Source organism: Schistosoma haematobium, chromosome 2, assembly GCF_000699445.3.
Source record: "Schistosoma haematobium chromosome 2, whole genome shotgun sequence".
In the NCBI taxonomy this organism is placed as follows: Eukaryota; Metazoa; Platyhelminthes; class Trematoda; order Strigeidida; family Schistosomatidae; genus Schistosoma; species Schistosoma haematobium.
In genome coordinates this window covers 4,831,029-4,955,103 of record NC_067197.1, presented here as the reverse complement: position 1 = coordinate 4,955,103, position 124,075 = coordinate 4,831,029, and the positions used below count along the sequence as shown (strand labels likewise).

The following is a 124,075-nucleotide window of genomic DNA, read 5'->3' as shown; positions in this document are numbered from 1 at the left end:
CCCTATGCTCAACCCTACTCGTTTATCTGGGCCCCAGAGGGGCTCCGGGCGAAGTTTTCAAAAAATTAATTAATACATAATTAATGTTAGGAATATAGTCTTTATCACGATGATTCACTAATATGATAAGTTTAATCCTGCTACTTTTAAATAATAATCTTGACTTCAGAGGTTGATCCGGATAACTTTGTGTTAAAACATGAAAAACTCATTGTCATCATAACGAATGACAACCAGCTGTGATATAAATAAAAAGTAATTTACATACTACTAAATGATGAGATTTATTTCAAAGTTATCTATTCGATGAAATTATTATTAAATACGTAGAATATAAGGCATGTTGCCGGCAGTGAAATCCATTACTTGAATTTCATTCTATTTGGTACTGGTCAGCTAGATGTACTCACATCCTAGAGTCAGTTTTCGCATATCACATGAGAACCTTATGATGTTCCAAACCAGGTAATTCTACCTAGAAGTGCATTCTAATATGGTAAACTTTATTTAATCAAATCTCATGGGATTGTAAAGTTACATCCCAGTTTTCCAGATACTGTTTTAACGACAACACTTGCCACCACACACTTGTTTATAAACCTTGATCAAAGGTTAAATAATAAAAAGGAAGTCAAACCTCATTAGTTATATGTTTTTAAATAAATGCTACACATCATAAACAATACTGCAAGAAAAATCTAATATGTGCATTGAAGACTAAGTGATTTGTAAATATAACACTGAGGTTGAAGTCACAAAAAGGCTTATTCAAGTCCTACTCCACCTGTTTTAGTTGCATCAACATGGTGACTCGACAAAGTTGGTGAACCTGTACTTGGATAGAAACCTTTTATATTTAAAGTTCACACGAAAGAGAGCAGGTGGTAAGTATAAAAAGTCTTACTTTACAAACAAACTTATGTAGATTTAAAAAGAGGATACCTCTAGGCTTACAAGTAAGTTTTATATTCTAGACGTTTTAATGTTACAAAATTGTCAATTGTCCAACCAGGGCATGACACAATTTATAGAAGTCTGGCAAATTCCTATTGAATGCCGATTCAACAAGGCATATAAAAATTTCACCTGGTTCCTGAAGACTCTTTCCAGGAATTCTCACTGCCAATATCTACAAAAAGTCGCTAAATACAGACGAGACCTAGGGCTTTCCGGCATATATACCGAAAGAATTTATCTTCATGTATTGATAGATCTTTCATAGCTAAATTTATTGCAGGTGGAACTAAAGTATAGGGACGATCTTGGGGGAATCTAAAAATAATCCTTGAAAAACTCAAGCACTTATCCTGTTCAAAATTGGGTTAGCAATTAGCGTTAGGGAGTATGATTGATACTTGAGGTTAAACGTTTGGACAAGAAATTAAAGTTAAGATTCCCAACTCGAACTGACATCAGCTATAATTTAAGAACCCTATCTGGTTTTATGGATGAATGAATTTCGTGCACAGATTCCAGAGGTGCTATCACAAATCCGATCAGTTCTTTCCCTTCTTCTTTAATCGCACTGTATTACAAAGAGACTTGAAATTCGATATATTAGCTGTGAGCTTAATTGTCTCCTTGACAGAAAATAACCAACACCTTGTCGTTTTTACCGTGATGAAACTATTAATGTAGACTTCTACGAAAATGATCAATTGCATAGTGGTGAAATCAGAATTGCTTCCTAATTTATCCAGTGGTACGTCTTCCAATTCCCCTAATACCTTCATTGTGTAATTATTCCCACATATAAGATACTAGGTGCGGCAGAAAGTTAATTAACTGTTAATAATGTTGAGTCACACTATATTTTCCAAATTATAACCGATCTGAAACCAAGGACACCTATATAATACCGTCCACTTACAAGTGAGACTGATTTATTAATTAATGAACATTTGCATTGTACTGAACGAGAACTTCAGCGGGGGAAACCAATTTATTCTTCTCTGCAAAATTACACAGTTCCTTAGTAAAATATGAAAATCATACACGATCTGCACATCTTCCTTCAGCTGTCCTTTACATACTTTATAGTCCTTTCAATTTTATCGTTATTCGAATTGTTCTCCTCAACTCAATCTTATGCTGGCAGACATTCCACTTCCAGTTGCTGCTACATATTATTTATATGGTGACAATCGTAACCAATGGTTGGAGACTCTTGGTGACATGGCTCAGAATCGATCACAATGGCGTCAGTGTATACACTCTCTGTCTTGCCTTAAACTAAAAGAATAAAATCGCTTCATATCTTTCTTTCTACGAACTAATTCTTTCTTCCTGTACTATATCCTTATTGCAATCTTTCTTTTATAAATTACCACCTCTGAATTAACTACTTTTATGAATCCGGTGTCCATCTTGCTGTGTTAATGAGGTATAGCAACTTGGACCTATGCATATATGTGCCTGGTCCTACGTTGTAGCTGACTGACATATTACTTATATCTGTCAGCATGAGTAGCATACAGCACAATATCACGTTTTATGAAGTATGAACAAAATCAATCATATAGCTATTCAACTTCCAAAATATTTGGTTGGACTTTAAAGATACTCATTTAATTATCATTGGCTGTTTGAACAGCGATTCAAAAGATTAAGTATTTTCTCATACTTTAATTGGATCACATTGGACAAAAGGTGAAGATAACTAATTAGTTTTTTGGAATCTATGTTACCTTCGACGATTATCAAAACTTAGTGTACAAACAATAACCTTTTGCAAATGATCTTTTTTTTCGCACCATATTTAAAAAGGGTACCAATGTACAATGAACTAGTCGTCTTGAAAATTGCTCGAGTTATAAACATTCATTTCAGATAATTGCTCCAAATAATGGGTTTTTCGACTGAACACTCAACTGTATACAAAAAATTAACCTGTTTACTACGCTTACAGTAATCATGAAGCCGTTCTTTTGTGACTATGGTCAAATTATCCATATGTATAATTAAACATGAAAATATTAATAGAAGTGAAAGGCCTTTGTGACCATCTGTAAAGCCAGTTACCTAGGTACCAAGATTTTTATGATACTAAACACAGTATTCATCCTGATGATAATAATCCCTGACTGACCTCAGCCGGGGTGTCACAGAAAATCATTCAATTTCGAACGGCTGTTTCGTCCATGTATGGTGCTTTTCAGGAGCACACGCCCACGACATCATGGTTGACCAACTCCAGGACTTTCAGGTCATGCAATAGGGACTGAACCACTAGTATGTTGATCGGATCATAGATGAGCACTGATGAAAAATCTTATTTTTGTATTCGACAACTATCCCATCCTATATGGTTTTTAATGATACTTTAACTACAGTTATTCTATGACGAACATTATCTAAAAATTGAAATAATCTCCGCATAATCACTTCATGTATGAATTGTAATTAATTATTAAGGTTCAGAATTCAGTAGACAAACATTTTTGTGTGCAGACTCCTCATTGCTAAAAACGTTCGTTGGACTACCACAAAAATAATCCCAGACATCTGTAAAACATATATAATCAAACGGAATTCCATATGATTACGTTAGAACATTCAGATTAACTGATGATAACAGACGAATTGACATGCATTTTTTCTTGCATTGTGGAACAGTAGGCTTGCTATGATACCGGACGCAAGTTCCCAAGTTGAGATATAACTATTTGTTAGGTGACTACAGACTTTTGCACTGAGATGTCTACAAATAGAACATACTAATTAGCATGCGATGATGATCGTTTCAGAAGTTTGTTTATGACAATAAAGGATTGACTGTGAGAATCCTACCAATACGACTAACATACATAATCTATCTTTTTTGACCTTACCAACCAAAACAATAAACTACAAAAGCCAAAAGTCTGCCGCAAAACAAACAGAAAATACTTCAACTTATTTAATTACTTTCTGTGAACTAATCACGAGAGCGAATGCTTAACCTCTAAACCACTAAGTCAGAACCCAGCCGTGCTTAGATCGAATCGTGAATTCAGCTGAAAATACTACGATCTCCACAAATCCCCATATTGATAAAAGTTTACTCTCATTTCTAATAAAGTATATATATATATATATATATATATATATATATATATATATATATATACAAAATCATTCAAGTTATCAAATGAATACAATTGAATAATCAATGATTTGGTTCTATTTTCTTATCATTAACATTTTCACATTTATTTGATTTTGGAGAAAATTTGGCATAGAAACGATGATACAATTGTTGTAGGTCTACCAAAATACTTAGATAAACAATATAAACAATAGAACGATACCATTTACTATAATAAGAAAACAAAATGGAAAGAAAGAACATATGATCGGTTAGTAAAATAAACACAGCGACATTTAGATAAGATGGTGGTTGGAGGTTTTATTTACTTAAATACATAAATATTAGTACAAAGAGGCACCAAATAGATATGCGCCACATAAATCATTCGATTTATGTGAGGGCTAGGATACTTCGCGGGTGCCTAAACCGAACCAGGTGGTTTCTTAGGGGATCACACCACGAGCCTCTGACCTAAAGGTCTAATCCACAAGACAATGGAGCAACGTTAGGAGATACAGTCCCATGGTAGCCGGTGATCAATAGTTAGTTCACACGCCATTTGTTTCCTTGGGATTCTAGAGCCCATGTGCACCGTTGGTTTGAAATCAGGTTTTCCAACTCCCTAGGTGAATCCCCCGTATCCATTAAACTCAGTTAAAGCGCCGAACAATAACTTTTCGTCCTCTCAGTCTCGTGATGAAAACCCTAAATGTAATTCGTAACTCTAACCATCAACTGTAAATCATAATTCTAATTCCTCACATTGGTTTATAACATTCACTTGGTTCTAGTTATAAGGTGAAGACTCCCAAGGTCAGTTTAGCGTCACTCAAAAGTCCTCCATAAATTATAGTCTCACCAAAAGTTCTATCACAAGATGATAGTGTTACCGATGGATTTTACAGTGAATGTTAAAAATAAGATTAATCAACTTTCATAATTTTTTAAAAGGTCATAATTGCTAAATAGATGGAGATGTTTGAATAGTTGAGATTAAAATAATATTTAGATAAAATATATAGTTCTTGTGAGTCATTTACCTTAAACAATCAGGATAACTTCTACAATGAAGCATTATTAGGCGAGACGTTCAGTTACAGGGGCTGGATCAATGTTTCGTGCTATCTAGCACTCTGATAAAAATGTACTTGAAATTATTATTAGCTGACGCTCTCTAGAAAATTCGAACAGATCTAAGTCGTTACTACTGAGATGTTCGGATCGCAACTAATCTTTTATAAAATTGATATATTTACACTAATTGATCATTAAGTAGTGAATGAATTCATGTTCGATTAGTTTTTCAACCTAATTGAATTCTATCAGATAATTTGTAGTTGATACTAAGGTACAAGATGTTAAGTATTTGCAGGCAGCTGACACTTGTTGTAAAGATTTATTTAAAATTTTGAGATGATTAGTGCCTTATATGACGGAAGAATTTTACTAATCAAGACCATTGAATACTGAACAATACAGTTCAATGATTGATGTGATAAGTTCAGATTATAGTGTTTTCTAATGTGAAGTTCAACCAAATCATGTACCATGCACGAAATAATACCAAAGAACACAATTGGATCAATAAAGCAGTAATTACAAAGTATCATCTGTCACAAAACCTAACCGTTGAGAATGTTAAATTCCCTGAAAACAACCTACTGATTATTTTGTAACCTTGATTTTATAAATTCGAATTTCCATTAAATCGAGACAAAAACTTAGATTTTTACTATTGATGATGTTATATTCATATTATCCATTTACATTGTCAGTATGCTAAGTGTTTACTCTATTTTTAAAGTCTTTGTAGATATATTCATAGGTATGTGATTGGATGGTGGTCGGAGGTAGTCGACAGTAAACCCCGAACCCGGATTTCGTGCTATTTGGCACTCGTCAGCAAGGTGTATCTGTAATCTTGAGGGAACTGGTGCTCCCTGGCGGATTCGATTCCGTATCACTCAGTTTCACAGTCAGAGACGTTACCACTGAGCTATCCGGGTTACGACTGACCTCCTGGGAGCACCAGTTCCCTCAAGATTACAGGTACACCTGGCTGACGAGTTCCAAGTAGCACGAAACCCGGGTCCAGGGTTTCCTGTCGGCTACCTCCAACCACCATCTAATCTCAATATATAGTACACGCAGTATCGAGTCACCTAGACTGGTGGCCACATTGCAACATGGTCGATAGCATTCGATCTGCACTAAATAAGGACTTGACACGCATGACATTGATCACCACCCAGTAATCAATCAATTGTGATAGGTATATGATGTTTGCTTGAATAACTGAGTGACTTTACTAGAATCAATCTTATTTGATGTCTACCGATAAATTATCTTTATAAAACTATCTTTATGACAAGTCAAAGTCAAGAGAGAAATATGCTATCCAGATATCTGAATCGAAACTTAGAAAAAGAATATCACCTTTAGTATTACGACATATCACTAATATGAGTAGTATATAGGTAATTAAAACTCAAATAAATCATAGAAAATAAAAGTCAACTAGAAATCAAGGTTTAACGTAAAAAAAAGGAACAACGTTCTAGACTTTATTGAACGAACAAAAAATACATACAGATTGAAGTCCATTCTCTGCTTTTTATTTGCCTCCAAAAATTCACGATGAAATACTCCCATATCTGGTATCTTATGTTCAGTTGAATTATTTTCTAAATTTTTCATTTTCTCTTTTTCTAAAAATGCATTTTTTGCCTATGAGAATAATGATAATGATAAAAAAGGAGACAAATTACTTCTGTTGTGTACAAGACTTCAATAAAATCATATGATAATAATAATAATATCTATTTTGTGCGCTAATAAGATGTGGCAACTTGGACCGATGCATATATGTGCCTGGTCCTACGTTGTAGTTGACTGACTGAATGATTTTGTGTAAATACTATTGAAATAAAGAATTGTATAAACATCTACCTTACTTTTACATGTGTACCTACTTTCAACATACTGACAACCTAGGTCAAAATGGTATAAGGAACGATATAAGGAAGTTGATCAGTCAGACAGTCAGTAACAACGTAGAACTTCGTACGTACGTACATCAGTTCGAGTTGCCACACCACATTAGCACAGAGATGCAGTGGTCGATTCAAATCCCGTAGTGGTAGAGGTAATAAGAGTATAAGCAGTAATCGGGAAGATTAGGGTTTGGAGATGTTATTTAAAGAGTATAATCCAGTGAAATAAATTTGGAAAGAGGAAAAAAGGGACATGAAGAATTCAGAAGATTAGAATTTGGGAGAACACAGAGAGTGGATGCACCTGCGCCATTGCAAACGATTTTGAGCCATGTCATTCAGAGTCTCTAACCATCGGTTGCTATCATCTCGCGGTCCCCAACCAGGTAGTCTACACCTACCAACATGACTCAGTTCACTTGTCAGTGACTTGTGCCATGTTTTGGTTTGGCCGCCCCTAGCTTTCTTCCAACCTACTCCTATACCACTGAACATAGCACGTCGAGGCAGTCGGTCGTTGGGCATACGTAACACGTGTTGATAAACCTAAAACATTTATACACTTTACAAGGAACTTGAAAGCACCAATGACAACCGTACTAAAAGACTGCTGTTTGATGGCATGATATATCATTTGTACTCAAACCTCTTTGCCAGAGTTTTACACAGATCACAGAGATTACTTAATTAATAATACCGATCGAATAAAAAAAGATAATAATCTACACTAAATGAAGTATAAACACTAAGATAACAGGAATGCCGAATACCCAATGAGAATTCACATTGTTTCAATAATCAACCCCAGTTCAATTCTATCAATTAAATTGGTTATTATTATTATTATTAATGGCTTTATTCAATATTATCTTTTTGGTACAATATAGAATTCTCAGCACCAATTCACATAATTTGCAGCCAGTTAGAACCCAGAGACAGTGGTTACATTTATCTTGAGTACGTGTATATACGCAATATCAGGAAATTATTTATCGATCAAAACTGGCTATAAAAACCGATAAATATGGAACAATTGTATGACATATTTTTGTGGTCGAATATCTGCATGGCAACCAATGGGAAGACCCTGGAGGAAAATCTTCAAACTGATTAAAGATGTGTTTCTAGAATAGCAAACGTGATGTCAAAAATTAGGCAATAACAACAACATGAGAAAGTAGTTATATAGCTAAACTGTGTCGCGTGTAAGACAGTCATTACTCAGGCACACAGTATCGTTGCACACTATCAATCGATCGGGATATCTCATCCATTAATTTGACAATCCTTAGACGTATTTTCTTCACAAACTATATACGGCTAATTAATAAAACAATTGCTAACCGCTTCAGTAGTAAAGTGCTCAAGTAAATCATCGTTTTGAACTTGTCAGAAACTGTGAATGAGACTATTAACAACGATGATCAGTCAAATCTGTCAAGTTACCTATCAATGCCACAGAACTTTAATGTGCAACCAAAACAAAAAAATTATTAGATTATTTAACCGACTTTACTTTATGCATGAAAAAGGGGTTTTTCGATCACCACTAACACAACACATTGTACATTATGTGTACAAGAAAAATACAGTTTTTAAGTGAAAACTTAAAAAGGCTTAACGATATAAGAAAAATAAATGTAGAAAACATATAGAATTGATTAATGTTAAATCTTCCAAAAGTCACTCTTTAGTAATAAAATTCATCTTAGCCAGTTGTTTTGTAGTGCAAAACAACATGCAGTAATGAATTGGGAATTAAGAGTAAATTTATTATCAATGAAGATAAAAATGGGTATACTCTTCAACTTAAATTCACTAGACACTAGTGATCAAGAAATTTAGTTAAAGTAGATAAACTTTGCATGGTACAACAGTTAATAGTTATTAGGGACGCTAGCATTGATAGTTAAAATTCGTGAATGCTACTGATGTCGAACTGAGCATACCCATGAAACGTAACGGTATACGGTGTATGGATGCAGAAAACGAAAAAAATATTGTGTACAAGAGTTATCTGTAGGTAGTGTCTAGAAAAATCAAAGTAATCATTCTCAAACTTCCTGACACTAAAAAATAACAAACCGCACCTTTGAATAAGAAAGATTGTATAATGACCAGTATTCGTTTAACCAACGCCAGGTTTCTTGACAAACGGTCTTATATTTTAATTCCAAATTAGTTTCATTCGGTTTAGATTTAAACCTTAATGGATGGATGTTTGAAGAGTACTGAAACGAATTAGGGTTGTGACAAGGCCAGGGTGGCAAGTCTTTTTTCGAATCCTGACTTTCCTTGATTTTAACAGATATTTTAGAAAGCTGTTTGTAGTAACCCATAGGAATAAACTTGTCGCCGTAGGCAAGAGATTGTGAACTGATGGAATTAATCGATTTGAACACCGTACCGTAGGACCACATATTTCCTCGAAAATATTTGCTTTATTTCATCTTCGGGTCGACCGGTAGTTAACCTTTTACAACATAATAACAATATTGATAAATTTGCCAACAATCAAGAACTGTAGTTAACAAGTATAAAATAACCAAACAACTAACACGAGTGTAGGAGTTGTACGACATATGGAGAGCAAAATAAGCAGATTCACAATTGATTGATCACTGGGTGGTGATCAATATCATGCACATCAGTTCCTTCTTAGTGCAGATTGAATCCTACCGACCAAGTTGCAATGTGGTCACTAGTCTAGGTGACTCGACATTGTGTACACCATCTTCTCTGAGTAGATTCAGTTAAAATTATAGTTAAAGCAGGACTGAAGTTAAGCTTACGAAAATACATGCCAGAAGAAGACTTAAATACGTCTAGAAGAATAAATTACTTCATAAAATACATGATTAAAATAATCAGCAGTGATCTGCATCATGAAAAGCTTGTGATCCTCTTAGTAAATGGAATATTGAAATGAAGGAAATCTAGTACAGGAAACCTATCACTTTTAAACACCTTAACAATTGCTTAATTCCGAAATTGAAATAGACCAAAGCTCACAATGCTGTTTTCTGGAACAAGACAACAAGTCTATGGGTGCGGGATCTACTTTAAGATGTTTACTAGTCCCACTTTCTGGGAATCACTAATTTAATGCATATAGACAAGAGCATCTACTTTAGGGAAAATCAGCTACATAATTCTTATCCAAGCTGTATAATTTGAACGTAAACCTTATGTTTACGTGCTCAATAATCAAACAGAATACACCAAATTTAAGTAAGTGGGATGCCTCAGATATCAGCTATAAATTAAAAGAACTGTATATTGCCCTTCGCTTAGCCAATCACATATTTTTACAGCGTTATATCACTGAAATTTGAATGGAATAACTTGGACATCTCATAACTATTTGACTAAAATGTTCATATATTTAGCAAACTAGCTACATATTACATTTACAATATCAAAGTTTTTATTTCAAATATTGTACCGTAAACTTTAATCTGGACAATTAATTATTATCACTAGCTCTATTACAAAAGTGTGGTTCAAAGTTATATATATAGGTATGAAAATACCTCAGTCTATCTAGCTGATAGTGCTTTACCACCAGTCCTGATGATCTCTTGAGTCAACCTAACTGGGTTTGCTGCCTAGTAATAAACCAGGTGGGTGTGCAGAACACCAATAATCTCAGGGATCTCATTAATCGTGGTACTCTGAGAACTGACAAAATCTCAACAAGGATACAAGTCCTTTTCAAATTTACATAACGTACAACATCAGTGAAATGAAAGTTTTGTCTATTAAACAGAGAGCACATAGCGCAGCATACCTTTTATCACTAAAACGGTTTTGAGAAAAAGACGTACATAAGTTGCTTTCGTTTGATCGTAGGTGTTTCTGAAACACTAGTCAACTTTGGTGGGGATACCGTATAATGTCTAAGTTATGAATAGAGCACTAAGTGATGATAAATTGGTTGCTACGCTTTAGTCCAATGAAGAGGTTAAGATACATTACGCATACACATACATATAATGAAGCAACTATTATATAGGAGTTAAGTTATGAACGTGCATTAACCACCTACCTTTCTCCTAATCGCTTCAAGATTATATTTAATCAGTAAGAATTTGCACCAGAACCTGCGGTGTTCTGGAAATTGCAGTCCGCACTGCTTTATTGTTTGGGTCTTACTGGTCCTATTTAAAATAGGGTAAAGACTTTCTAACTTCGTGAAAGCTCTCTTTAACCTAAAAATGCTTCAAAACCTTTAACAGGAATGCAATACTTCATACAGAAATAGTGAAATTCAAATTAAAAAACGGCACGCACCCCATTAATTCCCATTCAAAGGCGACGCTAATTTTCAGAAGCGTTCACCTGACCGAGAAGAACGAGATTTTGAAAGGGCTTAGATGCCTTTCAATCAACCTGCCGTCAATTGAGGCAACCGAAAATGATGTATGGAATAACGAGTGTAGGTTTTAAATCAGATATATCTTTTTTCTTTCTGACTAAATAAGAACGAATCAGAGAAAAAGGTCTCAAAATCCCACAAAGGACCATATACCGGTGGAGCGCAGATTTCCCTACTGCATAATCGACTCTTAAAACCTACTACCAGAAAACATGATATTTGTACCTTTGTTGAACTTACTCAAGAGAATATCAGACATGTAGAAGTATCCTGGAGCACTAGGTCATGCTTTTGAGATTCTGTCCTTCATACATAAATCTGAATTTGTATCTGATGCTAAGGCAAATCCGGTCCAATAAATTTTTCCCCACTCGCATTATGCCTTCAAGTATTATTAAAATCTAAGTAATGGAGCATAGATGAGTTAGAATAATTTTACTTAAGAGCCTATTACAAGTTATCGTGTCATCGGATTGTAAAATACCAACGTCAAAACAATGCCTTTGATGATCTGCTGGCCTACATTGTTTGCAAAACAAACACATTAAACAAAGGCGTAACAATGAGTCGAAAGTGACCAAAAAACAAAACCAGCCAAAACTAATAGTTAAAATTATTTTGACAGGTTAACTATGGATAAAATAGGGCTTATTTATGCATGACACGCACTTCGCTTGGTGCAGTAAAAATAAGAAACCCATACATGCACCCCAAACATGTTACAATAGTACTAATTAGATCTAAACAGAACTTGGAGTTTTAGAATAGACTTTATTCACATAACAATCTACGAGTGGAAAGTCATTTCTAAAAATACAATTTGGTTTAAATACAGACTAGAAGTGTTGTTCCATCATACTATGTGTCTATCTTTTCATCCGGAACTTGATTTGAACTCTGAAACGATCCACAATGAAGGTCAGAAAAACTTACCACAATACGGTGAGAAACTAAAGGAAGTGGTTGTTTAAAGTCATTATTACAATTGGAAATTCCCATCCCGAGACCAAAACCAGTCCCGAAGATAAGTGGCCATGGACGCCCTAGGCAAGTTATATAATACGGGAACTTACTTTTAGCAAGCACCACAGAAAATATGATTCCCCCAAATAAACCAGCACCTAGAAGCCGTTTTAGAAAATGTCATATCGAACCTGTCTTAATCAAGGTATCGGAAATACACCTATCAAGTTTAAATCCAAGTATATCTTCTGACTTGAAGTTCTCGCCCATCTGACTGAAACGCAAGAGTGGAAACAGGCGCTTTGATTTCAATACTCAAATAGTGTGAAGCAATTGGTTGAGAAGTTTATAGGAATGTGACACTCAGTGTTTTATTGCGTTCATCCTGGAGGTAAATTGTGTACTGAGGGCGTATGAAGGACAGCATATGAAAGAATCGGGGAGAGAAGTGAGCAATGAGTAAGCACATGCTTTACACATATATTTGATTATAGAAGCAATCGACAACAGTCAATCATAACATTGGTATAAAATTAGAAAAATCTGAAAATAGTCCAGCAGGCTCTCAACATTGATACTGATCTCATCATTTTTACTGGTCACACCTAGCTGAAGGCGCTCGACCACGAGTGGGCACGCCTTGCTATACATCCCATGCGACCGTTAGCCAGCACAGACTGGACGCTTCCGGACTTATCAGTAATCGCCCAAATAAATTTTCAAACTTTTTGATTTCCAACTGCTGATTTCACCGGGTTATTATACTTCGATAATAAAGGTTTGCGTGTAAAGGAGATTTCAAACTACGCATCATTAACACTATTACCGCATACTTAATGAATTTATTAAATATTGGGTTGGTGACTCTTTTCATGCATCTAAAAATGCGCTTGAAAGTTACTAGTGCAAGGCTTTCTGTAAATCATTTTTATTGGTGACAAAATAAAACTTTGAGCTGTTTGAAAGTTCACGATCTTTGCTGCTTACTGCGTACATTTTTGTCATTCTTATCGTTCGCTACATATCAAAAATTCTTTTTTCGATGAACAATTTTCAGCCATAGTATCAAGGAGTGTCGTATTTACAAAAGATTTAAATTCCATTATTTGTGCAGTGGAATTTTATTTGGGCTGAATTTATCCATAGGTTGTGTATGTCAAGTCTAGTCTCCATCCGAAGCAGACTAAATTACTTTGATGATGTCACAGGTATTCAGTGTTTGACAACGCTTCTACTAGTAACACCTTCTAATATATTTCGTTCCCGCCCAGAGAAATCAAAAGACAGAGTCGAGGAGATCGGAAGAGTATATTTGGCGATGACCAATATATCGGAATTCTCTGATCTAATCTGGCTAGCGATTGCGGTTGATGTTGAGCACGGCGTTACCACACGTGATCTGGTGCGGATGCCTGACCGAGCGCCTTCAGTTAGATGAGTCCACTAAAACATATGGTCAGCATCCAATGTCGAAAACTTACAGAGCTATTTATTTTGGGGATTTATTTACCGCTACAACTTAATCTCCGGGTCTTGTTCTCTTTGAACAGTTACGAACAGTACTCCTTGTCCGAAACATCACTGTAAGTTAATATCATCTAGTCCGTGTTCCTTGCAACAACAGTTTTCATACATATATACATTGATCAATAAATGACATCTCAAGACATATACAGTATCTCTTAAAAGTGCTTGCAGTAGTTCGCGCTCTAACTTTACCCACCGCTCTTAATGTCTCCATCAGCCTCCAGGATACAAAATGTTGGCACAATATTTCTCAAAGGAGATATTTCCCGTGCTTATGTTTCACAAGCAAAGGTAGATTTCAAAGTGAGTATCACTTATTAAGATTCGACACGGACGGTTGTCAGTATGCCTCATATACACATACATTCCTATGCGACGAAATCGATAAACAGTCCCAAACATTTTCGGTTCATTTATGAAGCCCGAAATAGAAGGCAACAGAATAAACTACACTCCGCTCACAAATACTGGTGCACAAAATATTGACTCTGCTTCTTACAACCTTCTCATCGAAGCGTCCACGTTAGTTAACAATGCAAACATGATTGTGTTACTATTTTCCCTCTCCGAAGCCAAAATGCCGATTCGAGACTAAATTGCATCGGCTCTCAAATTAAGGGTAGAGAGTGAAGAAGTTGAACACACTGACCACTTCAGTTGTCAGTTCTGATTGTCCAGTGCCTGACGAAATAACAGCACAAATTCAGAAGGGTCGACCGACTTTGGGAAATTGCTTCACTGATGGTGTAGGCGAGATATCTGTTTTCCGACCGAATGACGTCTTTTCTGCTCAGCAGTCTGCCCCATCCTACTTCGTGGGTGTCCAACAGAACCATTAAGAATAGAATATTTGAAGGTATTTGATAATAGATGTCTACGAATAATCGAATAATAATAAACGTGTGCACTATATCGTAAGTCGGGTTGAACGAAAATATCAGTTGATTGTGGTCGAATGGAAACAGGTTTAACTGAACGCATTGCGTTTGTAAGCCTGTTCGTGTAGGAGGTTAGATCCATGTTCATTGAAGAGGATGAAGGATTCACGAATTCGCCTGGAAGTCGAAGTGTCGTTCCATAAACGAGTTGAGCCGCAGTGTATCCAATGTCAGCTTTCACTGCATTGCGGATACCTAGTAAGACGAGTGGAAGAGCGTCGGTCCACTGTGAAAAGTTTGCAGCTGATAGTGAAGCTTTTAGTTGTCGGTAAAAGCGTTCTACTAACCCGTTTGCTTGTGGGTGGTAGGCCGTCTTTCGGAAGTGATTGATTCCTAAAAGTGTGGTCAGACGACGGAAAAGATCAGATTCAAACTGACGTCCGCGGTCTGTAGTGATGGTTGAAAGGCAACCGAAGTTTGCTACCCATCGTTCAACGAAGGTGCGGGCCACTGTTTCAACAGTGATGTCTTTGGTAAGTACTGCTTCTGGCCATCGAGCGAAACGGCCTACGCAGGTTCATACATAAGAGTATCTATTTGAATCTGGTAAAGGTCCTACCAAATGCAGATGAACATGGTCGAAACGAGCATCGGGAGTTTCATATGAGCCTAAGGGACACTTAATGTGTCTGATAACCTTAGATTTTTGGCAGCTTACACAGGAGCGTGCCCACTCCCTCACGTCTTTATTCATTCCAGGCCAGCAAAACCTTTCTGCTATAATCTTGGTGGTTGCACGAACACCTGGATGCGAAAGTTTGTGCAACGTGTTGGAGATGTTGCGTCAATAACGTTTCGGCACGATTGGGCTATCCCTACCTGTATATGTGTCACAAAGTAAGGTTCCCTTACCTGTTTCCATCTGTTTGATGCATAGTTTGAGGGTTGCAGACGATAACTCGTGCTGATAACGCGAATGTCGAGGGTTGTTGTGCACGGCGTTCCCAGTCGTGATCTGGTGCGGATGCATGACCAAGCGCCTTCACCTAGGTGAGTCCATTAAAACTAATGTGGTCAGCATCCAATGTTGAAAACTTGCAGAGATATTTATCCGGGGGAATTATTTCTCGCTACAACATATTCTTGGTTTTTACTGCTCAATTGATTTAACTCACCAAAGATACACAAATAATATCTCTGTTAAAACTCTAATCAATCATCTTCTGAGCGAAGTGATAGATAACGTGTACAACTCCTGAATTTCCGTACAACTACTATCTGGCAGTTGACTGCTGACCTTTCGAGTAGACTGAAATCATCAACTATCATTTTTGGGTACTTGTTGACAGGATAAACCTGAAGAAACACTATTCAGGTTTTGTATATTTGTGCATTTTTTTACACACTCTTGTGTAATTGTTAACATTTGGTTCTCGGATAATTGTGTTTTTCATTATTTTTTATTTGATGAGAGCGTGACCTACACATTAGCATCTAAACGGAAGCTTAATCTAGAATTCTATGAGTTTGTAGCAATACAGACAATGAATATTATATTATGTTCCATACAGTTTTGAAAAGGTTGTAAAAGAGTTGTAGTGTCAATTATTATTTTAAGCCCATATACCTTATTATAGTTTTCGGACAAACCAATCTATTCATTCTACTTGAGTCATATGTTGACCTTGTTAATTATTCGCTTACCAGTCTTCATTGTTTTTATATGAGCGCATATGTGTGTACACTTCCCAGCCCATTCATCACATGTTTGCAGCTTTATTTTGTCTGACTATGAATATTGAGTAACGCTTGACTAAAGTGGAGTTGGCTTCCCAGCCATCTTCCCTGCGTGTCATTTTTGCTCTGCTCTGTTTCATTCACTTCATATACAAAATATATGTATTCACAAATCAATTATCGTTATTCGACTTATTTAATTCCGTTACTGACTAACGCGGTTTAAGTCGACGATTATATACGAGAATAGGCGATTAAAATCATTCGTACGACCTTGGAGTCAGATCAACGGGCCACTAAATTGGTTAGCCCTTCCGCCAACATCGTTCGATCTAAACAACGACAAAACTACGGGCCTCCACTAAATTGGTGAGCCCTTCAACGAACAACGTCCGATATAAATGAGGACAAAATTAAATTACGGGCCGCCACTAAAGAGTTATAGTGAACAAGAACACCAGTGGGGACAATCTGTGGTGTTCGAATGAATCCTTGCAAGACAACAGTTTCTGATCAATCAGTTTGTCAGATTTCTCATGATTCACATATTTCTGATGGAATTTCTTACAAATATGAAGAAAATATGTTGATTGAATATAATTATGGTCGAAAACTCGATGTAGTTTTGACAGATGCTGATTTTTCTAACGATCCTATGCTCTGCAAGGACATTCCTAATAAATTAGAGGAAACTATTCCAGAAGAGTCAAATCTTGATGTCATACCAAATATTGCTTGTCCTCACAATGCACTTTTTTCTTGTGGGAAACGTGTTCAATGCGAAGTACAAGTACTAAATGACCTCGATTTTGATTAAAATTCGGATGATTTCATATCAGCTACTGATTATCCTTATCACAAAAACACTTCTAATGTTTACTCTAGTCTATGCGAGGAATATGTTTTAAATGAAGCCACATCATTCATAACCTGGGGATATAAAGACCCAACCTTATTTCGTGGGGGAGGGTAGTCTAAAAGTCTATGGTTCAAATTCTAGGTAGCAGCTGTTTCAGTACACAACCAACATGCTGATTACACAGTCCCAGGAAGCAGATGAGTCTGTTCCGATTTCAGTTGTTAATTCTAATACTAATGAGTGCATCCTAGGTGATAGACATTTTATCCAATACAATGTCGGACAGACTCAGGATGAACTTGAGAACAAGACGTAAAATAGAGTACAGACATCTAGACTCCAATTTAAGCTGTGGCGGATGTGGCGTTTGAATGAACTAATGATCCCTTTGATCTTGTTGAATGCTTGATTTCGAATTCTAAATAAAGTACATTCGTTTGTGGTTATCTAGTAGTTCTTGATATGATTACGTTATTTCTGGGATTCCTAGTTCATAAGATAATTCAAATACTCCTGAATATCACACAATCGAATGTATTCGACACAAAATTACAGGATTTGTTAACAAAATCTAACAATCATACAGTAAATGTTTATTTTGCAAAATGTTCATCAATTGTCTCAAAATGACTCTGACTTCATTGTTGTTGCATTTTCATACAAATTGCATTCTGCTTACATTCTTTACTGTTCGATCCTCTTGTCTCTCTGCTGCCAGACATTCTGTTCACGACCAACATCACATACTACTTATGTCGATCTAAGTAGCACACACCACACAGTTACTACCAATGCCTTACAGGCCACGGGTTTGTTTCAAACATTTACCACTGAGAACGACGGGTTAAGTATTATTTTGTCTCGTGCTTCAGATATTTTATGGAGGAATGCGACTTTAAAATATTGACTAACCTCAAATTATCTACATTCTCCATCAGCTAATCGTTTGACGAGTAATTTTCCCGAGATTTAACCAAATAAGCTCGTTTTGATAAAGGCGAAGTGTTTAACTTCCAGTTATTACGGCAATTGTCTGAAATAGAATTAATTCCAGTGAGGATCGGTAATGAGACTGTAGGATATACATTTACGTGTAAAGACCATTTTGTTGGTGCTCAGTGTTATTCCGGCATTGTTTGATAAGTTGTACGATATCTCGTCATTGTCTCCAAAACAACCGAAAGCTTACGGATTTTAGTGGTGTTTATTACAGGGATTAGAACACTTCTGTATGAATTCGTAAACAGTCGTGACTAAAAACACCGAAAGTCAGACGGAACACATTCCAATTTCTGAAACGTGTGTTTACTATGTATGACAATTAAACATATCCAAATTATTGTACTAACTAGGAATTCCAGAGACAGTTCAAGTTACAGAAAGTGGAACTAGATAAGCACAAATGAATGTATTGTATTTAAACTCCGAAATCAGTAGGTAATCGAGTACAAAGGAATCATCAGTTCGTACAAAAACCACACTATGTTTATCTCAATGTGATAACATCACAAGCTGATCAGGATAGATTCTAGATGTAACAATTTTCAAACTGCTCCCAGCATCTAATAAGTCAAAACGGAAGTAGACAATCCTGATATATATGTTGTAGCCTACTTTGATCTCAGCACAGAAGGCAAACGCGATTAAACTAATCCTACACGGAGTTCGTAGTTCTGTGAAAATTAAAGAGGTCACGGATATTCAGTACTTATGAAACCTTCGTAACCAAGAATCCTAGAAGCAGTCAATCTCTAATTCAGGAACGAAGGGGTATAATGATATCTTTGGAAGATAGTCGATGGGTAAAGAGGTATATAATCTGAGCCAACTACTTAATACGAGGGATCTGGCGTGTGTGTTTGACAGAGCTCTTATAGTATAGGTGCGTCTAATGAAACTAATATTAAATGCTTAATGAACGATTAATTTTAGTGATTCTGTATGTAACCGAAATCGTTTCTGGTACGACCACTTGACACACAAGAGTACTTCGTGAACCTTTATCTTCACTTTACATGAAGTGAATCTGTAGTATACGCGAGCAAAATAAGTCGTGTTTCCTTAATAATTTTGACCTTACTTCACCTTAATTAAGTAGTGGTTTCATTTAGTTTAATCTCTATAAATGTTACAATGTTCTGAAGTATCGATGGAGCACAACGTAATCTAAAAACTGTTGATTCTCATAACTAACTAATTAGTACGCTAGTGTTCACTAATGGAATAAAATTGAGGGTGGACAACACAGAGAATTTACTTAAATGAATTACATATTGAAATCAGAAATACGCGGCCACGCGGTTACGAGAGGAATATATTTGTAAAACATGAATACATCTCAGCAGATTTTCTGTTACACTTACAGAAAGTACATAGAGGAAACATCATACAATACCAGAGCATTCACCATGAAAATTAATAAGTTTTCATCAAACAAATAAAATTGAAGATGCATTAGGTATTCGGAGTTTGACAACTCATTAACCAGTAAAACCTTCCAATATGAATCGTACCCACCAAGTGAAATCAAAAGACAGAAGCTAGGAGGTTCGAAGATATATTCGATAGCCTATCAATATATCAAGGATCGCCTGATCTAATCTGGCTGGCGATTGCACGGCGTTCGCAGTCGTGATCTGGTGCGGATGCATGACCGAGCGCCTTCAGCTAGGTGAGTCCATTAAAACTAATGTGGTCAGCATCCAATGTCGAAAACTTGCAGAGATATTTATTTGGGGGATTTATTTACCGCTGCAAAGTCAATTCATTTTGATTGAATTTTGAGGTTTGCACAATACCGAAAAGACTAATACACATCAAGTCGTTTTCTACTCTGGTTTTACACATTTTCATCCTACTTTTATGTACTATTCTTACTACCTGATGATTCCATTGTGCTTGATTGAGTGCTTATTAATACGTTCAGTCGTGTTTTTCTAGTTTTACCTGGCTTAAATTGCAGCATTTTTGAATTATTAGGTACCAAATCAGTATTGATATTTCTAATTATCATAGTCTATCAATTTACAATACTATGATGCAAAGAGAGTTTCCTTTGATTTACGTAAAAACATTTCTATCACTAGTCAGTGTTGAAAGGATTTTTATGCATTCCACAAAGTCTATAGATGTTTTAGAAAGTTTTAATAAGCTTTCATACATACATTATTTTTTGGATCAGCTAAACATTGAAGAGCAACAAAACAGGTGGGTAGAACACTTCAAAGAACTCTTGAATCGACCAGCTCCACTGAACCCACCCAACATCGAAGCAGCACCCACGGACCTCCCAATCAATGTTGGCCCACCAACAATTGAAGAAATCAGCATGGCCATCAGACAAATCAAGAGTGGCAAAGCAGCAGGACCAGACAACATCCCAGCAGAGGCACTAAAAGCAGACGTAGCGGCAACTGCAAGGATACTCCACATTCTCTTCAATAAGATTTGGGATGAGGAACAAGTACCAACAGACTGGAAAGAAGGACTTCTGATCAAAATACCGAAGAAAGGCGATCTCAGCAAGTGTGATAACTACAGGGGCATCACTCTTCTCTCAATACCGGGAAAAGTCTTCAACAGGGTATTGTTAAACAGGATGAAGGACTGCGTAGACGCCCAACTTCGTGACCAACAGGTAGGATTCCGTAAGGATAGATCATGTACAGACCAAATCGCAACTCTACGGATCATTGTGGAACAATCAATTGAATGGAATTCATCACTCTACATCAACTTCATTGACTACGAGAAAGCATTTGACAGCGTGGACAGAACAACACTATGGAAACTTCTTCGACACTACAGCGTGCCTCAGAAGATAGTCAATATCATACAGAACTCATATGATGGATTACACTGCAAAATCGTGCATGGAGGACAGTTGACAAAGTCGTTCGAAGTGAAGACCGGTGTTAGGCAAGGTTGCTTACTCTCACCCTTTCTCTTTCTCCTGGTGATCGACTGGATCATGAAGACGTCAACGTCTGAAGGAAAGCGCGGGATACAATGGACATCTAAGATGCAGTTGGATGATCTAGACTTCGCAGATGATCTGGCCCTTCTATCCCAAACGCAACAACAGATGCAGGAGAAGACGAACAGTGTGGCAGCAGCCTCAACAGCAGTAGGTCTCAATATACACAAAGGGAAAAGCAGGATTCTCCGATACAACACAGAATGCACCAATCCAAACACAATTGATGGAGAAGATTTGGAAGATGTGAAAACCTTTACATATTTGGGCAGCATCATTGATGAACAGGGTGGATCTGATGCAGATGTGAAGGCGCGGATCGGCAAAGCAAGAACAGCACATCTTCAATTGGAGAATATCTGGAAATCAAAACAAGTATCAACCAACACCAAGATCAGAGTTTCCAGTACAAACGTCAAAACAGTTCTACTGTATGGGGAGGAAACTTGGAGAACTACGAAAGCCATCATCCAGAAACTACAGGTGTTTATTAACAATTGTCTACGCAAAATACTTCAGATCCATTGGCCGGACACTATTAGCAACAACGTACTGTGGGAGAGAACGAGTTAGATCCCAGCGGAGGAAGAAATCAGGAAGAAGCGCTGGAAGTTGATAGGACACACAGTGAGGAAAGCACCCAACTGCGTCACAAGACAAGCCCTCACATGGAATCCTGAAGGTCAAAGGAAAAGAGGAAGACCAAAGAACACAATACGCCGAGAAATGGAGATAGACATGAGAAAAATGAACAAGAATTGGATGGAATTAGAAAAGAAGGCCCAGGACAGAGTGGGTTGTAGAATGCTGGTCAGCGGCCTATGCTCCATTGGGAGTTACAGGCGTAAGTAAGTAAGTAAGTCTAAATGATTAGGAGCATGACGGACGAAGTGAACGTTTTGAACAGTTGCTATGTGTACTTGACTGAAAGTATGCTACTTATATGCAATAATTCTTTATCTACAAGTACCTCTTAGGCATGATAGAGACATATCAATGACAGATCGATTAAGGATAACATATAATTTGATCAGGACTTGTATTTTCACTAGCATTTGAACAACACAGTTCGAATCAAACTCATAATCCAGAAGATGGAATGTTCTCAGTTGTCTACAATGCAAGCAAATAGATAAAACATACAATTATTATAATTTCTAAAATTCATTTAGCAACACACGAAATGAAGCTACTACAAACTAATCATAGATAGAAGGTGTGATTTAAGAGATTTCATTAAACTTTATCAATTTACAAACTTGAATGAAGAATGAACAGACGTCGTGGCGGAATAATATAAACTTATCTATTTCATGGTTCTTCTCAGCTTCCTAAAACCTAAAACCACAATATTAATTATCATAACATAACATATGTACATACTTTTCATGGGAAACGTGTTGAATAAGTTGAGTTGATATGTGGAGATAGAGTAATATAAGGGGAACGTAACACAGAAGAAATAGTATTATTAAAACAATCGCTTATTTATAGGTTAAATATGTGAATATACTAAAAGATCAAGGAAACAAAACATTTTGAAACTCATGATTCATAAAATGCATCTGTTCCAACTATCTCCACGAATTAAGATATCAGAAGCTGTAATCAAAGTTTATGGACAGTTTATAGGCATCTACCAAGCTATTGTTTTATCGTACAGCTCTCTTGTGCCAGTGTTAACAATCGGATGGCAATAATTCTAACCGGTTGCCACAATAATATTTATAAATTTCAAATGGATTCACTCTTCTCGTTGGAAACGGATGAGTGTTCACTATCGACAAAGATGATATGTTTTGAATGATTGAGGGCCCTACTCAAATTGTACGCGGATGGCGTAACCTTTCAGCTTACATCAAAGTCACGCCTTCTGGTTGATACACACCCGTTATATCCGGGTAATGTGGTTATTTTGGTTACTGTATGATTAAAACATAACGTTGTGACACAAATGTATTGGTAAGGATAGGTACAAGAACAAAGTTCTACCACTGCCACATGGGTCAGTCCATGGCGTGTAATTAATTGATGCGCGTTGGTTCTCCTTGACCTTGACGAGTAGTGGTAGACCATTTGATATTAAGTTAACCGACAGTTAGATGATTAGGCTAGGTTCAATGGCGTTTCATTGACCCTACAATAGTCTTCAGAAGGCAGCTGAAGTGAGTGAGATGTGATGGCAAATAACTCTTTGTTTCTTCATTCGTTCAGGCTATTTTAGTGGCAAGCATGGTCAACTACTGTATTCATTCACCGTATATTAAAAAAAAGAGTAATCAGTGTTCACTACCGATATACACCTTACATACTGTAATAACACTGTATGATTATCGTCATGTGACTGTATTACCTGTATTTGGATGTCAGTAAACTGACCAACACTTCAACTGTCCTTTGAAAGAGTGTGCGAGCAAATCTGTCAAATATATTTCCGTAAAAGTTAATGTTTCAAGCTCTATTATAAGAATGAGATTATTGTGCCAATGCACTCAGTTGTTTTTCTCAAAAAAGCTGAGTAATATGTCCCAAAATCGTATAAGGAAAACGTTTGGTACCTGAATAGATTTATACATTGCACAATTATATTTTGTTCCAGCTTTGTTAAAGCACATAACATCAATTATGGAGTGACTAAACACCAGTAGGTGACAAATGCAAGTGTGTGTTGAAATAAACTACCAGATCTTGACAGAAAATATACTAGTCTATGATGTGAAATTTCAAACTACTTAAGAGTGGTACATTTAAAAGCTGTTTCTCCCGAATTTTGCAAACAGAATCGTTTAATCCACTTTATTTAAATCCTTATAATAAACACAATTTACTCAACTTGAGAATATCAGTGAGTCATGTATTTGTTTGTTTACGTGGTGAAACTATTGACATTGGATTAGGACTCAACACAAATGTAGATTAATTATGACATGGCGAAGAAGATTTGTAGCTCTGATGAATGATTTCGATGGAGTTTTGTTCTCTGAGCTGGATGGTTTGATCGTGGGGCTTTCATTGTTCTTCTGAACGACATCATTGCTCATTGTCATTGTTAACTTAACAGGTTTGATGACAATAAGAACCAATCAACATCAAGGTCTACAGGACAAGCTGTGAACCACATTCAGACAAATTCGAACACTTCACTTCTACCTGAAGTTTGTGCTAATTGTTGTGTCCTTGACTGGAAAATTAGAGAGCAGCGTACTTATCGATCGATTCAATGACACTTAAACACGTACGGACGGCCTAGAGTCTCGATTGGTTTGCGCTTCCCTGTCTAGCCCAGTCAGTTGAGTCCAGAACACAAGTCACAGCCTCGGATATATGAATCATTATATTTCAAACATACTTTGTTTATATACCAATCAAGCACACCACATCGTACCATAAAATAGAAAACAACATTTTGTACAATATTCAACAAGTGAACAGATATCGACCAATAGAAAATGTCCATTTAAAGTCCAAGGACACCATTGGACTTAACATGATAATTATTGGTCTATTCCTCTGCATCCACAACAAAATGAATAAACGAAAGACCCGTCAAGATAAACAGATTTTAATTACAGTTTGAAATGAAACTATTATCAATACTACATGAGAATAATGTATTTGAACGTGAATGTAGATGTCGATTACGAAATCAAACACTTGAAAGTAACTCTTGAACACAAATGTTTTATTATCAGTATGAAGGTTTGTTAATTCATGAGTCAATTAAAACTAGACTACTCACTGAAGACAATGATGGATGGTGGTGCAATTTTGTGTATTGGTTTAAGTTAGACATTAACACTTTTGTATGTCAGGTCAGTGGTCTACAGGTTAAGCGTTCGCGCGTGAGACTGATAAGTCCTTGCTTCGAATCCCGCAAGCGAGATCATGGACGCGCACTGCTGAGGAGTCTCATACAAAGACAACACAGCTGTCCATTCCATCTAGGTTTCCCATGGTGATCTAGATTTCATTGACCCATGAATTCAACTCTTATACAAATGTTTTAATTTTAATTTTTTCTGATAAAGGGAAGAACTGATTTACCATTATAGAATTTAAGGAAATAGTTATATATTGGGAAATATACACCAGTTTCAACATTATCTTTCAGAAAAAATCAAAATTCCTTTGACGTTTACATACTCATGTCAGTGAAAATGGATATGTATCAGTATGGTGGAGTAATGGGATTGGAGGCATTTAAGGAGTGTTGAAAAGGAGTACAATATTTGATAGATAATTCTGGATCGTTAGACATGGTAACAAGAAATCAGAGAGATAAAATAATAAATTGATTATATAATGGAGTGTTTGAGCATAAATTACTAGCAGTTACGAATAACATGACTTGAGATCAGTCTACAGTGGGTTAAACCATACGCTTCTAGTTTCAATTCTAAAGCCGTCATAATCTGAGGCTTGTGTTATTTCTGAATGTCGTTTTATTTGTTTTCCTTTATAAATGTAGGTGAAATATGTGCACTAGCTGGGTCATTGACTTATTTTTTCTTTTCTTCTCTTTTATAGTTCTACTCTCTCATGTTACTGTGTATGTTCCCCTAGTACACAAAATATCTTCTGGTTGAACTCGAACCGCTACATATTTGGCGAGCCTACCGGGATTCAAACCTTGAATCTCTAGGCGTGAGTCGCTACAAGTCAGTTAAAAAGCAAAATTATAAATTTGAAAGAAATGATGCGATGATGCAAAATTTCAAGAATTATGTAATAAACTGACAATAAACAGAGATGTTTTTTAACAGCATTGCTAAAATCCTATAGTCCCATCGACCTGAAAACGTTTTGGAATACATTCTTCGAATTGAACGCAGATCGTTCTTTCTGTCCTACCGATGTAACTGATTAAGGAGGTGCATAGTAATTTGTCTACGCAGTTGGCAGTAACATGAAAGCAGTATTGATCCATCTTTCATCCAAACAAAGAACATACTGCTTTATATAGGTGATAAGTCTTGCAGACTGAACGCTATATTCGGTTCCTAAGCTATTCTCGTAACCCCCAAGCGACCTGAACATGAGAGAGCATGCACAAAGTATGAGAGAAGTACTTTATTCCAAATGTCCACTTTAATACAGAAAATATAAGGTTTTGATAATATTTTAAACGTCCTTGGAATGCTCGAAGATTCTGGAATGCTACCAAATATAGTAGCGGAATAGCAATCAGCCAATCAGAATCTCTACATGTGACGTTTCACTTCCTTGATATTTTTGGCTAGAACTTCAAGTGAACGTTGATTGGATGAAATGCTTCGTAGTGTTTCCTGATCCTTGCTTGTCTTTTGAGAGAAATTTTCTGGATCACTCCAACAATAGGATAATTAGCTTGACTGTAGGATAAGTGTGGTTTTTAATCTGTTTAATGTTGCTGCGAGATCCTCATCTTTGAATTCAACTTGAAAAGAAATAGGCTCCTTATCTACTGTGGTTTCTTCAAACACTTTGTCTTTACTATATTTCTTATTAAATTTCTTTGTATATCCATTGTTCCTTGTACAGTTTTTAGAATTTATTAATTTTGCTTCTAGTCTATAGTTAGTAAATATACTTTTCGTTCTATGAAAATATTATGGGTTGTAAACAGCCGATAGGAACCTTATGAAATTAACTGAATCCATGTTATTTTATTCAATCCTTTGTTCTTACTCTCTTCAAGATCATAAAAGGAACTAGATGTATATAATTTAATAATGTTGTACATTAGTGTTATATGCCGATGAGAATAATGATTGGTAACTGTTTGGATCCATTTATGAACTAATACGATATATTTTTATTGAATAGTTAGTAAGTAGCTAAACTATTCATATTCGTGTTCCTCTTATCATAGGCTTCATTTTGACCTATAGACTATTATGAAAGGATTTACCATTATTGAGTTATGCCCAATCTATTAATTACAGTCTTCCATATTCACAGCCACTTTTGACCAAATATTGTACAAATGTTATTTTCCACTTTATGGTACAATGTGGTCTGCTCGGTTTGTATATAAACCCAGTATGTTTGAAATACATGATTCATATCTCAGAGGCTGAGATTTGTGTTCTGGACTCGAACAGGCAAGGCTAGGCGAGTGGCAGGACCGATAGAGACTCTCGACCGTTCGTACTTGTTTGTGCCTCATTGGCGCCGTCGACAATTCACTGTTCTCTATTTGGCGGTATCATTACGTTATAAATTGATAGGGGTACAAATCCATAAGTTATAACAGTTAGAACATACTAAGTTTAGAAGACAAAATGTAATATGATATCCAAAGGCTTGGGAAATTTAATCGCTTATTTAATTGACAAAATAACTCGATATTGATTAGAAATTTAAGATAGTTAATGTGACTTATTAAACAAGCACCGGTTATTTTAGTCAAGTATGAACAGCACATAAAATATTGATTATACTACTCTAGACCGATACAGCTGAAGTAGGGTTCAAACTCATGATATGCCTGTTGTAAGTCAACTGAAATTACCACTAGGACAATTCTCTAATAACGGCTCGAATAAATATGTTGGTATGCCATAAAATGAATTTCTGAAGGTGTAGATTTGGATTAGCTAACAATATATTACAAAACAACAACAAGCGCTAACTTGGAATTCTGAAGGGAAGTGGAAAAGAGGAAATCCAAAGAACATAATAAATCGGGAAATAGAAGCAAATATTAAAAGGATGAATAAAAACTGGAAAGGATTGCCTAGGACAGAGTTGGATGGAGGGGTTTTGTGAGCGGCCTATGCTCTTCTACGAGGAGTAACAGGCGTAAGTAAATAAATAAGTTGGCAATATTTTATGTAATTTGAATGTAGTTGATAAAATTTTCGCAAATTGATCAAATTAAACACCACATGTAGTAGAAGGTTCTGAAACGATGATGCTTCAGACACAGTTAGCATCATAGTGGTTGAAACTTTGTCCAGCCCACATAATTCATTCTAGCTTCTAAACATACCAATCGATCTATTCTCTTCAAGTTACATTTTGATCTTGTTAATTATTCGGTTATCAGTCTTGACTGTTATTATGTAAGCGTATATGTTTGCATTTCTTATCCCATTCATCATATACCTGTACCTTACTTTTGTGTAACTATAAATATCGATTAACTCTTGGTGAAATTGGGTTGGCTCATACGCCTCCATTGCATGTCATTTCACTTCGCTCACTTCTCTTCGCTTCGTTCCTGCGATCATCTGTCCAGATCAATGAGTGTACAAAATATTTGACTTATTTATTTCCGTTATTCATTAACATGGATGATTATATACAAGGATTTGTGATATGTATATTTTGATAACAGCCAGTCAGTCAGTAATAACGTAGAACTCCGTATGAACGTACATCAGTTCGAGTTGCCATACCACATTAGCACAGAGATGCAGTTGTCGATTCAAATCCCATATTGATAGAGGTAGTAAAAGTATAAGCAGTAATCGGAATGATTAGGATTTGAAGATGTTATTCAACGAGTATAATCCAGTGAAATAAATTTGGGAAGAGAAAAAAACAAAACAAGGAGGAATGAGGAGATTAAAATTTGGGAGAACACAAAGAGTGTATGCACCTGTGCCATTGCAAACGATTTTGAGTCATGTCATTCAGGATCTCTAACCATCGGTTGCTATCGTCTCTCGGATCCCAACCGGGTAGTCTAAACCTACCAGCATGGCTCATTCCACTTGTCAGTGACTTCATGGATTTGTGCCATGTTTTGATCTGGCCGACCCTGGCTATCTTCCAACCTACTCCCACACCAGAAAATATCGCACGTTGGGGCAGTCAGTGGTTGGGCATACGTAACACATGTCCCAGCCATCTCAACTAATGAAGTTTCACTACTTTATCAATTTATTCGCCATCCTCACCTATTACCTGTGTCCTAGCAACTGCACTAATTACTCGGTGGTCTCAGGATATACGAGCAATGTTCCGAAGACACCTATGATCGAATGCTAGTGACCTACGAATATCCTCTACTCTTACTGGCCATGTTTCACTGCCATAAAGTAGGACAGAACGAACTGCTGCGATTTCGATAACAATTAATCATACAATATAACTGAATTCATATATCGGGTCACAAATAGCATTATAACAAGTATTCATAGCGCATGAATTATGATGACACACTGTTAATAGACTGTTAATAGTAATTACAAAATTATTTCAAGAACTCTTTGAAGTTGTTTAAAGATGACAATTGATATCGCTTTTCAAATTTCATACCAAAAAAAACACACAAAAAAACAAACGCAATATCCCTATCTCTATGGTAACTCATATTGTTAATAGAGGGCGCTTTGACTGACAAATAGATTATTACTAGACATTATATACTATGTATGTATATAGTATTCATATAATTATTTATGTACTAATTGTATCAATATGGTTCATTTGTTTTATTAGAAGATAGTTAACTAGTGAAATGTATTATGCCAGCTGAAATGTTTCTTTTTCTTTCAATCTATGTATATAACTATAAACAACAAGATTACGATTAGATTGTAGTCTGTCATGAGGAAGAACATTGTACTGTTATTTTGAACAAAGCTCAAAACTTAATAATAACCATTTATAATCATCAATTTAGTTTGTTTTGTCTATGTAACTATAGTAATATGTATATGTTCGCTTTTGAAGTACTCAACAACAAACCAGCTTAGACAATATGACGATGATTAGTCGGATAAAAATATATTCTAATCAGTGAGAAGGTGTATAGTAGAAGTTTAATTTGTTCTGTTTTTGTTTTTCCACAAAAAAAAGAAACAGAAATTATTTGAATCTTTTAGTAGATGGGAATATACTCATTAAGACATTAAATAAGAAAGATTAGTTCAGAGAATAATTCTCTTTACGGTAGGGTTCCTATCAGTCGAAAAAGAAACTTAATAATAACATTATGCTACAAGAATACATAGAATTTATAGTCTCAAAGAATTGGGCTTCTTAAAGGAGATACTTATCAAAAATGGGTTTCTTTCGATTTTCATTGATAAGAATATAAAGCTGAAAACTCCAAAAACACGAATAATTACAGTGGAAATGAAAACTTTATACATGAACATCGACTTCAAGGGTAAAAGAGCCACATACATCTTAAAGAGGAGGGTCTCTGATTCTTTATAAAGAATCACAATTGATTGATCACTGGGTGGTGACCAATGTTATGTGTGTCAAGTCCTTGTTAGTGCAGACCGAATGCTATCGACCATGATGCAATGTGGCTACCAGGTACACCTTGCTGACAATTGTCAGAGTTTCCTGTCGACTACCTCCAACTACCGTCTAATCTCACAATATTGTACGTAGTGTCGAGTCACCTTGACAGGTGGCCACATTACATCATGGTCGGTAGCATTCGGTTTGCACTAACAAGGACTTGACACACATGACATTGGTCACCACCCAGTGATCAAACAATTGTGATTACATCTCAGTCCTACAGGAGGTTGGTCGCGGACCGGATAGCTCAGTCTTAATGTCTCTGACTGTGAATCTGGGTGACACGGAGTCGAATACGTCAGGGAGCACCAGTGCCCTCAAGATCACGGGTACACTTTGCTGACGAGTGTCAAGTAGCACGAAACCCGGGTCCAGGGTTTCCTGTCGACTACCTACAACCACCATCTAATCCTTATAAAAAACAATCTTCGCAGCAACAATGCGAATAGTATTATCCAGTCGATCATTGTTCACCAATAATCTGAAAGATAAATTATCGCATCTGACCAACTCAATCTGCATTTACCAATTTACCTGCTCTTGTGAAGCTAGGTATATAGGTCGTTCGATACGTACTTTATCCAAAAGAATTCAAGAACATTGTCCTGCGTGGCTAAAAATAGGAGGCAACAGTTCAATAAGAAGTTCAATAATCGAACACCTTGTGAAAACACGTCATTCAATCAAGACAGACTCTGTGTCCAAAATCATCTACAAGATAAGTAGAAGTCTTCCGAAGACAATTAAACTGCATCTTCTTTGCATTCCCGAAGCATTAGCCATACATCTGGAAAAACCAGAATTATGTGTGCAAAAGAAACTGGTACAACCTATTCTTCTACCATGGTCTTAATGTCTTATAATTTTTTTTCTCTTTTTCATATTCTTCTTCCTTGACAGCCATTTGCTTCACCTTCCATCTTCCCCTTAAATCCTCTACCCTCAACTGGTTTATTTTTGTTTCCACAATCATTCTGATTACATTTAATCTCAATTTCAACATTTTATCTTATCATGCTGAGCCATCCTTTCCTAATGATAATTTCCCTATCTATCTTTTGATGAATACTATAGCCATTAACAATCAGACGATTATTAAACTTTCCTTGTTTTAAAAAGAGGTTTTAATACCTTTGTTTATTTAACCTCACTGTCACCATGTCTAACCGAAGTTTATTATCAGCATTATTATCATCCTGTAAAAGTAAGTATTTATATTTGTGATTGTACAGCTTTGAAAATGAATTTACCGAAAAGAGAACTCTTCACTGAAATAATCTTTCTTATTATTTGAATCAGCTCATGGTAGAGAACGCTTGTAGCTTAGGTGGATGATTTTGATAGAGTTTTGTTCTTTGAGCTGGATGGTTTGATATTCTACTTGAAGTTTGTGCTGTAACGTCGTTCAGAAGAATGATGAGAGCTCCACGATTAAACCTTCCAGGTCACAGAATAAAACTCTACTAGAATCAACCCATAAATTTACTGTAATGTATATAAATAAGTTACTAAGATACGGGATGCTGATAAGGTAAATGTTTGAAGCTTTCAAATAAAACAGTTTGAAGCGAACGGTACTGGGTTCGAGTCCCAGAGTGAACATCAACTCTGCGATGCAGGTATGTCCAACTGACGAGTCCCAAATAGGAAGAAACGCGCGTTCTGGATTCTGCTGTTAGCCACCATCCATATTTGCTCAAAATATATCTTGTTTCTTGTACAATGTAACTGAAGTGATAAGTCGTGCAAGTTGAACGCTACATTCGGTCCCTAAGCTATTCTCGTAACCCCCAAGCTAGAACTATACAGCAACCTGAACATGAGAGAGAATGCTCAATGTACGCGAGAAGTACTGGACTCCAAAGGTTCATTTTATCACAGAAAATATAGGATCTTTATAATATTTTAATTGTCCTTCGATTGCTCGAACATTCTAGAATGCTACTAAACATAGTAGCAGTATAGCAATCAGCCAATTGACTGTCGACAACTTTCTATAATCTTGAAAAATCATTCCAATCAAGTGTTTTTCGGCTTTTAAGGTTCATGAATAATTTTGTCTTTCATTAAGCGTTGAAATGGTCAAACGGTGTTATTTATAAATAAAGTATCTAGTACAAACTGAGATTTTGATGAAACTGCTTAATGTAGGAGAACACTACATAACTTGTTTTTCACAGCGTTCGGCTCATCCGTAGTGTTCCATAACGATGTGGGAAAAAATGGAAAACATACATTATGTAATGCTTTTGGTCAACTTCAGTTTCGCTTATGTTTATCTTTCGTTCAAATAGGGGGCAACAATCAATCGAGCTATGATTTTCCACATTTTGAGTTGTAACATCTTAAATCTACTAATCAGACTATTTGTAAAATATGATATAAAATATGTGTATTAATTTAGAGTTAAACAGTTTGACGTTGTACTACCGGTAAAGTAGGAGGGTTGGGCATAGTGTTAAAAACCCTATTCCGTTTAAGAATTTCGCTATGCTACGCGTATATAACATTTATATGCTAAATAACAATTAAAGACTACTAATTTAACGTCATGATGATTTTGAGACTAGACATTAACATCGTTGGATGTCGGCTAATGTGGTATAGAGGTTGAGCGTTCAGATGTGAGACCGAAGGTCCTTGGTTCAATTTCCACGTGTGGGGTCATGTTATTAAAGCCCCATCCGGGTTTCTGTATAGTACTGTTAACAAATTAACATCACTAACTAGTGTTCATGCGGGTATCAAATTCCTTAAAATGGTAGCAATGCGGTAACGTTTACGATATAGACAGATGTCGCATTGGCTGCTACTCAGTCATTGATTAATATGCCCTTTTTAATTAGATTGCATAATATTTCATAGTAAAGACTGGTGAAATCATGTAACAAGCGTAGTTAGGTTATATCAGATTCGATAAATATGAACACTTTCAGAACAACTTAAATGGATATGGTGACCATTATTGGTATAGAGGGGTTTGTGAACATGGTAGAATTTCATAATTTAAATCACAAATTGATCGTGGTAAGACCACCACTGCAGACCCAGAAGCACTGGACATTCCTTTCACTCTATGACTGGACTCCTCAGCAATGCGCATCATCTCCCGGACGCGGATTTATTTATACACACTATTAGTGAGCCCCACGATAGGACGAAACAGTGCACATCACTATCGATAACAGTGAACTAACCAATAATATATACTTTAAACTCCTGCTATTTAGAACTCACCTAGTCCCAGACTGGTCATGACTCTAACTGTTTTCATTTAACTACAAATCATGAAATTGGACCACTTATATCAATATGAAACGCGCGTCCTAGATTCCGCTGTTAGCCACTATCCATATTTCCTGAAAAAGCTTTTAACTTAAGGCTATATCGAGGCAATGTATATATCAATAAGAAACTGATCAATTGCAGTCCTAAATAACAATGAGAAGATACAAGTAAAACAACACCAAGTGAATATGACTAACTGTTGTTATTGATTCAGTTTGACGTGTCCCTGCTACTATTCGGTGTCCATTTATTCATTGTTCTCTGAGTATTTGATTAATAATTTGCATCTTTTTACTAATTGTATTAACTTATATCTTAGAAACAGATTATGATTGTTGGCTACACATATAGTTACCTATTTTGACTATACCCTTCTGTGTGTGTGTGACAGTATAGGGACTTAGTCAAGAAATTCATCTATAGTTAATTACTTCCTACAAATAGCTATCCAGTGCTTTCAAGTTTTCAAAAGTGGCCTAATTAAGTAAGATCTATTCGTGAGTTGAACTATGAAATGTACAGAAGTTATTTAAGGAAATGAACTTATAATCACTTTCATTTGCTGATATTCTAATTAGTAGACTTATGAATTTAACATCATCATTTCTATCAGTTTAAGTTTTGTTTTAATGTCAAATCAGTTTACAAAGAAATGAAATGTCAAATAGCTTATTTCATTTATTGTGATTGAATGCATAATACTATAACTAAGTTTTCTATATGGTTACTTACTTACGCCTGTTACTCTTCGTGAAGGAGCATAGGCCGCTCACCAGCATTCTCCATCCAACCCTGTCCTGGGCAACCCTTTCCAGCTCCTTCCGGTTCTTATTCATCCTTTTCATATCTGCTTCTATTATCCGACGTAATGTGTTCTTTGGCCTTCCTCTTTTTCGCTTCCCTTCAGGATTCCAAGTTAGGGCTTGCTTCGTGATGCAGATTGATGATTTGCGTAATGTATGTCCTATCCATTTCCATCGTCTTTTCCTAATTTCTTCTTCAGCTAGAAGCTGGTTCATTCTCTCCCACAGTAAACTGTTTCTTATGGTTTCCGGCCAATGGATGTTGAGTATCTTGCGTAGACAGCTATTTATAAATACTTGCATCTTCTTGATGATGGTTGTTGTAGTTCTCCAAGTTTCAGCTCCGTACAGTAAAACTGACTACCTTGACGTTGCTATTGAAGATTCCCATTTTGATATTGGTTGACAGTTATTTTGAGTTCCATATGTTCTTCAATTGTAGGAATGCGGCCCTTGCTTTGCCAATCCTCGCCTTGACGTCTGTATCTGAGCCTCCTTGTTTATCGATGATACTTCCCAGGTATGTGATGGATTCTTCACTGGCTGTCCTTATGTGCATTTTTTCGTGTGTAAGGGACAGGAGGGTTAGGTCATCTGCAAAGTCCAGATCGTCTAATTGTTTCTGAGCTGTCCATTGTATTCCGTGTTTTCCCTCAGATGTCGAAGTCTTCATAATCTAGTTGACCACCAGAAGAGAGAGGAAGAGGGAGATTAGACAACCTTGTCTATCTCCTGTCTTATTATAAATCAGTTATATATTATATTAACTTTAGATCTTACTACTTGTTTCATTCAATCACATTGTTGCAGAAAACTACCATTCACTTTATAGGTTTCAAAATAGATGTTTCTATGGATTAGCGGGACATAGACTGGATTAAAGCATGCTCAATGCACGATTGCTTTGGTGCACGCTGATTGTCTGATTCTTATCCAATCAGCGTTAGTCAATACTTAGTGAACGCTCTAAAAATCTTTTCATGTGAAAAACTATAAATATACTAACGTTTTCCCTCTTGCTACTTACTTTCTTCTTACTTCCATCTAACCTCGTTATTTGGAATATAATCTTTTTCCTGTTTAACCGTGTTCTGATTTGGGGACTTGTCGAGTGAATCGGTGTCCGAGAATACTAAGCAATAGGAATAGTTGGGTTATAACCATAAGCGAGAAATATAACACTATGATATATACTTCTATGACATTTCATATCTCAAGTGTATTAAACAATGACAGATTTATCGGTATACTTGTTGACAGATTATATGAAAATAGATAGAGATTGAAATGTTCTTAATCTTAAGTTACTTCAATAGATTTCCAATTGGACATTAATTTCATTTATCATATCATCTTTATATTATTCTAAGTAAGTATAATGTCAATTGAATATATATTCAACAATAAACTGATACGATTAAGAAGAGAATACTTCTTTTAATGATTGTTTATTTCAACGGGTTTTTTTTCCTTCTTTCCAAAAGAGATGTTATCTTATGATGAAGAGTTAAATTCACTTGATATTGTTTACTTATATCTTCCCATTGTTGTTTATAACTATAAACTTTCATTATTGTGATTGTAGCATTTTGAATAAACTGGTATTGAGATGGTGGAGAAGATTTGTAGTTCAGGTGGATAATATGGATGAAGTTTTGTTTTGTGAACTGGATGGTTTGATTGTGAAGCTTTCATTGTTATTCTGAATGATATCATCATCAGCAAAAACTTCAGATAGAAGTGAAGTATTTGAATTTCTTCACACATGGCTCATAGTTTATCCTGTACACCTCGATGTTGATTAGTTATTGTTAAAGATTAATCTGGCATTGTTTGCTTCTTTATTTTAGTTGTATCTCCTGTTGATTGGAAATTCGGTCAAATATTTGTTCATAATTTTTCTGATTGGTTGATAAATTGGATCGATTTCGATTAACATCAAGATCTAGAGGACAAGCTGAGAGCCATATGTGAAGGAATTTGAATACTTCACTTGTACCTGAAGTTTTTGCTGGTGATGTCGTTCAGAATAACGATGAAAGCTCCACGACCAAACCATTCAGCTCAGAGAAAATAACTCCATCATAAATGAATATGATTAATGAATTAGAGACAGGATTATTGGACAGATTTTTCTATTTATTTATTTATTTAAACACATAAACATTGGTACAAGAAGGCGCCACATAAATCATTCGGCTTTTGTAAGGGCTTGGATACTACCTGGTTGCTCAAATCGAAGTAGGTGGTTTTCATAGGGGGCCACATCCAGAGCCTTCGACCTAAAGGTCTGATCTTCAAGGCAGTGGAACAACGTCAGGAGATGCAGTCCAATGGCAGCCGGTGATCAATAATTGATTCGTACGCCATTTGTTCCTACAGGACACTGGATCTCATTGTATCGATGGTTTAGAATCAGGGTTTTCCAACTCTTTTAGATGGACTCTCCGCATCAACCAACCCGGTAATCGCGCCGAACATTCGCTTTTCGTCCTCTTGATTCCGTAAACAACACCATAAGTGCGATAAGTCATTCAATAAGATTTCTCTTACAGTACCTGTATAAGGTTGGCCGGACACTATTAGCAACAACCCACTGTGGGAGAGAACAAACCAGATCCCAGCGGAGGAAGAAATCAGGAAGAAGTGCTGGAAGTGGATAGGACACACATTGAGGAAAGCACCTAACTGCGTCACAAGACAAGCCCTCACATGGAATCCTCAAGGCCAAAGGAGAAGAGGAAGACCAAAGAACATATTACGCCGAGAAATGGAGATAGACATGAGAAAAATGAACAAGAATTGGATGGAACTAGAAAAGAAGGCCCAGGACAGAGTGTGTTGGAGAATGGTGGTCGGCGGCCTATGCTCCATTAGGAGTAACAGGCGTAATTAAGTACCTGTATAAGGGTGGCCAAGATAGAGCTGACTCTTCTTACTCTCGGCCGTACCAGGGCATTTGGGGACAAAACGTTTTCTAGATTTAAAATGAATTGACTCTAGCGAGACAAAGAATAATTCTATAAATTAGATTGTGGAAACTTGTTCATTTCAGAGGATGTATTTATTTTTAACCGTAAATCAAATTCATACAAATTCTTTATAAATATTGAAATCCATTACGAAATATGATAATTCAACTGTTCCGATTGCTTTCTGTTCGCCTCATTTCTTCTACTGCTGTGATGTGTGCTACTTCTGTTGACATAAGTAGTATATAGCACTAGTCAGAAATAGAATGCCTGGCAGCAGAAGGTTGAGAAGATCGATGAGGAGAGAACGGGAACAGAAAGCAATTGATATCGAAATGCAGGAATAATGAAGTCTAAAACAATTGATGAACATTTTGCAAAAATGAAGTATTAGAGTATGGTTTTTATACTTTGCCCAGTAATAGGTTGCCCTAACCTTTGTTCATCTTCACTACACTGCCAGTAAGAATTCTACTTTCAATTCTTGATACATACTACTTATATCAGTCTGTTTAAGGAACACACACACCACAGTTCTCTTACTACTCACATGTATTAACATATCTTAAAGTTACTAAGTAACTATAACAACTCACGTACAATTGAGTTTGTTCTCATTTAACTTGGTTAAGCCCTTTTGTTAACTTGTTTAGCGGACAAAGTCATCTGTACTATAACAACTTATTGTACCTTTATTATTGTGCTTGTATGAAATATGTATATGTTTGAACATTGTCTACCGCCTACGCATACATTCATTCTGCTAGCTTTATTATTAGCTGCTTAATTGATTCGATGATACATTCATTTCCCTATATGTATATATACATGTACATCTAAACCTACACACTCTTCACTGTCGGTTCGCTGACTCACTCATTCTGCATCTCTGCTTAGTGGTCTGAGTTATGTGCTAATAAAACTGTAGTCGCTGCTTATCTTTGCCTTGTGATTTCAAGCACCGTTTGAGGATTATATGATAACGGTAACGAGGGTGATTGGTTAATGAAGCACAGCGACTACATAACAATGAGAAAGTAAACTGTGACTTTTGAACATTTATTTTAACAGTTATCTTTGGAAACACAGAGTGAAACATTCGATATGATTAATTATAAGGTTATTCTCTCAATAAAATGATTTCAAAGATTTATGTCATTTTTAAAGATGATTTAAATAAATATATTCTTCTTGAAGCTAGTTTTGTATGTTAGATAGTCGGTAAAATGCCCAATAATGGGTAGAACAAAGCAGCTTATGATTTCATTGGACTAGAAAATTCTCTAAACATTTTGTTGAATGTACAGATACTTGGGCAGTTTTATCATGTTCAGTTGAATGGATCAATGATGGTGAAATTGTTTTTTTATTATTTAAATGAATTCGATTGGAATTTTCTTCATCACTTGCCCCTCGACCACTATCTGAACGTTGTTCTTCACTAGCAATTGGAGTAATAATATTTTGTACACTACAATCTATGTTTCTTTTATTCACTGAGTTAGGATTCCTTAAACTGGTTGTACTAAGATCCAATAGTACCGCTGTATTAGACATAGAAGTGGGATTTAATGAAACAGATCTATCATGTTGTATATAATAAGTTGAAGAATTAGGTAGCGTATTTGTACACTGAAGTAAAATAAGATCAGGTTTCACCGTAGAATTATTCGAAGATGCTAATGAAACTGATGGAATCGACATTATAGATGAATCGTATAGTTGAGTATTACTATTTAACTGTTGTGGCAAATGTAAAGAACATTTCAATTGTTTATCATCAAAGGATGTATTTAATAATATTTGTTGACAGTCATTTTGTGGTAATTCTAAAATGAGTGAATTCCATTCAGGTAGTTGAAACTAACAATCAAAAGAAGAAAAGGTAATATTCAAATGTATTTCTTTATGTGAAGATATCATTGTGTTACACAATGATATAAACTAGAAGACTAATAAAATATTGTATCCCGATGAGTATAATGAATGGTAAATGTTGGGATCCATTTATGGACCAATACTATGAGTATATTTTTACCGTGTAGTTTTTAAATAACTAAACTGGCCATATTCATGTCCCTCTTATTATGAGCCTTATTTTGACCTATGAACTATTAAGATAAGATTTACCATTCTTGAATTATGCCCTGTATATTAATTACTATCTCCCCCATTCACAGCCACTTTGGGCTAAGTCTTTTACAAATGTTGTTTCCTACTTTATAGTAAGATGTGGTCTGTTTGGTTGATAATATAAACGCAGTATGATTGAAATAAATGATTCATATCGCAGAGGCTGCGATTGGTGTTCTGGACTCGAACAGGCAAGGCTAGACGGGAAGCGGGACCGATAGAGAATCTAGACTGCTCGTACGTGTTTATGCGTCATTGGTCCGGTCGATAAATTACTGTTGTCTATTCGGCGGTATCATTACGTTATAGCACAAAACTATAGAGTATTGAATAACTGTTTAGTTGTAGTTTGCAACTTTTCAACGGTGCTAATGCATAACTACTCTATGGATCAAATCCAGGATATTCACATTTCATAGCAAATACATTAATTTTCAATCACGTGAAATTGATCCACCTTAGCCCTATCTTTCGTAATACTTAATGTAGATAAATTGTTTGATACATGAAAAAAGGGATACCGAAATTTACTACTAACTACAACACAAATAACGCTGTATAGATCAATATATAATGATAAGAACACAGAATCAATTAAACAAAGAATAGGATCTGTAATGGATCGACTGATATTAAAGTTAAGATTAAACCAATTATGATAACCCATTAAACTATTCCTTATAAACAAACTATGCAGCTTAGGATGGAATGATTTTATTTATGACATATTAAATATTTTGTAATTTGGTTCCAAATTAAAGAGATTTCTTGCCTAAGAGAAGTCATGATAGTCAGAATGTTTGATAATAGTGAGATAAAAATGAAAGTAAAAGAAAATGCTCTACATCCTCAGGGAGTTGCTTTGATGCTGACGACGATAAAGATCAGTTTTACGAGAGGTTGCAATCAACCGTAGTGAAATGATCAGGAAAGGATCTGACCAACCTGATGCGAGACCTAAACTCCAAAAACGGAATGGATAACACCGGGTATCAGGATATTATGAAACGACACGGACTGACTCGGAGAAAGGAACAAGAATGGTAACAGATTTGCAAATTTATATGCCTTAAACAAAATTGTTATGGGCGGCACAATATTCCCCCACAAATGCATACACAAAGTAATATGGCTCTAACCGGATCACACTACACAGAACCAGATAGATCATATTCGTATCAGTGAAAAGTTCACAAGGTCAATGAAAGACGTGAAAACCGGAGAAGAGCTAATATAGCATCAGATTACCACCTGGAGGTTGCCAAGATGAAACTGAAGCTAAAGAAACACTGGACAACTGGACAAATAGCATTACAGAGGCTCAATATAGCCTTCCCTAGACGCACTGACAAAATTAATGAATTCAAGATAGCTCTCAACATCAGGTTTCAAGCCTTACAAGATTTATTCAAAGAAGAAGAAACTACTATGGAGGACAACTGGAAAGTAATCAAACAAGCACCAACTTCAACATCTCAGGAGGTTCTAGGTCTCCAGAAGCATCACCATAAGGAATGGATCTCTATCAAAATCCTGACCAGGACTCAAGAAAGGAAGAAGAATGGATCTCAATGGAAACACTGGACAAAATTGAAAGAAGCAAGAATAAGAAGACCGCGATTAACAACAGCCGAGCACGAGCATAGAAAGTCAAGGCACAAGCTGAGTACACTGAAGCAAACAAGCGAGCAAAGAGGAGCATTAGAGTTGACAAGCAGAAATACGTGGAAAACCAAGCAACGACTTCGAAAAAAGCTACAATAAAAGGAAATATGAGACAACCGTTTGAAGTATTTTAGTAAACGGAATACACCCATTGAGGAATTAAATAAGAAAGAGTGGTTCAGCTAAGAGTTTGCTTTTCGGCAAATTCATTTTCAAAGCTGTACAATCGCAAATATTTTTCACTTATGATAATTCCAATAATAATCTTAATAGCCTTCTGTTAGACATGGTTACAGTAAAGTAGAATAAACGAAGGTATTCAAAAACGTTTTTAGCAGGGATTCTAGTAGTAGTTTGATTATTTATGGCTTGAAATTTCATAATAAAGTTTTGAAAATAAATTGGCCGAAAAGAGAACTCTTCGCTGAACCAATTTTTTCTAATTTAACAACTGTTTGACACGACGAAGAAACTAGAAGGGAAATATAGTAAACCAGGGGGACCGGTCAACAACAAAGAAGACAAGCTAACCACCGAGATTCAAGAACAGAGGAACAGATGTGTAGAATACTGAGGAACTCTTGAATAGACCGGCTCCACTGGACCCACCGGAAATAGAAGAAGCACACACAGACCTTCCTATGGATATCATTCCATCAATGAACTAAAAAATCGGAGTGGTTATCAGATAAATCAAGAGTGGGAAGACTACAGGACCTGAGAATATATCGGCAGAAGCGCAAAAGTCAGACATAGAAGTAACTGTAAGCATTCTCCACGTTCCATTAAAGATTTAGGGGGAGTAACAAGTTCCACTGTTTGAGGACGTTAGATCCTCAGAACTCACTAAGAAAAGATCCTGATTTTGTAGTTTTATTCTGACAATTTGAATTTTATGTTTTTGCGCCAACAGACGCTTAGTTTACCTACAGCTTACATTTCCCACTCGGAAATCCTTGAATGTCATTGGTTGACGGGTTTTTTAGTACGCTATTTTGTGGCTCTCCCAAGCGCGTTTCTATCATTGTATAAATAAGCTTGATTTGTGTGCTTAGTGACCTCGTATTTTTTGGGTGATTGTAGAATACATTCTCTACGCCTATCAAGACTTCTTGATCTAGTTAGCAGTACCAGGGACAACGGATTAGAATAGCCTATTGTGTCACTGTATCTTTGACCTTCGTTCTGTTTACCGAGTAAGGTGAACTCGTAATAGAATTCAAGCATATCACACTGATAGAATGCAAAGAAGTATACCTCATCAATGTGCCAAAAAGGGGATCTGAGAAAATTTGAGAACTACACAGGCATCGCACTAATATCGGCACCAGGAAAGGTTTTCAACAGAGTGTTGCTGAACCGGATGAAAGACGCAGTAGACACCCAACTTTGAGATCAACAGGCTGGATTCCGTAAGGATCAGTCGTCCACAGACCAAATAGCGATACTATGGGTCATCGTTGAACAACCGATTGGATGGAATTCGTCACTATACAACAACGTTTTTGACTATGAGAAAGCATTTGACAGTGCGGATAGGAGAATGTTATGGAAACGTCTTTGTCACTATGGTGTGCTAGTGAAGATCTTCAACATCCTCCGGAATTATTACGACGGACTACACAGTAAAGTGGTGCGTGGAAGACAGCGGACAGGCGCATTAAGAGTGAAGACCGGTGTCAGATAGGGTTGTTTGCTTTCTCCCTTCCTCCTTCTTCTGGTGATAAACGGAATAATGAAAACCTCCACATCTGATAAGTACAGAATACACCTGACAACTTGCATGCAACTAGACACTTTGAACGTCGCAGACGACATAGCCCTTCAATCGCATACACACGAAAAAATGCAGATGAAGACAGTCAGTGCAGCAGAAGCCCCCGCATATGTAGGCTTCAACATACACAGAAAATAAGAACATTCTCAAATACAACAGGGAGAACACCAACCAAACCAATCACATTTGATGCAGAAGCACTGAAAGATGTGGAAATCTCTCATGTACCTGGATGGCAGCATCGATGGACAAGGAAGATCTGATGCAGATGTGAAGATAAGGAATTGCAAAGTAAGGGCAGCATTCCTACGGCTGAAGAACATACGAAACTCAAAACAACTGTCAAACAATAACAAAGCCACAATCTTCAATACGAAAATCAAGACAGTTCTGCTGTGTGGGGCTGAAACACGAAGAACTACTACAACCGTCATCAAGAATGTAAAAGTGTTTATAAACAGTTGTCTACGCAAGATACTCAATATCTGTTGACCAGGTACCATCAACAACGACCTACTGTGGGAGGAAAATAGAAAATGACGTTAGAAGTGGTTAGGATATAGATTACGAAAATCACCGAACTGAATCTCGAGGGAAGCGCTAACTTAGAATCATGAAGGGAAATGGAAATGTGGAACGCTAAAGAATGCACTACGTCGGGAAATAGAAACAGACATGAAAAGGATGAATAACAACTGAAAGCAAATGGAGAGGATTATCGAGAATAGAGGTGGATAGAGAGTGATAGTGGGTAGTCTATGATCCTCGATCACGGGTAACAAGTGTAACTAACTAAGTGCCTTACTCCCAGTTACGTCAATTTCATTGATATTGTTTCTTATTTATTTAGACACATAAACATTGGTACAAGGAGGCACCAAATAAATATGCGCCACACAAATCTCATTTGATATGTGTGAGGGCTGTGATACTGCCTGGATGCCCAAACCGAAGTAGGTGGTTTTCTTAGGGGACCACACCCGGAGCCTTCGACTTAAAGGTCTGATCCACAAGGCAGTGGATCATCGTAAGGAGATGCAGTCCCATGGAAGCCGGTGATTAACAATTGGTTCATATGCCATTTTCTCCCTCAGGATACTGGAGCCCATATGCACTATTGGCTTGGAATCCGATTAAAGCGCCGGACATTCGCTTTTCGTCTTCTCAATTTTGTAAACAACACCCCCGCCACGAGAAGGCAGTGAGTAGGACTTCCCTGGCAGAGGCTATATATACGCGTGGCCATGTAAGAGCATTTCGAGAGGGAGAGCGGACTCTCCCCACTTTCAGCCGTACCAGGGCATTTGGGGGCTATTGTTTCTTAATAAACACTCAATGTTTACAATAAAACTTTTCAATTTATTATTCGTTTATTGATAATGAATTATTCACTTACTGTATTTTTAATTATATTCAAAGGTGTTAAAATACTTTCAATAAATACTGGTTGAATTTCATCATTCCTATTTAATTCTTGTTCATTAGAATTTACATTCATTGTACATGTAGTTTGATTACTAGTAGTATTCATATGATTACAATATTTATCTGTTTCAATTAAATTATAATATGGTATAAAATAATTTTTCATATAATCTATTCTTGAACAATCATTAGTAATAAATAACTTCTTATCATGATCTTGATCTTGATCTGGATCTTGATTTTGATAATTAGTATACAATGAAATATTATCAAATGAACTATCAACATTTCCTCCGGATGTATAACCATTCAAGTGATCAGATTGTTGTTGTTGCTGTGGTTGGTGTTCACATTGTTGATTATATAAACTAAACTTGTAAATATTGTTCATTGTTTCTATATGATCAATTCCTTTCTTGTCATTGTTATGATTGAAGATTGTCTCATTAAATTCTTTCGTATAAAGATTAGTAACATTATTATTATTATTATTACATATGCTTTTATAATACCATTTAGTTGAACTATTCATTTGGATATTGCGACATGGTTTGATCACACATAGAATAATACTCATTAATAAAGCAGCTATAAACGTTGACATACCAGATAATAATATAACTATGAAAATTTTATGCGCTTCTAATAGGGTATACTTAAAATTACTAGAAGATGTATTGTGTTGTTGAATCATTTCTGGAAGTAACCAATTTCCACGAGCTGGTGTATCTTCAATAATTAATTGAATGATCTTTAATGAAGAATATAAAGAATTGATTGAACGAGAAAATTATTGAAAAAAAATAGAACAAAGAATTATAATTTGTTATGTAATAGTTATTCATAATTTATACTTAATTACACCTGTTACTCCTAATGGAGCATAGGCTGCCGATCAGCATGCTCCAACCCACTATGTCCTAGGCCTTCCCTTCTAGTTCGATCCAATTGTTGCTCATTCTTCTCATGTCTGTCTGTCTCCATTTCTCGATGTAATGTGTTCTTTCGTATTCCTATCCTCCTTTGGTCTTGAGGATTCCAAATGAGGGCTTGTCTTGTGATTCACTTCAATGATTTACTCAATGTGTGTCCTATCCACATCCAGCAATTCTTCCTCATTTCTTCCTCCACTCCAACCTGGTTTGTTCTCTTTCACTGAAGTGGTCGTTGCTGATAGTGTCTGGTCAACAGATATTAAGTATTTTGTGTAGACAACTGTTAATAAACTCTAGTATTTTCTGGATGATGGCTTTTGTAGTTCTGCAAGTTTCCGCTCCATACAGTAGAAATGTCTTGACATTCGTATTGAAAATTATGACTTTGATGTTGGCAGTTGACAGACAGTTGTTTTGAATTCCAGATTTTCTTTAATTGTAGATACGCTACTCTTGCTTTGCCGATCTGCACATTCACATCTGTATCAGATCTACCGTGTTCATCAATGATGCTGCCCAAATATGTAAAGGTTTTTACATCCTCCAAATCATCTCCATCAAATGTGATTCGATTGTTGTATGCTGTGTTGTATTAGAGTATTTTGCTTTTCCCTTTGTGTATATTGAGACTTACTGATGCTGCTGCTACACTGGTTGTCTTCTCCTGCATTTGCTGTTGCGTGTGCGATAGAAGAGTCAGATCATCTGAAAAGTCTAGATCGTTCAACTGCATCCTATCTGTTGACTATATTACACGCTTCCTCCCAGATGTTGATGTCTTCATGATCCAGTCGATCACCAGGAGAAAGGTAAAGGGTGAGAGTGAGCAACGTTGCCTGACACCGGTCTTTACTTCGAACGAATCTGTGACCTGACCTCTATGTAGCATTTTGCAGTTTAATCCATCATAGGAATTCTGTATGATATTGACTATCTTCTGGGACACGCCCCGTAGAGTCAAAGAAGCCTCCATAGTGTTATCCTGTCGTCGCTATCAAATGCTTCCTCGTAGTTAATGAAGTGGATGAGAATGATAAATCTCATTCAATTGATTGTTCCGTAATGATCCATACTGTTGAGATTCATAATATAATCATAATAAGTGATTGATTTTCAACGAGACCATTTTTTTTTATAAAACTATTAATATCTACAACTTTCCAAGCATTAATTATGTCAAGCATAGATAACTGCTCTTGAAGTGATAAATTAGAGATTGGAGACATAGTACAAACATCAGCACTACTATTGAGTAACATCTAACCGAAAGGTTAAAAAAAGAACGAAACAGGCATTCACTACCAACCACCACTTATCAAACACAAAAACTGCCAATTATTATCGATTTATTCAATATATCCAAGTGTATAGTTAGATTAGATATCTCTCGAAGACACATTCAGGAAAACAGTGATGCGTTAAAAGACAAAAACTTTTAATCTCATCGGTTCGTTGATCTAAGATTAGATTCAACTTCTGGTAAGTTTCTAAATTCTAATGCTATCAAATATGGTAACTGTCTTTATAACGAATATGACTGACAAATGTTTAATGCATTTATAGCCACTGTAAGTCTACGCAAAGTATACTACAAAAAAATTTACAGCAACTTTTCTACAATCAATTTCGATTATTAGTGCTTTCATTGACTTACTTAACAGACAATGTTATTCGAGGAGTACGAACTCGTCTATTTCTTTGTACTATTATGATCAGATGTGACAGCCTACACCTACATATCTCTCTAGCTAAAATGTTAGTTGCTTAAATATTGCTCAATCAACTATTCTCTTTCCCATACATGCTGGAATCCTATTATTAGCTTTTGCCTTACCTATCTGCACGTTAATTCGATTTGACCACATATTTGTCTCTGTATTTGCTTACATACACATATTCGCCGATCTGCTTCAAATTCGCTCAATGCGCTTGTAGCTATGTGATCTGTTATAATGTCAGAAATATTTGAATTATCGTATGAACTAGGAATACCAGAATTATCTCAAATGAATCAAGAATTACGACACAAGCACAAATGAATGTATTATATTTGGATTTCGAAATCGAGCATTCTACAAGTACAAAGGTATCATTAGTTCATTCAAACACCACATATATGCTATCCAGTAACAAACTATAGATGCCGCCTTTTATTGCCTTCTGATTTAAAACAACACTGAGATTTATATAATTACGGTTACCAAGGTGATTGATAACCAAAGATAGATAGATAGATAGATAGATAGATAGATGTGTGGATAGATAGATAGATGTGTGGATAGATAGATAGATAGATAGATAGATAGATAGATAGATAGATAGATAGATAGATAGATAGATAGATAGATAGATAGATAGATAGATAGATAGATAGATAGATAGATAGATAGATAGATAGATAGATAGATAGATAGATAGATAGATAGATAGATAGATAGATAGATAGATAGATAGATAGATAGATAGATAGATAGATAGATAGATAGATAGATAGATAGATAGATAGATAGATAGATAGATAGATAGATAGATAGATAGATAGATAGATAGATAGATAGATAGATAGATAGATAGATAGATAGATAGATAGATAGATAGATAGATAGATAGATAGATAGATAGATAGATAGATAGATAGATAGATAGATAGATAGATAGATAGATAGATAGATAGATAGATAGATAGATAGATAGATAGATAGATAGATAGATAGATAGATAGATAGATAGATAGATAGATAGATAGATAGATAGATAGATAGATAGATAGATAGATAGATAGATAGATAGATAGATAGATAGATAGATAGATAGATAGATAGATAGATAGATAGATAGATAGATAGATAGATAGATAGATAGATAGATAGATAGATAGATAGATAGATAGATAGATAGATAGATAGATAGATAGATAGATAGATAGATAGATAGATAGATAGATAGATAGATAGATAGATAGATAGATAGATAGATAGATAGATAGATAGATAGATAGATAGATAGATAGATAGATAGATAGATAGATAGATAGATAGATAGATAGATAGATAGATAGATAGATAGATAGATAGATAGATAGATAGATAGATAGATAGATAGATAGATAGATAGATAGATAGATAGATAGATAGATAGATAGATAGATAGATAGATAGATAGATAGATAGATAGATAGATAGATAGATAGATAGATAGATAGATAGATAGATAGATAGATAGATAGATAGATAGATAGATAGATAGATAGATAGATAGATAGATAGATAGATAGATAGATAGATAGATAGATAGATAGAGATAGATAGATAGATAGATAGATAGATAGATAGATAGATAGATAGATAGATAGATAGATAGATAGATAGATAGATAGATAGATAGATAGATAGATAGATAGATAGATAGATAGATAGATAGATAGATAGATAGATAGATAGATAGATAGATAGATAGATAGATAGATAGATAGATAGATAGATAGATAGATAGATAGATAGATAGATAGATAGATAGATAGATAGATAGATAGATAGATAGATAGATAGATAGATAGATAGATAGATAGATAGATAGATAGATAGATAGATAGATAGATAGATAGATAGATAGATAGATAGATAGATAGATAGATAGATAGATAGATAGATAGATAGATAGATAGATAGATAGATAGATAGATAGATAGATAGATAGATAGATAGATAGATAGATAGATAGATAGATAGATAGATAGATAGATAGATAGATAGATAGATAGATAGATAGATAGATAGATAGATAGATAGATAGATAGATAGATAGATAGATAGATAGATAGATAGATAGATAGATAGATAGATAGATAGATAGATAGATAGATAGATAGATAGATAGATAGATAGATAGATAGATAGATAGATAGATAGATAGATAGATAGATAGATAGATAGATAGATAGATAGATAGATAGATAGATAGATAGATAGATAGATAGATAGATAGATGAATAGGTATCGAATCCAAATTTAACTTCGATACATATATAGTTATTCTTTTTAAATATATCTACTTTTTAAGACAGAAATGAATCGAAAAAAGAAAATACATATTCAATCTATCAAGTAACATTTCTCCCACTCTCTCTCTACACAATGAATTCCCTAATGGTAATCCTGTATATTGTTTTGAAAAGAAAAAAGAAAAAAGAAAAAGAAATAGAGAATTTCACTTTAAAAAAACGTAAACTTTGCAACCAAAACCAAAAAAAAACAAAAAAAAAGAAAAACACAAAAGATTAAATTGACTTACTTTTTCAGATTTTTGTACAGGGATTCCATGATCTTCAACAATCACTATGAATTGATAAATACCAATATCATCTTGATATAAATGTTTAGTTAATAATAAACGTCCATTTGTTGTATCCAATTTCAATGCATCTAATATAGTAATATTTTTCATTGTTTGTATAGTTCTATTTAAATAGTGTTGTTTTATATTATAATGTATTAATGCATTATTACCTTCATCTATATCAAATGCTTTAATAATACATATACAATAACCTGGTTTTTCATTAATGGATAGATGGACTGAAGAGATGATATGTGATATGTTTATTAGTTCAGTCATATTAAGATTCATAGGGATTGAATTGATTGTAGTTAATGATTGGTTCATAGATGTTTTATTTAGATCTTTGGTAAACAATCATGAGAAAAGTAAAACAAAAGAAAAAGATCAAAGAAGAGTAGACTATATATTGTAAATAATTATAGTGAAGATACCATAGGTATTTGTAGTTTGACAACACTTTAATCAGTAACACCTTCTAATATGAATCGTACCCATCAAGTGAAATCAAAAGACAGAATCGAGGAGGTTTGAAGATATATTTGATAAGCTATCAATATATCGAAGATTGACTGATCTAGGCTGGCTAGCGATTGCAAGGGATGTTGAGCATGGCGTTCCCACTCGTGATCTGGTGCGGATGCATGACCGGGCGCCTTTAGCCAAACGAGTCCATTAAAACTAATGTGGTCAGCATCCAATGTCTAAGACTTACAGAGTTATATATTTTGGGAATTTATTTACATCTACAATAGGATATATATATGGAATTATTGTATGTACATTATACAGAAAAATAACATTTCTAAAATGGTATATCTATTAGAATTAGGTTTCACTGTTAGACACTATTCATCTTATGACTTAAGGCAATATCGAGAAAATACGCATAGTATGCAAACATGTCAATAAGAGATTAATCAATTGCAGTCCACAATATCAATGGGAAGATACAAGTAAACAATACCAAGTGAATTTAAACTTCACCCTATTGCATAAGTAAGTGGCTATCAGGGCTCAGTAGCTAAGTGGATAACGCGATGGCGTTTGAAACGAACAGTACTAATTTCGAGTCCTGGAGTGAACATCTACTCTGAGATACAGATACATCCAGTTGACGAGTCGCAAATAGGACAAAATGCGTGTCCTGGATTTCACTGCTATCCACTATTCATCTTTGCTTAAAAGATCTTGTTTTGAGCCCTTGTGTAGTTTTTTTCATGCTTTGGGGTTGATAAATCTTCACTACCAGTCGTGTTGTTTGTACTTCGCGTTGTGGGAATTGCAGTGATTCCTTGTTTTCTTCAAGTATAAGTAATAAGCGACGTGGATATAACAAAGAATCATAGTCAGTTGAAATCATCAATATTACCATCAATCAAGCGTAGTAATTTTTGAATATTATACTTCTGAGGAGTCCCGCAATAGGACGAAACGGCCGTCCAGTGCTTTCAGGTTTCCAAAGATGGTCTAACATCAATCGGTTTATGATCTCAATCAAAAACATAATAATCTCCACAACCCCTATACTAGTATTATACTTCAGTTTGTCTGCACATCACAGATACACTATTCAACAGAATTTTCTCCCAGTTTATATGTATCATAGCCAAAGTTTATTTCTCAACTACCTTAGCAACTAACTTAACGAATTGATATTCAATACAAAATAGCAAAAAAATAACAAGGAACTAATGAGTAAATTCTAATCAATAATCAATAAATTTATCAATCACTAACCATAATATTCTCCTATAATTTCAATAAAATATGGTTTGTTGTCATTTAAATCAAGTACACGTATACAAATTGTATCTATTGTAGAGTAAGTTTTATCTTGACCATTATCGTAGGCAATCACTTCAAAACAATAATGAGACTAATTCAAAAGGGAAAGAATATAAAGAAACAAATATAGTACATGTAATAAAAACAACATAAGAATAACTATGAATAGGATAAAAATAAATAAACGACATATGGTCGTATACTAAATAATATGGATAATATTCAGAATTGGTTTACTTCAGAAATGATTAACATATCTTATACGATAGAATTTACATTGCAGTTATATTCTTTTAAATAGCTAACTTCTTAAGGAACAAACAAGCTTCCAGCTGAAGAGGAAACCAGGAAAAGACATTGGGAATGGATAGGACATACATTACACAAATCATCAAACTGCATCACGAGACAATCCGTAACTTGGAATCGTGAAGGGAAGCGGAAAGGAGGAAGGTCAAAGAACACATTACGTCGGGAAATGGAAGCAGATATAAAAAGAATGAATAACAACAGAAAGAGCTGGAAAGGATTGCCCAGGATAGAGTTGGCTGGAGAATGCTGGTGAGTGGCTTATGCTCCTCTACAAGGAGTAACAAGTGTAAGTAACCTTCTTAAGCAAAACATTTATAACAACATATATAAGCGAACAATATTGTTTTCGATTAGATCCTCACCAGGCTTTACTCTAATATTTATACGCATATATGAAATGATCAAAACCAATCAAGGTAGTTTCTGAGTCAATGATGATAACAATGGAATAGATTATATAAATAAGTGAAAAGTACAAATTGATAGTACGATGACAAGTGTACTAGTTTTGATAAGAATAATAAAGGCTTGAATCAATGTTACGTAATGGGAAATAGATTAATGATTAGAAACAATTTAGACACTGAAATAACATTCATAGAAAGATTATAAGATTACGTAATGAGAAGTGTCCAGATAACTGGACCGTGATTCGCATAATTGAGAGAAAATAAAATAAAACGGTAGGATGGGGTGAAGAGAGTGTTATGACGTGAAAATGCTGCGGATTAAGGGGTAGCGAATTATTGATCGGACCAAAGACGCGCAAACACGTAGAACGACCTAGGGTTCTGACTGGTCCCGCTTCCCTGTCTAACCCAGCCAGTTAAGTCCAGAACACAAGTCACAGCCTCGGATATATGAATCATTATATTTCAAACATACTTTGTTTATATACCAGTCAAGCAGACTACAACGTACCATAAAATAGAAAATAACATTGTACAATAATGGCCAGTAGGAAAATGACACGTTAAACAAATATTGCCCAATAAGATGATACTATTTCATGTCCAAGGATAGCGTTAGGCTTAACAGGATAGTTTTTGGGATATTTTCCTGAATATCCCAACAGAGAGAAATAATAATAAACGAAGAGGAAGTATGGAAAGTAATAAAGCAATAAATAAAATCATTCATCAAGGCCAAGGGAGATATAAGGGTGTTACAAATTACTTATAAACACAATGACTTGGATTGTTGGCTCGAAATCCTATAGCTTCTGCTGTGTGTAAGAGACGAGATCGAACACCATAAGGAAAACTATTAAGAATGCGATAAATAACTTTAAATGACTTATTTCTGTCTAGTACATGACTGCTATCAATCAAGTGTGACAGTACTTTTGATGAGACTATAATTTATGGACGAACCGATCGGATTTAGGAAACCATGACTCGAATTTTTGCGCGTCTAAATAGCGTCTTGGCATTATAGCTGATGTCATTTGATGATGAAAACCATAAATCTAAATCCTAACCCTAACCATCAACTGTAAATCATTATCTTTATTCCTCAAACTGCTTTATAACCTTCACTTAGCCCTATTAAGTAGGTAGACACTCTCAAGGTCACTTTAGCGTCACTCATAGGTCGTCCCTAAATTATAGTCTCACTACCTTTTCCTAACCACAAATGGAGGTGTTCACTAACTCTTTGGTTCAGTTGTCTGGCAGTGTTAATTGACAAATTGTGTCTTCAATCATGGGAGAATTTTCTAGGAATAAAGCACCTATCAATTAGCTTTATAGTTTGAAATGTTACTAGCAAGCTATATAGATGGTTATTTACCTGCTTTAGAATTCTTAAAGTTTCAGCTTAATCAGTAGACTACAATCAGTTGTAAAGACTAAATAAACTTGAAACTGGTCAGTCATGAATCATGAATAAATACTGAGTTTTTCTTCCATGGAATAATTCAATCGAAGACAAATTTTGATGAGTAAAGAATTAATAAATTGCTATTATCATCTAAATAAGCAAAAAAGGTATTTGCTTACCAATAATATTGAATTTAAAGATAAACCAAAGAGATTTTGATGGAGTTTTGTTCTCTGAGTTGAATGATTTGGTCGTGGAGCTTTCATCGTTATTCTGAACGACATCATCAGCCCAAACTTCTACCTGAAGAGAACAAAACTCTATCAAAATCATTCACCTGAGCTACAACTTTTCTCCACCATCTCAAAACCATGGAGAATCGCTTAAATATGTTGACTAATAGTTAGTTGAATAATGTTCAAAACAGATATACGTGTTTGAAATTCGAACACTTCACTTCTATCTGAAGTTTGTGATGATGATCTCGTTCAGAAGAACGATGAAAGCTCCACGATCAAACCATCCAGCTCAGAGAACAGTACTCCATCAAAAACTATTTATCTAGTAACATATTTCATACAATCTTGCCTAGATCCCAGTATTTTCTTATATTGATTTCATTCTCAATCTATTAAATATTATCCATGGTTCAAAATGATCTACTTTATATCAACGTAACAAGATGATAGAGAATTATTCCATCATGGATAACTTTGATTCAAAGCTATTCACAAAGAAAATTCTGTGGTTACAGTAAGCTTAATAAAAGACAGGGGGTCTCAGAATAAACTATTCTTATCTAAAAATGTCAGACGAATTTGACTTACATACTGTACACAATAAACAATAAAAATATTATATGCATATTATTATTATTATTATTATTATTATTATTATTATTATTATTATCATTAATGGCTTTATTCAGTACTATAGTTTTGGTACAATATAGAATTCTTAGAACAAAGTATTTCAACAAGTTTCCTTGTCTTATTTGTTGATCGATCCTGATGATAACATATTGAGTGATTGACAGTTAGATTTTAACAATTCAGGGATCGACATCTGAATAATGTATATTCTTTTCGATGTATATTACCAAGAACCACGATCAGTCAGTCGGTCAGCTACAATGTAGAACTTCGTACGTACGTACATCAGTTCGAGTTGCCATACCACATTAGCACAGAGATGCAATTGTCGATTCAAATCCCATATTGGTAGAGGTAGTAAAAGTATAAGCAGTAATCGGAATGATTAGGATTTGAAGATGTTATTCAACGAGTATAATCCAGTGAAATAAATTTGGGAAGAGAAAAAAACAAAACAAGGAGGAATGAGGAGATTAAAATTTGGGAGAACACAAAGAGTGTATGCACCTGTGCCATTGCAAACGATTTTGAGTCATGTCATTCAGGATCTCTAACCATCGGTTGCTATCGTCTCTCGGATCCCAACCGGGTAGTCTAAACCTACCAACATGGCTCATTCCACTTGTCGGTGACTTCATGGATTTGTGCCATATTTTGATCTGGCCGACCCTAGCTATCTTCCAACCTACTCCCACACCAGAAAATATCGCACGTTGGAGCAGTCGGTGGTTGGTCATACGTATCACATGTCCCAGCCATCTCAACTGATGAAATTTCACTACTTCAACAATTGATTTGCCATCCTTACCTAGTACTCATTTCTCAACAACTGCATTACTTACTCGGTGGTCACAGGATATATCAGCAATGCTTCGAAGACACCTATGACCGAATAATAGTAACCTACAAATATCCTCTACTCTTACCGGCCATGTTTCACTGCCATAAAGTAGGACAAAACGAACTGCTGAGCAGTAAACTCGTCCTTTGGTTGGTAGACGGATACCTCCACTACGCTATAAATGACGGAAGTTAGCAAAAGCTAGTCGAGCCTTCTGTATCCGTGCTGCTATTTCGTTGCACACAACCACGGTATCTCTGACTGGGCACTTTTGTAAGTTGTAAAGCGAAATGCCGTAAATTTTTCACGAGGTATATATACAGCAATCATCATTGTAGTACACAAGTTTAGGATTGTTTATTAAATAAAATAAAATAAAATAAAGCTGATAATGCTGAAACGCCTTGGATGGAATGTCAACTTAAATACATTTATAGTTTAAATGAAATTAGTATTCTGAATTATTGTAGATGATATGGTTAAAAGAAAAGAAAAAGATTCTATTGCAAATTTGCTCATTTGTTCTTTCAATGATCATTCAGGGCATGAAGTGATATGAATCAGTAGGAAAGAGTATAATGAAGCGAGTAATAACTAAGTTATCTTTGTATTTGGAAGATTTATAGCGATTTTAGCAATCATAACAGTATAGTTAATGAGAGTACCAGTGGGGACAGCTAAATGTACTTTAATAAAACATTACGAAATATCTTCATAAAATCTGTGAACTATGCAGTGAATACTTCATTTGAAAAATATTCACCAATTGTCTTAAACTTTGTTGTTTCTTCGTTTCCACACTGATCACTCTTTGTTCTCGTTCTCTTCTTGTCGATTTCCTTAACCTCCTGTCTCCAGGCATTCCACTTTCGATTAATGATACACACTACTTATATCTGTCGACATCAGTACCATACACCACAATAGTAATAATAATACCAATGTATGTGAATAAAAATAAGATCAGTTTTGAGTTATGAAAACACAAAAGGACAGTGGGTATATAGATTTGTCAAATTAAGTTACTTACTTACTTACTTACTTACTTACTTACTTACTTACTTACTTACTTACTTACTTACTTACTTACTTACTTACTTACTTACTTACTTACTTACTTACTTACTTACTTCACTCACTCACTCACTCACTCACTCACTCACTCACTCACTCACTCACTCACTCACTCACTCACCTCACTCACTCACTCACTCACTCACTCACCTCACCACTCACTCACTCACTCACTCACTCACTCACTCACTCACTACTCACTCACTCACTCACTCACTCACTCACTCACTCACTCACTCACTCACTCACCACTCACTCACTCACTCACTCACTCACTCACTCACTCACTCACTCACTCACCACCTCACTCACTCACTCACTCACTCACCACTCACTCACTCACTCACTCACTCACTCACTCACCCACTCACTCACTCACTCACTCACTCACTCACTCACTCACTCACTCACTCACTCACTCACTCACTCACTCACTCACTCACCACACCTCACTCACTCACCACTCACTCACTCACTCACTCACTCACTCACTCACTCACTCACCACTCACTCACTCACTCACTCACCACTCACTCACTCACACTCACTCACTCACTCACTCACTCACTCACTACACTCACTCACTCACTCACCACTCACCACTCACTCACTCACTCACTCACTCACTCACTACTCACTCACTCACTCACTCACTCACTTACTCACTCACTCACTCACTCACTCACTCACTTACTCACTCACTACTCACTCACTCACTCACTACTACTTACTCACTCACTTACTCACTCACTCACTCACTCACTCACTCACTCACTTACTTACTTACTCACTCACTTACTCACTTACTTACTACTTACTTACTTACTTACTTACTTACTCACTTCACTCACTTACTTACTTACTTCACTTACACTACTTACTTACTTACTTACTTACTTCACTTCACTTACTTACACTTACTTACTTACTTACTTACTTACTTACTTACTTACTTACTTACTTACTTACTTACTTACTTACTTACTTACTTACTTACTTACTTACTTACTTACTTACTTACTTACTTACTTACTTACTTACTTACTTACTTACTTACTTACTTACTTACTTACTTACTTACTTACTTACTTACTTACTTACTTACTTACTTACTTACTTACTTACTTACTTACTTACGCCTGTAACTCCCAATGGAGCATAGGCCGCTGACCAGCATTCTACAACCCACTCTATCCTGGGCCTTCTTTTCTAGTTCCATCCAATTCTTGTTCATTTTTCTCATGTCTATCTCCATTTCCCGGCGTAATGTGTTCTTTGGTCTTCCTCTTTTCCTTTGACCTTCAGGATTCCATGTGAGGGCTTGTCTTGTAATGCAGTTGGGTGCTTTCTTCAATGTGTGTCCTATCAACTTCCAGCGCTTCTTCCTGATTTCTTCCTCCGCTGGGATCTAACTCGTTCTCTCCCACAGTACGTTGTTGCTAATAGTGTCCGGCCAATGGATCTGAAGTATTTTGCGTAGACAATTGTTAATAAACACCTGTAGTTTCTGGATGATGGCTTTCGTAGTTCTCCAGGTTTCTGCCCCATACGGTAGAACTGTCTTGACATTTGTATTGAAAATCTTGACCTTGGTGTTGGTTGACAGTTGCTTTGAGTTCCAGATGTTCCTCAGTTGTAAATATGCTGCTCTTGCTTTGCCGATCCGCGCCTTCACATCTGCATCAGATCCACCCTGTTCGTCAATGATGCTGCCCAAATACGTAAAGGATGTTACATCTCCCAAATCTTCTCCGTCAATTGTGATTGGATTGGTGCATTCTGTGTTGTATCGGAGAATCCTGCCTTTCCCTTTGTGTATATTGAGACCTATTGCTGCTGAGGCTGCTGCCACACTGTCTCCTCCTGCATCTGTTGTTGCGTTTGGGATAGAAGGGCCAGATCATCTGCGAAGTCTAGATCATCCAACTGCATCTTAGATGTCCATTGTATCCCGCGCTTTCCTTCAGACGTTGACGTCTTCATGATCCAGTCGATCACCAGGAGAAAGAGAAAGGGTGAGAGTAAGCAACCTTGCCTAACACCGGTCTTCACTTCGAACGACTTTGTCAACTGTCCTCCATGCACGATTTTGCAGTGTAATCCATCATATGAGTTCTGTATGATATTGACTATCTTCTGAGGCACGCTGTAGTGTCGAAGAAGTTTCCATAGTGTTGTTCTGTCCACGCTGTCAAATGCTTTCTCGTAGTCAATGAAGTTGATGTAGAGTGATGAATTCCATTCAATTGATTGTTCCACAATGATCCGTAGAGTTGCGATTTGGTCTGTACACGATCTATCCTTACGGAATCCTACCTGTTGGTCACGAAGTTGGGCGTCTACGCAGTCCTTCATCCTGTTTAACAATACCCTGTTGAAGACTTTTCCCGGTATTGAGAGAAGAGTGATGCCCCTGTAGTTATCACACTTGCTGAGATCGCCTTTCTTCGGTATTTTGATCAGAAGTCCTTCTTTCCAGTCTGTTGGTACTTGTTCCTCATCCCAAATCTTATTGAAGAGAATGTGGAGTATCCTTGCAGTTGCCACTACGTCTGCTTTTAGTGCCTCTGCTGGGATGTTGTCCGGTCCTGCTGCTTTGCCACTCTTGATTTGTCTGATGGCCATGCTGATTTCTTCAATTGTTGGTGGGCCAACATTGATTGGGAGGTCCGTGTGTGCTGCTTCGATGTTGGGTGGGTTCAGTGGAGCTGGTCGATTCAAGAGTTCTTTGAAGTGTTCTACCCACCTGTTTTGTTGCTCTTCAATGTTGGTGATTACCTTGCCTTCCTTGCTTTTCACTGGTCGTTCTGGTTTGCGGCGATTTCCAGAGAGTTTCTTTGTCGTGTCATACAATTGTCTCATGTTTCCTTCTCTTGCAGTCTTTTCCGCCGTCGTTGCTAAATCTTCCACATATTTACGTTTGTCGGTTCTGATGCTCCTCTTCACTTGTTTGTTTATTTCCGTGTATTCAGCTTGTGCCATGGCTTTTTCTGCTCTTGTTCGGCTGGTATTGATTGCTGCCTTCTTGTTCCTCCTTTCTTGAATCTTATCCAGTGTATCAACAGTGATCCATTCCTTGTGGTGGTGCTTCTTGTGACCCAGGATCTCATGACATGTTGAAGTGATTGCCTCTTTGATCCCCTTCCAGTTGCTCTCCACAGTAGTACTTCTCCGTTGAGTAGATCATGAAAGGCCTGGAACTTGTTACTGAGGTCTATCTTGAATTTGTTGAGTTTGTTAGTATCCTGAAGAAAGGCCGTATTGAACTTTTGTGATATTGTCCGCCCCGTTGTCCAGTGTTTCTTGAGTTTCAATTTCATCTTGGAGACCAGCAAGTGACGATCTGATGCTATATCAGCTCCTCTCTTGGTTCTCACGTCCTCTATAGTCCTCCTGAACGTTTTGTTGATGCAAATATGGTCGATTTGGTCGATTAAGTTATCCTGTGGTTAAAACGACCATCGATTTACTGAGCATTAAATTGGCCATAGTAAGAGAAAGGCTTAAACATATTTTTTTGGTAAAACTGCTTTGGTTATTATCCAAATAGCTAAGAGTCCGGCAAACTTTAAGAGGATACTGACCTATTGAAAATGAGTGATCGAATTATGCTGTCACACTAAACAGGTTGAACTAAATAGTCTTGTATTTACTATCTTAACGACACCTTGATTATTCATTCTAGAAGCTGTACATAAATGTAAATTTCGAAAGCATCGACTGACGTAATCTTCTATGCAAAAGAATTCGGATGGATAAATACAAAAAGAGTTGACTAGTCTAACTATTTCTGAAATTAATTTCAAAGTCTGTTGTCTAATTACTGAATTACACATTTGCTTTCAATATGTTTTCCAGTTATCATGACGTGTTTAATTAAGTGAAAAATATTACCTCAGTTAAATGGAAGGTGGCAACAATGGAATCCAGGACTTATGTTTCATACTATTTGGAACTCATCCATCTTTGTTTAGATTACTTGTGAATGAAAGTAATATCGAGGCAATTCGTATAGGATGGGCGTATACCAATAAATCACTGATCCATTACAGATCTAAACATCAATGAAACGATTTAAACAACCCCTTACAAAAAAATGAATGAATGAAAATCTAACATACTTGATTCTCTCTATCCAATGATTTTCGTGTGAATAAACTTCCATTATTTAATAAATGAAATGGTAAATCATATTCAGTAACTAATTGAGTAGTATTAATTCTTGATTTAGAATTAATATTTTCATTTAACCATAATTTCAATGTTACTTCACCATTTAATCCTTCATCTCTATCAATGACTTGTAGATCACCAGTCCATGTATTTGCTGGTTGATTTTCTTCAATTGCAAATTGTCTTGGACCATGAAATTCAGGTGCATTATCATTTTCATCTAATATATGAATAAGTAATTGTGTTGTAGCTGTATGATGTATTGTATTATTGTTTAATAATGAATATAATGGATTATTTAATGTTTGAAAACCACCGTCAATAGCTAGAATTGTTAACTGTATAAAAATTGTAAAAGGGGAAACATTCAAGGATATGCACTATAGAGACTATAAATAACTGTGTGTGCACAGAAGAGAAGCATAATAGACATATAGTTTTATTACAATAGTTGAGATCATGATTCGATTGAAGCAAGATCACCGTGAAAAACCCGGAAGCACTGGAAGGCTGTTTCGTCCTATTGTGGGACTCCTCAGTAGTGCGCACCCACGGACCCGCCTCGCGGGATTCGAACCCAAAACCTATTAGCGAGCGCCTTACCACTAGACCACTGAGCCTGCTGGCATCCAACAGTGTTGATCTCTAACTTCAACTAATCCACGAAATTGAGCGACAAATCTATCATTGGCATCAGTGAGTTACTATATCACAACAGACCCAGTTGAACTCCACTAGTCAATGCTTCTCACTAGTGAGCATATATTGATTAGTATCAGAAGGGGTTTTTGTTGAAATTGGAGTAATTTCAATAGTTGATATCATAAGTCAATTGAAGCTAGACCATCATGGAAATCCTGGAAACAATAGACTAGTGGTTAATCGCTCGCGCGCGAAATGGATACGTTCTGGGTTCGAATCCAGAAAGACGGGGTCATGGGTGCACACTGCTAATGAGTCCCATAATAGGACGAAACGGCCGTTCAGTGCTTCCAGGTTTTTCATGGTGGTGGTCTAGCTTCAATGGAATCATGATCACAACTATTGAAACTATTACATTCTCAAAAAACCCCTTCTGATATAGTTTTATCTGTTATAATTTTATCGATATTCACACTATAATTAATGCTTTAATCCATTTACGTCAAATAATTACAAAACCGCCAATAGTTTTTACTGTAATTACGTAACGTTATTAACTAATTGATACTTTGTATGTTAATTTGTCGTGTATGTTTATTATTATTATGATTACTTTTCATAGTCTTAGCTACACGTATAATGCTATGCCTTGTATTATCTTTTATGCTCTATTTGATCATTATTTTCAGTTCTATTTTCAACATTCGTCTTAACTTCACTCACTAAATTATTCCAATCCTTTATTTTGAATAGTATAACTCTTTGTAAGTTCAATCAATTTGTTAATGATGAGGGGATTCAAGAGCCTATGTTCCTCCACTAGGAGTAACATGCATAAGTAAGTAATTAATTAAGGTTAACATGCTGTTAATATGACTACAATCTCCATAAAAATCCTATCCTGATCATGATCTCAATATGCTCTCTAGTGACTGGATCCAAGATGATTTCCTAGAGTTCTAGTGAGAAGCCATGACCAGTGGAGTCTAATCTGTGTCGGTTAGAGACAGATGTCTACCTCAGATAATCAATGAATAGTGTGAGCAGCCATTCATGGATTGATGAAAGTTAGACAATAACACTGTTTAATGTTAGGTCGTGGTCTAGGTGGTAAGAGTTCACAAGTGAGGTTGAAGGTTCTGAGTCCGAATTCCGCGTGCGGGATCATGGATGCGCACTACTAAGAAGCCCCATACATGCATCCAGCATTTCAGTGGTGGTCTAGATTTTGATTCTAAACAATCACATTTGTAAATCTGACAAATCACTGAATTGTAGGGCATCCCACTGAGCTTCAAACTTTTTTTGTTCAGGTTGCATATTAGTTTGTAGATTTGTCTTGGATAAATTACTGTTTCTGTTCACCTTAATATGGAAGGTACACATCACTTACCATTACCTTTAATTCATAACGAAAAAAAGACAAATGTAAGGAAAATATTAATAAATAGCTTACTTTAAATTTTGACTGTGCTTCACGATCTATTTCAGCTGAATTGAAAATCCAACCAGATATTTGATCTATTTTAAAGAAAGGTCTTATAAGCTCATTCATTTGTAGACTGTAGTAAATTTGTGCATTTTCTCCTATATCCTTATCTGTAGCATGTATCTAATAATGAAAGAATATTAAGTACAATGTTGAATAACTTTTATTGGTAAACAATGTCTAACAATGAAAAATATACCCCTAAAGGAGAGAGCATAGGCCGCTCACCAGTATTCATTATCCAAATCTGTCCTCGACAATCATTTCCAGTTGCTATTCATTCCTTTCATGTCTGTTTCCAATTCTCGACACAGTGCTTTTTTAGCCTTTCTCTTCTCCGTTTCCCTTCAAAGTACCAAGTTAGCGCTTACCTCGTAATGCAGTTTGATGATTTCCTGAATGTGTGTCTTATCCACTTACAATGTTTTTTCTTAATTTCCTCCTCAAATGGAAGCTGGTTTGTTCTCTCTCAAAATAAACAATATGACAATGAATAAACATAATTTAAAAGTTTGTCAATTGGGTATATTTACATCATACAATGGAACTGATTGCATAATATCCACCTGTGCTTACCAATTTACATATATATGACCACAAATACATAGTATGGAGTATACTTTATTTTCAAGTTATCTTGTCTGAATAGGTAAGAAAATAGCTGCAGTAACAATTAAAATCAGATGACCCACAAAGAGTATTTAGCTAACACTCATCTCGCTCTATTAATAAACACAGCTAAAGCAGGTCATTAGATAAGTTTCAACTCAATCTTTGCGTTTTTGCATAAAATTCGTTTGAGGTGAATATTTAGGCTTGTTAAATGCTTAACCATACAGAAGTTTAAATCCTTTTCATGTTCGAAAACCATTTGCACTTATAGTAAATCTACCCTATGAACTTGGATCCATTATCCGCAGTTGTGTTATAAGCTGTAACTTATTTAAAAATATATTGACTACATTCTAAGCAAAGATGGATAGTGGTCAGCAGTCGAATCCAGGACTCGCGTTTCGTCCCATTTGAGACCCGTCAGCTAGATGTACCTACATCTCAGAGTGAATTAAAGCAATATCGAGGCGATACGCACAGTATGCAAATATACCAATAAGAGATTGATCAACTGCGGTCCTAAACATCAATGGGAAGATTTAAGTGAGCAACACCAAGTGAATTTATGTTGACTACATACAAAAGAATCATAATATCTTTTAATTATACGAGCTAACTAAATTATGCAAACACTGTATAGTGTCGTTTCGATTTACTAGTTTGTCTAGGCTAGAAGCGAAATAAGGTGGATCGATGTTATGGATCTAAGACCTTATGACTTCCATGAAGTCAGTGATCATTAGTAATAGCTATATTCGAAAGCTAAGCTATATTTTCAAAGTTTATTCTTATAGCTATACAATATCATAGTGAAATAATGAGAATTCATTTATTTCAGCCAACCTGAAGACAGTTTACATACGTAATATCAAATATTTAGAAAATCTCTGATCAATCAAAAGTGGCCAGAAGAACCGATAAATATGGAAGAATTGTATGACATATTTATGTGTTCGAATATCTGCATGGCAACCAATGTGAAGATCCTGGGGGAAAATCTTCGAATTGATTGAAGATGTGTTTCCAGAATAGCAAATGTGATAGTAAAAATTTGGCAATAACAACCACGATGAAAAAGTAGTTAAATAACTAAACCGTTTCGGGTGTACGGTAGGTGGCCACCCAAGATGGTGGAAGATGGTCGCACAATGTGGTGGATAGATTAAGGTTAGGCGTTTACGCCATTTGATGCCAGCTCAGTCATCGGGAAGTTAGGGATTCGCATGGGAAATCGAAGATCCCGAGTTCAATCCCTATGTGCAGAATCGTGGATGCAAACAGATATAGAGTCCCACAACAAGAAGAAACGGTCTCTCGGTACTTTTAGGTTTTTATTGGTGGTCTAACCTAGATCGGTCCACAATTTCAATGAAAGTAACAGAGCATAATAAAAACAAAATAGCTAAGAATGAATAAAGAAACCTGCAATCGAAACTGAGAAACATTACACTACGTAACTAAATGATGGAAAATAAAATTACCATGGAAATGAAAACTTAACGGCAATCCTATTTAATGATTTTAAAAGTAACTTAATATTTAATTTTGTACATTAGTCAGAAACTATAGAATTTCTAAATTGTTATCCAGACCATAACGACAGTATAATCGATAAATTAATATTATTCTGCATTTTGTATTCAAATAAACTAATTACGATCATTTCATTTGGCCCCCAGATGCCCTGGAACGACCGAGAATGTAGCGAGTCAGCTCTCCCTTTCGAAATGCTCTCACATCGCCATCTGCATACAATCACTGTCAAGGATGTCCTACTCACTGCCTTCCCGCAGCGAAGTGTTGTTTTACAAAATTGAGAGCTCGAAAAGTGAATGACCGACACTTTAACTGGGTTGGCGGACACGAAGAGTTCATCTATGAGAGTTGGGAAACCCTGATTCCAAACCAATGATTTACATGGGCTTCAGTATCCTGAAGGAACAAATGGTGTATGAATCAATTATTGATCACCGGCTACCATGGGACTGTATCTCTTGACGTTGTTCCACTGCCTTGCACATTAGACATTTAGGTCAAAGACATATGACATGGTCCCCCAAGAAACCACCTGCCTCAGTTTTAGCACTCGGGCAGTATCTTAGCCCTCACACAAATCTTTCTGTTTGTGTGGCGCATAAGTATTTGGTGCCTTCTTGTATCAATGATTATGTGTTTAAATAAATAAATCATTTCATTTGAATGAAACATATTGTGTATGTTGTACAGTTTTGTAGATATTTTCTTTAGGAATCAATATTTAGAATATTAGTTTTGTTATACATTGTAATTATCCTCTTTTACTTTAGTTATTGCATTACATTTTCTTCATACTGTGTAAGCATTTAGAGAGTAATGTCAGTAATGTCAGCTATAAACCCAAAAGGCTATTTAACCAAATGGATGAGTGAATTTCGAGCCAAAATCTGAAACCTGTTATCTTATACCTGATTAGTTCGTCTATGAATTATAGTCTCGCCGTAGTATATAACGCTAGTCAGCAATAGAATGTCTGGGAGCAGAAGGTTGAAAAGATCGAGGAGGAGAGAATGGGAACAGAGAACGATTGGTATGGAAATGAAGGAACAATGAAGTCTAAAACAATTAATGAACATTTTGCAAATAAAGTATTAGAATATGGTTCTTCTATTTAATCGAGTAACTGTTGTCTTCACTCGAGTTATTCCTGACTACAGTCATGCCTCAATGAATGGTAAGATATGTTTGTCGAATTGTAATAAGATGGTTTAATTTAGTCTATATATATATATATATATATATATATATATATATATATATATATATATATATATATATATATATATATATATAATAAAAATGTATATTTGCAAAATGAATAAAAATTTTTTATGTCATTTCTTTACGGTTGATCTGAGATTTAGGTAGTATCTAGGATGATGACACTAATCGGATTACCTGAAATTGATAAAGACTTTTATTTGGTCAATTGCCTGAATAATGAAGTATTTTTATGTGTAAATTTCAATTGACTATCTATTATTATGAATAATAATACAGGCATAAACAATTCTGTCTGTATTCTGACATTACATACTAACATCTTTCCTTGCACCTGTTACTCCTAATGCAGTATAGGCTGCCGATCAACATTCTACAACCCACTACGTCCTAGGCCTTCCCTTCTAGTTCGATCCAATTGTTGCTCTGTCTGTCTCCATTTCTAGATGTAATGTGTTCTTTCGTATTCCTATCCTCCTTTGGTTTTGAGGATTCCAAATGAGGGCTTGTCTTGTGATTCACTTCAATGATTTACTCAATGTGTGTCCTATCCACATCCAGCAATTCTTCCTCATTTCTTCCTCCACTCCAACCTGGTTTGTTCTCTTTCACTGAAGTGGTCGTTGCTGATAGTGTCTGGTCAACAGATATTAAGTATTTTGTGTAGACAACTGTTAATAAACTCTAGTATTTTCTGGATGATGGCTTTTGTAGTTCTGCAAGTTTCCGCTCCATACAGTAGAAATGTCTTGACATTCGTATTGAAAATTATGACTTTGATGTTGGCAGTTGACAGACAGTTGTTTTGAATTCCAGATTTTCTTTAATTGTAGATACGCTACTCTTGCTTTGCCGATCTGCACATTCACATCTGTATCAGATCTACCGTGTTCATCAATGATGCTGCCCAAATATGTAAAGGTTTTTACATCTTCCAAAACTTCTCCGTCAAATGTGATTCGGTTGTTTTATGCTGTGTTGCATTGGAGAATCTTGCTTTTCCCTTTGTGTATATTGAGACTTACTGATGCTGCTGCTACATTGGTTGTCTTCTCCTGCATTTGCTGTTGCGTGTGCGATAGAAGAGTCAGATCATCTGAAAAGTCTAGATCGTCCGAATGCATCCTATCTGTTCACTGTATTACATGCGTCCTCCCAGATGTTGATGTCTTCATGATCCAGTCGATCACCAGGAGAAAGGTAAAGGGTGAGAGTGAGCAACGTTGCCTGACACCGGTCTTTACTTCGAACGAATCTGTGACCTGACCTCTATGTAGCATTTTGCAGTTTAATCCATCGTAAGAAGTCCGTGTATTCTGAAATATATCACCTAATTATTATGATTTCATTAGTAAATGAATAGTGAAATAATAAATATAGGATTTAGTTTGCTCCATTTAGACATTCAACAACGTATGAACGTTGTGTACAGTTGAAAATCATATCATTCTTTCCTAATTACGCATAAGAAATGGGCAGTAAGCATTTCTGATTCTTATCAGAATAGTTGCTTTTTTTATGGTTATTGTTTTTTTAGCGAGTTAGTTTTCTATTGGATGGGGTCGCTAACTCCATGCCCAACTTTCCTCTTTTATCCGAGCTTGGGATCGACAGTAGCCCCAGAGGGGCTCTAGGTGGAGTTTATCAGAATAATTAACGGTTACTAATCTTTTAATATTAAGTTGTAATCTTGCAATATTGGAAAAAGTTTCGTAGATATGGATTAAATAAATCTGCTCAAATGATAATTGACAATAATGTTAAAGAATGAAAATTCACATAACTATATAACTATTTGCAATCTTCAAGGTACTGGCGTTCCACACTCTATTTTGGTGTACGTTAAACAGTAAAACAGTTAAACATGTAGCTAATCAGCTATTTTAGTTAATAAATGGTTAGTGATAATTATTATGATTAACACGATACTGAACTATTTAGACTAACGGTAACATTACAGCTTGATGGATAGATTGAAAAATGGTTTGTAGGATTTAATTTGTCCTACAGTTATACTACTAGTGTAATATGTGCTACTTACATAGACATAAGTATTATATAACGCTAGTCAGCAATAGAATGTCTGACAGCAGAAAGTCGAGAAGGAAAATATGCGAACAGAAAGCCATTGGTATACAAATGTAAGAATAATGAAGTCTGAGACGATTGGCTGATATTTATAAAAGGAACAGTCAGGATTGAGACAATCGATTGATAGTTTACAAATTAAATATTTACTGTATAGTTCTCAGGTTTTAATAAAAAGTTCTGTAATTTCGTCCTTGAATACATTCGATTGTTATCACTTATGTTCTCGTTCCTTGCACTGGAACTGTAAACGCGATACTGGCGATTTCACAGTCTATATGAAAGATAAAGTTTAAAGTCAAGTTCTCCTTATTCCGACTATAGCTTTCACATGGACTCTGAGATCGCTAATATTGCATTTACAGTTCTATTAGTATATCTACAGAATAAATTATAATCCTACATGATACCTTAAATAAGATAATACGAAACTGGTCATCACTTAATGATTAATTATGTAGATAATTTTTTCATTGTATATGAAAATAACCTGGCCAGCAGTTCATAATCCATTAGGAGTGACAGGCATAAGTAAAACCAAGTAAGTAAGTAGTAAGTAAGTAAGTAAGTAAGTAAGTAAGAGTAAGAGTAAGTAAGGCAAGTAAGCAAGCAAGGCAAGTAAGCAAGGAAGGCAAGGCAGAAGCAAGCGGTGCGCGGCGCGGCAAGTAAGTAAGGCAAGTGGGAGAAGAGTGAAGTGAGCAAGTAGTGCGGCAAGCAAGTAGCAAGCAAGTAAGTAAGAAGTAAAGTAAGTAAGTAAGTAAAGTAAGTAAGTAAGTAAGTAATACAGAAATAGCATTAAACAATTACTCACTTGAATAATTTTAGTGTTTATAGGCGAGTTTTCTTTAAGTGTAGCTTTATATAATTGTTTATCAAATATTGGTTCATTATCATTTTCATCTAATATATGTAAGACAATAGTCATTGTTGCTGTTAGACTTTTCGATGATGATATTGAATTCATTGATACATGCTTATTGTCATATTCTGCTGATAAAGGGGAATTACTGAAGGAATTAGTAATACCATCCCAACAATATAAAATAGCTAAATATTTATCAGTAGAATTTTCACGATCATATTTATTTTGACTATATAATGTAAAACGTTGATAAACATGAGTTTCAGTATTTGGGTATGATAATGAGGATGAGGATGATGATGACAACGTTGAGAATATTGTAGAATAGTTATTATTATGATGAAACTCTTTTTGTAATAATGTTTGTTCATTTAAATAAAGTGATTCTTGTACAAATAGAATAGGTTGATTTCTTATTAAATGTGATGGTTCTTCACAATGTACTTGACCATTCACTTTTGGACTATCCCGATCAACAATAAGAAGCTATGGTGATAAAGTGAAAAAAACAGAGAAGAATAGCTTTATATGTGATATTGAAATAAAACTCAACATATTCTTATTATATTTGTGTCACTCTATTAAGCAAACTTGATAATTAGGAACTAGTACAATTTTGATGGAGTTTTGTTCTCTGAGCTGGATAGTTTGGTCGTGAAGCTGTCATCGTTCTTCTGAACGACATCATTAGCACAAATTTCAGATAGAAGTGAAGTGTTCGAATTTCTCCATATGCGTTGTTCTGTATACCTCAACGTTCAGTGGTTCTTATTGACCTTAAATTTATCATTGTTTACTTCTTTGTTTTGGTTGTGTCTAGTACAATTTACATGATGGGAAATAAGAATATAGAAGACGGATGTTATATTCGATGAAGATTAAAGGAATGGTAACTCCCAAGATTCATTGATGAACTATTATTATAGATATATAATAATGATTCTTAACATCAGTAGCTGGTGCACTCTTAAGTACCGCTTTGGTAACTAACTGCTTTCTTGGTGCCTTTCCAATTGTACTCTTACGGGTAGTCTGCTTTGTACATGCCATGACTGTGAACAATCATAATAATGATTAGGATAATTAAAATTAATAAGTAACTATATATGTATATATATTCCTTTTATCATGAGCTTTCGATCAACCCATTGTTCACTGTTTTATCATTTAATATTCTTGATCTGTTTCCAGTTTATAAATCCCTGTCTTTACTCACAAACTCCATACAATGGTTCCTTTTACGAATTTAAATAATACTAAATTAATAACTGTGGTAGAATGATTCATTTTATTGTGTGGTTTTTTGTAGGTTACTTATAATTCTAGTCTTGTTAATGTGTGCTATGGTTGAAGCTATCACGAGTTCACTTAATCTGTGAACGAGAACAAAGACTCAGTGACCAAAGACCAGTAAGCTAGCTATTTGATGCGTCCCAGCCCCGCTAACTAGAGGGAGAAGTCCAAGCTTGAAGTGGGGAAGTATATTCTGCAAACATCCAGAAACGAGAGATAACAACAAATGCAATTCAAAACGTATATATATACAGTACAAAACCGTCCTTGGGGAGAGTTACCAAATAGCATACTAAAAGACTCAACGGACCAATAGCATTTAAGATACTCCCCAGTGGGAAATACGACATGAAGGTGACAAAAGCGCCTTTGGCGCGAAAACAAAGAAATTCAAATTTTCTGAATAAAATGACAAAATTAGGTCCTTTCCCAAGTGAGTTCTGGGGATCTAACGTCCCCAACAATGTGACATTATGATATGATATAACATTGAGTAACGAGTAATCAGGACATAAGGCATAAGAACAACTCTCTCTTTCTGTATATATATACGTAAAGATAGGATTCCAAGACAGAGAATAGGCGAGGCAGTATTTATATAAAGTCGAGGGAGTGATGAGTTCGATTGTGTGATAATTAACGAAGGTTTGAAGAGTTTACATAAATATCAAATCACTTGGAAACAGATAGAAGACAAACAACGAAGAGGTAGTTATTGTCCAAAGTTCGTAATTAATAAGGTTGGTTACATAATAATGACAAAAAGATTTAAACAGTATATTTAGGTTAAGAGAATCGAGTGAGTGAAAAACAGATAAATGAGAGGGTGATTTTAGTATACATAGAATAACAATAACTTTAAAGATGATTGCACTACAGGGTAAACACTATATTTCACAGATTGAAATCATGAGTCAATTGAAGCTAGACGACCATGGAAAACCTGGAAGCACTGGACGACCGTTTCGTCCTAGTATGGGACTCTTCAGCAGTGCGCATCCACGATCTTACACCCCGCGAGATTCGAACTCAGGACCTATCAGTCTCGCGCCAAGCGCTTAACCATTAGACCACTGAGCTGGGCGTCTAACTTGAACCAATCCACGAAGTTACGCTACCGTACACAATTGCCTTCAGTGAGTTCCTATCTCACAACAGACCTGGTTGAACTCCACTGGTAACGGCTTCTCACTAGAACTCCAGGAAATATCTCTTGAAGTCAGTCACTAGTGAGCAGATGATTATTATCAGGATGGATTTTGTGGAGATTTTAGAAATTTCATGGGTTTGAATCTCGTGGGGTGCGGGATCGTGAATGCGCACTGCTGAGGAGTCCCACAATAGGACGAAACGGCCGTCCAGTGCTTCCAGATTTTCTATGGTGGTCTAGCTTCAATTGACTCATGATTTCAGTCTGTGAAATTTCTACAATCTCCACAAAATCAATTCTGATAAACACTATATGGCCAACGATAATAATAAAAAATTATGAATTCGCTATGATTGTAATAAATTGTTGACTTGTATAGATGATATGTAGCATTTTTACAGTTCCGATCACGAACTGATATTAGCTAGACCTCTATTGAAAACCTAATAGTAATGAACAGGTGTCTTATCCTGGTCTAATACTCTACAGCAGTGGACATCCACGATCTCATAAGGAAGAATCAAACGTAGGACCTTTGGTTTCATCAAAGAAAGCTTAACGTCTAGGTTACTGAGCCCATATCCAACAGCATTAATATCTAAATTCAACTAATTCGCGGTCTTGTTCAACTTCCATCTATTACCTGGGTAACTGTGGATATCTTTCATATACCCAACACAGATTGAACTTCGTTGATCATAGCTTCGCATTAGAACTCTAGGAGTTACATCTATAAGCCAATATAGGGGATTTATGGAGATCATCCAGTTCCTCTAGGTTTTCAATGATACTCTAACTTAGATCAGTTAGTGAAAATTGGTTATTATCTCCTATCGGATGCATAAATATGAATTGAGTTTTTAATGTCTACTATTTCGTCAGAATGAATAGAAGTAGAGTTATTTTGTTTTATGGTTCAAAAGGTTTCAATTATGTAAGCTGTTTATTTAATTCACCAATTTAAGTCTTAAATATTTGTTCCAGTAACAACTGATTTATCAGAAGGGTTTTTGTGGAGATTGTAGTAATTTCAACAGTTGCGATCATGAGTCAGTTTGAAGCTAGACCATCATGGAAAACCTGGAAGCACTGGACGGCCGTTTCGTCCTATAGTGGGACTCCTCAGCAGTGCGCATCCACGACAACTGATTTATACACATAAAGATTTTATTGAAAGATAAAATCACAACATAATTAAATAGATTGGATTACATGAAATTAACTTTTAAACTTTATGTATTGCATAATACTTTTTTTAAAAACTGTGAATGTGATTCATAAATTACATATCATCTGTGCCACCACAGTTATATAATCCTTAAGCTTCGTATACAATTCGTCCTGATAACCGTTACTAGATAATGCCCCAACAGTGTATTAATCAGAAGGCGAATACAAAGTTTTAATTATGTTTATTATTTCACCACTCACAGATCACCAAAATTACAGGTACGTTAAGCAAGCATGAAAGAGTAGTGCCGAAAATCTAATAGAAAAGCGAGTGTGCGAGCTATTAGAATGAGCGAGTCGGTGAGTCAATTAACAGGATTACAATGTACATATATATAGATAGGGAAATCAATGAATAATCAAAGCAATTAAGCGAATAATAGTAAAGCTAGGAAAATGAGTATATGCGTTGGCAGTAAGCAATGCTCAAGCATACATATTCATACAAGTGCAACAATAATCAAGGTTCAACGATATAAGTTGTTATTGTACGGATGACTCTGTCCGTTAAATGAGTTAACAAAACGGTTTGACCAAATTAAATGTGAACAAACTCAATTGCACGTGAGCCACTATAATCTAAGCAAATATGGATAGTGGCTAGCGTTGGAAACTAGGATTTCAGAGTTGATGTTCACTCTAGGACTTAGACCCAGTACCATTCACTTCAAACGCCATCACGTTATCTACTTAGCTACTGAATTATGATAGAGTGAATATCAACTCTGAGATGCAGCTACATTCAGCTGACGAGTCCCAAGTTGGTGAAAACGCTCATCCTGGATCCTACTATCCATCATTGCTTTTAACGTTTGTGACTTAAGGCTATATCGGGGCGATCTGCACAGCATTCACAAATGCCAATAAAGGACTGAGCAATTACAGTCCTCAGTATCCATGGGAAGATTCAAACAAACAATACCAAATGAATTTAAACTTCACCCTATCGCACAAGTAATTGGCCATGATGAATCAATAGCTAAGTGGATAACGCGATGGCGTTTGTTAGCGCACGTGACTGATTTCAAGCCCCAGCGTGAACATCAACTCCGAGATGCAGGTACATCCAGTTGATGAGTCCCGAATAGGACGAAACGTGTGTCTTGGATTCCACTGCTAACCACTATTCATCATTGCTTTTAATGTTTATGACTTAAGGCTATATTAAGGCAATCTACAATTCTAGACCTAAACATCAATTGAAAAGATTCAAGCAAAACAATACATTTACATCTATTCTCAATGATCAAATTATTCAAATCACTTACATGACCAATTAATGTTTTAGCTGGTTGATTTTCATTAATTATTAATTGTAATGGATTTAATAAAAATTCTGGTAATTCATCATTGACATCAATAATTTTAATTAATAATTGAGTAAATGCATAGAATTCACCATCACTAGCACGTACTATTAAATTGTATAAATTACATTGTTCATAATCTAATTGCTCTTTAATTATCACTTGACCATTTGATTTAATTAAAAATTTTGATGTATTATTTAAATCAATATTAGTCTCCATGGAATATGTAATGGTAGAATTGATATCTTTATCAGTAGCAACTAACTACAAAAGGGAAGAAGAAAAAAAGTAAAGGGTTGATTACTAATCAGTGTTATGGTTGTTTTGTATTAAGCATTAATTTGACTATTACTTACTTACTTACTTACGCCTGTTACTACTACTCGTGAAGGAGCATAGGTCACCTACTATCAGTTTCCATCTAACTCTGTCCTGGAAAATTCTCTCCAGTTGTTATTCATCCTTTTCATTATATACGCTTCTATTTCCTGACTTAATGTGTTCTTTGAACTTCCTCTTTTCCATTTCCCTTCAAGATTCCAAGTTAGAGCTTGCCTCGTGATGCAGTTTGATGATTTCCTAAACGTATGTCTGGTCCATTTTCATCATCTTTTCCTAGTTTACTCTTCAGATGGAAGCTGGTTTGTTCTCTCCCACAGTAGGCTATTGTTGCTGATGGTATTTGGCCAATGGATGTTGAGTATCTTGTATAGACAACTATTTATAAATACTCGTGACTTCTTGATGTGACTATTGGTCTGAGTGAATTAACAATGCGTTCATTATGTCAAGATGTTTTGTAATTAAAAATGGTTAGCACGAAACCTTGAACATATCATGGAATACTGCACTCGATGTCAGGTTATTTAGACTAGCGATCACTTTGTAATATGATCAATGAGATTCTATCAGCACTGAAAGTTTAGTTAAATGTGACATTGGTTATTAATCAATAATCGATCTGTCTTAAATAAATTAGTTTTTCAAGTGGTCAGTTGAGTCCTTGGTAGTTTAGTGGTAACATATTAGATTGCGAAATTAAATGATGAAGCTAAAATCCTACAAGGAACATTAGTTCCTTCAAGATTGTAAACCTATCGTGCTGATCAGTATTAGCTGCCACAAGATGATGATTCAGGATTTCTTGTAGACCCTCTCCTACCAATTAAAATATATGTGCTCACTTCTAAGATTTTTGTACAATAAAATAGTTACAGTTTATAAGAAACAAGTGATATGAAACTGTTGAGCATTGGCTGATTAATTAGTATTATCTGTATCAATAATACCATTTCAGTAATAAGATTTCTAGTACTAATTGTTTTGGATAACTTTGGACTGTGTTGGAGTATGATCGAACTGGGTAAAAATGACCGATGACAAGAAGTTACCATGTTCAATGTAAAAAAGTTGAAGGTTTTGGTGGTGATTTTACGTAGTGCTAGCAACGGAACATTGTATCTGATCTTTTAACCTAGTTCAAAATACATTTGTATTGGGTCTACGGATCTTCTAATTGATGTTTAAGAATGCAGTTAGTCAGTCCCTTCGGGAATGTGTGTGTAGTGTGTCGACTGCCTCTATATTACTAGTACGTTTTAAGCGTTATAAGTAGAGTTGGATAGTGACTTGCATTGGCGTCTATAGAGCGTGTTTCATCTTATTTGTGACTCGTTGGTTGGATGTACCTATCTCAACTCAGTAGTTAAGTGAAGAATGCTTGACTTTTGAAGCAAACGGTACTGGATCCATGTTGCGAAGTAAACATCAACTTCAGTATTCCAGTAGATCTACTTGATAACTCCAAAATGTGATAGGACGCGCGGTTTTAACTCCACTGCTAACCACCACACAAATTTGCTGTTAAATAAATATTTTCATACTACATTTTTCATTTAAAATGGTTTCGCATCTTAAATCGGCTCAAAACGAAGAAATGAACATTATTCAGATTCTCAACTGACCTGTTGTGGAAAACATTAACTATATCGTGATAGCTTCATTTCTGATATCGGACGCTGATGAACTTCTATGGTCTAATCAAAAACTTCACAATGACTTTAGATATTAATCATATCGTGATGTTTACGAACTTTTTAATCAATAGTCTAACATGTGACTTTCGACTGCGTGATTGACTATTGATTAGCGTAAAGATTGACTTGAAAAATATAAAGCAATACTGGATCACCCTCATTTAACTGCCGCTTGACAGTTTTATATAAGGTTATCGTTATCTTCGACTGACGAAATTTAGCATGTCGATTATTGCATATCAACTGAATAATTTGAAGGTAATGGCTCAACATAAAGCTTGAATGTCGTGGGTTAGATCATCAGTGTAGTCAAGTATGTGTACAACTAAGAAGTCTCATAGTTGTACAAAACAGCTGTCCAATATTTTCTGGTTTTAATTTGTTTCGTAAAATCAATCCTTGATAAAAAAACTAGATATTCAGTAAGAGTATCAGTCTGTCAGTCAGCAACAACGAAGAACTTCGTACGTACTTACATCACTTCTAGTTGCCATACCACATCAGCACAGAGAGACAATTATCGATTCAAATCCCGTAGTGGTAGATGTAGTAAAAGTATAAGCGGTAATTGGAAATATTAGGGTTTGAAGATGTTATTCAACGAGTATAATCCATAGAAATAAATTTGGAAAGCGAAAAAAGGGACACGAAGAATTCAGAAGATTAGAATTTGGGAGAAAGCAAGGAATGTATACTGTGATTAGTTCAAAAGAACAGAAAACATTGTAAATTAATTTAACAGTTCGATTGGTAACTGATGGAACTTACTTACTTACACCTGCTACCCCTCAGGGAGGAGTATAGGTAGCATACCAGTATTCTCCATCAAACTCTATTCTGAGCTTCAGTGTTATTAAAAACGTGTATAGTTTACTATGCATCCTAGCACCTAGTTATTGTTTTATGGTTAAAATTGACTAGTTAACACAAAATTTACTAGTTCTTTGCAACACTTCACCAGTTTCATGCAGATTCATTGAAGTAATGAGTTTGAACAGTGTTATATATCATTCTGGCTCAAAATCATGGTGGTACTTTGTACTATTTATGAAACGTTTTAAATATCTTTTTAATAGCAAGAAATGTTATGGTACTTAGCATCTACATTACATATGCGATAAACGAACTATAACAAGATGTACTGGTGTTAAACATATTAAACACTAAAATATGTATGTTTCCTTTTGGATTCTATCTGTTTAGAAGATTATAATTTATGGACGATCTTTGAGCGACGTAAAAGTGGCCATGAGAATGTCCATCTAATAACTAGGATCAAATGAGGGATGTAAACCAGTGTGAGGAATTAGAATTATGATTTACAACTGATGGTTAAGGTTAGGTATTAGATTTAGGGTTTTCATCACAAACTGGCATCAGCTATAATGCCAAAGCTCTAGTTAATCAAATGGATGGGTGAATTTCTCACCAGAATCTGGTACCTTTTATCTTAAATCTGATTGGTTCGCCCATAAATTATAGTCTCACCACAGTAATCCAACATTCATGGAAATGATATTTTTACCATTATATAAATATCTTAATTCAATGGTTGAATTCATGAGTCGATTGATGTTAGACCACCATGGAAAATCTTGGGAGCACTGGATCGTGCACGCGCATGCTGAGGAGCTCCATACTTGGACGAAACGGCCGTCCAGGGCATCCAAGTTCACTATGATGGTCTAGCTTCAAGTGACTCATAAATTCAACTATTAAATTACTAAATTATCCACAAAATCCCTCTCTGATTATATAAACATCTGCTTGTTATTGACTTCTTGCCACAGATTTATCCTAAAATATTATCTATCTTAACTTCCATAGTTGTGACCGAATTTTTCGTTCACAGTATTTTTCTTTTAGACATTTCAACTTATAGATTTTACAGGTGGACAGGTTGTTATGTGGTGGACAAGAATACAAATGGGTATAGTCAAATATATTAGTAGAATCTGGGAACCGTATAGAGAATACTTCATTTGCAAAATGTCAATCAGTTCCTTTGTTTCCATACCAATCATTCTCTGTTCTCATTGTCTTTCCTTCAATCTTCTTAACCTTCTTTCACCAGATATTTCATTTTCGATTGGTGATGCATTCTACTTGTATCTGTCTAGATCAGTAGCGCATACCACAATTGGAAATTTACATCGTTAGTGATAAGTGACATAAATATATAGTTTGCTTCTCTTCAGATTAGTGAAATTGTAACAGTTTTCTACAAAGATAACATTTAGAATACATGCGTTATAAATACACTTGGTATTATTTGACTTGTATCTTCCCATTGAGGTTTAAGACTGCAATTGATCAGTCTGTCATTGGCATATGCGCATACTATGCGTATTGTCTCGATATTGCCTTAATTCACAAGATTTTTGTAGGCAATGATGGATAGTGGTTAGCAATGGAATCCGTCCTATTTGGAACTCGTCAGCTGGATGTACCTGCAGCTCAGAGTTAATGTTTACCCAGTACCATTCGCTTCAAACGACATCGCGTTATCCACTCAGCTACTGAGTCCTGATAGCCACTTGCTTGTGCAATGGGGTGAATTTAAATTCACTTGGTATTATTTGGCTTGCATCTCCCCATTGATACTGAGGACTGCAATTGATCAGTCTGCTATTGGCATAGGTGCATGCTGTGCGTATGCTGAATAGGACGAAACGCACGTCCTGGATTCCACTGCTAGCCACTATCCATCACTGCTTACAAAAATGTGTTATAAATGGCTTGGATTTTTAAGTGATTTAGTAATATACCAAATGAATTTATCTCTTAGGTTAAGCTGTTCTTATATGATGTTGTCATTCCCGGTTATTTTTTGTTCTACATTAAGATACATTTAAGGTCTTGAAATTTATCTAATAATTCTATTTCTAATCAATTTTTACGATAAAACAATATGTAAATAACGAATAATGACAAAACCATTATTCTTATTACCAGAACCGTTATGAAAAAGGTACAAGTATTTATAGGTAATTGTCTACGTAAGATACTGAATGTCGGTTGAACGGATACCATCAGCGACAGCCTACTGTGAGAGAGAAAATGTCAGGTTCCATTTGAAGAGGAGATTAGGAAATTATGTTGAGAGTGGATAGAACATACAATGAGGAAATCATCAAACTGCATCACGATGTAAGCGTCAACTTAGAATCTTGAAGGGAGATGGAAGAGTGGGAGGCTGAAGAACACACTGCGTCAGGAATCGGAAGCGGAGTTGAAAAGAATGATTAGAGACTGGAAGCAAGTGGAAAGGATTGTTGAGGATAGTGTTGGATGGAGAATGCTGGTGGGTGGCCTATGCTACTCGGTAAGGGGTAACAGGCGTAATTAATTAATTACCTTATTCTTATTTTAAGTCGTGCAACCAGTGAAGTAGCGATGGTTACATCGAGAAAGAATGTTGACGAATCTAGAAAGCAAATGAAACAACTGTTCAGTATTATATGATCTTTAAAGATTCGATGACTAAAATGACCTTTAAATGTGGCTCATCTTGGGGAATTGATCAAATTGTGATTCTATTAAAAATAGATTGGGAGTGACTTACTGAAGACAATGGTGTAGGGTTGGTTGAAGTTGGATATTAACACGATTAGATGTTGACTCAGTGGTCTTAAGGTTAAGCGCTCGCGTGCGAGATCATAGTTGCGCACTGCTATGGAGTCCCATACTAGAGCAAAAAGGCCGTCCAGTGCTTTCAGGTTTTCCATGGTCAGTCAGTCAACTACAACGTAGGACCAGATATAGTAAATTCAGTGGTGGTAATATATAAAAAAAGATTGCATATCAGGACATAGTACAGGAAGATAGAATTAGTTCGTGGAAAGAAAGATATGAATCGATGTTAACCTCATAGTTTAAAGGAAGACAAAGAGTGTATACATCTACGCCATTGTGATCAATTCTAAGCCATGTCACTCAGAGTCTCCAACCACTGGTTACAATGGTCACACAGACTTCAACCAAGTAGTGTGTATCTGTCAACATGGCTAAGACTAGAAGTTAGTGATTTTGTGGACTGATGCCATGTTTTGTTTTGGCCGTCCCTAACTTTCTTCCAACCATCCTCAATACTAGTCAGCATTGCGCGTCATGGTAATCGGTATTCAGGCATACGCAAAACGTGGCCCAACCATTTCAGTGGATGAAGATTCACAACCTCTTCAAGTGATTTACCATCATTCCCTAATACCCTTACCCAGTGATCCCAGCAGATGCTGGCTATATTTCTAAGGCATCAGTGGTCAAATACTAGTAGCTTACGAGTATAATCTACCCTTAATGGTAGAAGAAGAACAGAACAAACTACCGTGCAATATACTCGTCCTTTAATTAATAGACGGATATTTCACATTCGACATAGGTGACGTAAGTTGGTAAAAGTCAAATGAACTTTCCGGATCCATGCTGAGATTTCGTCAGACACCAACCAATTAAGGCTGATCAAACTTCCATGTTGATTTAGATTCAATCGATTCATGTATTCAACTATTAAAAATAAACTTGTTATTAATGCTTTTTTCAGACTACTAACAAAACTACTGATTCTCTTCCTTATTTAATGACATAATTTTTAACTTTAATACCTCAAAGTGAATACTTTAAATTGTCGTGAATTTCTCATTTACTTTATTAAATAGCCTGTGATCTTATTTATTAGTAGTATAATCTAATTTATAGAATAATTAATGTTTTACAGCTTATTGAATAATCTAAAAGAAACAAAAGTTATCTCTAGTTTATTTAATTATATTTCAGAAGGATCTTTATCATGAAGGATAATTTGAAGTGTTATTTTGATATGAATATCAAGTTCTACAACATTCTACAGTAATGAATAGAAATGAACTGAAACTGATATATTTGAAGAGATTATGAGTTCACCTAGTCTGCGAATAGAACAAAGTCAATGTGATCAAAGACCAATAAGCTAGCTAATCTAATAAGTCCCAACCCTGCTAACTAGAAAGAGAAGTTCAAGTTCGAAAGGTGGAAATATATTCCACAAGCAGCCAGAATCACAAAAACCAAAACAAGACTGCAGATGAGAATAAGGGTTTTGAATTGATCTTCAGTCAGTGACTTCAACCGAAAGCGTTCGCATTCGTGGTTTACAATACCCACATGCGTAGGAAACTCAGAGCCTTCGTTCATATTCAGCTTCAAACATCGATAGCGTGCACTGAATAGTGAGGAATTATCTCCGGACTGGACGGTGTCCGAGAACGGGCGGACACGTGGGTTTAGAGACAGAATTAAGTTACAATATCTATCTAGTTCACTAGGACCCAGTTTCCGTAGCAGCAAGCGGACTTTCCAAGCGTCATCCTGATTAGCGAAATCAAATCTGAATAAGTCGTCATAACGCCGAAACCAAATATCAAATGTAACATTGGATTCAGGATCGTAATGAAACTCAGAGATACTGTTTGCGATAACATCAACTAATGGTGCAGTAATAATAGAATTAGAAGTGCTTGATTGAGTGTTAGACATAAGTTTTACACCCGCTAACATCTGCATGAGTTTCAGCTGTTGCTCGAAGGAATAATCCCACTTTTGAAGGATCAACGTTTTCTCCAACCTCGTCGCCAAATTTGGTATGTTTGAAGTGATTACGAGTCCACCTTGTCTGCGAACATAACAAAGTCATTGTGTCCAAAGACCAATAAACTAGCTATTCTGACTTGCCTCAGCCCTACCAACTAGAAAGGCAAGTCCAAGTTCGAAACGTGGAAACATATTTCACAAGCAGTTAAAAGCACAAACAACCACGACGACAAGTCTAGTCGAAAACACACTCATTTATATATTGATTTGTACACCCATTTTTTGATTAATAATCAGAATAAATCACATTTCTTAAAAATACTTCATACAAGAACATCGTATGTTATATAGAATAAAATGTCAATCTTGAAAACAGAAACAAATACTATAATGAGTGGACTGGTTGAGGTTAGAAATTAACACCATTGGATGCCAGCCGGTTCAGTGGTCCACTAGGTTAAGTGTTCGCGCGCAAGACTGGCAGCCCTAGGTTCGAATCCCGCGGGCGGGATTGCGGATGCGCACTGATGAGGAGTCCCACAATAGGACGAAACGGCCGTCCAGTGCTTACAGGTTTCTCAATGGTGGTCTAACATCAATCGGCTCATGATCTCAATCAAAAACTATACTGAGTAATCATCACATTGAGTAAATCAATCGAATTTTGACTTTTCATCCCATCATAACAGAAACCAAACTGTATAGATTTTGTGCTAAACATATGACTCATTAGACAACATTATCAAACCCATTGATTTCGTATTGTAGTATTGTAGTGAAGGAGAACGCAGGTGAGGACGACCGAATTATATTTAGCACAAAATTACAGAGTTACTTGGTAAAATAGAAAAACCATACTATAATACTTAATTTGCAAAATGTTCAATCATTGTCTCGGACTTCATTGTTCTTGCATTTCTATACTAATTGCTTTCTATTCCTATTCTTCCTTTCTTGATCTTCCCCATTTTCTGCCGCCAGACATTACATTCCTGACTCGCGTCATATATTACTTATACCAAAATAAGTAGCACGCACCACAGTATGGCAAAAACTTAATGCTATGGACAAAATCCATGTTCTATCGGTATTTGTTAGTTCTCGTCAGTTGAGAATTTTACATTTGCATTTTACTTATGAATCTCTAATTCAATTAATAATAAGCTACTAATTCACATAGAATATTTATAGTATTTAAGAAGACTCCTTTTTATCTTATAAACCAGTTATAATTTTATAACAATGAATAGCTAATTGTGCTGTTGCATCATGCGGCTAAGTAACATATGCCAATATTTAGTAGTTTCTATTGTTTCCATTGAACATCAGTGAACATATTAATACATATATCAAACCTTCTTGTGACTAACAGAACTATCATTGGTAAATCTTAGACTTAACTATCATGTACGCGTTTTATTTGATATATGTACCATTAACACACGTAAGTATTGTAGTGAACGAGAACATAAGTGGGAATAATCGAATGTATTCGAATACAAAATTACAGAACGTCTTAAGAAAATCTGAGAATCATATAGTAAATAGTTCATTTGTAAAATATCAGTCAACGGTCTCAGACTTCATTGTTCTTTCCTTTCTACACCCTTCATTCTCTGTTCTCGTTCTCTTTTCTTCGATCTTTTTAATCTTCTGCCGTCAGGCATTTCACTTTCGATTGATGATGCATACTACTTATATATCTGTCAACGTCAATGGAGTAGCACACACTACAAGTATAACACGTGCATTAGGACACATGCAACTTAAAAAGCTACATGAATATACACATATGCCTCTGATAAACTACATCCACCTATGTGAGCAATATAGTCTACCGAGTATTTTCCTGTGATTTTAACTCTCATAAATGAAACCAAAGAATCAACTTAGCTCAAGATCAGAGATAATGACCAACATGTACGTTAGTACAAAGTATGCGTACTTAACTATGATAAACCACTCTTTAGAAATAATCTTGAAACTTCCTAAATTATGAAACGTTGATACTTTCGCACTTCAAAAGCAATGATATTTCCAAAAAAAACACAGATCGACAGCCATTCAATTATAAAAGTGTGAACCAGAGTGCAGATAACTAAATGATCAACAGACTGATATTTCACTAAGCTAAGTTGGGCTCAATCATATGTGTTTTCGATTGAGATGAACGATTTGACTGTTCCTGTTCAGTCGTCAATAGGTTGTTTGGTTTATTTTCCGTTTATAAACTGTTCTTATATCTTTTTACCTAACAGTTTTGAACACTTTATTCACTGATATGATAAGCATGCTAAGAAGAAAATGTGTTAATAGTAGCTTAATAAGATAATATTCACAGCTATTCTCTGTTAATTGTCACTGAACGATTTGATTATGTTAAAATAAGTTTGTGGAGATCGTATAGTTGAATTTATGAGTCGATCTAACCTAGACAAACATCAAAAACCTAGAGGTACTGAACGACCGTTTCGTCCCCTGTATGAGATTCCTCAGAAATAAACATTCAAAATCCCACATACAGGACATGAACCCAGGACCATAGATCTCACGCACCAACACTTAATTGTTAGAGCATTAAAGCGGAACCCAGCGGTGTTAATGTTTGACTTTAACAGATCAGTGATCATGCGCAACCATTCATATATATATATATGAACAGGATTGCTTTACAACCTACATTTTATTAAGCTTTACTCTAGTGTACATTAATATATTTATGCATATGTGAAACCATATACGAACCTAATTAAAGTAGTTTGCAAAGTTAATATACCAAGCCATTTTTTTGTATCAGTTGTTTGAATCTTCTTATTGATATTTAAAGCTGTCATTGATCAGTCTCTTAATGGCATATATTTGTATCCTGTGGGGATTGTCATGATATTGCCTGGAATCACAAGTATTATATGCAGAAATGGATTGTGGCTGACAATGAAATCCAGGTACTGGGTTAGAGTCCCGGAGTAAATATCAATTCTGGAATATATGTACATCTAGCTGATGTTCCCTTAATTGGATGAAACACTCTTCTTAGATTTCACTGCTAGCCACAATCTATATCTGCTTATAACAATAATAATAATAACAATGAACTAAATCACATAACTAAACATGATAAGCGTAAACTATGAATATAAGAATTTATTATTCCTATTACTTATTTACTACATATATTCACTATAATGTCTGACACTACTGTCACATCTGTGGCTTATGATTAGTTATGTATTCCTTTGAGATTACCATTATTGGGATCATTAACACATAAATTGTTGTAAATGATTTATTATATTTTATAAATCTATACAAATACTACTGTATATTAAAGTAGAAGCTAAGGTACATATCAGAAGAGGTTTTTGTGGATATTACTATAGTAATTTCAATAGTTGAGATTATGAGTTAATTGAAGCTAGATCATCATGAAAAACCTGGAAGCACTGAACAGTCATTTCATCCTAGTATGGAACTTCTCAACAGTACGCATTCACGATCCCGCCTCATGAGATACGAACCCAGGACCTAATGTACATATAACTGGTTCAAATATGTGTATTTAGACTATAAGTAATTTTAATATAAATTATTCTTTAATTTGTCTTTGTAACTTAATTGTCTGTCTAATTTATTTCTTTTTCTGGCAAACAGTCAATACATTTTCGATACCCCTATTTGAATAATAATTCAATAAAGTATAATTATGAATCCATTAAAGATCAAAACTTGAATCTTCAGGGGTTTTGCTGAAGGCTCTTAGTCAATTTTTGATGTTAAATGAATAATTAAATCGATTACTCAAGTTCATCTGTCATATTGAGACTCATTATTTGTAGATTTAAAGGAAACAGTAAATAGAATTTATGCAGTGTAATTCATTAAGAAACAAGTGTTAACATGGAATCCTGAAGGGAAACGGAAAAGAAGACTTAACAACACTCTGACTCAAGAATTGGAAGCAGAAATGAAAAGAATGACTAGCGACTGGAAAATTTTTATTTATTTGAACACATAAACATTGGTACAGGGAGGCACGAAATAGATATGCGCCACATAAATCATTCGATTTATGTGAGGGGTGGAATATTGCCCGGGTGCCTAAACCGAAGCAGATGGTTTCTTTGGAGACCACACTCGGAGCCTTCGATCTAAACGTCTAATCCACAAGGCAGTGGGGCAAATTTAGAATATGCAGTCCCATGGCATCCGGTTGTCAATAATCGTTTCATACGCCATTTGTTCCCTCAGGATACTGATGCCCATGTGCACCATTGATTTGGAATGAGGGTTTTCCAACTCCCTTAGGGAGACCTTGCTAGTCCGCCGACCCGGTTCAAGCTCTAGACGTTCGCTTTTCGTCGTCTCAATCTCATAAACAACATTAATGCCGTGAGAAGGCCGTGAGTAGAACTTCCCTGGTATTGGTTGTATGCACAAATCAAGAACGGGAAAGAGGCTGGACCCGACAACATACCAGCTGAAGCACTGAAGTCAGACATCGAAGCAACCACAAGCATGCTTTATCTTCTATTCAAAAAGATTTGGGAGGAGGAACAAGTGCCAATGGACTGGAAAGAAGGACACCTTGTCAAGATTCCAAAGAAAGGAGATCTGAGCAAATGTGAAAACTATAGAGGCATTACACTACTGTCGATACCAGGGAAAGTCTTTAACAGAGTGTTGCTGAACCGGATGAAGGATGGAGTAGACGCCCAACTTCGAGATCAACAAGCTGGATTCCGTAAGGATCGGTCGTGCACAGATCAAATTGCAACACTGGATTGTCGTCGAACAATCAGTTGAGTGGAACTCGTCACTATGCATCAACTTCTTTGATTATGAAAAGGCATTTGATAGTGTAGATAGGAAGACATTATGGAAACTTCTTTGACACTACGGAGTTCCTGAGAAGATTGTCAATATTATCCGGAACTCATACGACGGACTACGGTGCAAGGTCGTGCATGGAGGACAGCTGATAGATGCATTCCAAGTAAGGACCGGAGTCAGACAAGGCTGTTTACTCTCTCCCTTCCTCTTTCTTCTGGTGGTCGACTGGATTATGAAGACCTCAAAATCTGAAGGAAAACACGGAATACAATGGACAGCTCAGAATCAATTAGACGATTTGGACTTCGCAGATGACCTAGCCCTCCTATCACGTACACACGAACAGATGCAGATAAAGACAGCCAGTGTAGCAGCAGTCTCTGCATCAGTAGGCCTCAGCATACACAAAGGGAAAACTAAGGTCCTCAAATTCAAAGCGGAGAACAGCAATCCAATCACTCTTGATGGCAAAACTCTGTAAGATGTAGAGTCCTTCACATACCTGTGAAGCATCATCGATGAACAAGGAGGTTCAGATGCAGACGTAAAGGCGAGGATCGGCAAAGCAAGGGTCGCATTCCTACAATTGAAGAACATATGGAACTCAAAACAACTTTCAACCAATATCAAAGTAAGAATCTTTAATACGAACGTCAAGGCAGTTCTACTGTACGGAGCTGAAACTTGGAGAACTACAACAACCACAATCAAGAAAGTACAAGTATTTATAAATAGCTGTCTACGCAAGATACTCAACATTCATTGGCCGGATACCATCAGCAATAGCCTTCTGTGGGAGAGAACAAACCAACTACCAGCTGAAGAAGAAATTAGGAAAAGACGATGGAAATGGATAGAACATACATTACGGAAATCACCAAACTACATCACGAGGCAAGTCCTAACTTGGAATCCTGAAGGGAAGCGAAAAAGAGGAAGGCCAAAGAACACATTACGTCGGTTAATAGAAGCAGATATGAAAAGGATGAATAAGAACCGGAAGGAGCTAGAAAGGATTGCTTGGGACAGGGTTGGATGGAGAATGCTGGTGAGCGGCCTATGCTGCTTCACGAGGAGTAACAGGCGTAAGTAAGTAAGTAAGTAAGTGGTTGTAAGCTCGTGCCCATGTGAGAGCATTTCGAGAGGGAGAGTTGACTTTTTCCTTTCTCGTTCGTACGAGGGCATTTGGGGGCTACTTTAAACTACTGAAAATGATTTTCGAGGATAGAGTTAGCTGAAGAATGCTGCTGAATGGCCTATGTTCCTAAATGAGCTGTAACAGGCGTGAGTAAAATTAAGTAAGTTGTCAGATTAATTATAAAATATAAAAATATGTGAATTAAATTTTTGCTGAATTCAGGCTATTAATTGAAATCTCTGGATCACAATGTATACATTATTAAGCCACTTGAATTTAGGACTTCATTGTAATTTCATGAATAGAATGTCACCAAATTTAACAATTAAATAAATTTGAAGTAGATTGATACTTATAGACAAATTAGTAGATATAACAGACCATAAATGGAAGATAAAAAGAAATGTTTCTCTACTCGATTTTTCAAAGAAATAAATAACTAATAGAAAGGGGTTTTGTGGAGAGTTAGTAATTTATTCGTTGAATTCACGAAGTAATTATATCTGGATCATGATGAAAAACCTGGGATCACTAAACAGCCGTTTCCTCCTTGTATGGGACTACATAGCAGTGCGCGTCCATAATCCAGTGCGCGGGATTCAAACCCAGGACTTATCGGTGTTGCACGCAGACGCTTAATCTCTTGATCACTGATCCGGCATTCAATAGTGTTAATGTCTGGTCTCAACCAATCCACAAAATTGCTCCATCGTCCACCATTTTCTTCATTGAGTTACAATCTCACAACAGACTCGGTTGAACTCTACTGGTCACTGCTCCTCACAAGAACTCCAGGAAATACCTCTTGATGCCAGTCACTAGTGAGTATATGCTAATTAATATCAGAAGGGGGTTTTGTTGATATTGTAGTAATTTCACTAGTTGAAATCATGAATCCATTGAGGCTACTTCATCATAGAAAACCTAGAAGAATTGAACATCCGTTTCATCCTAATATAAAACTTCTCAACAGTTCGTATCCACAATCCTGCATCACAAGACTATACTTGAAAACCTATCAGTCTCTTGTGCAATGACATTTAGCCCTATAAACCACTGATCCATCCAGCATCCCGACCGTTGTTGCTACCTTGAAGTGGTGGTCGGGCTTGCCTATCGTGATGAACCAGTCGACCTATACTGGCTGGGACAATCATTCCTCACGGTCCTAGCATATCAGACAGGTCGGTTGAAGAACGGTAAGACTAAAAACAACAATCCTAAGGTCCGAAGCCGAAGTCGTACTGCTGATTGTACAGAGGTGTGACAGCAGTAAGGTGTTTTCTTCAGACAACCAGCATGATACCGATGCTGCCTTCCACAAGGAGGGGTGGGGTTAGAAAAGGTCGACCCTAAAAATGCACACCTCACCTTATCCCACGGATATCCGTCTCCGGTGGTAAGGTCTCAACAAGTACGGAGCTAACCCAGAAATTACTCATAAAAAGGTCGTGTGTGACCGACCTCAAGCAGTTGTCCCTTGGGCATTGCGGTCACACTCTCAGGTCACTATGACCACCTCTAATCCAATTTTCTTTTCAGTTACCTCCAGAATAATCCTTCCACGGTGTGGGCAACCGGGAAGTGATAACCGCCTTCATACCTCTAATAGCACTCAACCATCCAACATCCAACGATGTTCATATCTAACTTCAATTCATCAACCAATGAAGACATCTAACAACACATTCAACTGAATTCTATGATAATCAACTACTATTAAATAGATACATTATACTTACTTGATATATAACTGTATTCACTTTACTATTTTCCATTACTTCTATTTCATAGATTGTTTGTGAAAATATTGGTTCTATATCATTAATATTCAATACTTCTATAATAATTTCTAAACGATCTTCTATAGTTGATTTAAATGTATAATTTAATCCTTGAATATTTGGTGATGAACAAATTAAATAAAATTTATATTCTTTTATTAATTCATAATCTAAATCATGTTTTAATATAAGTAATAAACGTGAATCATTATTAATCATTAAATGAAATGTATTAAAAATCAATAATCGATCATTTGGTAATAATGGATCAATACGATATACTATTTCTGAATAAATTGGATTAATATCTATATCAATTGCTTTAGGTAATTCAATAGATTTTCCAATTCCATAAATCACTTCTTTTAATTGAATTCTATAGGGTCTGATTAAATTTAATGGAAATATTGGTGAATTATCATCGATATCAATAATGATTAATTTAATATTAATAATACTAATTATATGATTATTATGATTATTATTATTATAGCACCATATATTTACATTAATCATTAATTCAGCATAATATTTGTTACCATGGCAATAATATGGACATAATGTTTCTAAATCAATGAAATTTTTTGTTACTAAGACACTTGTTGTTTCATTTAATGTAATATAATTAGATGATTTTTGTAATTTATAAAATATATTGATTTTATTTGATGAATTATATAAAATAGGAAATAATTTTGATGATTTATTGATTTTAATTGTTTTTAATAAATCAATATTAATTTGTCCAATAAAATAATTAATTGGTTGATTTTCTGTAATTGTATAAGTTAAATTATAATAAGGAATTATGAATGGATTATTATTATTATTGATATCATTGGAATGAATGATTGGATCATGAATTGATTGAATAGTTGGATCATGATTATTATTATTATTATTGTTATTATTATGTAATAAATGATTAGCAATAATAAATGAAATGAATTGAATATGAATAAAATAATGATAATAGAATTGTAAATGATTTAAAATAATAATAATAAACCAGATTATATTTGATAGAATCCATTCGATTGTAAAATATTCTAAATGCATTCTAAATGAATGAATGCAAAAAAGAAAAAAGAAGAAAAGAAGTAAATGAGACTCCTATTATGAATTAATACAATGATATAGAATATGTATTAACTTATAGTAAGATGTAAGTCATACTGTTTTGACTTACTTACTTACTTATGCCTGTTACTACTACTCGTGAAGGAGCATAGGTCACCTAACAACAGTTTCCATCTAACTCTGTACTGGAAAATCCTCTCCAGTTGTTATTCATCCTTTCCATCATATACGCTTCTGTTCTTTGGCCTTCCTCTAATCCGCTTCCGTTCAGGATTCCAAGTTAGGGCTTGCCTCGTGATGCAGTTTGATGATTTCCTCAATGTATGCCTTATCCCTTTCCATCGTCTATTTCTAATTTACTCCCCAGATGACAATTGGTTTGTCCCCTCTCACAGTAGACTGTTGCTGATGGTATCTGGCCAATGGATGTTGAGTATCTTGTGTAGACAACTATTTATAAATACTTGTACCTTCTTGATGTGACTATTAGTTTGAATGAATTAACAATGCGTTCATTATGTCCTCGCCTTTATGCCGGCATCCGATTCTCCTTGTTCATCGATGATAATTCCCAGGTACATAAAGGATTCTACCTCTTCCACAGTTTCGCCATTAAGTGTTGTAACGTTAGTTTTCTTCATGTTGTATTTGACGATCTTAGTTTTTCCTTTGTGTATGTTGAGGTCTACTGATTCAGAGGCTGCTGCTACATATTGTTTTGACAATCATATATATATATGTTCGTGATTGAGAATTGTGCTACTAATTTAATGAAAAAATATTATTGATAATCCTGTTGATAATGAAACGTTGTGAAAGATCATGGATCAATTAAAGGTAAACATTAAAATCATTGGATACCGGTTCAATGACCTAGAGGTCAAGTGTTCTCGCATATGACTGAACGTTTTGAGTTCGATCCCTCACATGCAAGATTATGGATACGCAGTGTTGAAGATTCTCATACTAGAACAAAATGGTTATCTAATGCTTTCATGTTTCCAATGATTGTCTAACATAGATCAACTGATGAATTCAACTATTCAAATTACTGCAATCTACACAAAGTCATATTTTGATAATGATAATAATAACATGAATAAACTGTGTAATATTGTGGAATTCTCTATGACTTTTCACTAAGATAATACTTTTACTTTTACCCAGAATATACTTTCATCTTGATCAATGGAATTCAACTAGCAATAAGAAATAAATAGACACATTTTATGATTATTTCATATTAGAATTCATTTTCTATTGACTAGCTACAGTATAACCTGACATTTCTTCTTATTCTATGAAACAAACTAATAAAGTTTGTTATCAGAAGGGGTTTTTGTGGGATATTATGGTTATTTCAATGGTTGAGATCATGTGTCAATTGAAGCTAGACCACCACCATGGAAAACCTGAAAGCACTGAATGACCGTTTCGTCCTATTGTAGGACTCTTCAGCAGTGCACATTCATGATCCCGCCTCGCGATATTCGAACCCAGGACCTATCAGGTTGAAATAATCTTCTATTACGTAATGATATTTACATTTTCCTAATCTGTTTCTTTTTTTCATATTATGACTTAGAAAATGTTTTTCATACTCAACGTTATTAAATTATAAGAGGGGACTTAATTGATTTAAAGGTTGATTGTAATGCTTTACTTTATAAAGATATCTATAAATGACCTATCGAAGAGATTATCATCATATTTAATCATTAATGATTAGGAGTTATGAATAAGTTTATCAGGTTATTACATGGCATTGTAAAAGTTAATAGTAAATCTAGCTAATATATAGTGGTACTTGTCTCATAACAAACAGTCATTCCAAATGGTCATAACCATTGAATGTCAACCGTTGAATTATTTCTTCTAAATTTATGACATTCACCAAGTTTCTTTATTTGTACAAATCTTAGTTATAGTTCTTTTCTGTTCATTTACGTTTCATTGGGATTCATCTATTTAAAGACTAAAGCTTCTCAAATTTATAGGCAGTTAGACATTATTTCTTACAGCTGACTCTAGGATCAACGTATATATAACATAGCTAGTGGTTATTACTTATTCTATATCAAGTATTCCTACATCTTGTGTCAACGAGTTCATTACTTACCTACTTACGCCTATTACTCCTCGTGGAGGAGAATAGGCCGCCCACCATTACACTCCATCCAACTCCGCCTATAACTCTCTCAGAGTTACTGCCGGTCCCAAGCCCGGATAAAGAAGGAAGGTTGGGCATAGGTTAGCGACTCCATTCCGTAGAAAACTAACTCGCTAAAAGCGCTAGCCAGAAAAAATAATTCAAACCATTTAAACTCTGCCCTGAAAGTTAGGTCTTCATTTAGAAGAGTCATGACTCCTCATGGTAAAAGCCGAGTTCCTTCGGAAGTCACAAGGCCGATGCCCCATCTAACAACCAGAGCAATAATTTTTATAGGTACATGAAAAGACGTTATTACCAAACTATAATGCTTAACAAAGTTACTGTGCTTACTGTTCAATATTAGCATGTCTGAAATATACGTATCTAGTGAATAAACACTCAGGTGGGGTAAACCAAATTATCTTTAATAAAAAATATATAGTGTCTTCGTTAAATATGAAAACCATGAAGTGAATACATCATTTGTCTCTTACAAATTCCATCGTTTCTTCATTCCTATTGTTATTACACTTAATCTCTGTTTACATTCATATTGCCTTTAATTAAATTTATTCAATCATGTCTTAGTGTTACATACTACTTATTTCTGTCAACATATGTAGCATACACCACAAGTATACTATGTAAAATTCTGATTTGATTTCCATTATCTACATTTTATCAATTTCATTCATTACCCAAATATATACAAACTAAACAGAATATACCTTCCATCAGCATCATTATCATTTAGTCACTCATGAAGTCAACTACAAACAGTAAGAAATTGCAAACAAATTATCACTTGTTTTTTTTTGGGGGGGGGTAAAATTGACAATCATCTAATAAAAGTATATCTCAATTATTATCCAATAGGTTCTAGCTTTAATTATCCCATCTATAACTCTTCTAGAGTTGAATGAAGAATGTTGATGGTTGACCTATGCTCCTCTACAGGAGTTAACAGACGTAACTAAGTAACTAATGTGAATTAAAACAAACGCAATGAATTCAATAATTTCCAACAAGAAATAATGATTTCAACCAAAATAAAGCTTCATTCCTATTGATCCATTTATATGAAATAATATTGTAAATCAAAATAAAAAAAAGAAAGAAGGAATATAAAAAGAGAATAAGAAGGCGAATTTCAAAAACAGAAAAAAGAAGAACCGAAAGAAAGAGAAGAAAAAAGAAAGGGAGAAAAAATCAACTTACTATGTTTTAGGAAATAGGTTTTCCTGGTATTAATTTATTATTTGACTATTGACAATATGGAATATACATGGTAACATTGTTATAGTTAGTTAAATATTACATAACTGTTGCTATGCACAATATTGTACCATTGTATTCTCTTCTTTTGTTGTTGTTGTTGTTGCTAAATGATCATATGTATCGATTAAATGTTGTATAATAATAATAATTGATTTAAATGTTTGAATATTATGTAATCAACTAATGATTCCAATCGTTTGTATGATTAAAACCCCTTTGACTAATTCTATAAAAGAATTCAATATTGATAATTGGATAAGGAATGTTTAAATGATGATTACATAACATTAGAGTACTTATTATATTATTGTCTTGTATGTTGGGCAATTATATACAACAACAACAACAAAAACTATACTTCAAATTGATTGGATGAAATTTCGTTATCTTAGGAAATATTTTTCGATTGGTTAAAAGCTATAAAGCCAATAATTTTGTTATCAGAATGGGTTTTGTGAAGATTTTAGAAATTTCACTTGTTGAAATTATGAGTCAATTGAAGTTAGACAACCATGGAAAACCTGGAAGCACTGGACGGCCGCCTCGTCCTAGTATGGGATTCCTTAGCAGTAAGCATCCACGAACCCCCCCGCGAGATTCGAACCCAGGACCTATCAGTCTCGCGCCATGTGCTTAAACATCTAGACCACTGAGCCGGCATCCAACAGTGTTGACTCATGATTTCGACCAGTAACATAATTTTGTTAGTGGAAAAAATATATAATCTATTCATTTAAGAACCAAGGGATTTACAGAGATTGTTTATCAGTATAGGGTTTTGGAAATTATAAAGATTTTGATTGAGATCATGAATTGATTGGTGTTAGGCCACAATTGAAGCCATGACTAGTGGAGATAATCCGTGTCAATTTGAGACAGGTATCTATCTCAGTACAATAGAAGATGGTTGCGTAATTACGTGGATTGATTGAGGTTAGACAGTAACATTGTTGGATGCCAACTCAGTGGTTTAGAGGTTAAGCATTCGCGTGCGAGACTGATAGGTCCTGGGTTCGAATCCCGCGAGTGGAATGGTGAATGAGCACTGTCAAGCAGATTGTTTAATTGACAGTTAAATTTCTCACAAAATGAAATTAGCTGACTCTGAAAGTTCTAGGCTCAATTTTTAATATGATCATGAATAAACATTATTGAGGAGTTATAAACTAGTGTGATAACTGGCTGCCTATAGTAATTCATAAGTACACAGGGTTTCATAAATAATTGAAACATTAATAAATGATCATTGATCATAACAATAAATACGTATTAATAAGGTGCTTAAATGTTACATAAACATGATCCTAACCAATGGATAATACATTATGTACTGCTAACCAGAGCTTTACATAAGAGACATATAGACAAATGATAATTTACATAAACTATAAATCAAAAGATAACAATTAGACATTGAATGGAACGGTATTACTACATTAAATGCAAATGGATGATATTCCAGTTACCTTGATATACATATAACATGTTATCCCTAGGTATTCCCCATTTAAAGCAAATAGAGAAGCGAAATGAGCAATTGTTAGAATACATTAAACTGCCAACTTTTGCGTTGTCCATGAAGTAAAATTACCTAACTTCAAAATATATCCTCTTTAAATTTTATATTAGGTTTATTTAGAAAATGTCATAACATCTAAACAGAATATACCCACTGATTGTCTTGATTCTTATGATGAAAAGTTGAAACTATAATTTACGGACGACTTTTGAGCGACGCTAAAGTGACTTTGAGAATGTTCATCTACTGACTATGGCTAAATAAGGATTTTAAACCCGTGTGAAGTATAAGTATTGTGATTTTCATTTGATGGTTAACGATACAGATTAGATTTAAGGTTTTCATCACGAACTGACCTCAGCTAAAATGTCAAGACGCTATTTAAACAAATGGATGAAGAATTTCACGCCGAAGTCCAAGATCTGTTATCTTTTATCTGATTGGTTCGTTCACAGATTATAGTCTTGCCGCTTTTCCTTTGTATATTCTTTTTGATTGAACCTTTACTAACATCTAATGGCGTTTTTTATAACTTTGAAAATAATATCATAGCTGTTATTTTGTCTTTAAAATAGGTATCATTTCAGGTACTGCTTCCAATGTAATTAACAGTTTGAATGATTATCATTTTTTCTCTATATAGAGATAATAACAATGCTTTATCAATACGTAATATATTGTTCAAATGATGGATTGATTTTATTCAGTGAACTGTTATATTCTAGTAAAGAATAAACTACAGGTAACTTCTATGATCTATTAGTGGACTAAAGATACTAGGCTACTCATAATGGTTGAATGTCATTGGTTTAGTACAATACTAAGATTGTATAAGTTACATTTAAATTGACGAATCAACCATGTAATAATTAATCGCGTTTAAAGTCACAACAACAATTATTGGAAACATGGAAATTTAAAGAAATTGTTTTTTGTGCTATAGGACTCCTCAGCCATGTCATACCATAACGTCTCCAGGACTCGAACTCGGAATGTTCGGATCATATGGGAAATGCTTTGTAAACCAAAAAAAGATAAAATAAAACGAATTCCTACACAAAGATATACATTCTCAAATTTGTTTAATAGATAAAAATACTAATATCATATTCAAGAAACTGATAGGTCTTGTGTTCGAATCTCGTGGGGGGGGGCGGGATCGTGGATGCGCACTACTGAAGAGCCCCGTAACAGGACGAAACGACTGTCCAGTACTTTCAGGTTTTCTATGGCGGTCTAGCTTCAATTGACTCATGATTTCAACTGTTGAATTGACTACAATCTACACAAAACTCCTTCTGATATGAATAAAATATATATTTGTTTTTTCTTTTCGAGAATTCTTTACATTGAAATAGACTCATTTCCATTGAATTACATAAGTATTTCACCTAATGGAACATTTGTAACGAAGGTTTTAAAAAAATAGTATTTAAGTCATTAGAATAGATGAGACAAACACCGGAAGTTAACAATTATTCTCTTAGTCAGTTACAATTCATCATTAAGAATGTTTTTAGTTTACTTTTAATAAATAAATAAACAAATGTAATGCTTTTATTATGATAACATACATAACATAGATACATCAATCGATAAATAATCTAATTAATATTTATGGGGAGATTATAATTTATGAATCATAAAGATTTCAATATATGGGGGGGAAGGATGGGATACAGTGGACAGATAGTATGCAACTGGACGATCTAAACTTCGCAGATGATCGGGCTCTTCTATCACGCACTCAACAACAAATGCAGGAGAAGAAGACCAGTGTATTAGCAGCCTTTGCAGTAGTAGATCTCAACATACACAAAGAGAAGAGTGAGATTCTTCGATACAACACAACACGAACCAATGAAATCATATTTGACGAAGAGGCTACGGAGAATGTAAAAACCTTTACGTAACTGAGCAGTATTATTGATGAACACGATGGATCTGATACAGATGTGAATGTGCAGATCGGCAAATCAAGAGCAGCATGTCTACAATTGAAGAATATCTGGAATTCAAAACAACTGTCTATCAACTGCCAACATCAAAGTCAGAATTTTCAATACGAATGTCAAGACATTTCTACTGTTTGAGGCGGAAACATGGAGAACTACGAAAGCCGTCATCCAGAAGACACAAGTGTTTATTAACAGTTGTCTACACAAAATACTTGCGATCTGTTGACCAGACACTATCAGCAACGACCACTACAGTGGAAGAGAACAAACGAGATTCGAGTGGAGGAAGAAATGAGGAAGAATTGCTGGATGTGGATAGGACACACATTGGGGAAAGAATTGAAGCGCATCACAAGGCAAGCCTTCATTTGGAATCCTCAATGCCAAAGGAGGATAGAAAGACCAAAGAACACATTATATCGAGAAATACAGACAGACATGAGAAGAATGAGCAACAATTGGATCGAACTAAAAGGGAAGGTCTAGGACGTAGTGGGTTGGAGAATGATGATCGACGGCCTATTTTCCATTGTGAGTAAAAGGAGTAAGTATGCACAATTTATGGATAACATCTGAGCGACGTTAAAGTGACCTTGATAGCGTCAACCTAGTAACTAAGACTAAATGAGGGTTATAAACCAGTCAGAATTTTCTTTTACAATTGATGGTTATGGTTAAAAATTAGATTTAGGTTTTTAAACACGAATTGACATCATCTATAATGCCGAAACTCTATTTAGTCAAATGGATGAGTGAATTTCTCACCGAAATCCGAGATCTGCTATCTTATACCTGATTGGTTCATCCATAAATTATAGTCTCACCACATTATATTTTACCATTATATAAATATCTTAATTCAATGGTTGAATTCATGAGTCGATTGATGTTAGACCATCATGGAAAATCTTGGGAGCACTGGATCGTGCACGCGCATGCTGAGGAGCTCCATACTTGGACGAAACGGCCGTCCAGTTCATCCAAGTTTCCATAATGGCCTAGCTTCAGATGGCTTATGAATCTAACCATTGAATTACTATAATATTCACAAAATCCCTCTCTGATTATATAAACATCTGTTTGTTATTGTCTTCTCGCCACAAATTTATCCTACAATATCATCTAACTTAATTTCCATATAGTTGTGACCGAATTTTTCGTTCACAGTATTTTTCCTTTAGATATTTCAACTTGTAGATTTTACAAATGAACAGGTTGTTATGTGGTGGACGAGAATACAAATGAATACAGTCGAATGTATTCGAATATGAAATTACAGAGCATCTTAGTAAAATCTGAGAATCATACAGTAAATACACTAGATATTGTTTGTTTGAATGTTCCCATTGACGTTTGGGACTGCAATTGATCAGTCTTTTATTGGCATATGTGCATATTGTGCTTGTTGCCTCGATTAGCCTTAGTTCACAAGCATTATATGCCAAAATGGATAGTGGCTAATAGTGGAATCCACGACGCGCGCCACTTCGTACTATTCGGGATTCGTCAGCCGGATGTACTTGCATTTCAGAGTTGATATTCACTTTGAGACTCGAAACGAGCACCATTCACCATTCATTCAGACGCCATCGCGTTATTTACTTAGCTACTGAGATGCAGGTCCATCGAGGTGACGAGTCCTAAATAGGGAAAAACGCGCATCATGGATTCCACTACTAGTCACTATCCATCATAGCACATACAGTAATTAATTCATTTGTTAAATGGCAATAAATCGTCTCAGACTTCATTGTTCTTTCGTTTCCACACCAATCAATCTCTGTTCTCATTCTCTTTCCTCCAATCTTCTTAACCTTCCGCCTCCAGATATTTCACTTTCGATTGGTCATACATACTACTTATATCTTTCTAGATCAGTAGCACATACCACAATTGGAAGTTTACATTATGAGTGATATGTGACATAAATATATAGTTTGCTTCTCTTCAGATTAGTGAAATTGTAACAGTTTTCTACAAAGACAACATTTAGAATAAATCCAAGACCTGTTATCTTATACCTAATTAATTCATCCATAAATTGTAATCTTTCCGTATTCATGTTATTATTATTCAATTAAAGTATATGATTTATTGATTTTATTCTTATGGATATTGGGTAAGTAATATTCTTCTTTATCTGAAACAGTATTCCAGTTGAGTATGATGAATATAAGAGAAAAATTATTTCTAAATTTGTATCAGCTAATGTAACTCCGCCTGTAGCACTTCCAGAGTTACTGCCGGTCCCAATCCTTGGTAAAATATGAGGGTTGGGTATCGGTTTAGAGACCCCATCCCGTAGAAAGCTAACTCGCTAAAAGACTCTGGCTGGAAAAAATAATTCAAACCATCAACTAATGTGCTTAAGCAACTTAATTTAGTCAAACAGCATTTAATAGAATTATTACAGAAATATATCCTATTAAACTACAAGTAGTATTATTAAATAGGTTGCCTTTGACATTATTCAGATGTCGATACCTGAACTACTAATATCTAATTGGTGATCATTCAAGATTTATCGTCAGGATTGATCGAAAAGTCGAAAAGGGTAACTTAGTGAAATACTTTGCTCTGAGAATTCTATATTATATCAAAAATAGAAAATAATGAACACAGCTAATATTATTATAATAATCCATAGTATCATAATTAAAGAAATATTTGAAACGTAAAAAAATCAACTTGAATATTTCATTGTCATTTTTTTATTATCAGAGGGATTTTATGGATCTAAACGCTCACGCGCGAGACCAATCTATCCTGAACGGTGGGTGCGCACTGCTGAGGAGCCTCTTAGTCGGACGAAACGGAAGTTCAGTGCTTCCAGGTTTTTCATGGTGATCTAGCTTCAATTAACTCATGATCTCAACCTTTGAAATTACTATAACATCCACGAAACCCTAATAAATATTAACATCATAGACTATTAAGTAATCATAATTATTTAATAATTCAAAAAGTAAATGAATAAATTAACAAACAGTTGAAATGAACCATTAAATATGATATTGATTTTGTAAGCTGAAAAAGGGTAAAAAAACACTGATTGAAACAAATCTGTAGCCGTCATTAAATATTTAAATACTTCTTTTGTATAAAAGATTGATCATTGACAAAAAAAAAACAGTAAAAAGGAAGAAATTTACAAAATTTAATTAACGCAATAATTCTATATAGAATGTTGTAGAGGAAAAAAATCGGTGGGGAGAGAGAGGTGGCAGGGAGGAAATAGAAACAATCTCTATGGGATTAATTCTGGAAGGCAATATTAAATAATTAACAGACGACTCAGGTATTTCTATCTATCTATCTATCTATCTATCTATCTATCTATCTATCTATCTATCTATCTATCTATCTATCTATCTATCTACTTCTCTCTCTCTGTACATATATATATATATATATATATATATATATATATATATATTGCTTTTACAATTAGATAACGATAAATAGATTATCATTTTGTCTTATTTTATTAATTGTAACCTTATATAGACATAAGAGTTCTTGTCCTTCAGTTACCATGTTCTCAATCAATTAGCATAATGTATATATTGAATATTATTGGTAATGACATTTTGTTCATGTTGTGTACTTGAATATGAATAGTAAAAATGATAAAATATTGATATAACTTGTTTCTTAGATGTTTCTATCTTGATATGGTTTGAAAAAACAAGTTGATAGATATACTACTAAATAGTAATAAATATGACACTACGCTTAGAGAACTACATAATACATATGAAATTTATGGAATACAATGGAAAGATAGTGGGATTTCTTTAGTGGTTAAAGATATCATGTTAGTTTCACAAATAATTGTAAATTTTATAGTTACTAAAGACTTTCAGTTCTTGTAAGTCAGTGACAAAGGATTGTATGATGTTATAAGTAAAATAGTTAACTGTAAATACATAAGACTCCAATTGGAATACAGTAATGAAACATGAATTAAGTATGTATTTAACCATACAGTTGGTTGGAATCATAATGATTATAAAGCTTTATGAGAAAAAAACAAAACGGTTTTCTTTTATTACAGATTGAAATGTACTCTCATATTGACTTTCGATGTATAAAATGACGATTTTGATTATAATAAGTTTTGTCTTACTTATACTTGTTACATCATGTGGAGGAGAATAAGCCAACCACTAGGATTCTCCATCCAAGTCTGTTCTCTCCAATACTTTCCAGTTGTTTCCAGTTGCTATTCATAATTGACACAAATATACTAAGCTATGAATAATACATATGGTATATTTTGTTTATATGTATGAACTGAGTCCACCGTAAGAAGAATAAAATGTTTACTAAGAACTATATTTAAAATAATCCGATGGAGATTATATATTATACTATATGTTGTCGGGTGAAGTCATATCTTTACCAGTATTTAAAAACTTTTAATATTGGTTATCATGGGTTGATTGAGTGTAGACATTAACACCGCTGGATACCGGATGAGTGGTCTAGAGGTTAAGCGTTTGCACACGAGATCGAAGATCCTGGGTTAGAGTGTCTTTAGTGCACAATTTTGAGGAGTCTCATACTAGGACGAAATGGTTGTCCAGTACTTCCAGGTCTAGCTTATTTCGACTCATGAATTCAACTATTAAAATTAATACAATCTCCATAACCCTTCATCCTGATAATTTTCTATGGTTCAATTATCATACTAACAGTATGCTCACTGTTTACACATACAAAAATTATGATTGCTGTTAAATATTTTCTTGTATGGTTCAGTCAATGAAATTATTCCATATGATTTTTTCATAACCAAGCCCTGGAGTGGCCGAGCGGTCTAAGGCTCCAGACTCAAGACAGACAGACTCAAGTGATCGCTGCTTACTGGATCAAATTATTGACTCAAAACTCTCGGTTGAGCTGAAATCAAAGACTAGACCATTGTCCATAAAAAAAGTAGTAAAATTTGTATTCTAGTAAAGTAACATACTTATATACAAATTACTAACAGAAGAATAAGTATGACGATATGTCAAATATGATTGAAGAAAATCCCAATTACCCTCAAATAAATTAAGCCCTGTCTTTTAGACTTAATTCTTAAGATGGTGGTTGGAGGTAGTGAACAAGAAAAACTGGACCTAGATTTTGTGCTACTTGACACTCGTCAGCAAGATAAACCTGTAATCTTGAGGGAACTGATTATTCTCGACGGATTCAATTCCGTATCTCCGAGCTTCACAGTCACATACGTTAATATTGGGCTATCCAGGCTGCGACTGATCTCCTGTAGGACTGTGATGTGTTTAGGATTGATTGATCACTGACCTGACACTCATGACATTGATCACCACCTAGTGATTGACGTAAATCATATGAATGTAGATAAAACATGATACTGATGACTTTATAGAAGTTGGTTTCGTTAATTAACATATCAAATTACGTAATTCAGTTTATTCTACACTAATTAAAATGTAGCTAAGTAGCACTAAAGCTATACACTTTAGTATACTGTTAAAGTTGTATTTTATAACTAACATTTAGATAGAAATGAATGGGTGGTTTGGTCGTGTGATTATGCGAGCTGGTATTTTTTGACGTTGATTGGGTAGCCGTACTTTTGAAATACGTCCTTCAAGTATTTCTCTTCATTTTTTTCGGGTTGCCAGTGTGTCACAGTGTGTCCTTGTCCTCTTGAACAAAGTGTGTACGCAGTTGACTTTGTGAGCTCTTGGGTTGTTGCTATTGTAGTTGAGAATTTGACCTGTGTGGGTCGGCTCCTTATACACTTGAGTTTCCTGTTTTCCTGTGTCGGTTCTGGTGAATAATGTATCCAAGAATGGTTGTTTGTTGTTTGCCTCCTGTTCCATTGTGATTTTGATGTCATCGAAGGCGTTATTGATCAGCTTGTAAGTATTTTCTAACTCATGCTTTTTCAAGATGACGAATGTGTCGTCGGCTTGGTCACTGGTAAGATCGAGTTTTCTAGTCTCTGCATCACTGCTTCTGCGATAAGTCCTGATATTCATGATCCCATTGGTGTCCCTTTTGTTTGTTCGTAGATTTTGTTGTTGAATTGAAAATATGTTGTTAGGCATAAATCGATGAGTTCTAGTAGACTTTTAATTTGAAGCTTCGTGTACTTTGTGAGATATGTGTCGTTAATAAGAAGCAGAGATATAGTTTCCTTTGCTAAACTTGGTTCAATTGAGGTGAATAGAGCTGTTACATCAAAGGTTATCATCAGCTAGTCGTTGTTGATTTGAATGTTCTTAATTTGATCCAGGAATTGTGTAGGAGACTTGATGAATTGGTTGATTGGATCCGCTATTTTTTTTAATACTCGTGAAATTTCTTTTGACAAATTATATGTTCCAAACCATCCAGCTCAGAGGACAAAACTCTATCGAAATCATCCATCTGAACTACAAATCTTCTCCACCATCTCGAAACGTTAAAATGCTGTGATGGATAAATTATTTTATTGAATTACAGTAATAATGAATCAAAATGAAATTCGATTTCTTGTAAAAATTATTAGATGAATGAATGATTATGTGTGCATTCAAATTTTATGAAAAAAACCCCCTGAATATTATCATTATACATATCAAATTGAATTTACTTGTTCCACTTTTATTGATCCATCTCTACCCCTCTCCCTCCCACATCCTCTCCCTCCTCCCTCCCTCCCTCTCTCTCTCTCTGATTTGTATACATTTTCCCATGCATCACAAACATATCCACATGAAAAATGAAATCACAGTTTCCCTTTAATTTCACATAATGTTTGTATCCAAGTATCCAGATCTTATTATCTCATGCTTTTAATCACTACTTGGTTACTTCTTGTTAATTATTAAAGCTTTATGACATGTAAAACAATTAAATATATATATATATATATATACATGAATTATTGAATAGTATACATTAGTCGGATAGTCTATCTCTTCTGGATGCCAAATATACCATTTCGTGACAGTCCTTATAAAGCTGTATATTGAAAAAAAATAATAAAAAAAACTATATTTATGTAAGGTAAATGTGATCATAATAGAAAAAACAAAAACACACTGAATAGATCGATCAAATTCTATTTTGAATCAATTACTTGATTCATTATAAAAAACGGAACAGAAATATTTCGGGTTCATTGTCAAATTATTAAATGGATCAAAAGGTTTGTTTATCGACTTTTATAATATTCATATAAATCAATATCATTGTCAACCACAAATATAAGCATAGATACTAAATAAAATACATGAATGAAATGTATCCATATTGTTGCTTTTATCTACAAAACATTGATTATTATAAAGTGATAAGATGTCAGAGATTTTATCATTGGATCCAAATGAAATGTTATGTTGATGTAAAACAACCAGTTTGGGACTCATCAGTCGGATATACCTACATTCCAGAGTTGATAATCACTTTGCGACTCGAACCCAGTACCATTCGCTTCAAACGCCATCGCGTTATCCACTTAGCTACCGAGTTCTGATAGCCACCCTGCTTGTGCATTGGGGTGAAGTTTAAATTCACTTGGTGTTATTTTACTTGTATCTTCCCATTGTTATTTAGGACTGCAATGGATCAGTCTCTTATTGGTATATGTGCATCCTGTGCGGATGCCTCGATGTAACCTTAAGTCACAAGCTTTTTAAGTAAATATGGATAGTAGATGGCAGTGGAATACAGGACGCGCGTTTCATCTAATTTGGGACTCGTCAGCTCGAAGTACCTGCATCGCAGAGTCGATGTCCACTCTGGGACTCCAGCTATTGTTTGAATTACCTATTTAAATAGTTAATTAAAATGTAATCTTTATGACCATCATTTTCCAATGTTTAGTAAAATGCTGTTTTTCGTGGGGAACTTTATTTTGTCATCACTTAAATTGGACAATGTTATCGACGGGCTCTCCACTTTAGTGGCCCGCAATCTGACTCTAATTAGATAATATGTTGATCGCTATTGTAATATGTATGTTGCCTATCCTCGTATATAATTACTGACTTAAATAGCATTAGTCAATAACGGAATTAAATGAGTCAAATACGAGAATGAATTTCGAATAAGTATATTTCATGCAATCTTTGATCCAGGCAAAATATCGGAGAAGCGAAGAGAAAAGAGAGAAGCGGAATGACACGCAGTAGAGATGGCCGGTATGCCAACTCCATTTAGTCAAGCGTTAATCAATATTTATAGTCACACAAAAATAAGTTACAGATATGTGATGTGTAGAATAAAATGTACACATACATACGCTCAAATAAAAACAGTCATGAGTGATAAAAGAATAACTAACAATGTCAAAATATGACTCAAGTAGAATGAATGAAATGGCATGTCTGAAAGCTAGAATATGGTATATTGGCTTAACATAATAGCCGACCCCACACTGTATTAAGCGTCTTCGAGCATTTTGTTGTTGGTGTTGATTTATTACATCAATCCTGCATATAAGTGTGTATGTTTCAAAGGGTATATCAATTTATTCACCTAAGGTAATCTCTATATCAAAAAGGGGTTTTGTGAAGATTTTAGTAATTTGATGGTTGAATTCATGGATCAAATAAAGCTAGATCGCGAGGCGGGATCGTGGATACGCACTGCCGAGGAGTCCCATAATAGGACGTGCGTTTCATATTGATATAACTGGTCCAATTTCATGATTTGTAGTTAAATGGAAAGGGTCAGAATCATGAACAGTCCGGAACTAAGTGAGTACTAAGTAGCGTTGATGGAGTTTCGTTCTCTGAGCTGGATGGTTTGGTCGTGGAGCTTTCATCGTTCTTCTGAACGACATCATCAGAGTTGGAAAGCGAATGCTGGTATTAGTCTTTTGCTCCTTGACGAGGTTTAACAGATGTAAATAAAAGTAAGTAAGATTCTGTTGGTCAATTGAAACAATGACGATATGATGCCTAATCATAAATCGTTTACATTACTATAACAAAATTAACCAGTAAACCAGTATATTAGGTAAAAATTTTACACTAAATTTTCTCATGTTGATTTCATGATGAAACATGTTTGTCAAGCCATGTGTTAGCCATAGTGTTTAAAGGGATGGGTAGTATAACTATTGCTTGACTATTGAAATCAAACTTAGTAGAGAATACTTGAACTTTTAACTTAATTATTAATAAGTCACGATTTTGATCAGTCACTTATCATTTCAGTTCTGTTTAATTGACCGTAGTATACAAGAACTACTTTATCACAGAATTCATTATCATACTGTGCCCGTTCACAATTCTGTAACCAAAATTTGGTCTCATGCACGAACACCTAACATCTGATCCAATATTCAGTGGTGTTCGAGTCTAGTTTCAGTCATTCAATGATACTATGTGACCATCTTCCATTTAAGTTCAACTTGTACATCAATGAATATCGGGTTAGTTATTTAAAAGTTTAGGCGTTCACTTGTGAGATGAAATATCTTGAATTTAACTCCCAGTTAAGAAGTCATGGATACTTGTTACTGAAGTGTCCCATACTTGAACGAAACGACTGTTAAATGCTTCCATGTAATCAGTAATTGTCTAACTTATATAAGTTCGTGATTTCATTGTCACTTGTCATGATAATTATCATTTCTTTATTGTTATGGTTTTACGCTGCTCGTTAATCCTGACAAAATCATGCGGCTAACATTTCATACATATATATACTTAAATATACATATGTAGGCCTATACATAGAGAAACATGCATATCAGTAATAAATTAGTCGAATTAATCACCGCATTAAATGTCTGGTTAATATTCAGTATACTAATCATATTTTATCAAAGTCATTATAACTGATACTATCTGTAATGTTTAATTACTATCTATATCTGTTCAGTTTACAGGGAGTTGACTAAACTATAGTGATATAATTAGTAACAAACTATCTAATATAATGTTAAAAGAAACAGAGCAAATGAAATAGTCTAAAGAAATAATGAATGTTACTAAAGTAAATTATTCAATTCAATGATATATTAAAAAGTAAAAATAATGACCGATAAATAGAGTGCCCAAACCGAAGCAGGTGATTTTCTTAGAGGACTACACCGGGAGCTTTTGACCTAAAGGTCTGATCCAAAAGGCAGTGGGGCAAAGTTAGAAGATGCAGTCCTATGGTAACCGATGACCAACAATCGGTTCATACGCCATTTGTTTCCTCAGGATACTGGAGCCCATGTACACGATTGGTTTGGAATGAGAGTTTTCCAACTCCCCTAGGTGAACTCTCCTTGTCCACCAATCCGGTTAACGCTCCGGACATTCGCTTTTTTTCTTCTCAATTTCGAAAATAACACCATCACCATGAGAAGACAGTGAGTAGGTTTTCTTTTGCAAAGGTTGTATACGCGTGATCATGTGAGGGCATTTCGAGAGAGAGAGAGCGGACTCTCCCCACTCTTGGTCTTATCATGGGCATTTGAGGGCTGTATTTTAGTCAGAAAATTTGCATCCATCCTTTTTTCATTCAATCCAGATACTTTATTTTCAGTAATAATGTAGTGTTTTACAAAAGTTTTCTGATATGGTTTTATTTATTATCTTTGCTTTCTGTAGGATTGAAAATAAAGATCCTTTCACTTTATATTCCTTGAAGTAGGGAATATTACGGAAGTATAGAAATGCTTAAACAAAAAAATAATGTCAAAAAGTCAATGTATCAAACCTGTATTACTATGTTATCTTGATGTATGTAGTGTTCCCCTTGTAGTGAACGAGAACACAAGTGAGGACAACCAAGTGTACCGAAGCATAAAATTATAGAACGTCTAAGTAAAATCTAATAACCATATTGTAAAAAGTACGTCATTTGAAAAATGTCAATCAATCATCTCAGACTTCATTGTTCTTTTGTTCCTACACCAATCATTTTTTGTTCTCGATCTCTTTTCTTCTATCATCTTAACCTTTCACAGTCAACCATTTCACTTTTGGCTGATGATATATACTACTTATATCTGTCGACATCAGTAGCACATACCATAACCTGATTGAAATACTGCTAGAAAGAAATATTTTCAAACATTTCCCTCATAGGTGAAAGTTCTAGTATCTGAGTACAATGAGAAAGTGTTTAAAGGTTCTATTCCATTGAGATTGGAGATTTTATTTGACATTTAATTCTTTATTTCAAAGTTAAATAGAATAAGTCACTTCAAAATACTACTAACAATAAATACAAATATGGATGATGGTTAGCAGTGGAATCCAGTACTCGTGTTTCGTTCTATTTAGGACTCATCAGTTGGATATATCTGCATACTAGAATTGATGTTCACACTCGGATTCCAGTGCTAGCCACCATACATCTTTACCTATAAGACTTGTGACTTAAGGCATTATCGATTGGCCAGATACCATCAGCAACAGCCTTCTGTGGGGGAGAACAAACCAACTTCCATCTGAAAAGGAAATTATGAAAAGACGATGAAAATGGATAGGACGTACAATACGCAAATCATCAAACTACATCACGAGGCAAGCCCTAATTTGGAATTCTGAAGGGAAGCGGATAACAGGAAGGCCAATGAACAAATTACGTCGGAAAATAGAGGCAGATATGAAAAGGACTAATAACAACTAGAAGGAGCCGGAAAGGATTGCTCAGGACAGAGTTGGATGGAGAATGCTGGTGAGCGGCCTATGCTCATTCACGAGGAATAACAGGCATAAGTAAGTAAGCAAGTAAGGCATTATCGAAGCAATCCGTACAGGATACATATATGCCAATAAGAAACTGATCAATTGTAGTCCTAAACAGCAATGAGAAGATACAGGTAAACAACACCAAGTGAATTTAAAAGCAAACATGTTTTATAATATTTGGAAGAGTAGATAAAGAAGATTTCTAATTACGCAGAAATAAGAACAATAACTCAAATTCAGAATGCTACAAACGTTTCCCAGTATTATTCCCTTGTGAAAAAAACTAAATTAATTAAAAAAAAAGATAGTCAATAAAAGTAAATGATTATTATTTTAGAGATGAAGGTACGACAGTGATTGTACCATTTTTAGAAGAGAAGAGTAAATGATATTCTAGTGGCTGTTATTAATCACGTTCATAGTGTGAATTAATTAAGTCAGATGGAGTTTTATGGATATTATAGTAATTTTAATAGTTGAGATCATGAATCAATTGAAGCCAAACCATCATGAAAAACCTGGAAGCAGTGGACGACCGTTTCCTCCTATTGTGGGACTCCTCAGCAGTGCACACTCATCTATCCGGACAAACAATAAGAGGAACGAAGCAAAAAGAAATGAGTGAAGCGAAGGTATGTAAGCCAACTCCATTTAACCAAGCGTGAATTGATACTTATAGTCACACAAAAATAAGCTACAGACATGTGGTGAACTGGATAAGAAATGTACACACATATATGTTCATATAAAAACAGTAAATGTTGATAAGTGAACAATTAACAACAAGGTCAAAACGTGACTCAAGAAGAATGGATTAATTGACCTGTCCATAAGCTAGAATAAGTTATGTTGGCTTAACATAGTAACTGACACGACACTTTTAAACCTATAGATTGAGTTTCTTTCAATCAATTTCAGTTAATGAGTGACTTCATTGTTATGACTGAAGAATGTACATACTTTGCTTTGTATTACCTAGGTTCGTGGAACTTTTGTTCTTAAAAATTCACTGATATAAGCTCATAGTTCTTTATGACGAAATACTGATATTGGTGCTATTAATCTTCGTTAAAAAATACAACACTCTTACGTTTAGATTAGAGAACTCAAATTCACTGAAAGTTACTACAGGTTGATCATATCATAAATGAAGAATTCTAAGTATTATTAACAAAAATGTATAGGATAAAGGAAAAAAGTTTCAATCCACTTTTGTATCTATCCCACTAATGTTTAGGATTACAATTTATCAGTCTCTTATTAGCATTTGAAGCGAATGATATTGAGTTCAAGTCCCGGAGGGAACATCAATTCTGGGATGTAGGTATATCCAGTTAACCAGTTCCAAATAGAACGAAACGCTCATCCTGGATTCCACTACTACTTACCTACCTACCTACCATCCAACCATCTTTGCTTAGAATCTAGTTTTAAATTAGAAATGATGTTATGGTTGTAGAAGCTTCATATCATAATTTATCATAGATCCATCTTTATTTCATACTGAGATAACTCTAATAATTATTAGCAACATTGGTAACAAAATAGATAGATTGTATTATTTAGTCCCAATGAAATTTGTTTAGTCTAATCTATTTCTAGTACAAACAATTCAAGTACAGAAAATGATGATAACCAAAACCAACAGTGAAGTATAAACTTTCTCTTACGTTTCTTAGATTGAGAAATTTGGATAAACGTTTTAATTGACACATTAAAATTACTTTTCAAAAAAAAAACAAAAAAAAAGAATCTTAGTTGCTAACTGAGTGAAATCAGATAAACAAGAACTTGAACTTTTAATTTCTAAACTGCATTTTCATCATTAACCTTTATATTTTACTGAAATTGTTTTATGCTTAACAAACTGAATCTGATATACTAATATATGATGTATGCTAAACAACTATTGAAAAGCTGAAAGTACTGGACGACCGTTTCATCCTCGTATGAGACTTCTAAGAAGTGCGCATTCACGATCCTTGGTGAACGACTTGAATCTAGGAACTTTGGTCTCGTGGGCGAATGCTTGACCTCTAAACCACTGAGTCGATATCCAACGGTTTTAATGTCTAACTTCAATCGATCCATGATCATGTTTGAGGTTGATACCTGTCTCAACTCAAAATGGATTGGACTTTTATTTGTATTTCATTCACATTAGTTTACAATACTTGTAAAACTAAATTCATTTTTAATCAATGTCTTGTTTATCTTTATTGCTAATCAAATTTTTTGATCAAAATCACAAGTCTAAGTGGCTTAATTTCATGTACACTATGCTTGAATGTCAGATGGCTAAGAGTAGTTGGTTGCTCTTTTTCAACAGACATGGTCTTGTAACAATTGGTAATCTTCATCTACATAAATCTATAATTCAGGTAAAAATATTGCTCCTATGGGATTCAGCTTTGCGCCTCTCACTCTGAAACACTACCGCTTAGGTTATTACAAAGTGAATAATCTGTGCACTCATAAATCACTAAGTTTCAACTTATACTATATATATCAGAAAGGGTTTTGTGGAGATTGTAGTAATTCCAATGGTTGAGACCATGAATTAATTGAAGCTAGACTATCGTGGAACACCCGGAATCAGTGAACGGCCATTTCGTCCTATTGTGGGACTCCTCAGCAGTGCACACTCATTCATCCGGACAAACAATCAGAGGAATGAAGTAAAGAGAAAAGAGTGAAGCGAAGGCATGTAAGCCAACATGTGTCCTATCCACTTTCAGCACTTCATCCTGACCTCTTCCTCCGCTGAAATCTAGTTTGTTTTCTCCCACAGTAGGTTGTCACTGATAGTGTCTGGAAGCCACTCCTGAGCTACTGCCTGTCCTAAGCCCGGATAAAAAAGGAGGGTTGGGCATGCGGTTAGCGACTCCAAACCACTAGAAAACTAACTCGCTAAAAATCGCTAACCGGAAAAAAAATATATATGTATATTATCTACTAAGTTGAATTAATTCCTCTGATTACATAATCTTTTCAACATTTATTTATGATTGCTTATCAGTCTCTAATCTATGATTGATCGTATTTTCTTTACCATAATATCGTAATGTTTATTTATTAGACAGTGATATTTTAGTGAATGCTCATATCATTTGATTTTATTACGAAATTTTTTCCCATTTATGATCATTCGTTTTTGTAATTCTGTTAACAAATAGAATCTATAGTACGCCAGGTATAATGCTAAAATGACATGGATATCTCTTTGATGATTTTTTTAATGATTAAACCGAGAGTAATAGTGGACGATGGCGCAACTTTGTGGATTGGTTGATGTTAGACATTAACACCATTGGATGCCAGCTCAGTGGTCTAGTAATTAAGCGCTCATGCGTGAGATTGATAGGTTTTGGGCTCGAATCTCGCCAGGTGGGATCATGAATGCCCACTGCTGACGAGTCTCATACTAGGAAGAAACGGCTGTCCAGTCCTTCCGGGTTTTCGATGATGGTCTAGCTTCAATCGACTCATGAGTTCAACTATCAATGTAGTAGTTTTGTTCACATTAGGTAATGAGTGAAATTTGCAACATGATTTAATGTGTAAAATATATACAATTAATAAAAAAATTCAGCTACTCATGTAGTGTACGATATTCCAGTTTTCAATTGGGTATTTATGATTGGATATTCGAATGATGTTGGTTTCATCACTTTAGTGCCCGCAGTGTGACTTCATTCTGATTGATATGTTAATAACGTGGACGAAAAACAGATTTTACATACATCAAATATGCATATCGATAAAGCCCATGTATAACCACGGGGGTATACAGAGTTGAAGACAAGTATTTCGAGTATTTATAAATCATTCGTTCATTTCGTCAGGCGTTCGAACTGATTACAAAATGGAGAAGGTAAAGCTATGATATATAGAAATTCAAAACACGTCTAATTGATTTTATTTATCCGAGTTCTTATACAAAGGATTAGTCAACAAATAACATATGACATAAGAAAGATCTGTATCTCGACTACATTTTTAACGATCTGATCATATCAAAGTTGGACCATGAGCATTAGTGTCTTACATGAAAATATTCATCTTTTGCACATTACTATAAACTTATAGAGTTTAGTGAAAACTTTTAACAACATAAGGCTATTAAAGATAGTCGACGGAAAATCCTGTCGAAATCCTAACATAATGCATGTGATTTCCAGTCACTTAAACTAGTAGCCGCATTTTAAGATGGTCGATAGAATTTGACCAGCACTCAAACTAGACAATTATATAATTAGTCACTTCTCAGCGAGTGATCCTTTATTACGAAATAGGGTTGTTAAACCCTTTGTTCAACCCTCCTACTTTAGTCGAGTTTGAGACAGACAGTAACCCTAGGAGGCCTCAAGGAGAAGTTAAATCATAAACAAATAAATAAATAATAATTAGAAAGAATTATTTGGAAGAATAATTTCGTTACAAACTGATTATTCGAGATTCTTCTGCAATGAATATTGTGTCAGGAATCTGCAATCGTTAAATAAAATCAGTGAATCTCTCCCTGCTTGGCTAAAATCCATCAGTCATGTCCCTAATGGATTTATAGAATGTAAATCTTACCTTTTCTTGATGGGAGAGATAAATGACAAATACAGTGAAAATAAAATCAGAAAGATTGAACTCACAATCTGGTAGAAAGTATTCTAACTAAAACGAACTGTGTAAAGTCTCGTGATAGTTAACCACCTCAAATGTGAAGAGTTAAATATAAAAAATTCACACTTCTCACTTAGCTCCGTCTAATGTCAGTCCTGCGGTTAAATTGGACTGACTTATAAAGATCGCTGAATCCAATAAAATGGTTTTTAACAGGTCGATCTCTGTTGACGTACCACTCAACATCAGAAAGCATCAAAAGACTGACTTCTTTTATTAAGAAAATATCCAGTAGTAGTCAATCGCAACATTAGAAAAAATCGAGATTTGAACTCTTAGGTCATGAAGCCAGTGGTTAATCAGTAAAACACTAAATTGACATTCAGTGACATTTATTTTAAAATTCGTAATACTGCATGAACGTCAAGTGGAAATATTTGTGGACACTGATTCACTATCATGGTGAATACCACTAACTTACCAAATATCTTTCCACAAAATCTCTACGTCAAAATCGATACTTGTTCAGTGGTCTAAAGGTTAAGTGTTCGCACCCAAGGCTGGAAGTCCTGGCTTTGAATCCTGCGAGCGGAATCGTGGATGCATACTGCTGAGCAGTTTCATATTGAGACGAAACGACTATCCAGTGGTTCCGGGTTTTCAATGGTGGTCTAATATCAATCGATTCATGATCTCAACGAATATGTTGATGTTTGACGAAACAATATTCTCAATTTATTCTAAAAATCTTGTTAGTTTGTAATGAAGTTATTGAATATGAGTAAGACAAAAGAGTAATCTATTATTCACTAATTAGCACTATGAATCAGATGCACGATCATTCTTCTTCTATTTATAACTGATTATCAATGGCTTATAGTGTCAGTTTTATGATAGAGTATACTATAAAGTATGAGATAATAATGTTTAAGTTTCATGATGAATATACAGAGTGTAAGATACAACAAATTATTCTTACGAAAATTAATTCTGTGACAGAATTTATCATAGATATTAATTCATTGTAAAGATAGATTCCTTCTTCGTTTGATATCACCTTTTGAGTAGAAAAAAACAACCCGAAATTGTTTGGACTTGAAAAATACATAATATTCTGTTTTAGAACTCCACCTCCTAGGGCTACTGACAATCCTAAGCCCGGATAAAGAAGGAGGGTTGGGCATGTGGTTAGCGACACTATCCCGCAAAAAAACTAGCTCGCCAAATAAACACTAACCAAAAAAATTGCATTTTGGCTCAATGGTTTAAAGGTTAGACTTAAAAGTCCCGATTGTTATCCATTCAGATATCATTTATACTCTCTATAAAGTAGAAGCTGTTCACTACACTCTGATTTCCGACAGATCTCCAAAAATCATCGGTCGGTGATAAAAACTACCATAGCAACTATTTTTGTTGATGCATATAGGTTATTTTTGAATATTACAAAACATTTATTGATTTATTGAATAAAACTGTCACGAAAATTGTTGAGAAAATGTTTACCATTCTACAATGTCTAAGTTTATACTCATTAAACATTTAAAATTTAATTTAATGATCAATAATATTCATCTTCAACAAAGTAATAAATGGTAGGTCCAGACAAATCTTTTGGACGAAATGTTGGAATTATTTAAATCTCAATCGTTGAGATTACTTCAAATATAACTTTCATATATAATGACTTCTCTATAATCGGTGCCTAATTTTTGTCAAACTTACTTACTTACTTACTTACGCCTGTTACTCCTCGTGGAGGAGCATAGGCCGCCCATCAGCACTGTCCATCCAACTCTGTCCTGGTCAATCCTTCCCAGCTCCTTTCCAGTTGTTATTTATTCTTTTCGTATACGCTTCTATTTCCGGACGTAACGTGTCCATTGGTTTTCCTCTTATCCGCTACCCTTCAAAATTCCAAGTTGGGACTTGCCTCGTGATGCAGTTTGATGATTTTCTCGATGTATGTCCTATCCATTTCTATAATCTTTTCTTAATTTCCTCTTTTTTTGTCAAACTATTCGTCCTAATATTGATGAATATTTGTATAGTTCGCAAATTGTAGATAATTGGCAAAAAAAGGTTGGTTTCATCTTCTGTTTACTCAAGTTGTAATAACTTATCTATAATATGTATAAATCTTGGCTTTTTACGTCACAAATCACTGTGTTTGGAAAGCTACTTCTATCAATACTAATATAGTGTATGCTACTTATATCGTGAGACATAAGTAGTATGTAGTACCAATCAGAAGTGGAATAATTTAGTTGTCCCCACTTGAATTCTCGTTCACTACACTACTACTTCAATTATTGAATATGCTATTCCCGAGATCAATTAATTAATAATTCTAAAAATACATGATTAACCGTAATGCTTCATAAAATATACTGTACTAATGAAGTTTACATTTTGATTAAATAAACGCTTGTTCCTATTAACTCTGTACAATAATGATTAATATCAGAAAGGGTTTTTATGGATATTATAGTCATTTCAATAGTTGAGATTATGAGTCATTTGAAGCTAGACCATAATGGAAAACCTGGAAGCACTGGACGGCCTTTTCGTCCTAATATGAAACTCGTCAGCAGTGTGCATCCACAACTTCGCCTCGCGAGATTCGGACCTAGGATGCCGGCTCAGTCATCTAGTGATTAAGCGATAAATAAAATCATTTATCAAGGCCAAGGGAGAGATGAGGGTGTTACAAATTACTTATGAACACAATGACTTGGATTGTTGGCTCGAATTCCCATAGCTTCTGCTCTGTGTAAGGGACGAGATCGAACACCATAAGGAAAACTAGTAGGAATTCATGGTAGGAATACATGACTGCTGTCGATCAAGTGTAATAGAACCGAGCTGCGGACTGTCTTGACGTTACCTTTTCCTAACCACGAAAGGAGGTGTTCACTAACTCTTTTGTTCAGTTATCTGGTAGTGCACCCAATATAGCTTTCTCCACAGAAGCAGCTGAATTCGTAGATACACATAGAAGTGGCATAACCACGTAACTTATCCTTTAGTCGGGAAATCACCATAAATCCGGTCGAATACGATAGAATAGAAAATATACGCTTCACGATCTAATTATCTTAACACTTCTTATTACGTAATCTTATAGTTTTTATAAATGTTATTTCAATGTCTATATCCTTCTAATCATTAATCTATTTCCCATTACGTAACGTTGATTCAATCCTTTATTATTCATATCCAAACTAGTATACCTGTCATCATACTATCAATTTGTACTTTTCTTTCATAATGTAATCTATTCCATTGTTATCATCATTGACTCATAAACTACCTTGATTGGTTTAATCATTTCATATTCGCTATATAAATACATTACTGTATGTTAGAGTAAAGCCTAATGAGGATCTAATAGAAAACAATATTGTTTCACTTATAACTATGTTGTTCTAAATAAATATCGGTCAGTAAAATTGTCATTTGATTTCATCGTTTTTTTTCTGAATAATCAAATTGTATGATAAAAGCAAAATATCAATTCATTGTTGATTTATTTACATGAAGATATCAATCTAATGAATGATATATATATCAAAAAGAAAAGAAAAGAAAAAAGAAGAAACAAAGAAAAGGAAAAAAGAAGAAAAAAGAAAAGAAGAGAAACAACTATCTCATGAACAATTGTCAATCGTTATTGATTCCGTTTATTAGGGTTTGTCACTACCTATATCTATATATCTATATACTGATGGATTGATTAGATTCATCATTTTTGATCTCTTTATTGTTTTATTAAATATAATCAACAATTCAAATGAGATCATCAAAACAAAAAGAAAAGAAAACTCTTTTTCTTTTCTTATTTCTTCTATGAGTTGTCAATCAAACTGATCTGTCTTGTCTTGGTTGTTGCTATGCCATTCAAAAATGGGATATATATATATATATGTATAATGATGTAATATGGGCAATATTAACATAATAATGACAGATGGGATATTAATTAATTTCAAGGAGAAAATAATGATGATTGTTGATTTATGTATCCTACAATACGGATTGATAAACTTTGAGTTGGTTTTAGAAATTTAGTAGTCAGAGAAAATAAAATATTCATCATACAAATGTTGATATAATGAATGTTGATTTAGTTTAGTGTGTGCTACTGATATAGACAAATATAAGTAGTATATATCATCATTCGAAAATGAAATATCTGGTGAAAGAAGGTTAAGAAGATCGAAGTAAAGAGAACGAGAGCAGAAAATGATTGTTGTTAGAACAAAAGAACAATGAAATCAGAGACAATTGATTGAGATTTTGCAAATGAAGTATTTACAGTATGATCCTCAAATTTTACTATGAGATTCTGTAATTGTATGTTTAAATATGTTCGATTGTCTCCAGTCGTGTTGTCGTTCACTACACTACTACTGTGATGTGTGTTATTGATATCGACATATATATAAGTAGTATTTATCCTCAATTGAAAGTGAAATGCCTGACAGCAGAAAGTTAAAAAGATCGAAGAAAAGAGAACGTCAACAAACAATGATTGGTGTAGGAAGGAAAGAACAATGAAGTCTGAGATGATTGAGTGATATTTTTCAAATGACGTACGTTCTACTATATGATTCTCAGATTTTACGAATATATTCTGTAATTTTGTATTGAAATACACTCGAATGTTCTCACCTGTGTTCTCGTTCACTATATTAGCAATTAATATAAATCGAGAATTGATCTTATTATTTTGAGTGAAGTAGAAAATATGTAATGATTAAGGGAAATTTTAAAACATCCAGTTGTTGATATTCAATAAAGAATTGCGATGTGTCTTTTTTATAATACGTGTTATCGCATCTGACCAACTCAATCTGCATTTACCAATTTACCTGCTCTTGTGAAGCTAGGTATATAGGTCGTTCGATACGTACTTTATCCAAAAGAATTCAAGAACATTGTCCTGCGTGGCTAAAAATAGGAGGCAACAGTTCAATAAGAAGTTCAATAATCGAACACCTTGTGAAAACACGTCATTCAATCAAGACAGACTCTGTGTCCAAAATCATCTACAAGATAAGTAGAAGTCTTCCGAAGACAATTAAACTGCATCTTCTTTGCATTCCCGAAGCATTAGCCATACATCTGGAAAAACCAGAATTATGTGTGCAAAAGAAACTGGTACAACCTATTCTTCTACCATGGTCTTAATGTCTTATAATTTTTTTTCTCTTTTTCATATTCTTCTTCCTTGACAGCCATTTGCTTCACCTTCCATCTTCCCCTTAAATCCTCTAGCCACAACTGGTTTATTTTTGTTTCCACAATCATTCTGATTATATTTAATCTCAATTTCAATATTTTATCTTATCATGCTGAGCTATTCTTTCCCAATGACAATTTCCCTATCTATCTTTTGACGAATACTATAGCCATTAACAAGCAAACGATTATTAAACCTCCCTTGTTCTAAATTTTTTCTAATAACTTTGTTTATTTAACCTTACTGTCCCTATGTCTAGCTGAAGTTTATTATCAGCATTATTATCATCCTGTAGAACTCTTCGCTGAGCTAATCTTTCTTATTTAATGAAATTAATCAGTCACTTATTGGAATATGTTCATTTTGTTTTGATTACTTTGATATTATCTTAATTCACAAGTGAACGGTACTGGGTTCGAGTCCCAGGGTGTGGTATCAGCTTTAAGGTGCAGGTATGTTCAGCTGACGAGTTCCAAATAGTACGAAACGCATGCTTTGGATTCTACTACTAACCACTATCCATCTTTGCTTATAATGCTTGTGAATTAAGGCTATATCGAGTCAATACATATAGTATGCACATATACCAATAAGTGACTGATCAACTGCAATCCCGAACATCAATTGGGAAGATTTAAATAAACAATATCAAGTGAATCTGATATAGCGTGCTTCTATAACCAGAAATATTATAGTGAAGTCTGAAGAGAAGATTTTATGCTATAGACTAATGCATGTGATTTGAAAAAAGAAATTGTCTCACCTTCAGTAACTTACTTAGACTAGATAGTATAAATGCGAAAAATGAAGTAGAGTATCTACCAATTACTACTATCTTGATGACAGATGACATCAGAAATTCATTAGATATGAGGATAGTTACTTCTTCCTGATTCCCTATACTGACGAATGATACGTTTATTAATGAGTTTGTAGGTACCAATTCGAAGGTTGGATTTGATAGTTTCAAATAAATTAAACATTGGATGGAAAGTTAGCACATAAATATGTTTTTAGAGAATTGCATTTATGTATTTACTCTAAGGATGTGACATACATTAAGTCATGAAATGTCAGTTTTTGAATGGCACTTCTAAACAAAACTAAAATGAATTTGGGTTAATATGGGTAATAACCGCCTGGAAACCTGAACACACGGCCCAGAAAGTACTTACATTTTAGACTAGTCACATACGATTGTTTGCGAATTATTCGTGATGCATCGATGCTTGACTAATAACGTCCTACTTTCGATTGTACAAATCTATGGAGTAAAGTGGTGTATGGTACAGTTTGGTTCAAGCTTTTCTAATCCATTCCTTCCGTACTGATAAAGATGATAAGCTTCTGAAGGAAAACCCTATATAATCAGTAGTACAGCATCGCCTGTGTACCTTAAGTTACTACTCTCGTGATGATGATGATGATGATGATGATGATGATGATGATGATGATGATGATGATGATGATGATGATGATGATGATGATGATGATGATGATGATGATGATGATGATGATGATGATGATGATGATGATGATGATGATGATGATGATGATGATGATGATGATGATGATGATGATGATGATGATGATGATGATGATGATGATGATGATGATGATGATGATGATGATGATGATGATGATGATGATGATGATGATGATGATGATGATGATGATGATGATGATGATGATGATGATGATGATGATGATGATGATGATGATGATGATGATGATGATGATGATGATGATGATGATGATGATGATGATGATGATGATGATGATGATGATGATGATGATGATGATGATGATGATGATGATGATGATGATGATGATGATGATGATGATGATGATGATGATGATGATGATGATGATGATGATGATGATGATGATGATGATGATGATGATGATGATGATGATGATGATGATGATGATGATGATGATGATGATGATGATTGATGATGATGATGATGATGATGATGATGATGATGATGATGATGATGATGATGATGATGATGATGATGATGATGATGATGATGATGATGATGATGATGATGATGATGATGATGATGATGATGATGATGATGATGATGATGATGATGATGATGATGATGATGATGATGATGATGATGATGATGATGAATGATGGAATATAAATACGTTACTTTATCATACCCACTCTCAATGTCACTTTTTTGATTCATTGTCATAACTAGCTAGCAATCAATATGCTTAAAATACAATAATCACATCTCAAGAGAATAGAACTTCTACCTGAAGTTTGTGTTGATGATGTCTTTCAGATTAACGATGAAAGCTGCATGACCAAACCATCTAGCTGAGAGCGAGCAAAACTCCATCAGAATGAAACTATTCTAATACATGTCTAATCCAGATCCATTCATATTCTTAGTTGTCCTTTTTTCATAGATTAATTATAAATCCTAATGCTTATACATATAGAAACAAACTCTGTAAATAGTTTGATATTAATCCAGGTAAGGCAGTAATCTATTCTTAAATACCAACTATTTTTTGTTTTGTTTTGTTACTATGTATCGATAATACTGACTATAGAAAATTTAATCTCTACAAATATCAAAGACAATTTTTTTTGTATTTTATGTAGATACTTTTAAATCTACCTGAAATGTCAACTGTCTTGAAATGTGTTAAAAAAAACCCAAAAAAACACATGCGTTATCCACATAGTAACTAACCGTGAAAAAGGTGAATGAATTATAATTTATTAAATCTTGTTATTATAGACAATTTATTATTTAAAGTTATGTTGATTTATTTGTTGAATGTTTCAATCCTTCTTCATCTTGTTGTTGTTGTTAAATTAGAGTTCATTTCTAAAGGATTCATTCATTATACTTAAAAGTACTTACTAATCGAATCACAATCGACACAGAAGATTTCAAAGATGTAAAACCCTTTACATATCTGTGCAGCATCAGTGATGAACACGATGGATCAGATGCAGATGAGAAGGCGCGGATCGGCAAAGCAAGAACAGCATATCTACAATTGAAGAATATCTGGAATTCAAAACAACTCTCTGTCAACTGACAACATCAAAGTCACAATTTCCAGTACAAATTTGAAGACAGTTATACTGTATGTGGCAGAAACTTGCAGAATCACGAAAGGCGTCATCCACAAAACACAAGTGTTTATCAACAGTTGTCTACACAAAATACTTCGCATCAGTTGGTCAGACACTATCAGCATCAATCACTAGAGTTGGAGAGAACAAACGAGATTGGAGTGTAGGAAGAAATGAGGAAGAATTGCTGGATGTGGATAGGACACATATTGAGGAAAGCACCCAATCGATTCACAAGGCAAGCCCTTATACGGAATTTTCAAGGCCAAAGGAAAAGAGGAATTCCAAAGAACACATTACACCGAGAACTAGAGACAAACAGACATAAGAAGAATGAACAATAATTGAATAGAACTAGAAAGAAATGCCTAGGACGTAGTGGGTCGGAAAATGCTGGTTGGCGGCCTATGCTCGATTGTGAGTAACAGGCGTAAGTAAGTACTTAAAAGTAGTGTGAGTTACTATGTTTAGCTCATATTGAATTATTCTAGCTTGTTGAAAGGCCGATTTATCTATTCTCCTTGAGTCGAGTTTTGACCTTGTTGTTAATCATTTACTTATCAACCTTGACTGTTTTTATGTAAGCGTATATGTGTACATTTCGATCCTATTCATCCGATGTGTGTAACTTATTTTTATGTGACTATAAATATAGATTAAATGAAGTTGGCTCACACGCCATATCCATTGCATGCCGTTTCGCCTCGCTCTCTTCTCTTCGCTTGTTTCGCTTCGTCCCTCTGACGGTCTTTCCAGATCAATGAGTGTACAAAATATACGTATTCAAAACCTCATTCTCGTATTTGAGTTATTTAATTACTTTATACACTAAAGCGGATTAAGTCGACAATAATATACGAGGATAGCGGACATGTTTATCTCAATAGCAATCAATCAAACGATCTATTTGGAGTCAGCTCTCGGGTCACTAAAAGGTTATTTTGAAAAAATAGTTATAGTAGGGGAGTGTAGTCAAAGTTAATGAGAAGTTCCTGTCAAACCACGTAATGTTCTGAGGTGCATTTAAAAAGCGATCTCTGTGTGTGCTTCATAAAGTTTGCCCCACAAATTCTGGTAAGTCTAAAGATAAATATGGAGTACACCCGCCTTCAAAACTATTGAACTCTGTGGGTCACGGCCAATCATGAGAAATTCATAAATCCAACCTTTTTAGTTCTCTAAGCAAGAAATTATCAGTAATCAACTACTTTACAAACAGTAATCCACAAGTTGGATCAACAAGTACAGTTAAAACTGAATTTGCAATTGTTACGCTAAAATAGAAGATTGATAAAAGGAGATAGTTTACTTAACCGTCCAAATAATAATTACATAGAATAGAGATTCTCGATCGACAACTGATGTAGGCTTTAATCGGTTGCACACGATCAAAATTAATCTACAGTCGAGGTCAAGTAAAAGTGTCCATGACTTCACGATCATAGCGAATTCTATTATTCAGTATCCTCCACAGACATCCTCACGAACAATGAAATGCATAGACGCCAAGTACGAAACGTGATGAGATCAGAACCAGCCAAAATGAATGCTTAGGTGCTTCAGAACATCAACCTGGTACAATCCAAAGAACCATTGATGACAGTACTACCACATCACTAAAAAGTGGTCTGCTGAAATACGTTATATCGATTGAATTAATCGTTTTCCTGATATAGGAAAGTATGGGAAAAATGTGGTCTTTTGGTTTCACTTATAAAAGCTTACATAGCTCACTTTCATTAGTTATCTTTAACAGTTTGTCTACTTTACAAAGTCCTCTGAGGAATCTGTTAACGTATGACTCTTTTAACTGTGAATGTAC

At 35.0% G+C, this 124,075-nt stretch overlaps 2 protein-coding genes across 2 annotated transcripts; both read right to left on the bottom strand.

The window, feature by feature from the left end:
* Positions 1 to 3,374: 3,374 nt before the first annotated feature.
* APOPT1 (Apoptogenic protein 1, mitochondrial) lies at positions 3,375 to 12,783 on the bottom strand. Its single transcript, XM_035731364.2, has 6 exons — positions 12,595 to 12,783; positions 12,514 to 12,561; positions 12,374 to 12,483; positions 9,153 to 12,337; positions 6,660 to 6,796; positions 3,375 to 4,295 (listed from the first exon to the last, which is right to left on the bottom strand). The coding sequence occupies exons 4-6, from the start codon at positions 9,480 to 9,482 to the stop codon at positions 4,148 to 4,150; spliced, it is 615 nt and encodes a 204-aa protein (XP_035587373.2). The 5' UTR covers positions 9,483 to 12,337; positions 12,374 to 12,483; positions 12,514 to 12,561; positions 12,595 to 12,783; the 3' UTR covers positions 3,375 to 4,147.
* A 25,705-nt stretch (positions 12,784 to 38,488) lies between these two features.
* Positions 38,489 to 94,385, bottom strand: MS3_00006065 (uncharacterized protein). Its single transcript, XM_051214166.1, has 10 exons — positions 94,083 to 94,385; positions 89,591 to 90,692; positions 74,235 to 74,540; positions 69,243 to 69,779; positions 62,942 to 63,097; positions 60,792 to 61,181; positions 51,703 to 51,841; positions 49,918 to 50,306; positions 44,664 to 45,443; positions 38,489 to 39,555 (listed from the first exon to the last, which is right to left on the bottom strand). The coding sequence occupies exons 2-10, from the start codon at positions 90,689 to 90,691 to the stop codon at positions 38,956 to 38,958; spliced, it is 4,398 nt and encodes a 1,465-aa protein (XP_051067315.1). The 5' UTR covers position 90,692; positions 94,083 to 94,385; the 3' UTR covers positions 38,489 to 38,955.
* Positions 94,386 to 124,075: the final 29,690 nt, after the last annotated feature.

What these genes read in the sequence shown, in the direction of transcription:
- MS3_00006065 (XM_051214166.1), bottom strand. Translation starts at nt 90,691, where the DNA reads ATGCATTTAGAATATTTTACAATCGAATGGATTCTATCAAATATAATC. An exon ending in TGAATACAGTTATATATCAA is followed by an intron (nt 74,541 to 89,590) that starts GTAAGTATAATG and finishes TCCCTTTTGTAG; the next exon opens with TTAGTTGCTACTGATAAAGA. An exon ending in CTGTACAAAAATCTGAAAAA is followed by an intron (nt 45,444 to 49,917) that starts GTAAGTCAATTT and finishes TCTTCATTAAAG; the next exon opens with ATCATTCAATTAATTATTGA.
- APOPT1 (XM_035731364.2), bottom strand. Translation starts at nt 9,482, where the DNA reads ATGTGGTCCTACGGTACGGTGTTCAAATCGATTAATTCCATCAGTTCA. An exon ending in ACAATCTTTCTTATTCAAAG is followed by an intron (nt 6,797 to 9,152) that starts GTGCGGTTTGTT and finishes TTATTCTCATAG; the next exon opens with GCAAAAAATGCATTTTTAGA. An exon ending in CAGAGAATGGACTTCAATCT is followed by an intron (nt 4,296 to 6,659) that starts GTATGTATTTTT and finishes TTCTTATTATAG; the next exon opens with TAAATGGTATCGTTCTATTG.